We start from the raw sequence: 112,092 nt of genomic DNA, 5'->3' as shown, positions 1-112,092 counted from the left end.
GTGTTGAGCTGCCTTGCTCAGGGCAGCATCGGGAAAAAAAACAAGGCAAAAGTGGAAAAGGGAGGGGAATTTATTATCTAGGTTCAGCTCTGTCTACACAGAGGGAGCATGGCAGTGTGAAATGTGTCTTGTCTGAGCACGGTCTCCACCGCGGTTGGCCAGCTCAGGTGAGGTGATATCGGGTGGCAGAAACCCATTGGCCCCCTCGGGGAAGAGGAGGTGGGGAGCTCCTGGAAGAAGGAAGGTTGAGTCAGTTCTATTCTCCTTCAGGTAGTCAAGCAACATACGAGATTAGATACGTAATCTGTCCTGTTGCCAAAGTGGTAAATGAATAAAGGAGGTTGCAAAAGGAGCGGAAACTCATTCAAATGAAATTGTGTATGAAAGTGGGCATACACTTCAGTAAATGGTAATGAATAAAATTTTAAAGGAGCTGAAATTTTACAGATTCTTAGGTAGTGCTGCACTGCCAGAGCTATTTGCTGGGCATTAATAATGTGTTCCCATTTCCCGGGAATACAAAGAAATATATTACTTTTTCTAGATAGAGTCATCATATGTTAGGAGATAACTCTTGGAAAAAATCCAAACTTGCCTCTTCTCTTATTAAAATAAAATTGATTTTTTGACTGTCCTAAATTTGAGGAGAGTTTAAGAATTTGTGGGTGTGTGGGGGTTGGGTCCACCTAAAAAGATCATCCATCATCTAAAACATTTACCAAATGTATAAATATTCCATATTGCAGGAGAAGAGAAATTCCCTGAAGCCTCATTTCTGAAGCTAAAATGAGTTTCATCTCTTCAAAAGCCTTATCTTTCTTCCCAAGTAAATATTCAAATTATAACACCCAAGGTTGTCCGACAAACAGTCTATATTGCCTAGAAAGTAATCTAATTTTTCACCATGATACTCCTAATAATTTTAAAATACCTAGAAGTTAGCTGGATATCTTCAAGAACAAATCCATACAGTTCTTGTGAGAATGGTGCAATCATGAGGCATGGGAGAAGGGAACCACTGAAATTCTAGACCTCTGTCTGGTTGCTGATCCTGTCTCTGATATTCTTCCCATGATTGTCAAGGTCATCCAACCTTCCTGTACTTTGTTTCCCAAGGTGTAAAATAGGGCTGATTTTTCCATAACTCACATTAACACTAAAAGGACTTGGACCATGCACTCAGAATTTAAACCCACTCATTGTTTTCCTTCACTGCAGTCCTGCCTGCCCTGCTATAAAAGGTGTGAGAAAGTTCTTCAAACGTGAAGTTCTGACACAACAACAACAACTGGTGCACCTGGGACAGGACAAAGGGTCAGAGAATAGTGCTCATGAGCAGAAGTTTTAAGATGAACAATACCAGACAGTGCTTTATTGATGTTAGGTAGCTTGACTCCACAATCACCAAGTTATACAGACTTCAGTGACTCTGTAAATGCCCCGAAGAAAGACTCATATGTGACTGCTGTCAAGTGGTTGCTTTGTGGATGTTGGCTGAAAAAACATAAGGCTTGGTAAATGCAATGAGACCTTAGACCCTCCTCTTAGCCAGAGTTGTGGTCAGTACAATTATAGAACAGGCTGTAATGAAGTTAAACTCCAGATATATTTGCCTCAGACCCTGCTATTCTGAAATTACCCTTCTGAAGAACATTCAAAACTACACACTCACTCATGGAGGTAAAAAATTCCATACTTTGGCTGAGACAATTTTGAAATCTTCATTCTCACGAAAAAGGCTGCACAGAGATCCCTTTTTTCTCTTGATGCTCCTTGCACAACTGCTTGCATTGAAGGTGAAATGCACCCATGCAGTGCTGAGAATGCGCTTGCTTCCCTTGCAAAGAGCCACACATGAAGATAAGAGTCAGCCCTGAATGGAAACAAGATGAGGCAGAAGAAATGTAATGCATCCCTGGAGAGGAACGTGCAACTCCAGCACGTGGGTCAGGAGCTGACAGTCCTGCACCTGGAGATGTAACTCACAGCTCTGGAATCCCAGGCTGGAATTTGCTCTGGGATATGTCACTGCTCCATGTGCTGGGATGGCTGGCAGCCACAGGGAGTGCAGTGCCTCCTGGCAACTCGGAGCACAGTGATCGTGCTTCAGGCAATAAAGTCCTCACCACAGTGCTCCTGAGAGCAGCAGCAGCTAAGGGGAGGTTGGATTGGGCGTCTTCCAAAATATCTGGAGCAAGTAAGCCTCTTAAATCAGGCCTTCCCAGTGCTATGGTCATAATCTGGAACTAATAGAAAGGTGTCTGCATACTGGAGTAGACATTAAGAATTAATTACTGCAGTGTATGATTGCTTGGGCCAAATAAAGCTCCTAATGCTTCCTCTGCATTTTTGACTTCCTAATCTCAATCATTTCCTAATGTGAAGGGGTCCAGACCAACACGCAAAGTGTCTAGCAGCTGCAAATTACCTGCTCTTTCAGTATTTATGTATCTCCCTTAATAACAGAGAGCTGGTAGCTGTTTTCCCACCCTACTTGGCACCAAAGCGGTGTGTTTTGCAGCCTCACAGGTGTTAGTGTTGATGCCCCTTTTTTACTGGAATTTTGCTTTGCTGTGGGCTCCAGTCCAACCAAATTTATCCTGCATAGCCTGCTAACAGCCAGTGTTTCCACAGGGCATGCAGAGACTAGAACTTAGTAAGAAGAATCTGCTTAATGTTTTGCCATTTTTTCTTGGTAAAATACATCTGAATCCTTCTCAAACAGTTTGTCTGACTAATAGCAGCATCCCACATTCAACTCATAACTACCCATCTCAAAAATATTCTGGCAATGACTTATTAACAGAAGGAAACAGGCTGTATTTTCTCAGGAGATGAAATTCTAGTTTAATTTGCTAAAATTATCAGGGAAGTTGTCATTCATGAAATTTCAAGTTTCCTCAAGTGGAGCACTAGCAGAAGACCATACTTCTGTGCTCAGATCCACAAGAAAAGTGTAAGTTGTATTTTACAATTCTTCAACTGAATTTCCAAAAATTAGTAAAGATCAGCTGTCATTATTTAGCCTTACATTTTCTAAAATCTTTGTCCTTGGAGTTTTGGGTGGGGTTTTTATGTTGTGGGTTTTTGTTTGTTTGAGTTTTTTAACACACATGAAGTCTAACAAAAAGAAAAATATTAGTGCACTCCATACAGAAAGATAAAAGAATATGGAATTTCAAAAAACCATGCAAGCAGTGTTGAATATGAGCTTTTTAGTTGTTGAATAAGGGATCCAGTCCTGGTCTACGTACAAACTCATATAACTCATCCTATCCCCATGTCTCTGTGTACCTACCAGAAAGTTTGTGCAATGTGCTCCAGACAGACTGTAGGAAAAAAAGAGGGAATTGATGTTTTCAAATGTTCTGACATCCTTTGGTGAGATTAAAAACTGAAGATTTGTACACTTATTGACCAATCAGAAAATCTTGTTTATTACTGCAATGATGAAAATTTAATGATAAGGTAGTTTGCTATCAAAAGCTGAAGTCTGAGAAGCTGCAGAAGTATTTTTAAAACTACTTTATAAACAAAATTTCACCTAGATGTTGTGAAAGATCATTCTTTGAAAAAGATATAGCACTTAGAGAGAAATCTAGTAAAACACAGAGAGAGGGATTACTTTTTTAATGCATTTTGAAATTTATTTCGCTTAATAATTTTTATGTCAAAAGCATTGTACATAACCAAGAAGTGCACAGCACTGAATTCATCACTTTGGCTAGCACAGCTCAAAGTGGGACAAGGAGATTACTGGTACACTTCTGCACAGGGTACCTAACATGCACTGGTAACACGTACATTGGGTAGCAATCTGTGGGCACAAAACATCTATAACACCTTCACCTATGTCAGAATAGTCTATGTGTATATACAAAATCAGAAAAATATATTCCTTCTTCCTTATATACACTATATAACATGAGAATAAAATCTAGAATGGTTTGCAGTAACTTAAAAGAGACCAGACTTTCATGGTTCAGAGCTTTAGGAACACCTGCTCAGCATCGTTTGTCTTGAACCATTGTGATAAAAAAGTTGCAGAAAGAGAGCAAGCTTTCTGGACAGTATTCCTCAGCCACCTTTTTCTGGTCAATGTAATCTACATCTTCAACACAATCTTGAGGACTGTGTTCTAGCCTTTTTTCAGTCACAGAGGCATCTGTTGGAGTCTGACCAACTTCTTTTGTGTGATGCATTGAGTTCTCTTTGGCAGGACCCGCTGCTGTTAGTAGGCTGGAGTGAGTCAACCTGAGGTGAGCACTTTGTGGGCCTTTCCTACATAATTTAGATTTTAGAACACTTTTGGGGTCTTGACAAATGTGCTTCTGCTTCTTTAGGGATCGAGAGACTTGTTTCCAGTAGGATTTCTGGTTTGCTGCATACTGTGCACAGCTGGAAGGGTCTCCAGAGAATTCACACCAGAACTCGCTGTCACCGTGCTTGCACTGTACGTGCAGAGTAACAGCGTTTGTGTCCATCACTGACCAGGTGCACTCAGCATTTTCTTTGGTTTTAAACTTGCCTTTAAGAGATGATTTTCCTCCTTTTGACTTCTGCCCTTTTTCGTTTCCTTGGTTAGATTCCTTTTGTTTCTTTCCACCATGTTCTATGCCTTGTCTTCCCTTTTTCCTTTCCTTCTGTCTTTCACAGTTGGCTAGTAGCATCTGGGAGACCAGCATTAACAAACAAAGGAGTCCAAAGCTTTTGATCCTCATGGTCTCTGTTCTGCTTATCTGCCTTCAAAGCAAACAAAAAGATAAAAACGTTTTCACTTAATGCTGTATTCCGTTTGACAGTTGGAGTTTTTCAAACAAAGCATTACATTGCTCTTTGGTACTATTAAAGTGATGTTATCAGCAAAATTATCTGTCTTTTATGTAAGTAATACCTGGCTTAAATACCATTATGAATTACCCTTGTAAGAGGCGTGGAGTAACTTTCAGTTACTTTACTATGTATGCAATGGGGAACAGAAGAGTCCCTGCCAGGACATGCTACTGCCCAGTGACTGAGGTACCTTAATTAAAGTCTCCTCTCAGTCAGAGAAGGAATTTGAACCTGGGATTTGTCAATCTCAGATGGATATCTTAAATTATAACAATAAAGCAGTTGTTCCCACCGTCTCCCATTTTGTAAAATGACTTATAAGCATTTTTGACTCCAACCTCTGGCTATTCTTCCAAAAATACATCAGACAGAAAGGAAATTGTTTGGTTCAAGATGAGGAAAACTATTCTGCAGGCATGATGAAAATCCTTGTAATTCACTGGTTATCCAGTATTTCAAATTTTTTTCTGAAAAAGGTTATAGTTGTCTTGCCAGACAGCTCAAGTAACTATTGTTGCATCCTTTTCCACCTCGACTCCTAAACAAACAGAACCTTTTTGGCAACTTCAGTTTTGAAATGTAGCTAGTTAGCAAATTATTAGCAAGGTGATGCCTGCATCTGCACAGAGCAGGCTTGTTTCTGCAGGTGTTTGCCTTTATTATATATATATACATATATAATATATATATTTATATGATCAGAGAGGGGTTTAAATCTGGCATTTTGATGATTAAATGCCTACATGTATTTTTTAGATGTTTCCATGTTATCTCTGTGTTTTTGTGTTAGGAAGCAGAGATTCATGATGTGCAGCCACACTAATAAAGAATCTATTTCAACTTTCAGTTATCTGCAAATATCTTTAGTTACATGAATTTGGAATGTAAAATACACAGGTAGTAGCTTATGTGAGCAGTATCTGCTTAGTTCTTACTTGACTTGCTTCATGCTCTACACTGTACACAAATTTTCACTCCATAAACCCCTCTTTAGGGAACCTCCTATGGTATTCATCGTTCTGTTACAAATAATTGCATTAAAATGCATAACGATTTGACAGTAACCTCCTGCTGCAAGTGAAACAGTGCAAAAGTAAGATAACTGTAATACATACCTTGCAGAGGGCCTGGAGACACCCAAACACAAGTCCTGATGCAATTCCCCTCTTCCTAAAGAGTCAGAGCTGGTTGGGAGAGCAGCGCGGTGTTTATAAAGGCAGGGACACACCTTCGGGTCTGCAGAAAGACTGTTACAACACAATAGGATACTTCAGTGCCATGTTCACTTACCTTTGACACACCTCCCTGGAAAAGTGCCAGTTCTCATTCTTAGTACAAAAAAAACCACCCGGCTATGGGGGTGGCAAGGTGAGCTTGCGTAATTTAGGTGTTCCTTCAGCCAAGTCCTTCCCTCCTCTTGAACAATGATAAGAACTTTATCAGATCATGAGCTTCTCTAAAACATCTTTTACTAGCTATTGAAGGATGTATCCTGCAACGCCCTCAGCATGTTGCACTATCATTGTGTTTAGCAGAATTTGATAATGATAATGAAAACAATTCCACAAAGCATTTCAAAATTACCTTTTGAACTTTTGTTACCCTGTGTCACAAAAAAAAATGATATTGAAGAACTTCAAACAGCCAAAATAAATAATTATTTGAGTAGTAACGAATACCAGTCCAGAGGAGGGCCACTAAGTTGATCAGAGGGCACCTCTCCTGTGAATACAGGCTGAGGCAGGTGAGTCAGCCTGGAGAAGAGAAGGCTCCAGTGAGATTTTCCAGCTGCCTTTGAGTACCTAAAGGGGGTCCACAAGAGAGCCAGAGAGGGACTTTGTACAAAGCATGTAATGATAGGACAAAGGGCGATGGCTTTAAACTGAAAGACATCAGGATTAGATGAAACATAAGGAAGAAATTTTTTATGATGAGAGTGGCAAAACTCTGGTTACCCTGAGAGTTTGTGGACTTCCTATCCCTGGAAATGTTCAAGGTCAGGCTCTGAACAAGCTGTCTAGTGAAGGTTCCCTGTCCATGGCTGGGGGCTGGAGCTAGATGGTATTTAAAGGTCCCTTCCAGTTCAAATCATTCTCTGATTTTATGACTGCATTTAGGAGAGTGTTCATAAGCATGAAACTCAGAAACAAATTCAATCTCCTGCAGAATTAGTGACAGAGAGATCTAAGGCTCACCAGCACAACAATGGTCTGTGTTCCCCCCTCTCTGCAATCTTTTGTGTGTGTAAAGATGTGGGTTACATCATGAGTGCTCATTATGGGACCAGATTGAAAGAAAAAGCATTAGCTAAATCTAAAAACACATTCAGAGCTGGGGATAGGTATCGCTCTTCATGCTGGGTTGCTTCAGGTGGTTTTACTGAAGAAATGTATTTGTTGTATATGTTTGGGGAATATCAGAATAAAAGAGGAATGCAAGAAGAGAGAAAAGCAGAAACTGGTGTAATACACAGACAGGTATTCCTCTTTGGCTCTTTCCCATCCAATGTAAAAAGTCTATAGGGAAGGCATTGGTTTGGCAATGAGGAGACTTAATTTTCTTTTAAAAAATCACAAACAAAAATTAGGAAGAAAAAGTTCAATTCTGCAGCATGTGCAGGACAGAAATGAGGAGAATGGGATGCATTTACTTGAAATCCAAAGGGTTTGATCTGTATATCAGGACTATCTCCTAAGATCCGTCTGCTTTTGGATCCAGCTCAGCCATCAGATGTGCCTTGTGCACTTTTGGTTGGCGTGAGTGTGTATGAAAGTATTTGCAACAGTCCACTAAACATGAAAGATTTGTAGTTAACACTGGCAGGGGATGATGAATTAGGGGCAGGGATGACTCAGAAAATATAATATAATGTGGGATGGAAGGGAATCAGAGAAGTAGGACAATGTAAGAAGTGAGTAAGGGAGGCACTGTCATGCTCAGGAATCCTAAACTAATACCACATAGTAGGCAAGTACCATCTGCAGGATTTAGTATTTATCTTCAAAACTGTGCAGCTGCATTGTGTGGCTCTGTGCTGTAGCTAATGAGCCTCTCATCAGGGATAATTACTCTGGGGACAGCATAAAGCCAAAGGGCCATGCTAACCTCATGTTCTGGTACTAAGTTAGGTACAGTTTTAACATACCCCACTGCTTGGGTAAACCTACTGTAAATTGAAACATTTTGACAGATGAGGGTACAGGTTCAGCTAGAAGAGCTTTGAGCGAGCTGCTCTTTTGGCAAGGAGCTGCCAAAGCCAAAAACCTCACCAAACCACCAAGACATGCCTTCCTACAGGGCTGAGCTGTGTCTCCAGGTAGGTGTGAGAGGAAGGTTACAGGTATGTAAAGGGCCATAGGAAATGTGACCAAGCACATGACTCACAGGAAGGAGCTGTGTGTTCCTGTTCCAGCTCTGTCAGAGACTTTCTCAGAGGTATTCACTAGGAAATGCCAGATCCTTCACCTGGAAAGGGAATTTTCTTGTAGATGATGTTGCAATTACTTTTTTGGTCAGTATTTACAAAATGCCATTTATTGGTGAAACCAGCCACAAGATATTGAAAATATTTAAGCACTCCACCATTTATCACTTCCAAAATTCCCTGTTTTGATGGCTTTGACAAGCAAAATAAGTTTCAATGTCAATCTCAGTTGAGCTGCCCCATTGTCAATAGGACATATCAGCCTAGTCCTACTACTTCGTAAAAATGGGGGACGACAGAGAAAAGGCTGCAAAAGTGAAAATTTGCTTTCTGCTGCCTTGGTTGGTCATGTCAGTTTTTCCTATCTTTAGGATGCAGAGGCCTCTGTAGAGAATTCTGCACTCCAATGTTCCTTGACATGGGTGTTACCATCTTTGGGATATCTGTCTTGACCCAACTGGAGCTCTTGCCTGACCTGCTCAGATGATTTCAAAATCTCAGTAAACCAAGATTTACACATTTGGGTGAATAAAAACCAGTCTCAGTCTATGGAGGTTGGTCTGGACATCAGGGAGGTTTATTGCTATGCCCTCAGAATATCTTTTTGGTTTGGTTTGTTAGCATTAGATATGAATTGAAGTTTTGTGGATGTCTTCTACCTACCTGTGTATATAGTACCTATTCATCCTGTACTTCAGAAATCCTTCTGGGAGCTGTCCTATCAGGTGATCAGAACAGTTACTTTCTTCGATTTTCATCTTGAAAAGAAAGTACACAAAATTAAAGTATGAGCTCAATTTCTTAGATGCTTAATTAGCACCTAATTCCAACAAAAAGTTGCTGCAAAAACCTGTTAATGATATGATTTCCAAAAAAGCTTTTTCCTTTCTGTCATGCACATTTTAGAACACACTTTAGTTGTGTCCTTTGCTGAGCTGAAATGCTGTTTGCTTGTAAACTACACACACAGTTTTGCCACAGAACAAACAATGCAGACAATTCATCAAGAGACAATTTGATCCATGCAACAAATGGCAAACCTGAACAGCTGATTTGGGAAGGTAAGATTTATGGAGAGCTGTTTAGTTATTAAAATAAAAAGACACAGGAAAAAAATGGCAACACTAGCAAATAAAGGTAATTGAGAATTACAAACATGGATACCCAAATCCCAGTGCAAATTCTGTATGGAAAATCTCGGTCCAGAGATACTCCTGTGCCTTTTGACAGGAACTTCAGAGAGGTAATTAGCAGCTTTAGTTTTTTATCAGAACTGTTATTATTAGATCAATAATTAAATTCTGCTGTTTAGGCAAAGAGAAGAGGTTTTATCCTTATTCCTAGATATGATTCACTGGTGTGAAAGAAGCATAGTATTTTCTCAGTTCTTATTGGTGCTTAAATATTATCCACATATATGTATTTTTATATAGGAAATTATTATCATTTATACTATTAGTTGCATTGGTGCATTATTTGCAAACTGCAATTTCCTGTGGTGTCGTCTCTGTGACATCGAGAGGCTCCTGTTCATTCATAGCTTTTTCCTCACAGAAGAAAAACTAAACTTTATATAAAAACAGTAAAACTTTAATTTATGAATAGTAAATGGTTGATTGAAGTCTTTTGACCATCTGAAAATAGGACTTCACTATTTGTCAGTCATATGTGTGGACAATAGGATGTTTTTCTCTGTGCAAATGCTCAGAGAGAGCAAATTAAAACAGATCCAGCATCAGTGGTGTGAAGAGCTACTTACATTTCAAATTGAGGTCCATCAGTACTGTCCTGCAGAATTCAAGCAATTTTTGGTATACAGATATACACATCATCAATATGGAATTCTTACTGTAATTAAAACAAAGTACCCTGTGCTGTTCACTAGCAGAATATAATCAGGCACAGGCTGTACATCATTGCTCTAGGAATACCTGCTGAATGATTAAGTGTGTGAGAATTAACAGATGTGGCAGTCACACCTCTGCCTCCCAGCCCAACAACCTTTTTACAGTGACTGTGGGCTGCTCTCTGGCGTGGCATCCCCATCCCTAGGCAAACAAGCTCCAGGCAAAGAACTCCTAACTTGATTTTATTCTTGATTGAGTGAGTTGAGCACTTACAAAAGACATTGGTTAAATAAATATGAAAAAAAGTGCATCAGATTCTCTCTTCATCAAGTTTTTAAGACTGTCCAATTATATAATCAAACCCAAATCAAAAGAAACAAACATTTTTTAATTCAAAAAACCATTAACTGTTAGTTAATTACAGTACAACCAAAATCAAATGACTGTTTTCTATTTTAAAGTAACAAAAAAAGAGCACTTTGCAAGATTAAATAGTAAGGTTATTTTATAGCAAACTCCAGTTCATGCAGAGGTTCACATCTGCATTTAGGAGCTACAGTAATTGCACGACTATAAGGTGCACCCTTTTGACTAAAATTTTCCCTCGAACCCGGAAATGCGCCTTATAGTCCGGTGTGCCTTATCTGATGGACAAAGTTGCGACATTTGCCAAACCAGAAGTGTGAGCTGTGAGCTGTGGGGGGAACTGGAAGTGCCACGACAGCCAGGTGGAGGTGGGCCCGGTGGCTTGCGGCACCGCCCCTGCCGGGTATAGGCAGTCCCAGGGGCCAATGGCTGCCGGGTTGAGGCGGGGCCTCGGCCAGCAACCGTGCGGGGGGAGCTGGGGGCGGAGCCTCACTGCAAAAAAAAAGTGCGCCTTATAGTCCGATGCACCTTATCTGATCTACAAAGTTGTGAATTTTGCCGACTCCCGGGGGGTGCGCCTTATAGTCCGGTGCGCCTTATGGTTGTGAAATTACTGTAAATTCCTGAAACATTAGCAAATTGCGTGAACGTGGTTGCTTCATACAGTGGTTATCTCTGAGTGGAACTAACAGCTTGATGATTTTATCCAACATTTGTAAGTCTAGTATTGCTGTTTACCTGCTTCATCTATGAAGTCAGTAGTTTTTACTTGTAGTGTTTCTTTATTTAGGTGATGCATTGTGTTGGGAACATTCTGATTAAAAAATTCTGACGTCATTACTGCCAAGGCTCTATTCAGCAGAGGTTCAGCCATCCTGGCTCCTGTGTGGCAGTTGTTAATCTCTTACTGAGCTGCTCACTGAACACTGTCATGGGCAGCTGGAAAAGGCAGAGTTTTCTTTCAGACCTGCAGAACATTGTTTGATCACTGTAGGCAAGGACGGAAATTTTAAGAAAAATACAAGAGGTTTGGACTAACTCAAGCAGATCTGAGCCCGTGATGGAGCATGGCCATTAGGAATGTTTTTGAAATAATGAGAAAATTCCTCTTGTTTAATGAGATAATACAGAGAAAAAAACCCCACATATTATACAGAAGACCTAAAATTTTGATGCTAAATGGAGTTTACAAAGTGTTTTGCTTTGGCAGGAAGAGGCCTTCTGAATTTGAACAAGGGACATTTGAGATGTCTCCTCTCCCTTCATTTTGTTGAGAAAGTATGTCAGATCAACCTTAAAGAAAGTTTGCCTTGACTTAGAAACAATTCAAAGTATAAATATTTGCTATTAAATAAACATGGTTACAATCTTCTATACAGGATGTTAAATGCTGATGCCATGATAAAAATGATTGTTAGTATACAAGACACAAGAGCTGGCAGTAAACATATCCACATCTCAGCACACCCTAAGATTTTGATTGCTTCTGGTAATGCTACAGGATCACCAAATAAGAGATGGTATTTGATAGATAAAAACCCCTCAGCTGTTTTCTCTTCTTCTGTAGTATTTATCTTTCACAAAATACAAAGGATATATTTTATATAAAAAGAAAAAAAAATCTCAGAATGAAAATAAATGAAGAGAGGGATACTAGACTGAAATGTGTTTCATAGTCATCTTTATAATGTCAGCAAGAACTTGTCCTCAAAACCTGAATTTGTGTATTTTCATTTACTTTTGGCTCTAATACAAGTTAATCACTTTTCTACCTTAAGCACAGCTAAAGATTCCCCAAGAACAGTAATTTCAAAGTCCTGTGATTTTATTTGAGCAGGCTGACTGCTAGATTTATTAGCATAGATTTAGGATATTCAGGACATGCTCAAGTTGATTTGGCAGCCAGGGGAAAAAAACTATTGACTAATTGCTGTCTTAGTCTGCTAAGACTTTCATAGCTTAGAGCAATGCAAGAGCCTCTCTGTCTGACCAGAAAAGCTTCAGAAATACAATCAGATAAAGCATGGGTGTCTTATACAGAGATAAAGTGAGTAAAATAACAAAAAAAGATGCCATTGTAAATTAATGAGTCAGGGTGATTGCAAGTCATGCATAACTATGAGAAGGCAGAAATGGACACATTACATGAAATCATCAGACAGTAGCACCAAAACACAAGGGAATGTCCTGCTTGCCATAAGCACTGAGCCTGATGCTCAAACCTCTTCCAGCTGTCATGAGTGCCTGAGCTCTCTTTAAAGCGCTGCAGCAAAAAAGTTCCCATATGCTTCCAGCTGAAGAGCTGAAAAAACATTTTTGCATTAAGGCAATGCTTGTAGAGTTATTTCAGGAGGATGAAGGTAAGAAATGAGAACTCTTCTAGTTATAATGCACCTTTTCATATAGGTAAAATTTATTTTTCTTAGTGGGAATTATGAATTACTTCGGTATTTGTTTGGGTTTTTTTCTGATGTATGCACTGGTCAGTACCGAATGACTTTGTGTAGACACAGCAGAAATGCTAATTGATCCTGCCTAGGTGAAGGGAACCAAGGGTTATAGTATGGAACATTTCAAATTATGACTAGATCAGTGGTGAAATTCTTCCACACTGTGAAGGTGTTGCAGCATGACACAGATAAACACAAATGAAATTGGAGACAGAGTATGTACAGGCCAAGATGTGGTATATTAGACAGAGGTTCTTCCCCAGATGCTGACAATTACTTTGAGGCTGTGTCTGGGCTTCTGTAAACCACATATGATCTGAACATTTTACTCTCAGAAATCAAAGACACTTGGATTTCCTTTCTAGTTTTTCTTTAATGCAGTCTTGGTCAGAATACATGGACTTTCAAAAGTCTGGTAATTTTATCAATGATAACTCTGGTCTTCATCTGCTCTCATTATCCTTTCCATAAAGCTTAAGTAGCCTGTAAATAAATCAAGCTGTACCAATAAGTACACTTGTGCATATATATACAGCATATAACATAACATAACATAACATAACATAACATAACATAACATAACATAACATGACATAACATGACATAACATAACACTGAATAATTTCTTTCTTTCTCTTGTGGTCATTAATATTAGTGGTTTTATTTGTATATTTGTTGAAAAGACTGGTGCATATTCTGTGTGGAGAGAGAAGAATGGATGGTTCTACCTTGACTAAGAAACTTTGCTGCATAAACTCTCATGAGTTCATCACTGCCTTATAATCTTGTGAAGTTTAGCACTGGTGCCAAGCACAGCAGGATGTTTCTAGCACTTGCTGTGGAATAAACACTAATTTCATGCACACTTTTTAAGTTCAGTGGGAAAATGGAAATAGGAACCAAAAAATTGTTCCAGGAAGAGGAAAATAGGAAAGAGGAATGGAAAACCAGAGACTTCATGATGTAGGAGACTGTGCTGGGTCTGGCTGGGACAGATGTAGCTTATTGTAGCAGCCCATATGGTGCTGTGTTTAAATTTGTGCCTAGAACAGTGCTAATACCATGCCTATGTTTTAGCTGTCACTGAACAGCACAAAGGCCTCCTCTGGTCCTCCCTGTGCCCCCTCTCCAGCCAGGAGGCTGGGGGTGTGCCAGAGACAGGGAAGGAGCAGGGCCAGGACAGCTGCCCCAGCTGACCACAGGGTTATTCCATTGGATATTGCACAAGCAGTAAAACTGGGGGTGTCCATCTAGAGTAGCCCCAGCCCAGGGACTCAGTGGGCACCAGCCTGCTTGGGAGAGGTGTAAAGTAAATGTCTTTGCATCACTTACTGATGTTTCTCTCTTTTCCCTTCACTTATTATAATGTATTGATCTCTACCCATTCTTTCCTCTCTATTTCTCTCCCAGTTCTCTCCTCCATCCCAGTGGGAGTGAGTGAGTGGCTGTGGGAGGCTCCACTGATGCCTGGGGTCACCCATCACAGAGACCTAAATCCTGAAAAAACTAACAGGAATTTTTATTTCAGTGGATTCCAGAAGAAAAGGAACCAACACAGGGTTCACTCCCAGAACATTTCTGTCACTAAAAATACTGTTGTCCAAGCTGCATTGCCATTGCCTTGGCTCCTAAACCACAGCAGTTATCCCAGCAAAGACAACAAGAAGGTGCAGTCACAGTTATGACAACTATTTAACTGAGTTAGATTATTAGTTCTTCTTTTGAAGAAGCTATTTCATCTTCCCAGAAAATGTGGTCTTGGGCTAACACAAGCCATGCCTCCGCCAGGCATGTCAGCCCCAAAGTTGACCTGTCCACTAGCAGGATTAGCCATGAAGTTTATCCTCCATGATCCCTGGGTTATCCTTGAAACAGTATAAGCTGTAAGGCTCTGGAGCTCACACCTGGAAGGGGCTCTGGAAACTTCTGTGGAAGCTCAGCAAGTCAGAGGAATGACCATAGAGATCTGCATTTCACAGCTGCTGTGTGGGCTGGCAGCATCAGCATTTCCACATCTGACACAACCCTCTGAGGGCACAGAGAAAGGAAATGGACAAATCTTACTTACCATTTTAATTTTAGTGATCTCAGCAGGTTCTGGTATGTAATGAATAGAAGCCAAAGCAAAAAAGTAAAAACTTTCCTGATCCATCTTCCCCAACATGTTATGGTTAGCAAAATCTGAAGGATGCACATACCTCAGCATTTATGATAGATTTGGGGGTTGCTCAGTTAACCTAGAGAAGATATGACATCTCTGAAGTATTTTTCTTAGATCATTTCTAACTCTACAGCTCCTCCATGTGGAGACCATCAACAGATAAGAAATTAATAATCCTAAACATCAGGTATTAAGGCATTTTTAATGGTTTTGCAGAAAACTAGCAATATTCTAAATATTTAGGACATTTTTTAGAATAATTCAGTCCTCTTCAGCCATAACTTTTCTTAAAATTGGTGAAAAGCAGTGCATCAGTGTGTCACCACTGAAGGTGCAGCACTACAATCCCAATTCTAGTTTAAATTACTGCTTTCCCCTCTGATATCACATGAATTGAACCAAGTAACCTTTTACTAATTTTAAATTCTAGTTTTTCTTCTGTGCATGTAGAGGAATCTCACATCTATGTCCTGCTTCATGCCATCAGGGAATTCAGAGATTTTCCTCCTGTGCGTGGGTACAGAGGACCTAAGTCCTTGTTAACAACGTGCTGGTTGGGAGCAGGGCAGAAAGCTGTATCTGTTAAAGAACAGCCTTCCCATAACCACTTCCCACTTTGCCTGTCCACAGCCTTCAGAAACTGAGTCTTAAACTATTTAACACAATCTTTAATTGCTAGATAGTGAGTATTATATGTGTATTATTGATGACACAGTCCGAAAGACTTCAGGTTCTGCAGAGGGATCTGGACAGGCTGGAGCACGGGGCCAAGCCCAATTTTATGAGGCAGTGCCACAACCTGGGGGCAGAGTGGTTGGAAAGCTGCCCAGGGGGAAAGGACCTGGGGGTGCTGTTTGACAGCAGCTGAACATGAGCCAGCTGTGCCCAGGTGGCCAAGAAGGCCAATGGCATCCTAGATTGTATCCAAAATAGTGTGGCCAGCAGGACCAGGGCAGGGATTTTCCCCCTGTACTGGGCATTGCTGAGGCTGCACCTCAAATCCTGCATTCAGTTTTGGGCCCCCCACTGCAAAAAAGACATCGAGGTGCTGGAGCAACTCCAGAGATGAGCAGAGGAGCTGGGGAAGGGTCTGGAGCAGAAGTTCCATGAGGAGCAGCTGAGGAAGGTGGGGGTGTTCAGTCTGGAGGAAAGGAGGCTCAGGGGAGACCTTATCACTCTTTAGAACTGCCTGAGAGGAGGGGGTGGCCAGGTGGGGGGTGGCCTCTGCCACCACGAAACAAGTGACAGAACAGGAGGCCATAGCCACAAGTTCTGCCAGAGGTTTAGATTGGATATCAGAAAAAATTTCTTTACTGAAAGGTTGGTAAGATATTGGTACAGCTTGGGAAGTGGTGGAATCACCATCCCTGGAAGGGTTGAGAAGCCATGTGAATGTGGCACCTGGGGTGTGTTCAGTGGTGAACACAGTGGTGCTAGGTCAGGGTTTGACCTCAGATGTGAAAATAAATAAAGCTACCCAATTCCTTTTGACAACAGTATTTTACAGTATAGTTGAGTTCAGCAAAGTACCCTTAGACCTGCCTGATTTCAGCACCACTAGAAGTCTAAAACTACTCTGAACCAGGACAAGCTGCTGACTGAAGTGTTCTGTATGACTGTGGTCTACACCAGAAAGGGGCTCACTGGCTGACCCACTGCTGTGGTAGGGGTGAGATGGGATGCACCAGACAGGACCAAGAATAAAAATTGCAACATTTGGACAGCTTCAGAAAGGACAAAAAGATTTTTGAAGGTCAGCAAAATTAATGAAATGATCTCACAAAATAATTTAAACCATAATTTATTTAAGCATTACATAAAATGGAATTATTACAAAGGGCAAAAGCCACTTTATTCATTGCTGTCTTCTTGCCATATAGACACTTGTAAATTTTAGTTTTGGAATAATCAGTGAAACCTTGGCATCATCAAAAGCCCTTTCCTGTTAACCTAGCAATATGTTCTCTGTTGGTCCAGATGCTCCAGACTAGCTGCTTAGTATTTGCACAAAGCTTTTATAAAATATAAAAACACAAGACTAGGTTTTTAAATATTATTTTTATTCCTCTCCTTATCAGCTTTTCCTCCCTTCTCCAAATCGTTGTATTGAAGGTGATGAACGGAAAGAAGTGAAGAGTAATGGTTTTAATTAAGTATAAACATAACTAAACCAGAGAAACACTGCTGCATTCAGATGGGAGATTTATATTAAACCCTGTGCTGGCACGCATAGGCAGAGCTGTATTCACTGGGCTCAACATATGTATTAGTGGCACACTATATATATTAATCTGCACTTTGCAGCATGACAGATTTATGTTTGGAAGAGAAGATATGCAGGCAGATAGAACCACAAGCAGCAAGAGCTGAGCAAGGGGTGGTTTGCAGGGCAGTGTTGTATCCATGTGCGCCAGCCCCTGGTGACAGACAGTGGGACAGGCTGGCTCTGCCTGGGAGCCCTCACTGCACGTTCAAGGGACAGGCTTTGTTCCCATGTGTCTTCTCATCTAGCAAAATGACAGAACTGTGTGTTAAATCTTTGCTTCTGCTTAAACACACCCCTAGAACTCTTTTACATCCTGCTTTCTGTCGACACACCTGCTGTCAGAGGCTCCCTTACACATCTGTCTTTCCTAATCTTTTAAATACAGGTAATGATTGTCTATGTCACACAGGTGCAAGAAGCCGTGTTTATATTTCTTTTTTTCTTTAAACATCTTGAGATGCACAAATAGAAGGGAATGTGGAAATAAAATGTATTACAGTTTTAAACAATATCTACCACTGAGAAATTTCTAGCTGAGAACAGTATTCTGTTGCATTCAGTTTTCCTTTCTGGGTCTATGGGCTGACATGTGATACACTCACACAAAGCTGTTGTAGAAAGCACACTAGAAATTTAAATATTATATGTGTCTTTATATAGCAAGAATTATTTTTAAAATTAATTTTATATATGGCAGAAGAAACACAGACATGAAAAACCTGATGATGTCCTTTTCAGTTGAATTTCTTCCGGTGTCTCAGATATTTCCAATGTGCCTTTCTTCTCACAGATGCTAAAGTTGGTCAGTTTTCCACACTGCTTTCTAGTCCAAGACAGCTGACTTTTCTTTGCTCATGTAAATTACACTGTAACTGCAAAGAAGTCATATACTATTCTTTGCTATTTGAGTTAAACTAAAATGTAGATGCTTAAAAAGGGCTTTGATATACCCAGAAGAATATTTTTTTCTGGTGGTTAAGACTAAAAGTCTTATGGCACAATTAAAAAAATAGTAGTGAGGAAGAATAAATATTGCTAATATTGCTTTTTCCTTCAAATTATTATGATTGTTTCTATTGTGCTTCAAATGAAGTATGTTCCCATCAAAGAACACTACTGCTCTGCTGCTGCTGAGGTGAAATATGTAGAGTTCTATAAAAACTTTTAGAGTTCCCTAAGGCAAATAGAAATGGTGTTTCTGATTTCTTTCAGCTGATGATTTACTCTGAGCTGAGATGTCCAGATGCCCTGTGATCAGTGTGAAGCAAAGCCAAAGGATACTGAAGTGATTCCAACTGTGCAAAAGATTTCAGGCCCAAGAAGGCAGAATTGTGACTGCAGGTGATGTTCTGTCATTTAGTGGCTCTTACCTCTCCTGGTCTGGTATATTGTGAAAAACACCTCCTGCCATCCTGGAATAGCTTCCCTTCGTGGCAGACAGCATGTGCATTTGTGCAAGGGGCTTTAACAATTCTTGGAGCATCTCTCTGATGAGAGGAAGCGGCATGGGAAGGGTCATGGGGGACAGCAGTATTTGGGGAAAGTCTTGGGGAAAGACAGACATCTTGTTCTGAAAAACCACATCTCCACCTGCTCTGGCACCCACCTTTGGGGCAGAGCCACAGCCCATGGCCCAAGTTTACCAATGTGACTTGAAAGACTTTGGTGTCTCCTGCTGTGGCTCCACCTCCTGCAGGGTCCTGCCAGCCACCCCTCCCCTGAGCACAGCTGTCCCCAGGCAGACCCTGCAGAGCAGCCAGAGCACAACACCGGGCAGCAAACCCCATCCTGAGCCCACCCAGCACCCCAGAGCCACAGCCCAAGCCCAGCACAGCAGCAGGGGCAGAGCACAGCAGCGGCAGCCCCAGGGCTGGCACAGCCCCCAGGGCTGGCACAGCCACTCGCTCCTGGGCAAGGCAGCTCAGCTGGCTCCAGAGCAGCTCTCCTGCAGGCTGTGTGACCCCCCCATGGAAAAACAGCTCAGACACTTGGGCTTCAGCTTCATCTGTGCCATCTGCGGCACAAAACAGCTACGACAGGCTCAGTTGATGATTTCTGCACACAGATGTGGAAACTCTATGGTCCTTACTGCTGTCACCTTCCCACACTCACCAAATTATTCCGAGGGCATCTGATGACCTTCCCCAGCTGCAAACACACATTTGTGGATTCCCGTGGTAAATTTATGGAGTATGAGAGACGAGGTCATCTCAGTACCTGGGTGAGAGCCCCCATGCTGTCTGCAGGTGCCTTGGAGTGGGGTGAGAGGGGAGGATGGGGGCAGCACTCCTGCCCTCCTGCTGGGCTGTTTGGCAGAGGAAATGGAGAGGAAATTCTGAGCCTGAATTTTGCTCACCATTTCCTTCATTGTGAAGCTTCTAGCCTAGCCCCTAGACACATTCTTCACTTTATTATAGCTGCATTTGTTGGAGTGCCCTCATGTTACACCAGTAAGATAAATAAAGGGGCAACCAGTGTCACCACCAGCACATTAATTTTTACACAGCAGTAGTGACAGAGCAATGCAGGGTTTTTTACATCTGCAGCCAGCAGAATCTAAAAGGACACCTCTGTTCCCTTCCTGACTACAATCATTGTGAGCCCCAAGGCAGCAGGAGCCACCATGGCAGGGATGCCTGTGGCAAGCAGTGGGTTACAAAAACAGTTTTATGACCTGCTGAGGAGGGCAGGGGAGGGGAGCATGAACTTCTGCTCCAGATCAGACATCTGCTTAGTTTCATTCTTGCTCTGTATGTACAGTGGCACAGCTACTCTGGAAATCCAGACCTGGCCTCCTGCCTATCATTCAAGCAGTTTAATTTGTATTCAAGATGGGAAAGTGAACATGTCCATGAGATAACAGCAATGTCTTGTCATCTACTGACTGCATCTCCTCCACTTTGAGTTCTTACTCCTTTTCTTGTATATGCCACTTCTATGTATCTACCACATACTTTTTGTCACTGTAAAATGATCTGTGAAGTCCATTTAGAACAATTCTCATTTGTAAGGGGAAAAGCAGAGAACTCAAAAAAATCTCCTGGGCTATGCCTGACTCCTCTTCCAAGAAGAAAGCAGAGACTGGGAAAAACAACAGCAAGAGAAAGAGAAAAAAATAAAGTGACAACCATAAAACTTCCACAAAGTAGGAACAGCAATGGGAAACTCTGGGGAAATTTTGGTTTTTCCTCTGTCATTTTGTGAGAGAGATCTGTCCCTAAAATCCGTGCCATATTAACTATGACATCTACTGAAAAATCAAGAATGCAAAACATAATGTAGCGTACAATGCAAGAATGACCAGAGAACACACCTAAACAATTCTCTCAGAAAACACCAGAGTGCACTACTGCATAGCTGTTGTCAATTCAGAATATGTTGCTTTAAACTTTATCCAGTTAATCTTGAAAATCTCCACAGATGGAGATTCCAGAGCTGCTCTGAGAAATCCATTCCTGTGTTTATCCTCCTTAATGTTTTCCCTTTCACTTAGTCAGAACCTCACCTCTATCAATTTTTGACCAGGATCTATTCTCCTATCACACACATCAGTGAAGAGCCTGGCTCTGTATTTTGTATAGTTTTCTCATGTGGATTGAGGGTCAGATACTAGGTTCCCTACCCAAGTCTTCAGGCAGAACAAAACCCATCCCCTTGGCCTTTTCTCACAGGAGGGTGCTCAGTCCTGACCATTCTTGGTAGCTCTCCATTAGAATTGCTCCAGTCCATTTTGGATCTTAACTATGTGCATCAAATACACATCCTTGCATACACAGGTTCTCCAAATGCTTCCTTTTGGTGTTTTTGGAGGCTTCCATTATCAAAGTAGCAAGTACTTGTGCTGCTTCCATGGAAAGATAAACATGTGGATTCTGAGGCAGGTGGACACCTCACACTGCACTGAATTACCAGCAGAAGTAGCAGCCTGGGTATCAATGGTCTTCCTGTCTGCAGGAACCCAGACAAACTTTTTTGCCTATTTTCCTGACAGAGGAACAGCAAAGACAAATTCCAAATCACTTGGATGGATTTTCTGAAGTACTTACATACACAGGACTAACTAGTTCACCTAAAAGGAATGAAACAGCAGGTTTCATTCATTTATGAGGTACCCAAAGCTTGCACTAAACTCACCACAAACACTTCTCAATTCATCCTTACATTAATGAATAGCACTTTCATTCTCAGAAGAAAACTGAGATGCCATGGCTGTAGGTTTCTGGTGCTAAACACAATTAAATGGTAATGTAGCCAATGCAGTCACAGTGCTGTTACACTGAAGTGGGTTATTTCAGTTAACATCCAATTTTTAAACATTTTGAAAGCAAGATCTTTATACTGACTTGCTGAGGGTGCATAGTGTTGCCTAATGAAATGCAATCCATGGCGTGCATCACCTTCACCTCTTTCTAAAATGTGGTGCTTAACTATGGTCCTGAGTATGTTACAAAAAGCATTTTGTTAAAGCCTTTAATGCAAGGCTTTGATTTCTGCTTTCCACAGTGAAACTTCAGGTGGCCATTCCAGGCATCACAGTATAGGGAGCCCTTTGCAGCAGAGCCCTGCTGTATTGAAATGAGACACAAGCTCCTTGGGAAATAGCACACTGGCATGTGACTCTTGTCCTCTGCTGAGCAGAATTAGTGATGACCACAAATTTTAGACTGTATGAAGAGTTCTAGAAAGTGACAGACAACACTGCTGCCTCCTGAGCTCACAGTGCACACAAGGAGAAAACAGCATAAAGGAAACAAAGTTCTTTTGGTGAACTGATGAAATCTCTTTTCTCCTGCTAACACTATAGTGGGCGATCGATTGTCCCCGGCTTCTCCCAATGCAAGTCACTGTCTCATTTTTGAGGATATTACTGTTGTGGATACTACTGCAAAATACTCACTCTGCAGAGAGGATTTTGCATCATATGCAAACAGGAGTTTTGAAATATTTAAAAGCACACCTCAGGAAAACACTCAACCTCCCCTTAACATTGCAAACAGTTCCCTAATATCACTTTGATGTTGTGCATGTTTGCAAATCAGACAATCATATTAATTTCTATGACAAAATTAGGTGAGTAGGTGTACTACTACATTTTTCACTCACAGCACAAGACCCTGGCAAAGGTAATTGAGATCACAAGTGAAAATTAACCACAATAGATTCATGGCAGAAAAAAATACAGCTTACGCATTTTATCCGCATTCAAATTGCATTTCTGCCTTGTACATACAACCTTCTGCTCTGATCCTGTGTTCATGACTTGCTATTCTTTTCCATATATATCTAGAGGTTAGGAGAAAGAAAATTATTTCAAGTTTTTTGGTACAAGGCATAAAGTTTGATGATTGGACAATTATGATCTGGAATTTTGTAGTGAGAATTATAAATCTGTGAGTAGAGCTGGAGAAGTACTTCAGTGAACAATACCTTGCAGAAACTTTGCAAGACAAACACAGAGCACTACTAAATTCTACAGTATGAAGTATTTCCAGTTACATTCCTGCTGTGAAACTCGCCTGGGAACAAAAGGGATCATTGTTAAATAATAATCGGAACATCTTTGTGTTGTAATATGATAACAAGTCATTAGGTCTTGTTTTGTGTTCTGAGATTTAGGCAAATGCCCAAGTAAATTACTTTTCAGAATATCTACTGAAACCAAACATTAATAGTACCACTAACAGGTCCTGGTAACACTGAACTCTGTAGATGCATCACTGGTGAACAGTTTTCATCTGCTGTGTTCAGAACTGTATTATTACATTACTGTCTTATTTCTACAATTTTTTTTCCAGCTGGCTGAAACTCATTATTGTAACATAAACCTCATAACATTGAAATATTAATATTCATGCAAACTTGTTCACAGTGGGAAAACAATGACTCAGACCTGTAACTTCTCTTACACATTCTACCAACGATCTCTTAGGAAACAAGTGTCAAATACTGTGACTTCATACATACAGCGCCAGTTAAAATTTCAAGAAAGCACACCAAGTACCTTTACAAAAATCTTATCTTTATTGTTTGCAGTGACTGTATCATCATCAACAGCTTTCATCTCTAACAAACTGAAGCAAGTCAGTACACACAAAAACCTATGCAAGGCCAAGCAGATCCTTGGTTACATAAATGCAATACACCTTGGTGTGTAACAAGCTTAGGGGCAGTTAGTTCATTCTAACACTTTAAGCACAGTCACTCTAGTTTTGTGAATTTTATTAAAAGTTTCATTTTTTTCTTTAAAAAGGCAACAGCTAAAAAATTTATAGAAATTATTGATTTTTAACCAAAATTCTAAATTATTACAATGCATCAAGGACACTTCTTCAGCTGTAATATCATTGCTCTGTAATACAAACAAAAAAAAAAAGAAAAAATGATTAGTCGCTTTGCTGTATTAGAGATAAATTTTCATTAGCAACCTAAATGCTTGCCAGCTCACACTGCATTTATTCCCATTCCTTTCAAGTCTGCCAGGTCCACTCACCAGGTCCTGGCTTTCTCTCCGAGCTGGAACAGAAGTGGGTATAAAACCAATCATTTTTGCAATAAGGGGCTTTGCCTTTTTTAATACTGGCTAAAACCCTGAGACTTACCAAACAAGTGCCTGTATGTGACACCCCATTGCCTCTACAGTAAGAGACTCGCAAACCAAGACAGTCCACTTGTGTTTACTAATTTCTGCAAGGGATTTATGAACTGATTTTTTAGATTAAAATACTTTATTATTAACCAGCAGTTTTGATTAATGAGCTTTATTCCCTCTGTCTCTGGACGCAATTTGTTCTAACTGATGAATTTGGCTGGATCTGATACATTTGTTATTTATCTTATTTCCCTGGCATAAATCCAGAAGTCAGCACAAGAGGGAATGAGTGACAGAAAGCAAAAATTAGCCCAATTCAGTCAGAACTGAAATACCATAGGATTAACAAGTGATAGGGCAAACATCCGAGTACATACTGAAGACCTCACAGGAGGCTGTACGAGAGTCCTGAACCAATATGGATCTCTGGAAATTTAAGCTCCTCAAAAGCCACAAAACAAGCCTTAAAATGTCAGATTTTAACAAACAATCTTAGCACCTCCCTGTCCATAACCCTGAGACCCCCAAAATCAAAATAAAAGTACAATAGAATTACTCTTAGGTATATTCTACTGTGCTTCCAGATTAGTTTTACCTGAATCAGATCTTTAACCCCTAAGGATGCCAATGATGTAGGAGCAGACACCATGCAGAGATTCCCAGCAATGCTCCCGTGCCAGTTTCATTGCTTCTGTTTCATTTTCAGACCCCTGACCATGTTGGGTTGGGTCAGAGTTTTGCCCCACTTCTCTCATAGGAATGGAAGCTTTCTGGACTGATTCTTCCTGGTCTGCTAGATCTTCTGGCTCCACACCAGCAGCTATTTGCCTCATGAGAGCTTCTGGGGGAGCCTTTTGGCACATGGTGATCTTCAACACTTCCATGGATTCGCAAGCGTGCGGGATCTTCCTGAGTTCCGCAGCGATCTGATTCCAGTAAATCTTGGGATTATTTCTAAAAGCACGACAGACTGATGGCTTGCCAGTGAATTCACACCAGTAGGACATGCCTTGGCTTTTACATTCAATTCTAAGTTTCATCTCCTCATCATCACCACTCATGGTGATTCTACAGACATCTTTGGTTTGAGTCCGAAACTTGATTTCTTCACCATTGCTTCTTTTCTTTGGCTTCAGCTTCTGTCCCAATCCTCCAATGCCACAGATCACAACTAGGAAAAGGAGAGCAAAACTCTTCATGGTGTGAGGAGTGAACCGTGATCCTCGAACAACACAATCCAAAGAAGTGAAAGCAGTAAGTAAATGGCTGCTCACAATTTAAAGTCTTGGTGTACAAAGAAGCCTCTTTCCAGCAGAACACGGGATGTAAGGGTTGGGCATTTTTATAAAAATAATAAATCACACTTCAGTAGGCAAGTGCCCATAATTTATAGCCTGAGGGAGTGTCAAATAACCCTGGGAGTGTGAACTCCCAAGAAGGTAACAAGACAAGTCTTGTAAATGCAGTTAAATACAGAACCATAGTTGTATAACTGAAAAGCACATTCCTATCCAGGATGAACATGTCATATTTGATTTTTAACAGATATTTTCCATTCTCCAGTTGCTTTATAGCTATCTTCATGTTAAAGCTTGTAAGAACATATCAAAGGAAAAGATAGAAGAGCCAAAGCAATCTCTGCATCTGAATGATTGCAAGTGTCCTGGTAGTGTAAGTGTCCTGGTAAGAAAGCTGATTTGTGGAATGGGCTTTCTGGGGATTTTCACAGTAAGGATGCAACCTCAGCTCTTCTTTTTGTCCACACATGACATGCAGTGGGGATGCACGGAAGGATCAACTGCACATTCTTCAAGCCATGAAAGCAATGCATATGCAAGAAAAGAAATAAAGCTTGAGCAAAATAAGTTATTACAGGTCTAAAATATGACCACACATTAAGAAATTTCATCATTTTCACATCAATTCACTTTCAGCCAACAGAGCAGGGCAGCAGAACTAACTTATCACAGTTCTCAGCAGCAGGGAACAGACTACAGAGCATTTCAGACAGATATTTGTGCTTCATCACTTTTTTAATAGATATTTTCCTGTTTCTAACAAATGAGCTGTAAAAAATGCTATAAAACAATGGCAAGAAAACAGAAACACTGTAGTGCAGAACCCTGTCCTAGCAGTTTCTACTGCAGTAACTAAAAACAGAGCTAAGGAAAAATATTTTTAACCCCCTAGCATTCAGAAGGTCATGAGAAAAATCCCTTCCCTGCTGTGGCAATCACAGTCCTTTTCTAGCTAGTAAGCCCCTCCTAGGCACTTCTTCCAAAGACATACATGCTACAGCCAGCCTGACCTGACCAGCTCCTGGGAAGGGCTATTGGATTGTTTAGGCATGCTTCAGTAACTGTGGGGTGCCAGAAGCTCAGGGTTTGAGACTGGCCATGTATAATGGAAGAGGACAGCATTTTGTAGCCACTCACTAGGTACTGCTAAACAAAATACCACGGCAAAACCATTCATTTTAACACAGATGGCAAAGCAGAACAACATCATCAACAAAAGTTTCATTAATAGAAGAGGGATAAGAGTAGCTTGCTGTTGTGGCAGCCCAGAAAATCTCAAAGCTGCTTGCTTAAATATGCAGCCACCTGAACAGGCATTCTGGGTATCCTAACCTTGTTCTTCTAGTCAATATTCCATCAAGTTCCCATGACTAAATACCATTTGATAGAGAGAACAACCTTGTTTTCTTTTTGTTCCCTCTCCATGGCTATTTAAATAACATTTTTAGCAGAGACTTCAACTCCAGCTTCTTTCCATTAGTTCCTCCTCTCTCTTTCAAGGCACAGTGGTGTGACTCCAGCAAGTCTAAGGACAACAATGGCATAAACCTGCTTAAGACTTACCATTCACTCTTCCATTGTTTTCTGGGGAGTCTTCTCACCCTTCAGCCAGCCAGACAAAAAAATCTTGTTATCCACCTCACAACTCAATTTCAAGGATTTCAAATCCCTACTGTGAGCACTCAAATACCTCTAAATATTTGACAAATTTATTGTTTACACTTTGTTATGCACAACAGCACTGAGAATTTTTAGATTTTCTGAAGAGTCCAAAACAATTCAAAAGTTAATTTATACCAGTTTCAGATCTCTTGTTCTTGAAGTCTTTCAAGTCTAATAATGAAAACAAATAAACTACAAGGATAAGGAGAATATATCAAAGCTTGGACTCAAATATATTTATGTGTTACAGCTACTATGTTCCCATCAAGCGTTTGTCTCATTCTAATCTGATATTTCAGTCCTGTCTGCCTGTGTTTCAGATTAACAGTTTGTGTGTGCTCTCTCATATCAGGAGAAAACAATTGTCCTTTTACAAGGTAAGCCAGGATGCCAACAGTGAACCAGAGGAGCTGAAGAAGCCAACAGTGAACTAGAGGAGCTGAAGAACCAGCAAATGTTTAATTCTGCTGTCAGTGCTATACAGGAACAGGTTATATGGATAGCTTGCATAGCTCATTAGCTTGAATCCTACCATCTTTGTATAATTCATGCTCTTGGTGGAAGTTGGAAGCTCCCTCACCTAGAGTCAAAGTTCTTTCAGTCCTTTCTGCTGCAAAAGTAAAAGTCAAATATAGCAAAAAATTTTTAATCAGGGTAAAGAAATTAACTCTCATCGTATTTTAAACCCGTGCAACTCAGTTCTGAGAGACATTTGTGCAACAAAACAAGGGAGAACCAAACATAAGGTAGTTAAGCAAGATCTTTTTTATTTAAATGAGCTGGGAACATTTTCTCAAATTAAAAATAGAAACTTTTAAAAATCTGAAGTTCTGAACATTACATATACACATATGCTACATCCTGTCAATTGGAAATGTTTCCATTTATGACATAAAAATGAAAAATTTAAGGTTATTCTGGATTAAAGACTGCTATCACTTTTCATAATTTCCTTAAAATTATAATAATGATGTACAGGAAACAAAGTTTTGAAACAAAGTTAACAATACTGATAGATCAAGAGATACTATTTTAGATCAATATATTGACTACTTCACTTGTCAGAAGGTTTTACATAGTAAAATATGGTAACATAGTTTTGGCCTTGTTGGTAACATCTGCTGTTAACTAATTCATCAGTTCAACCATATACCTAAATTCAAGGAAATAACTCTAACAGTACAAATGTTAACTTCAATTGCTAAACAGATTTGAATTTCAATATTGTAAATCACAGTTGAATATTATTTAGCAAAAATACTATCACTGCCTCCAAAAGAGCCACAGTGATACTATTAAGGACATTACAGAAGTGGGTCTGAAAGAAGAAAAGGAAGATAGAGAATGTAAAGCATTCTAAAAATTGCCAACATAGGACATCCCTCATGCTTTTTTTGAGTACTACTGAGCTCTAGAAAGCTTAGCTTTTTCACTATATTATACATCCCGCATACTCCTGACCCTCCCACCCAAAGTTTAAAAACAAACTTCTCAAAAAAGTCCCTTTCAGTTCTATACAGCAAAACCCACTAAATATTAAATAATTAAGAAAAGAAAAAAGAGGGAGACAAAAAAACTGCAACTGAGTTTCTCAGACACACAGAGACACTATGGACCCCATTACAATCCAAATTTAGTCCAATGTAGTCATTCAAGAGCACCAAATAGCAACACTGATCATGCTGGTAAATTCATTTGTGAAGAATATTATACAATATTAAAATCTTAACTAAACACTTACAAGTTTTAAGAAAAATGTATATATACAAAAGTTTCTGTATACAAAATGTATTTTTATGTAAACGTGTATGTACTGTATTTAACACAAATCAACAATTTAAGATAAGAACTTGAACAATTTTAAGAGAATTACTAGGCAAAGGCTGTTAATCTAATTAATTTATATACTGTGATGTAAGGTAGAAAGCCCAGTGTAAAAAAGTAAAAAACCAAAAGAACATTTTAATTCAAGCCTTGAACAGTGGTATTTGAGAGGCAGTGCCCTGATCACAAAATATTCTGTACAGTAGTTTATGGCAGAACATTCAATAGTACATTTGGGATTTACAGTACAGCTGACATAAAACAAGTGGCTCAGGATCTGTCAGATGAATGGAAAAGCCAATATGCTTGGAAGAATAATGATGTACTCCCACAGAAGAGTCTTGAGCCTCATTTATATAGCCTGGAAATAATAACAAAAAACAACTCAGGAAAAAATTTATAAAGACTGAATTTTAATGTAATTAAAAGAGAACGAAAGGATAGATTTTAATATGAACATCAATATAAATGAATAACTTTGTTTGTTTTACAGCCCACTCATGTTGCAGCCCTCCTAAAACAGTAAAGTAGTAATAGATGTAGAATTGATTTAAGCTCATTACTTACCCCTTAACATTTCCAGTATGTGTTACCACTGTTCCACAGAGCTACATGAGGAAAAAAAAAAAACCACAGCATTTTCTTTTGCTCACAAATGGAACTGTGTCTACACAGAAATACTGCATCTAACTTGGGTGAGACAAGCTCAGTTGGTCTAAGATATTCTCGATGTTTTACTCATTTAATCAAGCATTTTTCAAACAAGAGGAAAAATATTCATAGTTTTCTCCACCAACCTTTCAGGTTATCTTTGTTTCACGATAGAAATAAATACTTGGATTGCCTATTCAACACCTCTCTTGCGAATTTAATCCAGCCTCATGTTTTGCTCTCACAAAAATGGTGGCTGCATTTGAGGTTATTTGTGTCTTTGACATGTGTATAAAAATACCTGTGTGAGACATGCAGCTCTTACTTGTACTTACATATCTTAGTGTTACAAAAATATTTGCATCTCTTTTCAGCAAAATTATCCAGCTGCTTTTGAAGATAAAAAAAACCCCAACCCTATGGCATTCTTTAAACCTGCAAAAGTATAGGTGTACAGAGACCTATTCAGAGTTGTATCTCTCAAAGTATCTCCTAAAGTAATTTGTAGGAAATGAGAAAAATCAAGGATAGCATAAAAGCAAAGAGTATGCTGAAATGAAAATTAAAATCAAGATTTTATTCATATGGGAATTCCATACTGAGAAATTCAAAGCATGTATGCAATAATTAGCAGTTTTTCAAATTACCTCCATTAGCACATCAGAAGACATCACTGCATCAAACTGAATCTTTAAATTTTATCATTTTATCAAAATAAGTCAGGACTGGACCAGTGGATCTTGTATAAAAGATTATTTTATGCTAGAAATTTTTAGGTTGTTCAGCAATGCTGAATTGAACTATTTATCAGTGACTGAAGTATCATAAGAAAACATGCTATGAACCTCGAGAATATTAGCAATCATATTAAAGATTCAAAGACTAGGAAAGGAATTCTAAGGTCTGGGAAATAATTAGTTTTCTCTTATGTAAAATACTGAAGGCCCTTAAAACTGAGAGTTCTTAGATATGCCAGGGGAGAGTTTTTTTGACTTAAACTCCTTGTCAGTTAATCTGGGGAGTAAGCACCCTTGAACTGCAGAACAGACCACAACAATCGTGATCATAAATATCACTAAAAATACTGTTATATAAAGACTTCCTTCAGAAGGAGATATGGAATGAAGATTTGTTCATTAATTAATTATTGTAAAATACAGTTCTAAATAATAATAATAACCATCCTCATCATCAGATGTAACCATGAACTCTGGCAAGAGCCAAACTTTGAGCTCTCTCTATTCACCTGTTATTTAGAGCATAGTGGTATCTTCTCTATAAATACTCAACCTACACATTAAGTCATGAAGTTGCAGAGTAAGGCACAGTGAGCTACAGATTTCTACCATAAATTTAACCCTTTCTTAAGCAACCTGCAAATTTTGCAAAACCAATTAATGAAGTTGTGGGATACTGAATATCGTCCCCCTGGAAACTGAGTCTTACAACTAGCCAATGTTTTACAGCACAGAAGCTGTAGAGGCAGAAAATAACTCCAATGTCCTCCTTTTTTTAAACTTAACTTGAGCTTCTTGCTTTGTGATGCTACATCCTAGTCCTACCCATGCACAAACACCCCTTTTCTATGGTCATGCTTTCTGCATACCTGGAACACTTGCCATTTACACAGGAGATCTCTTCTCACCACTTAAAAAAACCTACTTAGGAGTACAAATGCATTTCCATCCTATCACTTTCATCTGCTATAAGAGCATTTTAATAGGTTTGTCAATTTAAGACCACCCACTGTGCTGTCTAAATACCTGATTACATGGATTTTAAGACCAAATTTACCAATTAATTAAAGTTGCAGGAAATTACTTCTATATCTTCTGTTATGTAAAGAATATTTGAGAAATCACACAGCATTTGCTATAGTGAATAATCATGCAAAAAAAAAAAAATCCCAGAGAATTAAGAGATTCACTTTAAAGCATGAAGAAAATTGGAAATATGATTAAAAGAGAAGCTGAAGTAAGGACACATGAAGGCATGCAGTTTCAGACTTGGTTTACCTTGTAAAAACAGGATTGTGTATACCATATAAATGCTCTTTATGATAACCATTATTACCATTTTCCGTACTGTAATAAAATAAATACACCAAGAAAGACCATGTTAACTATAAGATGCACTATGTACAATATGGTTTCTAAGACATGTACATGGATGATGGTACTATATGCAAAGTTAAACTGTGTCTGTACAATAGAATATAACTTTTTCTTTGTAACATTCAAGAGATATGGCATAATTATAATTTTACATTTTATAGTATTTTTATATTCTCCAAAAATCAATAAATTATCTTTCTATTCTTGTTGAGTTGAGACTCTAATATAATCTATCAAGTCTGGAGAAACAGAACATGTTACCTCTTTCGAAGTAACAAGTTACATTAAAAAATAGAAACCCTCCCACATTAATAAAATAATTTTAATAAATATCAGCAAAAATGTCTTACGTTTTCATGGGTACATTTTCGAAACTATAAAACACAGAAAAGGAGGAGTAATTAACTAGACACTAATAAGGGAGCCATTTCAGCTGTACATGCCTGTTTCCGCTCTACTGACTTGTGAATGTGCAATGAAAAACAACCACTGTGGAATGGGAGAAATGCAGTGCACAGGCTAACTGAACAATGAGCAAAACAAGGAGCAGAAGAGAAACAGTAAAAAAAACTGATAGGAAAATACGTAAGAATAGTTATCATAAAGTAAAATGCCAAGTCCCTGAGACAGAGGAACTGCAATTGAAAAAGGAAAGACTGGTTAGGAATAACTAAGACAGCAAGAAAGCAAATATTTAATTCAAGGAGACAAAAATGAGGCACAATTCACTTTAAGGTTACTTATCAAAGCTAAAAACTTGCATGTTTGGAACTTATTTATATAAATGCGGTTCACAAAGCTCTGAAGATCTCATTTTGACATAAGATTGCCAAAGTCAGAGCCAGCAGCACTATCTGCATTCATGGCAAGTCAAGGCTAGCAAAGGCCACCTGCATGAAGCACTTTGCAGGCACTGACCCAAACCTGCAGAATTACACATGAACATGCAGTTCTAATCTGGCAGGACAGGTTTAAGAATTAGAGAGCCTTCACTGAAACACTAGAAAAAACATTTTAATCCATTTGCCATTTAGCTTATTTTGGAACATATACTTACTCATCATAAACATCCTCTGTATCCATTCTACGATAGTATTTAGAGAGTTTTACAGCAAAAATTATGGCAGGAATTAGAAACATTGAAGAGCCTCCCAAACCAAACCAGAAGGTATTCTGAAACAAAAGCAATAAAAAAAATCAAGAAAAAAAGGTCATGGAGAAAACTAATCAGTAAAGTACTGAACCTTTGCTTGATATTCTAATCATTGTTACCAAAACAACACAGTAGAAATTAGTTCTTGCAGTTCTTGTCAAAATATGAGTCTCCAGCACTTTCTCAAGGCACTTTATAACTTTCAAACTGCAGCCCTATTTGTGTAACTAATTTCATTATAATACAGCTGAACTGAGTTATCACCTGGTGTTAAAATGATGATTTTACAAATTTGATTTGTATTGGCTGGAGGCATTTTGACTTCCAAGTAACTCAGCTAAGTTCTATCATCAGGAAAATCATGGTCCATCTTTCACCAGCTGGGTAATGGCTTCACAAAGGAGAACAGAAGCTCTGAAATGTATGAGCTAATCAATGAGTACAACATAGATTAGGAGGTTTTCATGGTTAAGCATTATCCAGATTAAACATTTCATGGTTAAGCATTATCAAGGCTGGAGTGTTTTGGCTTTAACTGATTACATGTATTACTGGTAGTGTGATTAGGATCTGACTTAAAGTGCCAAGTAAGTTAGGAGCCATTTTAGGTACTTTCCAGGCACATGGTGTCTATTTTACTTATAATGCATGCTGTCCTTTTTCCAAGTTTTTTTGGCAAGATGAAAAAGCCAATATTGCCCTTCTATCCTGCTACAAGTCACGCTCAATGTCTCCAAGATACAGAAATTAATCAAGATCTGTCTGCTACAAGTCTAGTGATAAAAACTCATTCAGGTTTTCTAGATTTCAGGAAAGAAACCTGAAACAGTTTTTCCTTGGTATTTTCCACTTGCTTCCTGCCCACACCTCTCCCCTGTAAGTTAGCAACAGTTAAAGATGAAGCTTCAGATCTTTATGCTTTTCCATTTTCTGTTGCAAGACGGTTCAGCATCAGTTACTTTTACAGACTTCCTGCTAATAGAAGCTTAAGTTTACTGGAGATCTAGAAAGTCCAGCACTAGTTTGTCTTTGGACTTGATCCAGATCAGAACATTTTCCTTGCATAACTTTGTATGTGATACTTTATTATCTTACTTCAGAACAGTCTAGCCAGAATAATTAAACGCAGATGTATGTTCAAGAAATTTTCCCCTTGATGCCTCAATTCTGAGTAACAAAATGTTTCTTACCACAGAATCAGCTATATAGCTGCATAAAAAAATATCTACTGCTGTATCTATCACATTGGCAATAGGCTTGCATGCTGCTACTTCCATGGAAATCTAAAAAAAAAAAGATTAAAAATTACAATTTTAAGTATCTAACAGAATAATAATCTCTCTACATTTGCTTACTGTTATAGTTTACTAAATTGTTATGTCTTACCCTATCTAAATTCAAAATAAATAACAGTAGGATATGCTATCAACTGAAGGTCTTTTAAACATCAGCTTACTTTCTCAAAAGCTATAGCTGAAGAGAGAAAAATAAAACAAGATGCTAATAACTTCAATTTGAACTCTGCAAGGTCAGGTTCAGTGCAGTAACTAACACAAATGAAAGATTTCAGGCTAGTCCTGAAAATAATAGTGTTAAATTTGCACTGTATTCCAACCAACACAATTCATCATTTCTATTCTGCAAATGCAAAAAAACTATAGGAAACTGATTTGCCTATTCACAGTAAGTACAAATTTATTAAAACCTGAAACTATAAAACACATTATCAAAGTAACATTATTATTGATTATATTACTAATACTGTTTAGAGTTCTTATTTTTAAACACAGCTTCTCTCAATAAAGTAAATGCACCTTACCGACTCCTTGACCCACTCAGTGTACTGCTCAAAGTAGCCAATTATGGTATCCATGTACTTTTTTGTCTCCTAGGACCAGATCAAAGAGAACAAAAGCAAGTTAACCTCTATCTCCACAACATCATAAATGAATGTACTTTGATCAAACAGAGCTTACCTGGACAATAACTTGAGAAGCATTGTTATTTATGAGATTCTGGGCAGCATTAACAGCGCTAATGACATTTTTCACCTTAACCTGGACAAGAAGAGATGTTGTTTAATATCAACAAATTCCCCCTAGGCTGTTGCAATGGCTCTACTACAGCCACTGCCAGGTACCTATTCTCTTGATAAAGCAGTATCATCGTCTTCTCAAAATGTAACAAAAAATGCAATTCCAGATAGAACATGAGCTGCCGAAGAATTCATGATCATCTCAATATTGTCTCATTCTGAAAAATGATGTGTCAGTGGTTATGGTGTGGTATCTTTATCCTGGAATACTAGGGTAAGTTTTATCTTCCACTCTCTTTCCTGAAATCAATGTCTGTATATACACTACAGACACACAAAGTGTACAGGAAGAAAACAGTAGGTCATACACCATTGCAACAACTCTTGATGACTGAACTAGGATTCTGTACAGCCAGAATATGCCCCTACTCAATTACCTGAACGATTGAGATGTTTTTTCAATATATGCACAATCCCATAAATTCTCTCTCAGAACACACACAAAGGACAGTGTACACAGAGCCTGAAAATGTAGAGATGTTTCTTAAATATACTTTATAGTCAAACATAACCCCTTTCTTATCAACACCTTACATCATGGCTTTCAATGTCACCCAGTTTCAAATCACAGATTCTAACACTGCTGTGGACGATGAAAACTGTAATGAGAAGCACTAAGGAAGGTAAGGACCATAAAGTTGTTGAGACTATGACAATGCCACTAGTGTGGCTGGATTCTTGCTACCAGATCCAGGGCAGGCTGGTGGCTGAAAGCTTTATTTCCAGGAAAGCAATCATCCTATTGCTCACTCTCTGGCAGAGTGAAGCCAGCTGGTCTCACTGTGGTGCAGGCACTACTGAGAGGGGAAACATGGGCTGCCCTGGAAAAACCTCTATACAGAACCAGGATCCCAGAGCAAGGCTGATGGTGCAGAAGCAGGAGGGTAATGAGTGCAACCTAAAGAAACAGACTGCAGTGGGAGCTGGGCATGGAACAAAAGGTGGTTAAGGATGTGAATCACAAAGTTCTCTCTTGTAAGTTGCACTTTTGCATTGTGTTTTGTGGTTGTTATCCCCAGGTTTTGCTTTCAGGGATTTTAGAAAAAAAGTCCCTACATTCTGAGGAAAATGAGTAACACACTATACAGACTGGTACTGAAGCCTATCACCTGACAGTTCAGTTTACAATTGATACTCTCAAAACCATCCCAAATGTTCTTTTTTTTATTTTTCTTTTTATGCAGAAGAGAGACCTAAATCCTTATTACTTCCTCGATGCATTACAATCTCTTGCAATAATGGAACAGTTAGAAATAGAAGAAAACTGTACTGAAAATATATGCCCTGCATATGCAGCGGAAGGTTTAAAACACAAAAATGTTCCTGTTGCCAGAAAGGAAAGCTTACCATAAGTTCAGATGATGTCCTCTTCAGCAACCTAATGCTCTGATTTAAAGTGCTCTATTGGAAAGGAGGGGAGAAAAAAAGCTTCAAGTCATTACTACAGGTAAGAGCCCACCTGTTTTAAGCTTATATTCATGCTCTGATCTTCTATGGATTATTTTGTTATTAATACTACATATCACATTGTATACAACAGCAACAACAACTGCAGTAAAATTACATTGTGGGTTTAATAACTCCACCAATAGTGCTGATTTAACTAAAGTTAGATGCAATAAACTGAGTAAAATTGGAGGGAAGATGGAACAGTTAAACTCAGACCCCAATGTTCAGATAATTCTATATTGTGCAATTTCTGAAGGGAAAAAGCACTTACCCTAGCTTTAACATATTTCTTGACAGTCAGTTTTGTAAAAGAAAAAAGAGATGAGAATAATTAGGAGTTAATTAGGAAAGAACAGCATAGAATCAGAGTGGACCAGAAGACCTGGTATTTTTCTGTAAGTGGTACAGACATGCAGTATCAGATGCTAGGATAAACTAGAAGTCTTCATGTTATGTACAGGAAAAAGCAGCACCTAATGCAAGAGATTCACAGCTTGACACTATACAAATCTGTGTCAAAATCAGGCAGAAGCAGCTCCTTTGCATCTTTCACAGCATCAATAAAAAAGACTTTGGCTCTACATACTACTCACAGGAGCTTCCAATTCCAATACTGTTAATTAACTGCTAACTCCAAGAAATAATATGTCAAAGTGATAATGGCTTTTATAACTGAAGACCACTGACCAGCAAAAAAGAAAATGAGTGATTTAGGGGACCTTAGGATTAAGAGTTTTGTAAAGTTTTCCCCTGCTGCTTTTTCTATTCATATATAATCACAAATAGCTATAGAAAAAAAAACAGGGAAGGAAAAGACAATCATTTCAGACAGCCTTATAAAACAGTAGCATTTAAAGTAAGAAAACCACTTAATAAGCACATACTTTAGCCAGATTACTCTTCATTTACACAATCTGTGCTTACAGAAGTCCAGATTTCTAACATCTTTAAGAGACTCAGATATTTTCTTTTCTACAAGTATGTTTCAGTATTGCTTTAATGTTTTACCATAGCTTGCTCCAGTGGAACTACTTGCTGGTTATGAATCATTCGAATGTTGTTTGCATGTCCTTTTAAGGCATTTTCCAGTGCTCCTTTTGGCTGCAAAAAATGCAATTATTCAGTATTGTTCAGTAACCTCAAAGCTTTCCAACAAAGCAAAAAACAATGAAAGTTGCACATCCACTCCAGAACAGCTCATGCTAAAAATGGAGTATGGCAAAATGAATTCCTCAACACAAGAAGGGGGAAAAAAACAACACTGCATTAATAATTCAAATTTCAGCAATCAAACCAGAAACACTACCTTGCTTTTCTGGTTATAACTAATGTTATATCAGGACAGATTTAACTGAAGGGAATTTTCACATGATGCACTAAGTAATTTTAAATACAGAAGAGTGAGCACATCTCCCTCACTCTCGCCACAAGCCAAACTTGACTGCAAGAACCCTGCAGCACTGCACCCCAGCTGGGACAAGCATCTCCCACTCATGGGTACTTGCTTTTGGTTTGGAAGTGTGGACATCACCCTGAGGCACCCTCTTCTTTCTGAGGGGCACAGAATTTTAAGTATTTTCAGCCAGTCACTTGGAAAAGGCACCTGCGAAGGCTATGTCCTATTTTTGTGGCTCCCACCTTTCAGTCAGAAGGTATGAGTTTCTTTTCTGATTTTCAAGCCCAAATGCCTGTCTGGAGCTCATGCCCTTTGCCAAATACTACAAAATTTGGTTTTACTCTCAGATATAGATTTGTTTTCCATTTTCTTTTGATGGCAAAACCATTTTGTTCCCTGCATACACACTGAATACACACTGTTACCTCCATTTTGAAGGTGTAATAATAATAATGGCAGCCCTCAGTGCTCAGAGATGTGCTTGCTTCCTGTGAAATGTTCATGTGAGCACTCAGCTGGTCACTGAGCAGTTTCAGGATGCTTCATCTCCTGTACTGACAAAGTGAATTAATTTACCTAACACCACATGGTGGTATTGCTCCTTTCTCCATACCCTGGCCCTTTGGTTTGATCCAAGTTTTATTCCCTTTGCTCCTTCCAATCTAAAAAGCTATGCTCAATTTTGTGTAAGGTGCCAAAAGATGCAAACTAGACACCCAAAATTAATTCATTCCATAAGAGTTTTGTTTATTTTTTAATTAGTTCTAAGAACTAACACTAGTAACAAAGTGAGATTATAAAATAACCTTGGAAATAAGTACAATTTTTTTTAATAATCTAACTTCTATAATACATTATATTATTGGGGTTTTGGCCTCTTTTTAAAAGATATTTCATAGATTACACTAAATAGCATCTAAAGGAAGAAATAAAAGCATACACTGTAACAGTGAACACATTTACTTATTTACACAATTTTTTTTATATGTCTGATTTATTCTCAATTCTGATGCATCCTTAAGAGTCTTCTACAAAAAATAGTGAAAGCAACCTACCAGCACAATACACTTACCTTTAGGGAAATATGTTTGAAGAACCCCAGCTCTCAGCTAAACCCAGAGCTAACCTTGACATGAGTGCATATGTGGCAGGAGAAACCCTTAACCAAACAAAAAAACCCAGCAACAAGTATGACTGAATGATGCAAGAGGTGAAATGACCACCTCAGGAGCCTCCCCTAATGCCCTCCTCCACTTGAGGAGGGATGGATATCTGATACATTCCAAACAAGGTGTTCTCACTCTGCTGTGTTCCTCAGTGATCCAAGAAATTGCAGCACATGTGCAAGGTAACTCTTCCTGTTATGTTGCAGTGTGCATCACAGTGCAAGAATCTGTCTTGGGCCAGCATCCAAGCCATGGACCCTCATTATGAAAAGTGAGTATGACCTGACCTGGACACACATAACAAACAGATCAACTGAACACTCTCTGTTAATGCCAATCTGTGCCACTTGCAGATTCATTTGTGGGCAATGTTGTAGCAATACCCTCTGACCATTGTTTTGCATTCAAAAAGCGCTTCTGAGAAGATAGGCTTTTTTTGTGCTTTCTCCCTCCACAATGGGCCTTCAGTTCTCATTACAGTCCTTACAAGTTGCCACAGTATTAATTTTGTTGCTAATTAAAAATCTCCTGCTTACTAACTGAAAAAAATTAATTCAAGTATTTTTTCCATCATGATCTAACCGATTTTTCTTCCAACTGGGACTCTAAAATGTAAAGACCATAATAGGAAATACTGATATGGACCATTTCCCTCATTGCACAAGCAAAGAGTGGAATTCAAGGAAATTCTTTCAAAGCAGAAAATGCACAAGAGTATACAAAAGTCAACAATTAGCAATATTTAAAATACAGCTTATATGCAACACTTTTCTTCAATATTTTTCCTTGCATGTATCATGTATGTAAATGTTTGAAGTACAAAAATTCTCCCATATAAAGTCTACCTTGCCATGTACTTATACTTATATGGCATATAAATGATATATTTTATCTATTATTATATTGCTGAATTGAACTTACCAGCTGGTCTGCTCTTGCTTCTAAATCATTAGCAAATGAGAGAAGATCAACCTTCGTAACACTTTTATTGATCTGAAACAAGATGTGAGCAGTAAGAAAAGAGTATGTTGTTATTTTATTTAGACAGTTTGCACTGAACTGTAACACCTACTCTGTCTACTCTTTATTTTTTTATTTATTAACTTTAACTCCTTAAGTAGTTTTTTCCCCACTTGTACGAACTCCAAAACATGGTGTTTCACACAAAAGCAGATTTTGGTGTTCTGCCTGTTGGTAAACAAACATTTTATTTTATGTGTTGTCCCAGTCATGTCTGTAGTTGTACAGCCTCACCTCTGTCAAATATGCTGAAAAGTCTATCCCATCTACGCCTGAAGAGCTGAAATTCAGAAGATTCTCCTTTCCAATTTCATCCAGCAGAATGATTTTGCTGAGGTTTATCTGAATGTGTTCAATTCTAAATGCTACATCTTCTGTATACTGAGAGAGAAACAAAAGAAAGTACAAAAGTAGTTTGCAACCAGCACATACTCAGCTATAGCCCCTGCCCAAAGCATCCTGCTTTTGCTGACTCCTCATTTCCATGAAGAAGCACACACTGATTTTTTGCTCACATTAGTTTAATTCAATTAAGTAGAACAGAAACCACCAGGCCATGTTCTAACCTGCCTTTTTCTCTTTCATACCAATGGATTACTTGCCTTCCATTCCGTTTTAACTAACATCCCTTCAGGAAATATTATCCTTTAAGAATGTTAAGTTTGACCCCTGGCCCTAAGTAAGGAAACACAGAGAAGTCAGTATCTCAGTTGTGGCCAGGACAGACACTCTTTGCCACAGGACTGGATGAGACTCCTCTACATACCTTTAGTGGTGACTAAAGGTGATTGGTTATTGTTACCTGAACCTCCTGCACCGAACTGTGTTACCTGCAGGGGCTGGAGAGCTACCTATAGCTGAGGAATCTGAAAACCTGACTTCCTTTGCAGCCTCCTCCATTAGTCCATTGTGGAAACCCAAAATAACTTTCCCTCTTAGTGAATCTGCCTAGTTCATTTTCATTGTCTATTATCTGGGCCAGGGACTGTATCTATTAGGTGGGTACAGCGCCTGGCAGAATGGAACGTGTATTCCCAAGGGGTTTCTGTAATGAAGACAGGTATTACAGGCAACCCCAAAATTAGTGCAGTACTGTAATGACAGTGCAGTCATATCATTACAGCTTAACTGAAACCCCAACTACTTCCAACCAAAACCAGAATAATTCCTAGAACCAAGGTATATCATATCCTGGATCAACATAAATCTGCCTGGAATGAAAGAACACACCCAGACAGGTGTTTATATAAAAAGAAAACTGTCACTGAACACGTAAGCAGTCTTTGGATGATAGAGTTCAACCTTTCAACAAGTTTCAAAGTTAAAACACGATTATCAGCACATTAAAAAAAGTACATCAGAAAATCTTCCCTGGCCCACTGAGACTGGTAAAAAATACCTTATTTGTAAATCAAATTATTTCTTTCAGATTAGCTTGGGCAGCTCTTGCCTCCCTGTAGGATGTTTTGTGTATAAAAACTGAAATCCCATAAAACTCAGACATGCTATATCGTGTTTCAAGAGCCAACATCCTTCAGAACCATGCAATCATAGCTTCTTTACTTACCATACTAATATTTAAAAGCTCGTTGATATTAAACAGATGTTCTAGGTGAAGGGAAGTATAAATTCCTTTGTTTTCCTTGCAATCACTGAAAGAATACAAATATACAGATCAGCCTAAAAAACACCTTGAGAACCAATATTAATAGAATGATATTCTAAGAAAATCAGTCCTTCAGAAAACAAAATACTGATTATAATTTTGAAGTTTAGTCAATAAGAGATGTAATTAACAGTTTCTGAAAGATGCAAAGTATTTTATCAATTAGCTTGACTAGTATTATCATATGCTGTCTCTCTAATAACTCATATACAGGAACGAATTGGTTTTGCTTGTGAATCCCTGTAATCAGAATGTATTCTGGAACATGTGCAATTTTCGGACATACCCGAAATACGAAGCATAGAAGATACCACAAAACCAGTATGTATAAACTCAATGAAATAAAAAAGTTAAATATGAACTGAAGTAAATCTTAATCATAACTCTAATACCTGTACACTTTTTCAAAAGTCAAGTTAACATTTGGATTTTTAAAGATGATGCCAGCAAGATAGTTTTTCCAGTGCTTATTTAGTAAGTAAGGTGTATCCAAAACCTAGAAGACAAAATTCAGTGATGTTACTATAACTTCAAGTTTCTTTATGTATTAATTTATTTGTGATCTTTTGACACACAACCCCATCTAAGCTTATCACCCACTAATGAAAATACAAGCAAAACAGCAAATTCAAACTCCCTGGAGCAGAAAGTGAATATTAAAGCTTCCCATTACCAAAGAACAACTGAATAAGAAAAGTCTGTCTCCAGAGGAAGACAGGAATGCAGCATTAATATTGCAAAGCAAATTAAACCAAGAAAGGATGACTGTCTCTATTTGGTTTGTAAGGAGGAAGTAAAACCAGATCCAAATTCACTTCAAGTGTCCTATAAAAATGATATGCTATACAGAGCAGACAAGACCATTGGGCTTGACATTGGACTCTATTAATTGTTTAATAATGTGAATAACCTCACCTTGAATAAATTTTTATCTTCAAAGGGCTCACAGACCAATTTTTCTACATTTCCACCTGTGACAAAAGTGAGCACCACTACAATCATCAGCACCCAGGAGAAAAGGAAACTGAATCCAACACCACTGAAAAAGAAGATGAGCAAGTTTTTGCTTTATAAGAACACATTGTGTATACATACATATATATACACACACACATATACATACTCGGGGCAACAGTGAAGCCAACAGTTAGCAGTTCTAACAGAAATATGAAAACTGATTGATGCTTGAAATAGTGCTGTTTTCCTAACGTGTTCTTGCTCTCCGAAACACCTTAAATGTTTCAGCCCTGCAAAGTCCTCAGCTAAAATGCATTTGAAACCTTACATTAGCATTGGGCATGCAAACTGTTTTTAGAATTACATTTAAGGGACACAAAACCATACAAGTTTCTTTTTGAAATTCAACTCTCTAGTCTCATGCTCTCAAAAAAGACTTTCAGATACAATCTTCTCCTGTACCCAGCAGAAATGACATTAAACCACTCCTAGGCACTTCTCAACCCCAAACATCCAGAAACACTCTCAGAAGGTCATGTGTTTCTTGTCTCCTTGCATGGCTTTTTTTCAAACTTCGAGCAAATGTTCCAGGTCTACTAGAAAGTTACGAATTTCCCCTAATGTATTCTGTAATCCGTCCCTAGTTTTTGCAGTTTGTAAAGGAACATGCACAGAAATTCATTAGCCACAGCCTTCTAATGGTAAATTCAGAGGTTTTATCCTTCAGCTGTGATCTGCAATGAAAGAACAACCTCAAATCCCCAAGTCTCTCAATGTGTGTGAAAACACTATTTCTATTTTTTCTCAGCAGATATATCTAGGTAACAAATCAAATTCTTTTCATACCCATGTCCTTGAAAAACTCAAGCAAACCAACTTTCTACCTTTATTTTCTTTTTCCCTGGCAAGTGAAACTTACGCCATAAGGAAGTTTCCTCCAGTGTTGGAAATACAGCCTCTGGTTGTTGGAGAAGCATGTTTATCATACCCACAGGTGCCACATAGCAATCCAAGGTAGTAAAAGACCAGAATCAAGACCAACATGCAGCACAGAATGAGACAACCCAGCCACCTAAGGAATAAAAGATAAAGTTCTTGGTTATTTTCACACAAAGAACACACTTCAGGACCTTCAGGAGACATCATGCAATACTATATTCCCAAATATAGCAGAACCACACTTGTGGTTCTGTTTCAGCAACCAGTGTCAGCAAAGATAAACATATTTGCTTACACTAGCTTGTTTTTGGGCCAGCACACAGTCACTGCTGGATTGCAGTCAGCTGCCACTGAAGGACTGGGGAACAAACACCACAGGAACAAGGTGCTCCCCAGTTAACACAGGTGAACTGTGCTGAAGCATCGAAGCGCTCCAAGTGGAGCAAATGACTACTTAAAGGAAGCAAATGTTCAAATAGCAATTTATTCAAGAATAAATGGAGAAATTTATGAGTGTGGACTGGCCATTGGTTATGAAGTACATAGCTGCTCTTACTGTGAGGCTTACTAACATTTTGCACACTGTGTTAGGATTGTAATTGTAAATAACTATATTTAAGACTGTAAAAACCAAGGTTTTATGTGTCAGTGCTGAACTGCTTTCAACATATCAAACAGTTAATGGAACCTGATTAGAAAAAAAATCTTGGATAGGAAATGAACTTTCATTTTTATTGGTCACATCATATAACAGTTCCATCTGTCCAGGTATTTGGAGCATATCCATTTATTCACACATTACACATCTATCCTTTCATCCTCTCCCAATGCCCTCTGCACTTCTTTTTCCCTTCTGCTGTCACTTCTTCAGCTTTTAAGTTCCCTTTTCTCCTCACTGTACTTTTGTAAAGAAAAATCTGTAAAAGAAATACTGTATTGAACATGCACAGCCAATAAAAAGAAAAATATGAATGCTGACATGCATGTTTATAAAAGGACACTAATTAAGAACTACAAATAATGCATCTGTAATTAAGAAAAGAATAGACAGAGTAATTTGGACAACTACAGGCTTATTGGTTCTCATTTGTACTTGAAGTACTGTTAAGCTAGATATGACAAAACCAGGTATTTAAGAGCTGTATAGATGAGATATACTCTCCTGCAGCAGAATAAAACAATATATTTATTTGATTAAATGCAATATGAGCTTCAATGAAAATATCAATAAATTTGTCAAATTAAGGTTCACCACAAAAACTGTCAAATAAAAAAACAGGCTAAAGGTAAGATTCTAAGCAAGGTTCTAGGAGTTGTTTTCTGTTCACATTTATTTATCACTGCACTGAAGTCAGCAATACCCATTCTGTATCAGTGAGACTGATCATGACACAAACACAGAAGCAAATACTGATTATAAAGTCAAGTATAGTATCAAACAAAATATAGAGAGAATTTGATGGGCTTGTGGACAGAAGTTACTAAATCTGGACAAAGATAGATGGTATTGAAATGAAAATATGAGATTACTCAACAGTAAGAGACACAAAGTCTCAAAAAGAGACTTTTTTTTCAAGGTACAGTCAACCACCAAGACCAGTACTACACCAGTAGGGGCAAGCATGGGTGCACAAAGATATACAACGCGTGAAGCAGGACCCCTACTCCTGCTACTCCTGCTCTGCAGTACAAAAGGTGCAGTCACAATGGATTGGCTTCAAGGCCTTGCTGGTCCTCTGCCCTCACAAATTACCAGCAACTCAGTGGAAACAAGACCTAAATAAGAAGTAATCCAGCCACTATGAAATAATCAGTTCCTTTTGGTATTATGTCTTTGACATCTACCTGCATCTATCCTTCCTGAAAAAGACCTGAAGGTCTACAGAGTAAAAAGTAGTTCCTGCTCTGTGGTGAAACAGCACATTGATTAGCTTTTTTCGCTTTTACCAAAATGCCAGTACCAAATAACTGCTTTGTACATCTTTCTTTCACTGTGTTCATCATTAACAAATTAAAATATTACAAAGTATTAACAACAGGTAGCGCTTCAGTCCTGTCTTATTTCTTGTACATACCTGTAGAAATCATACTGCTCCACTACTGGAAAATAATCTTGAACGTATGCCTCAGTCTGCGTAAGATGCACCATCAAATCTGCCAAAATCTTCTGAACAGGGAGCGCTCTTGTGAAGGTAGTAATATTTGAACCAATGGATTCCAGCACACTTTTGATATCTAAAAGAATAAGCACATTTCACAGTTACAGATCCACAGAGGAAATTTACATTGCATGTATGCATTACAAAACGCTATTAAGCCATTTGCCACATGTAACAAGCAGGCCATGAAGACAAGTGTGAGGAAGACACAAGCAGGCAGCAAAAGCATCAAGCTTCAAAGTAGCACAATGGTATTTCAAAATGCACACTTTGTTTTCAGCATTCAGTTTAATGATTCAAGATGCAGACGTTGAGCCAAAGCTCTTCCTCTTACCCCTCATTATAATGAATGTGTCAGTTTTTATCTAGCCAACCCAAATCTCAGTTTTCATGCAATATTGCAAATAGCAACACTGAGCAAGACAATTAGCCACCAAGTTTACAAAGGAGAACAAAATCTATTTAAACTCCATGTCTAGGGAATACAATACTGTGGAAGAAATTGGACTGCCTATATTGAGAACCTATACTAGTTATTTTCAATCTTATTAAAAGAGATTACTTAAATGAACTCATTCCAATTACTTAGCAACACTCCTGAGGTAACAATCCATTAAGCCATTTTCCCCTCAGATTATGACCAAACATGCTACACTCTACCTACAGCTTACAGAGACACTATTTTAATATAAGACATGATTAATTCACTTATTATACATATTGTCTATGTGTAAAATGCAGTTTCTCTATACTCTTCCCTTCCTTCAACTGGAAACAGCAGGATGTGTAACTAAAGGTTGTAATTTTGTGGTAGGCAATACTTCCTTCTTTCTCAAAACACAACTGGACAAGCCTTTGTCTTTTTCAATGATTACTCCTCAAATCCAACCAGGTAACAAATCAAAGTTGTTTTAGGAGTTTACAGATAAGTGCAATTATTTTTCTAGTAAACCTACTTATTTTATTTGCTCTTGTAGCAGAGACTCGGTTTTTATACAAACAAACCCCCAATGATTTATAAATAGATAAATTAAGATGTTTTGTCTGTGTTTACACATCTCAGATATGGAAAATGAGTAAATCAGCTCTAGATTTCCTAAAGAAAAGCATAATATCAGTTTTAGAAAACTGGCTCATTACAGGCAAGTTCACACAGTACATTCTGCTTATATCTATACTGTGCTTTATTTTGCCAGGAGAGGAAATAAAAAAAAAAACAAACCAGAAAAACTTACAAGGAACAGCTGCTTATATATAATGCAGAACAGGTCCACAATGCAAGAACAAAAATTGAAACAGATTAGTATACATATGCTATACTGCCATACAGGTACAGTCAAAGAGCAGGAAGTGTAAATAAAGCCCGAGTAACAAAACAACTGAGACAGCCATTTAAGTTATTTTTAAGGCATATTTTCACTTTCACTTTGCCATCCAGCACATTTTAATACTGCAGCAGGTGGGGTCAGTTTTTCTAACATCACACTCCTAAATAAATCATAAACATACTGGTCAAGGAAAATGAGTCTTCAACCAAATAAAGCATCAGTGTGAAGTGAGGATCACAAAATTTCTCATTACTCGAGCAGTAAAAAGCCTAACAGATAAAACTCCTCCATAATATACCATATGGTCTATTTTTAGATTTAATTTAGAGTCCTCATCAAGAACACAGTTGCTTTCAACATTTTTTCCTCTGGCACCAAATTAAAAAAAAAAAAAGTTAAGTTTCACATTTCCATTTTTAATGATATTTAGCCAAGAAAATATATTATCAATAAAAGAAAACAAAAACATTAAGCAGAGAGAAAAGGTAGTTTGTCCTCACCTGATAAAATGTTCCTGGTTTGATTCACCACCAAGTCTGGAGTATCATTAAATGCTGCATAACCCTAAGAAAAAAAGGTGAAAAAATTATAGCATATATCTCATTGTCAAATTGCTTGCAGTTTTTTTCCTTTTATTCAAGGATCAAAAGTACACTAAAATGTGTACATACAAAAATGTGCATGGTAATGCTAAGAAAAATACGATTTTTTTACTGCATATTAGAAAAGGCAAAAGCAAAATAGGAACTCTAAGCATATTTCAGATTTAGTTTGGTCTCCAGAATATTCCTTGCGGGGGGTGGTGGGGGAAAATCTATATTTAAATACTTATGAATCAGTCACAGACATTCCTAACTTTGCTGCCTGTCAGATCTAGCTCATCTAAAAGCCAGAAACACACACATGAAGATTCACTAAGTGAAAGGAGTTACTCTGTACCAGTCTACACCTCCTTTTTCCAAGCCTTGCAAAAATGAAATGGATATTATAAACAACAAAATCCAATTACCTCTAAAGGCATTGCAACACCTTCTTCAGCGAGAAGGGGAAAGAAGGGGTCCACACTATGGGGACCAAGCCCAGTAGCTCATTTGGACAGAAAGGAGAAACCATTGCAGTGGATACTTGAAGCCTTACTCCCTGCAGGCCTGATCACTACAGAAGCAGGAAGGGCTCTCAACTCCTTTCTTAGTTCGAACCAAAATGTAGAGAGGATGCTACTGGATCCATGTTTCTGTCTTTTCATTTTTTTAAGGACTGTTCATTCAAGCAGACAACTTGCAAAACATTTTAGATTTTTACTATCCTGGAGATACAAAGCACTACATTCATAATTTCAAGCATTAAATCTTGGCAAAACAATGAGAGATATCCAACCATGAAGCAGGTTGAGGTAGCAACAAAAAAATTCTGCTTGAGAAACAAAGGGGAAACAAGTGATACACGTATCCCAGTTTATGCATTAACAGTTTAAAAATCTGTCAAGAAACATACCTTTTGAACCAGACTAGAAAGGTCTATTTTAAGGACATCATTGACCTTTGCAAGCTGTGAGCTCACACCTGGCAACTGGGAAGGAAAAAACGTGCCTGAGTCACATCGAAGTAGCAGTTTTGGTAATTCAGTAAATATTTCAAAGTTAGGAGAGAGGGTAAAGAAACTAAAGTGATCTTCGGGAGAATCTTCCTAAACACTCATGAAAACTCTGCTATATAAAAGCAAAGCTTAACCCTCAACATTTTTGGGAAGGCAGATTATTTCACTACCCACAGCATACACCAAGCCACTGAGTTGCAGAAATACTACTGGGGTTATTAAAGGCATTCACACTTTTAAGAGTCTGAAAAATATTATTAAAAGATCTCACCCCACTAAAATTGGCATTGATGTTCAGTTGCTCTAATGAATTCTTGATAATATTGCAAGTTGAGGCAGCCTGAGCTGCATTGCACGCAGAGTCATTGAGGGTGTTGCTTAGGTGCATTTTAACATCTGTCAAGTTGGCATGAAGTCTCTCTGTTCCCTCTTGCAAAACCTCCACAGAGACACTCACATTCTCCAGTGCTTCCTTTGTTTCTCTAATGGCTGCAAAGATGGGAAATATTTTAAAAAACACTTTTGTCAGAAAGCAGCCTATAGATACAACATGAAGAGAAAGTGTATATGCATAAACCATATGATCTTCTTAACAACACTGATTTAATTACTGCCTCCGTCCCATAAAAAGCCTCTAGCACAGAATACATACTTATTGCATATAAAAATATGCCACTTATGCTTTCCTACAAAGTAATTGATGTGCTCAGGTTACTTTTATTGAGATTTCATCCACTTCCCATTTTTCTAGCCTTTCCCTACCTCTCCTTCCTCAGCAGTTTCAGTAAAGAACTTCAGCGCTTGGTCATTAGAAACTAAAAGCCCATATCCACCAAACTATTTTCAGTGTTTTCCTTATAATCCAACTCACAAATCATACAGCTGCAAGATGAAAGGTAAGGAGATCGTGTTGCATCAGTCAAACATTAATGAGTGTTCCACACTGTCTGGCTTTAGATTCCATTCCAAACACACCAAACAAACAAAAGAAAATGAATAGAAGCCCAAACACTGAATAGGTGTTTAGTACACTAAGAATCACACAGACACAACTAAGAATACACAATACACGTGGTTTTTACCTTTGATAGCCCTTTCCACTTTGACTTCAAGACAAATAAGAGAAATAAAGCAAAAAAAAAGGAGAATGATAACAAGTGAATGAGAAAGAATTCATGGGCAAAAAAAAAACCCAAACCCAAAGTGACTCAAGTTCATGAATGCCTTCCCTTTGCTCTGTAAGCTGTATCTGATTCCTGAAAAAAGAAACCTTAAATGGAAAAAAAAAGGAGTATTTTCTCTAAAGAAAGAGAAAACTAAGAATGAGCAATGCCAAACTCAAAGATATAATGAAGAAATGCTGGTTCACACTCCCACAATAACCTTGGCAGTGCACAGGAAAAAAATCCCTGACCTGTTAAAGACTAACCTGTAAACAGTTATGGCTATAATAATTATGCAGTTCTAAAAGGACAGTTTTCCTAGTCTCCCTTACATTCAACAGAAAGGGACAGCAACCTGAAGCAGGAAATTCAGATTTCATCTATTCAACAACTACCAAAACTAAGTAACAACAATAGCACAAAGCTAAATTTTGATTTAGCCTTTAAATGTATTTATAAATGTTAAGATGTCTAAAATCCTCAGTTTGAAAGAAATAATCCAGGCACGTAGAAAAATGGTAAGTTGACTCATGGTATTGCAGAAAGCTATCCCATGCTGTGTCTGTTTCACTATGGCAACAGAACATTATACAACAACATGTACATCTTTACCTCCTGCCATTGTCAGAGCTGCATCGAGTGCAGGACGTACTTCTTTTCCCAGCTGTTCTTGAACTCTGGTTCCAAGCACAGGTCCAACATCTGTAGTATGGAGAGAGAAAAAACCCAACAAATTATACACTAGCTCAGTTTAAACTGTCTCTTAAACTACCTGCTGTCAGACTCTTTACTTAACAAATACATGTATTATGTATATATACATATGTATGCTTCTATATATGTTATATATACAATTTCATTTATATATACATATGAATAAATATACATATATCACTGAAATTTTTCTAAGGCCTGACAATCAGAACTTAAGTGACAGAAGATAATTTTCTGCTTTAGCTACCTACAGCAGAACACAGTTCTGCTTTAGCTACCTACAGCCCTATAATTGAAAGAAGTAAATCAAAATATGGTGGAAAATATTCATTAATGCTTGACTATATGGGTAAAGACACGCTAGAGTTTCAACAAATTCCACTGTATTTATTACAAATTCACTGCATTTATTACTATTTTGGGAACATGATTTTTGCCAAAATTTATCTAAAAGAGGTCCTGGACAGGAATTCTGCAGCATACTCTTTCACTACATACAGTGCAAGAGAAACTAAAAAGTGGATTCTTTTCCTTTCTCCTGCTCCTCATGTATCCAGCAACATCAAGGTCACCCACAAGTCAGACGTGGCAGTCAGCTCTGAAATCCCTTAAGCGCATTAAGCCCCTGTACCCTCCTGCAGTACATCCAGCACGGACACTCACAGCCCCAGCTACCCCCACCTCCAAACGCCACAGCCTCTCTGCCCACAAACAGAAATGAACCTTGGCTCAGCAAAGTGACAGAGAAACACTGAGCAGAGCTGGATGAAGCATTTTAATGTGACCATCCTTTAGGTAATCACAGGTCTTCTCCATTTTCAAATCACAGTAAACTGATTTTTCAGTTCTTTCCTTTTGATGAGACGAGAATACTGCAGGTACAGAAGCATCCCTTACTGTCAGCACTATCATGTCTGGCTTAGGATGAGAACTTCTACCAGTAGAAAACACTTTTCAGCATTTTCTTAGGGTGGGCAAACTGAACTCATATACAGTTCTCAGAGATTTCTGCCACTGTTGATTCCCTTAGGAAAAAATTCTTGTGTACCCAGGTGACACACACTTAATTCTGGTATTTCAAGAAAGTAAAAGCTATCTTTATTTGATGGTTGCTCTCATCACAGACCCATTAGGTTCTGTTAGCTAACATAAATTTCCCTTGAGAACAAACAAACATTTAATTTGAAATTTCAATTTGAAGTGGCTGGGAAGCTTCAAAACTGATACTCAAAATACAAATATCATTTTTTAATTATTATTGTTGTTATTATTATCATAGACTTAAAGATTATGACTAAAGATTATTATTATTTTTTAGACCAGAGTGCTCCTGCTGAGCATTAAGTAGGTAGGAAGACTACTTCACTACTGCTACTACTACTTTCACCGGCATATTGAAAGTGCAATAAAGCCTCACACAGACAAGAAACATTAACCTCAGGATATGTCAAGTTGGCTGAACTGAAAACTACTCTTAATATACATTTTCAACCTACACAGAAGCAGAGATTCTGTGCAAGCAGAATCAATTTATTGTAAAAGTCACAAAATGCCACAGTTGCACAGTTTGATCCCAGCAACAATCCCCCAATCCAACAATGCAACCTGAATGCATTTATTAACACCTGGCAACAATGCACCCTGAATCATTATGTGCACTGATTATGGTCAGGTCTTTCTATTGGGAATTTTGGAAAGTGAATCTTAAACTGCAAAAAAAAAAAAAACAAAAACAAAAACCAAAAAAGTCAGTTTTCTGATTGGTTTTGTTTACTGAGAGCTTTAAAAGTGATGCTTCATACTGTAACTGTGCTGAAGGGGAAAGTGCAGCATTTCTACTTCAAGTTTTATCTCCTGCTCTTCAACTGCTTGTTCTGAAATGGCAAATACGTTAAGCAGCTTTAGAAAGTAGATAAGCTTATACCTCTAGCTAAATAGAGGACAAAGGTATAACAAGAAAAATAAACAGAGATCTCTCATTGGAACTACCAACTACCACAACTGCTAGTAGCTCTGTTCCAATTTAAAAACTGAGGACAAATATTCCAAAATATTCCAAAACTGAAAAGAAAAATAAAATATTAGCCTGACTTATTGGATAATAATTCATAAAATACTTTTATTTCAGGAAATATTATGCATTATACCAGCTCTGAGACATTTTATGTGAAAAGGATTTTAGTCTCATTTACCACTGAGAACAGCACTTCTATTTGAAAACCTTATTCTCATAAATGAAATTTCACTTTGCACTATGAGCTAATTACATTATACATTGCTAACCCCCTTTAAATAACAGTACTTACTATTTAGGTCAGAGAGTGCTTTATCCTTAGTTGTGTTGTACTGGCTCACCAAGTAATCAATTTGCTGAGAAGAAAATTATTTAAAAAATTATTAAAAGAACTGAAAAAAGTAACACTTTTGAATGTGTCAAATAGCCACTTTGAAACAGTCAAAATATTTGTGCAATCCCTCCAAACACTGGCCTTCTACTGTTTTCAACTATTTTATTTGCTTAATCAAACTGTACATTTAAGAAGTGTTTAATAGGAACATCTACTTAATTGGAGTATCTCTGTGGCCAATGATTCAGCTCAAAAATATTAACTAGCAGGAACAGGGGCCTTATGGAGGTTTCAAGTCTGTCAGGTCAATAAGGTCCTCCATGTCTTCAACTTTGTTATTTGATTTGATGGCACTAGTTCCTCCTTCATGGAAAGGCATGGCACTGATGTGGTGGCCATTTTGAAACAATTCACCAATTGTATTTGGACAGCCTCTCAGAGTTTCTCTTGTGGAAAGGAGTCAGGTGCTCTATCTTAATACAAATAGTTTTCCTTACCCCCACGTGGATTTGGCCAGTCTCAACTTGAGCTCTACCAAGGCACCATGACAATATAAACCAGCAACTCAGTTACCACCAAATCCTGGGTTTGGAAAAAAGGCTAATAACCATCCCAAGTGGAAAACTTACACTAATTCTGAAAAGACATTAATTGATTTGTGCGTGTTTAAAATAATGGACTATGAATTCTACCCCAAATGAGCTAAAGTGATGTAAAAGTTAACGCACTTGACAAAGGATTTCCAATTTTAAGCATGATTCAAATGTGTACTAAAGTGTATCTGGCTTGCAGTCTCAAACTTTCTGTGAAATAAAGAAAGAAAGACAAAAAAATCCACCCTTGAAACAACCTAGTGATCAGTGAATCTAATTAAATGACAAAGTAGCAAGTGGACCTCCTTTTTCTAAATGAGGAGGGAAAAAATTGAATTTCTTCCTAAGAAGGCTGCAGGCATATTTTTGCTTATTTATTGTTTTGGTCTACCTATGTTAACCAGAGGACTAAAATTTTGCAGGGCTACAGGTTTTGCATTGTCTTCAGCAGTGTCCCAGACAGAAGGTGATTCTGTATGACTAATAGTGTTATTGCTCAATACTCACAGTCTGCAAATCTCCTATGACATGAACTCTTAACACAGGACTTCTTTTTTCAAATCCTCTTATATGCTGTACACACCTCATACTGATGAGTCAAGGACATCAGTTCGAATTTCAGAGCTTTACAGACAGCTTTGGATACTAGATACTTTTGGATACCAGAACTTTTTTTAAAAAACTGTAGGTCTTCTCCTTTCCTCAAGAAATTCTTACAAATGCATGTGTATATACAATACTCATGCACCTTGTCTAACAAAATGACTCAGGAGATACAGCTGATGACTGCATTAAAACCAAATCTGAAAAACAAAAGGTACAGTAATTTCATGAATACAAGACGCAGCAATTTGACAAAAATTTTGGTGGAAACCCGGAAGTGCGGCTAATACTCGAGGGCAGCTAATCTGTGAATAATTTTCTGACATTTACAACCCCAGACGTGCCAGCCAGGACGCCGAGCCAAGCACCTGCCAGTAAAAGTCGGCATTTCGTGATTGTTACAAAGTGTTACTCCATTACCCTGGCTCCCTGCAGGCAGCACGGGGGGCGGGGAGAGAGGCGGGAGAGCTCTCTTCTTCCCTCCTCTGCAGCAGCCCCGGGGAGAGACGGGGGACCCCGTTGCCACGGCCCGGGGAGGGGGTGGGGAGCCCACGCCGCCATTGCCGCAGCTCGGGAAGGAGGCGGGGGGGCTCTGCCCCTGCCCTCTGCCGCCATGGCGGGAGCAGGGGGTGCTCCGTGCCCGGCCGGCGCCGCGCCGCGAGCGGGCGCTCTCTCCGTGCCCGGCTGGCGCCGCGGCGGAAGCGGGTTGGGGTGAGCGAGCCCAGAGGCGGCGGCCAGCCCCGAGTGGCAGCACCGGGCTGGGCCACCTGGCCCCGTCAGCAGCCCCTAGCGGGCTGAGCCTGCACAGCCTTAGTTGAGCCAGTAAACCCCCCACCATGCCGCGGTTCTGTTAGTATTTGGCAACTTTGTTGCACGCGGGTCCTCGCTGCGAACCACAGAGCGGCTTATATTCGGGTGCAGCTTATTTATGGACAAAGAACGAAATATTTGCCAATATCCAGTGATGCGGCTTATACTCAGCGCGGCTTGTATTCGTGAATTTACTGTAATAATTCCACACTGAAACTAAAAAACTAAGTGAGACTTTGACTAACCTCTGGCAGAATCGCGCAAGTCCTGAGACTTTTAATAATCAAGTGTCTATTTTTTTCTCTATTAAAGTAGTTACTTCTACAAAACTGATTTTCTCCTCTGAAGTTCCCAATTGTCAGAACCCAGCACACTCTCAAGGGGATTCTGGTGGTTTCTGATGTGACTGGATTGATCCTTCTGTGCCCAGCATGAGCTCCAGACTGACCAAAAGCACTCTGTTTCACGAGGGATTATTGGCATGACCTCCATTCTTGCCACATATCTCCACCACCCATCTGCCACAACACCACATGCAAACAAGTTTGCGGAACAACTCCAAATAGGAAAACATCCGAGGCATTCACCAAGATGTCTCCTGTTCTGACTCAGCTCTGGTCAGCAGAAAAGCACCCGAGAATTACTGTGACTGGGATGCTACCACACTTGTGGATTCCACATAACTGTATGAATTCCACTTATTTCTGATTTATCAGTCATGTGAATAACTAATAATTCAATAAAATTGAATTCAAATAATTAAAACTAATGAAATTCAATGTTAATAGAAGTGTCAGACTTTTTCATCTCTACAAATTCACAAAGAATTGAAATTGCACATTGTCTACAAGTCTTCCTAATTAGCATTTTTTTTTATTCCAACACAAAACAAGATATGCAGAAGACTGTTTATGGAACTCTATGAAAAATGTGAAAGAAGAGAATCTTTCCTATTCAGTATGGTAAATCATGACTTTGCTTTACAGAAAACCAAAGTATTCCTGGAAAATAAGTTATTGTGGCTCTGTCCCAGAGCCCATAGAAGTATGCCCAAAATACAAGGTAACAGGAAAGAGAAACAAGGAATCCAAGTTTTCATGCCATACTTTTTAAAAAATGTTTTCCTTTTGAAACCTTTTTTTTTCAGAATTATTTATCTTCTGCTTGTGATCTACACTAGTTCAGCAGGAGGAAAAAGGCCTACAAGCACCTGATGTATCAGCATAACTCCCAAGCACTTAAGTATCTTACCTTGCACCTTTTACTCTACGTAGTGAGACTGACATACAAAGAATAAACAAAATACTGCAGGTGTACAGAAAGAAAAAATATTTTCTGCAATATTTCTTATTTATACCTCTTCCCTCCCACCCTCATTCCCCATAAAAAAAAATCTTTACCGCTGGAGTGTCGTTAAGGAAAATTTTCAGATCTTTAAAATTACTGTTAACCAGTTTCTTTGCTCCTCGGACTTGGTTAGTTAAATGTTGGTTGGCAGCATATGCACAGAGCACTCCAACACTACAAAAAATATAAATAAGAGGTATTTGTTAATGTAAGTGTACATTCTAACATAAGGCAGAATCAAAAAATTATAGCCAAAAAAAAGTCAGTATTATTGAAAGAAAGAAAGGTCTCCATAAATTACTACAGGCTATAAGAATGAGCCACAAGGGTCAATACTGTACTACTAATTGAAAAAAAAGAAAGGAAAAGCAATGTTACCCCGAAGTCTTGTGAAGTTATTAATGTACAACTACTAATCCATTTGCATGGGTACTGTCAGAAAATGTGTATAACCTAAGTAAATTGCATCAGACGTAGAAACATTAGGCTCTTTTACAAGTATCATTAACCTTGACACAGCTACAAGCAAATGCTTGCGAGTTAAGTGGGAAAAGCAGCATTTTTCATCTGATAACTTCAGCAAGATTTATTCATAACACAGTTTATTTACATAATTCCATGGATCATTCAAAAGCATACAAATAGTCCCTATTAATGCTAAAATAATATGCATTTCCTGATACCAAAACAAAAGGTGGAAAGTGAGCTAGACTTCTTGCCAGCACTGCTGGTTATTTGCTATTGGATCACTCCTCATAGTAAAATTCTCATTATGGCATGGCAGATCTACACAAACAGTATGTTAAAAGGCAATTAAAGATCTCTTACCATACATGAATCGCAGTTTTTTGTTTAACTTAGGTGTAAAACAGACTTAAAGAGAAGGATGATTTTTAAACTTCTCACATTCACAACAGCTAATCTTGCAGACAAGTACCACAAAAGTGAAGAGTAATCACCAGAGTGAAAACAGCCTCAAAACCAGGCTGACTACAAACCCATTTGATGGGCTAAGCACTAACTGTGAGATTTAACCAGTAGAAAGCTGAGATGCCCTCACCACAGGCAGGGTTTATCCCCAAAGGACAGACACTGCCTTGAGGCTGCAGTCAGGCACATTACAGACAATTCCTGGTTGGCACATTTTTTAGGTCTCCTTACTTTGCAATTCAACAGTTCAGTACTGGAGAGGCAGTACCCTGAAAGGTCATTATGGACACCCAAACACAGGAAAACTGAATCACTAACACAAATGGTACTGTACTCCTGCCCAACTGTCAACCTTCTAAGCTGGGGTCAAATTAAGAGGACTTAAATACTAGTATTTTTAAATAAGACTTAGAGAAAACCTAACCCAGGTTCTCTATGGGGAAAGGTATACATGGTAAGTATAACTCTTGCTCCAAAGAATATGCATTCAAAGGAAGCCATAATATAGCCACATAAACAACATGATGGAGAGCTAACAGGTACCTAAAATAACATCCTGGCAAGACAGGGGAGCAAACACCCTGATTTATGACACTCATCTTCTTCAGTGAATCAATACCAAACCTTCATCTTTCTTTTGCTTTTCCTACTTTAGCTTTTCCAAACAATGTAAAGGCTTGTTCTCTTCATAAAACTGATAACATGTGCAGTAATTTGCTGCTCTGAAAAATATTCTCTGAAGGAAAATTCTAATTTCAAAGCAGGTCACAGGGAGAAATGGCAGGACTATTTGTTACAGGTCAGATCTATTAGGATTCATTTACTAACATTCTCCTCAATATCCAAAAATATTCATGACAAGATGACCCAGATGGACATAAAGAGGTTGCTTGTCTACCCAATATTACAGACCTATGCCTTTAAAACCAGCTGTTAATTAAACTCCTGGAAGTCTAAGGAACAAAGGGACACACACATTTATCTTTCTACTTACCCTGCAGCAAATGGCATAGTTTTATTGCCACTATGACCAACACTCAAGCAGACACCATTATCAGCTACCACTCAAGGAATGAGAACTCAGAATGCCTAAATACCAAGAACTGAGTAACTCTCAATTCAAACCATTCTATAATTCTATGACAAGCATAGCAAACAGTTTAGTTTTGGATATAGGCAATATATGATTTCTTTTCACTCTACTGTGATGGCAATTGCTATTCACATATTTTTAGCTTTTCTTTGTTAATCAGAAGACAAACTATCTCAAGCTATCAGGAAAAGCAAACGTGTATATTGCCCTGAGGTTGAGTTTATAACCACATCCTCATTCTTTAGACAGACAGCACTTTTATGTCCTTTCAATTCTGTGCTCAGAGATCTGAAAGGTCAACTGGAAGCTAACAAAACAGTACTTTGTAAGATCTCAGCACAACCATCTTTCTCTTCAGCTTTGTAAATGGAAGGAGTGGGAGGAAAGAAGATAGTGGAGACACTTCAAGCAGACAAGGTACTCAGAACAAGTGTGACTATACTCTGAATGTAACTAAACAAACACACAACATGAGAGGAAAAATCTATTTATTATGTAACTGAGCCTTGAGTCAACATTCAATAAGCAGCTATGAGAAGAAAGTCATAAAGTAGGAAAGAAAAAGACATGCCACTTCTGTAACAGGTTAAGAAAATTGTTTTGACAATTCTTCAGGAGTCCAATATTACACACTCTAGTTTCTTGACAGGTTTCACAGATGCATATAAATGTTACTAAACCAGTTGCAGGTGGGAACCCAAGCTTTTCCTTTAAGTGAACTTGCAAAAATATTCAAGTGACAAAATTGAAAACCTGAGCTAATTTATATATGGGAAGAATAGCCCCTTTCTTGCTACAAGATAATTAATTTAAGAAAATAATGGAATAGAAATTTCTGTATCAACTTTTCCACTAATTCTTTCAGATACTATTGATTTCCATGTTCCGAACAACATGTATTACCAATTCTAGAAAACCAAGAGGAGAAATGTGAAGCCTGATGAGGTACTCGCCAAGATGCCAAACATTTACCTCCTCCATACTTGGCTTTCCCTAACATCCATTACTTCAAAAAAGAGGTTATAACACAAGCTCTCTTGGAGGCACAGAAAACTGACTATGTGGTTTTCTATGCAATAATCAGGAGATCTTCTATCACCAGCAAATTTGGTATTGCAATATATGCCACGTTCCTCCCTTGCCTTTATAATGTACAAGAACTAATGAAATTACATTTCTTTCCCAGAGAAAACATGTTTGCCTAAGCTTGTAGATAGATGACTAGCAAATAAGATATAATAGCATGTCTCTGTCCCTGAACTTTCAGTTTACATTTGAAGAAAAGTATGTATTTGTTCTCATGATAACTCTGGAATTTCAAATCTACTTAGCTATGTATTTGATAGATTATTTCTACGTCCTCTGCTCTTTAGCAATAGAATCCTACTTTGTAGGAAAACATTCATGTATAAAAGCTGTGAACACTGCATGTATTTTTGACTTAATCTATAAAGAAATATTTCAAACAGAAAGCGCATGTACTGAAAAATGACACCCTGAAGGCCTATTAAGATAAACAACTTCATGTATAATTGGAGGTTTTCTGACTTCTTTTTTATACACCTCCTTGAGGAAAATGTACTTCTCACCTTAAGCCACACCTGCAGAAAGCAAATCCAGCTGGAACCTTATTTAAAATTGAAAGAAAAAACCCCAAACTTACATTTCCTTTACACATCACTCCAGTAAGCTGAGACCAAAACCTCATTCTAATTACCAGAGCTCTACATCAGTGGAAAAGTGAGAACAAATGTTCACCGTGATTAAAAGCTACTGGTTGAAATATTCTAAAATTTGCATTAACAGCATACATGTCAGTGTGAAATTGCATCCTGACACACAACAAAACCTATGCTGCCCACATACACACTCCATTGCAAGATCCACAGTGTCTTTCCACTACCAGTACTCTCCACTGTGCATTTAAACCTTTCTGTCCCAGCCAAGGAAAGACAGTTGGAAACCATTTTTCCATACCAAGAACTGGAAAAAAAAGAAAAAGGAAAAAAAGGTTTAATGAGAGAAACCCAGAATGTCTGGCACTGCAAGAGAGAGGGGAAAAGATGGAGAACATACACTTAAATGGTAATCCTGAAGAAGTCCACCTCTTAGAAATCCTTCTCAGTCCCTCCAGCACTAGTCTGTGTGTACATTCTACAGGAGTGCCTTTAAAGCAAAGCTCCACTGGCAGAGGCGTAGGTTCAGGGTACTCTGAGGGATGTCAGCCTTACTAAATGCATCTTCTGAAGTAGCACAGCTCAGGGTGAAGCAGTCTGTGGCATTCCAGTCACTTGGCAGGGGTTTGGGAGACCTACTCCGAGAGAAGGCCTCCCGTGCTGCATGAACTTGAAATTGTACCCAAACAATGACAGGACCTGCCTTAGTAATTTCATTGCACATCTCAATGTAACCCTGTATTGATGGAGATCATTCAAGGTTTCACTCTTTTGGCTCTGTCTGCAAGTAGCCATAAGCTTTTTACTCCCACAAGACTAAATTCTTCTGGTTATTGTCACAGCTTACACATTCAGCTCTGGCAAGTCCTTGAGAGGTGTGATTTTTGGGAAGAATTACAGGTAAACCTTCCACCTAAGCTGTAATTGCATAGGAACTTTGGGAGAAAGCAGGTAATAAAGTTCCACAAAGTCACCACAATGATACTTTTTGAGTACAGTACAAGACATGTAGAAACAAATTTAAGTAAACTTCAGGCTTCCTCCAGTATTTTTGTTGGAGAAATGGCTACCAGTACAGCACAGCAGTGAGCAACCTGACAGGGGCTTAAATAGATCCAGGCATGTCATCTTCTCGTCCCTTGTGAAAGAAGATTCAGGAAGGGCAGGAGGATCTCTCTTTGTACAGAGGCATACAGGAGATTGAGCCCTCAGTCAGTCTGGGATCAGTAATATTAGCCTTGGAAACTTCTCTTGCCTTGCACATCACTCACAGCATTAGAGACTTAACCAGGGAGTCCTCATACGAGATTATCTCCACTCAACCTGCAGACTGATTTCAGGCAATACCTCCCTCTTACAGTAAGCATCTGATACATCATGATGCTTCATAAAAAGGGGAGGTGGGGGTGGGGAAAGGAGAAATTAAAGAGGCAGTTTCCAGTTCTGGAAAGCATATTACTTAGGGATCACTGATCTGTCAGTCATGACCTGGGAAGAAACATTTTCCTGTGCTGGGTATGCTTAATCCCACAAGGATAGCTGGTAGCAAATGCACAGTTTAAAGAGACCAAGCAGGGGACATTCTTAATTTCTCTACTAACAGTAAACATTCTCCAGCCATTATATCCAGTAACCAGCATCCTGCAATGTGGTGGAAAGACAGCTGGCAAACTCTGTGACCTATCTCCAGTTTTCACATGCTGAGAGGTAATTTAATAACTTACTGTCTTCAAGGCACACTTGACCATAAGGAACTTTTTCCCTGTCATAATGGTAGAGACCTATCACCTATACCATTTGGTTTTCAAGTCTTCAAATTCTTGAGGCTCAAGTTTGTTAGTGATGTCTGGGAGAAATGAGCATGTTCCCACATCTGATATCAGCCCGTCCTCTATTTGAGCATAAGCAAGGTCACCATTTGTCATGACAATAAAAAAAATCATTTAGATTACAGTGACGTGACAAAGTACATGCCATATGACTGAACAGTCACACTGTATAGATCAAAACACTTTTTTCTCCTTTAATGGAATCACAAGATAAGGATAGTAGGCAGGTGAAAACATGAAGAAGTTAAAGGAAAACAGAAAGCCTGAAAGCAAATAAAGTATTTTGAAAGTGGGAAGAAGTCTTGATTGTAGTTCCTCATCACCCATTACATATCCAGCACAGGAGTATACTCCTAACACCAAAAGTGCAAAAATGTCTCCAAACTCCAGGATTTACAGGAAGTCCATGCATGGTTTAAAACAACACAGGACCCAGAAGAAAACCCATTGTTTTGAACTAGTGTAAGTATCTGGAGTACAGCAAATATGGAAGGAAGTCACTTACTTGCTTTTTTCCATCACTACAACACTACCAAGAACAAAGCAGTGTAAGATATCCCAAGTTCTCTACAGGATGGGGACTGATTACAGGACACAGTCTCTCATGTTCACAAGTATAATGTAACATTCTGCAACTATTGTTTTGAGACTGGCAAAAACGTCATTTGCTCAATACAAACATAATTCTTTTGTTTGTTTCACACCTACATTCTGCTTAAGTACATAATGACCTGTGGATAGCAACAGTGGTAGCATTTTTTATAATGCAGTTACATTTTCTTTAATAAGCAATAATAGTACTTGGTCTAATAAAATAATTTCTGCACCTGTAGGCTAATACAGTAATATTATTTGTCATATGACACTGCAAATTAAGTGCTATACCAAGGTTCATATTGTTTTCTTTATCACACTTGCCTTATTATTAAAGATGCAACAAAAAGAAATGTTGCAAAACAGCTCCTCTGACAGTCAGCATTTTTCTTCTGTCTTTGATGCATTTCCCCACCACAGTTGTCACAGCAACGACACATACAGAAGCAAAGTCCCACAAGAGGCAGTAACAAAATAAATAGCAATCCCAAGGCTGCGGAGACTATAAAACCGATTTCATAGTAGATGGCCTGTAATTCAGACAAAAATAGTGGTAATAAAAGATATCACAAAGTAACTGCAATCAATAAAGAGCAAATAATTAAAAATCAAACTACACACTAAACCATCTACTAAGTTACTGAGGTTATGGACTTGGTATATTTTGTCAATAATTGACAATTATCTAACAAAAAGATATGTAACATTGTAGATACTGATAGCTAATAATTATTTCACTAGAGTATCAGCTAGGCAAACTACAAGAGTGAGTGCTAAGAGAGAAGTAAGCTCACAAGAAATAAATGCGAATCAGTGCAATGGAAACAGATTAAAAACGAACACATCTGAATTCCCAGACTACAAATTTAGTGTTTCTCACATCTGTTTCCAAATATGCTCAACAAATGTCAGCAAGACTAACTAGAGGAACACGTCATCAGGGAAATGGAGGCTTCACTTTTTCTCCTTTTTATTCATTTAAAGTGTAGAAAAAGTCATCTGAACCCCAAAGGGAAGTATTTCACTGGATGATCGATTACAATGACTGAGGTTACTCCAAAGTGCTGAATTTAAAACTGCTTAGGGACTGGAAAACATGAAGAAGCAGACAGATTTTAGGATCTCTCAGGTAAAGACATTTATTCTGCTGCCAAACAGCAAAAACAGCAGCAACCAAAAGGATGCTGGCAGGAGTGAAAGGGAACGGTGCAATGCAATACCCTGACTTGCTTTCACACTGCAAGAGCCCTGGGACCAAGAAGCTGGGCCAGGTAGCCCTGGCAGGGCCCTACACGAGGCAGTGTGGCTCCCAGGGGACACACTGTGAGCTGGCCATGCTGTTTCCCTCTGCTGAAAACACAACCCAGCTGAAATCAGACCAGGGAGGTATCTGCACACAAAGATAGTTCAGTATGGGCACACCCCAGGAGTCCTCCTTCCCTGATAAATCTCTTCTCCTTTCCTTTCCCAATCTTAGGAGAGCTAATTCTCACACTAGTACTTTGAGTACTTTTCTGTTTTACAGATCCCTCAGCACAAGGGCAGCTTGGCAGCAAAAGGATGAAATGGAGGCTGCATAACTGTCCTGTAAAATAAGTTACGATTTCTCACAAGGTATCAATCATGCTCTAGTTCTAGCCTTGCTGATGCCCTTCCTCACAATCCCCAATTACCAACTGAGCCAAATACAGCAACTACCACCATCAGCAGAGTTGCAAATTTCTGCCCTAATTACCAATTCTAGGATGAAAACCACTCTTTTAATTATTATTAACTGCATGTTAAAACCCATGCTTCCTTCTGAAGAATATGAACTCATGCCTGAAAGAAAAATTTGGCTGGATTTTGCAAAAGAATCACTGTTTTCTTTTCTATATAGCTGAACACTTCTAAAATTATATGACAGCATGTATTATTTTAAGATAGGTTAGATGGAAAAACAGTATTTAAAGTAACATTTAAAATGGTTATGGATATTTTAACAGGAGCAATGCAGACACGGTTAGTTTCTTTTCAAAGCTGTACATCTACCATAAGACGTTACCTGAAGAGTGAGGACAACATTTTCTGGCTGTGGAAGTCAAAACAAATGGAGAATGTGTGTAATACACAGGCAGCATGCACAAAAAACAAATCCCATGAATAATGAATTATTAACCATGACTAGACCACAACAATTAACAACACAGAAACAGTAACAATAACAATCACTAAAGTAAAATAATGCACAAAAGCACCATTAAATCATTATGGAAAAATATTTACAATAGAATACATAGCAGCTATTTTCTGGTTTCCTTGGTGAATGAAAGGAATCTAGGATTTGTCCAACAAATACTTTCATCTTTAAACAGTGACAGACCAGTTACTTCCACATTGAGCATCTACTTAATGCAATTCCCAATATATCTTGTAGAAGGCCAGAGACTGCATTATTTTGCAGTTTGGTAATTTCTTCATGAATTTCACCTGTCATAACTGACATGATATTCTTGACTTTTTCTTCTCAGTGCTTATTTTATTTTAGTAGCTCAAGTAGCAGTTTTGGGATCTTAACACATTACACATAAAATTTACCCTCCCTTTTAATTAACCATGTAGAGGTTCAATTTAAATTATTCAAAAGAAAAAAAGAAAAGGCATTCAAGAAAGATTGAAGAAATCTATTTAACAGTGCTTACCTATTTTCCAATCTGTAAAACCAGAAAAACACTGAAAAAAACTAAATACTCAATGACAGAATTTCAGAAGAACCCAATTTCCCCTTTGTTTCCACAATGGAAAATTAATTTCTTGCATTCTCTTCACCCCTGCTTGCCCAATTCACAGCTGACAGTGCTTTCTCCTTTCTCCTAAGTGGAAGTAAAGCAGGCAAGCTAAAGGGGGCAAGGTCCCTCAGCCCAAAGTCTGATGTGTGAGAATCAGAAATGCTCAAGTTTTAGCAATTTATTTATCAGCATTACACACATCCTTTTGAAACTTCTACTGTATAGTATTACTTCACATGTTCAAAAACATACTTTGAACATATTGACATATTTTGTCTTGTATCAATGGAAAGATGACTAACACTTCCCCTCCCTTATTAATGTGGTACCAAGTACGATTTTGAATGTTTCAAGCATGCAGCCTCCCAGCAGAAGCAAAGCAATGGCAGCAGCAGTGAGCTGGCTCCCCTGAGCAGGCACGGCTCAGCTGCTGGGCTGACCTGGCAGACTGCTGCTCTGGCAGGGCATGGGGAGATGTTCATGGTTACAGACCAACTGGGAACGCTAGGAAACACAGCACAGAAGTGGGAAGGGCCTCCTGGGTCACTAACATATTCTATAAATAGGTTTTAAAAAATTTTATACAGAGGAATCACAGTAGAAATTTAACAGGAGAAACAGAAGAAGCAGATTTCCAGTTCTGGCTACTGAAGGGTTGTTCTCAGTTCTTGGTGAACAAGCCTTCTCACATGACCATTTTGGCCCCCATGCTTCTGTGCTAGCACTATATTTTGCCCAAGAAACAGAACCTTCTTCCTAGTGCTTCCTCTGCATATGTATTTTAGAAGAGTAAGCACACCGCTTATCAATCTTTTCCTAAGCTAAGCAAACTCTTCCAGTTTTGTCTGAAGATCCACAGGTTTTCCAGATCACCCTAATGGACACTTTCTGAACTTATCCTAGTCTGAATTCATTCTCTCTGAATTTGAGTGACCAAAACCACAGAAAAACATTTCTAACTACTTATTCACACCCTTTAGCAACATTCACACTTCCCTGTCTCCATTGGAAATTCTTCCAGGGGCACATCTGCAGTCATTCTGGCTGCTTCACAGCTGACTCTCACTGATGCCTGTGTCTTCTGAAGCAGACTCTACTTGCCTTATACATTTTCATTTTCCAAATTTGTTTCAAGGTTTTGCACTGTATTCAGGTCAGAATTTGGACTGATGAATACCCTGTATCTGTTCTACCTCTTAAGCATCCTAATATTTTAACTGCCACCCTCTAATCACATCCCTTACACAGGACTCAGATTTCTCATGACTTACATACTAGTTACTGAATACTCTGCTTGTGGTCAGGGATGTCACCCAAGGTCTAACAGTTTTGTCCTGAGACTCTCATCCAAGCCCTACTCTTAAATCCTTCCCTGGGTATGCAGGAACAATCTCTGATGCACCACTCCCCAGATTCCCACCAAGCAAGCAGATGGGATCAGCAAGTCACTTCATGCAGCATAACAACAGGATATCATGCAGAGATTATCAAGTTACTGGAGAAACAGGCTTGCTGTTGGGAAGGCACAGAAGCACCAGTAAGGGGGTCCTGGTCACAGCAATAGCTCAGTGTCTGTGTGCATCCTCCTGACTGGCACACCACACTGTGGGGACCAGAAGCAAGTAGCTCATATCAAGTAACTTGTCCATTGCCTGGGCACAGTTCAATTTCTACTGCAGAAACTCAACTCCTGATTTGAATGTGGAATGCTGTGCTCCAGAACAGCCTAAAACTCAGATGCATATTCCATTCCATCTTCTTGCTAATATATAAATAGTATATTTATAGTATAAATTCAGTTTTTTAAAATAACAGAAGCTTACATGGTAGGTAAGCAGTAATGGTTCTCCCTAAGTTTTTTGAAATGAAAACAGTATTTTTCAATACAAAGAGCTATTAATCTTTGTGCAACAATCCCATTACAGCTGGAATTTGTAAGTCATCCTTAACTAGGAGTAGTTTCTTTACAGTGGCTTGTGTAATTTTCTTAATTGGTCTCACATTTTTCATGAAAACATCATACTTATTATTTTAAAAAATCATATTTTTATTCTGTTCATATACTTTTAAAATACTAATTACTGGTTTAGGAAAAAAACTGAATTTCAAAGTCATAATTTTCATTATTTTATGCAGATACACAGACACAATTTACCTTTTGATAATCGCCCTGTGTATTTCCAAACTGCTGCTGTGCTAGTTTTCTGATGAGATCTGAAAATAAGCAAGAATATTCCATAGTTTTAAACAACATAATTGATAAAAGCAGAGGAAAGAGAATAGTATGAATTCTAGTGTTAGGCTGGTAAGATGAAATTAAGAACAGCAATCAACAGCATAGGCAAGCATGTAAGTGTCCCCATAAATCTGTATAGTAGTATTTCTAATCGACTGTGTGGTTTATGAGCTCACAGGAATATAGCCAGGCTGTCTATCAGTTAACCAGCTGCTACTGAAATACAGCGAAGGTTTTTCCTCTGCACCATAGGTCTTCCTCTGTACCATAAAATCATTGGAAGTTCATCACATATGTATCAATTACTTGGACAATGTTTTGGGTATCAGCTTTCCTTCATGTTTATGCCAAGTACATACATGCATAAATATACATACATACACACAGCATTGGATACATAATGTGCAAAACAAGCATGCTCATGATGACTTTTTGACTGAAGGGTACAAAGAAGACCTTTATCCTGCCAACATTATCCCAACCCTTTTCCCCCTTTTTATTTTTGTATTTTATTTTTTAATCTCTGGATCAACAGTGAGTATGTAACACCACCAAAACAAATCAGAAAGCCTAGCACATTAATATTTACTGTGCTGTTAGTATTTACTGCGCATCGATTCAACACTCAAACTCATTCACAATATAAAACAATACAGCAATCAAAAAAAAAAAAAAAAACAGGTAGGAATTTAACACAAGTAATGCCACCTTCAATAAACCCTGGTAGCTGCAGCAAATGGATCCCCTTTTTGGGACACCACTGGCCTACCACTATCGAGGTTTTGACAACCCTATGGAAAGTAAGTTGGGAACTGTGGCTCCCAGTCACTTCTGTGACACTCTGCACTTGAAGGAGAGGGGCACTGCCAGCTCTGCAGCCCCTCTGCCTCAGAGAAGCACCAGGGGCCCTGGGTGTGCTCCATGCTGGGCAGTGTAAAAGCAATAGTGCTGGGATGTTTGGGAGAAAGAACAGACCGAACTTCTGGTCTCCTCTGATGAGGAGGAAGCACATCAAGAAGAAGCACACTACACCTCAAACAGCTCAAGAAGAATTCCACCTCCTATGCTCATACAGAGATGAACTTCATTCTACTATTGCATTGTTTTTAATCTCCCCACGTGCAAATTAACATGGTTAATAAACAAACTCCAGTTGGAGGATAAAAAACCTCCTGTAAGTTACCTAACCTGGGGATCCATAAAGGACCTGAAGGTGTAAAACTGACTGTTTAGCTCCCAAAAATACAAGCCCTCTCAGAATTTATTGTAGCACTTGTGAAGTACGTTCAGGGAGTTCACAGGGGCTGTGATCTCACTCCTCTCTCACCCCACACATGGCTCAGGAAAACAAATTCCTAAGCAAGCAGTCTCCCTCAACCTCCCGCAGTGGGAACATGGACTCAACTGATTGAAGAGATCCTGAAGACTTCTTGCACAGAAAACTGCCAAAGAAAACACACAACAGCAAAGCACCAACTGCTGGCTTAAGGCAGAAAGTCCCTGCAAGAGAGCTGCAGCCAGCAAGACTGTCAATTAAAAAATAAATACCTGTTAATGCATCAGTGAAGTGCTATCTGTTAATGCATCAGTGAAGTGCCAAGCCACAAACCATTCCTTGCACAGGGAGTACATTCCAAAACACTCAAAGAGTGCTGGTGGTATATAAGCAAGGACTCTATTTTGAGGCAACCTCATTTTGGAAAGACTATTCATAAAGTACAAGATAAGGCTGAATCCCACAGTAAGAGAAATAAAACCAAAACACATGTGGAATAAGCACAAAAGAGTTACGATCCCTGCAATTCCTTTCACAGTCTACATCTTGGGAGTCACGAGACTGCTGAAAGAAAGGGCACACACCACTGTATGGGCAACACCCAACCCATCCACTGCTGCAACTCTGAAACTTCTGGGTCCAGCAGAGTCCTCCCTGCATCAAGACCATCACAGGCAGTATCTGTGTTTCTCTGAAAGTTTCAGTAACAAGGAGATAAAAATCTAAGTGAGGCAAAACCGCACCAGGATGGAATTCACACTGGTTGTGTGAATTTCTCATTCTTCAGCAGAAGTATAATTTCTTTATTCCTGCTGATTTCTATGCCATGTAAATACAGTCATTTCACGATTATAAGCCGCACCATTATGACTAAAATTTTGGTCCGAACCCGAAGTGCGGCTTATAATCAGGCGCGGCTTATATATGGACAAAGAATGAAAAGTTGCTGTTTTAGTTTGGAGGACAGGTATCTGAGACAGGCAGGAACTTCTCTTTGAAATGGAGAATGTAAACCCCCTCCCTCCAAATTATTAGAATTTTAAAATCAAGGGGCTCTCAGGCAAAGATATGGGAATTAGGAATAACAGTTCTTTACTAGGAAAATTAAAATAGAAATACAGTACTACAAAGAAACAAACTCCAAACCCTGGCAAAGTCAGAGTACAACCTGACACCCCGTCAGGCAGGGTGTTGGTAGCAGTCCCATTAAATGGTGGCTGCATCCTCCTGCAGTGACAGATGTGGCTCAGTTGGAGCAGTGCTCCTGTAGAAGGTGCAGTTTCCCTCCGGAGGCCCAGTGGTGATGTGGAGAAATCCGGTTTTCCTCTGGAGTCCAGTGGAGAAAGGGGTTCCCTTAGTGTCTCAAAACCTCTGTTTTTATTTTAGTAAGAAAGGTTGGGCTCTTCCCCCCGGCTGGAGCAACTTCCAATGGGATGCAGTAATTTTCTCAGTCCCACAGTGGGACTCAATGGGTCATTGGCAGAAAATGACTCGCTGGAGGAAGGATGGGTTGTGAAAAGATAAAGAACAATGCCCTGCCTGGTTTCAATGGATGGCCCATTAGCAGAATATCTGCCGTTGAGATAAGGATCACTGCCCCCACCCTCAACAGATGGTAATAGAATAGATAGCTTTTATCACACTCTGTATTGTAACCCAAGACAGTTGCCGACACCCGGACACGTGGCTTATAATCAGGTGCATCTTATAATCGTGAAATTACTGTAAATTTAAGAAATACGGTCGCATGGAATAATAAATACAATAATCTTTTTTTACAGCTAGACGGCTTTCAGCATACAGGAAAAGAGGTAAAACAACTTTCTTGTTTACATATTGATTCAACTATTTAGCATTATTTGACAGCCACTGATAAGAAACTGACCAGCTTCAATTAGAATGTGATAGGAAGGAATTAAAAAGAAAAACTTTTGTGATCCTCAGTGCATGAAGCAGCACAGACTGTGTGCAGGTGATCAGATGCAGGAGCCAACTGCCCAAGATTCTGAGCTATCACTCTCCTTGATGCTGCTCTGAAGGGAAGCAGAAGAGCCCCCAGAAACCTGCTCTATTTCCAGATGTCTAACTTCAAAGTTCATCTTGCTTTGGAAAACAGTGGGACTTGATGATGTCAGAAGGCCCCTTCCAATGTGAATTATTCCAAAGCTATCCTGCAGTCACAATGACTGTTATAAATTATCTAGTGCAATAGTGGAAACACTGCCAGTAAGTATGTAAGAAAGCAAGATTTTATTATTGACAAAAGTGTCCTTTGATACATTTCCTACTATTGAGAATTGGTACAAGAAAATGTTAAAAGCATCAGCTTTTCCTGTTAATTAAAATTGAAGGCATTTACCCATTCTTCTAGTTGAGTGTCTGTCCCCATAATAAGTGAAACATTTAAAAAAACCCCAAACTCTCAAACATGTTACATTAAGTGTTACATACTTGTAGAAACACATACCCACAACCACACGCACACAGCTTTATGGACCTCTGTAGGCATACATTATGCTTATGAAAGTCTACTCAAGAGAAACAGAATAGTTGAGATCAGAAAGGACTCCCCCCAGGATCATCCAGCCCAAACTCCCAGCTCAAGCCAGAGTGACTCCCTCACAGGTTACCCAGGACCACGTCCAGTCAGGTTTTGAGTATGTCCAGTAGAAGAGACAATACTTAAAAAAACCAAACTATAACAACCCAAAACTTGCTCTGATTTTTTGTGATAAGCCTAAATTGCTCAGTGTCCCTGATTCACAGTTTTATTTATACTGTTTCTGTATTTTACAGCCTGTGAGTAAAAAAAATGACAGAAGACAACCTGAATATACGAATGACAAACTTCAGCAGAAAATAGTACCTTGTACCTTTTTATGAAATTTAGAAACTCTAAAGCTTGTTCATCAGAAAGTAAAACATCTTTAGGTTTAATAATAAACAAGAAAGCCTGAAATCGGTACAAAAGGTTCCCACATGGATTGAGTAAATTTAATAGTAAGAACAATATAGGTTTCACGCACAAAACAAAGGGCTGCTACACAGTCAATTTTTCCACTGAATTTTAGAAAATGTGAGACTGTCCTGCTGAATAAAGATTCACTACTTAGATTACTTTGCAATGATTTTTCAGAAGTAACACAATGCTCCAGGGTGTTTTTCTAACCAGGCAGCACACAGTGATTGACCAGTCTTTACCATGAATTTTTTATTTCAATAACTTTCAATATCAACATGGTTAGACATATCCTCAGTTGATTAATTTCAAATGAAATGTGCAAGTTGTATATATTCCCATTAAAAATATTTTTTCCTAGAACTGAATGTGAGATTACCTGCAGTTAGTCACATATCTGTAGGCACAAACAGGCCTTGGTGAATTTGCAGCACCAAAATCCTCCCTGCTCAGATGATCTTTAAAGGTCCCTTGCAACCCAAACAATTGTACTGCTACAGGTTTTATTGTACACTGATGATTAATCACAGTTACTACTGCAGAGCTTAAGGGTTAAATGAGGGAACATCCTGTGCCAGGTACTGTGTAAGCAGGAGCTACATATGGCTACACTGCTCACTGTAGCACAATGAAAAACAGCTCAGCTCACATTTTATTCAGCCTGGGATTTTGGTCGGTTTTTATGAAGCATCTTTCCTCCCTAGCTAGAACATCTCATCTCTGGCATTCAAATAAGCTTTTATTTACAACTCAATTCAGGTAACTCCACACAACTCTGTCTTGTATTATTGCCAAGTACCATCTTGAGGCTGATTTCTGTTTCAAACAAAAAAGTGTTAGGAAGGTGTGATAAAAAGCGGTGCCTTTTATTTTCAAATTAACTGGATTACTCCTGAAATCTTGGCTTGACTAGCTGTACACATTGTTTCACAGGACCAGTAATCCAGAGCTTTAGCACAAAACACATTTTATCATTGGGGTTAAAGAGATTTACCTTGTGAGGCTCATTTACACAGCTAATTACATTATTGCTTTGCTGAATCCTTCCTGCTCTCATCACACAAGTGAAATGCCATCTGCCCTAGTAAATCTAACTAGCCAGATGAACTCTTAATTTACCAATGCAATTTGTCAAGAAATATTAAGTACCTCGGAGGGTCTCCAGTTAAGAAAACATAATCACTAACTCCTGCATTGCAAGAGTACTGTGTATATAAACTCAATATCTCATTACTCTGGCAGGAAATTGAGGTTATCACTAAGTGTGCTTCCTAGAACTGCTCTACAGAAAGAGATAGCAAAAATAATAGAGATTTAAAAATAAGCTGTCTGACTATTAAGTACCAACATAAATTAATTACAAATTCTTCTGCCAAGGAAGCTTTTCAAATCTAGGTGACAGGAAAATAGCGGGAGTAAAACCTTTGGGAATGCTATGCTTCCACTTCACTCAAAAAATTCCATTCAGCCAGTTCAGCTGTAGTGCAACTCCAGCCTTAATCAAATTATGCCAGAAATTGATTCTTTTTATGACTAAATATAATATATTAGGGAATTATGCATAATATAGGCTTCTATTCTGAAAGACCTTCAAACAAGCCAGTAAGAACCATGACTGAAGCATTCATATTGTACTAAAAGAGTTTCTTCCGAACAACAGGAGAGAATTACATAGATAATACAAATGATCAATTAGTAACTACTTTATTGCTACCTCATTCTCACGTATAAAACAATATTTCAATCTATTCCTGTTCATCTATAAGAGAGTCAATGGACTACATATATACTAAAGTGTTCAGAACCTCTCTGAACATAGGTCAATTAGTCTGACATTAATGAATTAAAATTACTTCAAATTTGTCTTTTTTTTCCCTCTAATTATAAATCACACTAATAAATATCTCCTGCAAAGCCAAGAAAACCAGGAAAGCCTTTCAGGCTTATCAGAGACAAAAACCTTCCAGGTATCTTAAAGCAATTTTACAATAAGTTCAGTTTACTGACATTTTAAAATACTTGCTTTGACTTGAGTGGAGCTTTGGTTGTTTCCCCAAAGCCTCAAGCCAATAGCCTCTACCATGGTCAGATTCAGTTCCCACTGAAGAGGCCTCCTTCAGGTAACCCAAGGTTATCTTTGGTCCCCTTTACTGTCCCTGCCTCCATGAGGGCTCTGCTCGCTCTTGCTGTGCCCAACCCCACAGCATCATACCCTCTGGTTCCACTGCAGAGCAAGGTGAGGGCTCAGGAATGCTGATGGCTGTGAAGAATCCATCATGCACAGCTGGTGACTGCAGAGAGGGAGGGCTCTGGCACACTCACACTGCTCACCCTGTGTGCTCTGTTCTCTCTTCCTGCAGAGCAGGAAGAAAACCCACTCTGTAGGACAAGCAGGAAGTCTCAGACAAGGAGATCTTCCCAATTCCCACACAATAAGAGACCACTTTGGTGCACAGATAAGGAATCTAATCCAGGCACTCACTCATTTAGTCTAGACTACTTTACAACTTCAGATTGGAAAGCTTCACTCCTCCCTTCACAGTATTTTCCTCAGAGAGACCTGGGACATAGCCCTTGTCCTTAACTAAGAAAATAACCCCAGGCTACTTAGATAATTTATCCTCCCTCTTTTTAGACAGTCTCTCTCCACAATTCACATTTTTCTTACCATTGAGTTACTGGGCACATCAGATTGATTCAGCTTCCACCCTATTGCTCCTCATAAGAGGCAATTCTGACCCTATTCCCTTTGAGCACAACTCCTGAACACATGGATCTTCACTTGCTTCAGTAGCCCACACACAACATCACCCATTACAGAGGTAGTGACAGGAAATTCTCTGTTCAACCACCTATTCACATGCATTAAAGAAATAATGAGCAAAAAACCACCATGCCTTTTGGACAAGAGAAAAAGGCAAGTAAGAAAGAAACTTTGCTGCTGTACTTCACCACTAACGTGCAAAATAAATCCCTAGAACCTGTTATTACACAATGCACAGAACAACTTGTTTGAACAGAGATAAAAATCCAACAAATAAATACTAAATTGCTTAAGTATTTTAACCTCTCATCTGCTATGGCAATTTGTCTTGTCACCCTCTTCTGCCTTCAGCATGCAGCTTCCTCTTTTCCTCTCACCAACGTGATCACTGTCCATTCTCATTCTTGACTCTGCATTCTTTAATTACATGTTGAAATCTTACAGCACTCTGGCTGTCACAAAATCCAACAACATACAGTATGACAAGCAAAAACACAACAAATACATTTTTAAAGTACTGGCAGATTTGTAAAGCATATGCTACTTTATCCATAACAGAAAAGACAAGGTACCAGACCACCTAGAAGTGCACCTTAGCTTATACTGCATGCAGTGTGGGGCAACACGACAGACAGTAGGGAGCAGAGATGCAATATGGAGTAGGTAATGAGGAGATGAACAACTATGAGCAGGGCTGACAGCAGTGGACTAACAGGGAGAGCTTTAGAAGTGCTGAAAACTAGGAATTGCATGGCAGCAACAGCTTCCAAGGTAACAGTAATGTGAAATTAAGGAGACTTCCTTTACACCCTTCCTAACAGAAAATAACACTTGTCTACTGAGGAAATAAATTATACAGCAGTGGACCAGATAAAAGTAACATTCATTCACACACCAAAAAAATCCCCCATTTCTCAAAAATGGAAGTTATTAGTCAGAAAGACCAAACAGGTAATTTAATTCTTCCACAGGAAATCCTCACACCATACAGCTGCCCCAAACTTGAGGTTATTAACTTGAGGTTACTCTTTAGTGCAGTCACATTTTCTTTTAGGTACATTCTGCTTTCCACTGACATGCACAGACAAGACTAAAGAGCCTGACCAAGGAAAAGGTTTGAAGAAAAAAGAAATAGCCACAATATCGACCGTTACAGGACACATGGAATGAAAGATTTCTCCTTTGAAAATAACCTTTGCAGGGGCTTTCTAGTTGTTCCTTGCTACAAAGAAAGTTCTGTTCTTGCTGAAGTTTTGGAAGAAGAAAAAAGAGAGAGAAGTCTTTAGAAAAATCCTTCCTTAGCAGGCTGCAACGAATTTGCATGCATCACGCAGACACAAAATGAAGTTGAAAGCTTTGAAGTATTCCACATAGAAACTACATTCTCTCTTTTTCTGAAAGAAACAAAACTTCTGTAGCATACTGTTTCTGCCACGATAGCTATTTTTTGCCACTTGCTTTGTTAGTAGTAGCTACCTCAAGTTGTCCCTAGGCCACCATCTGGTAAGGATTTGCAACAGATTACAGGCAAAGATTTAACTTGGTGCACTGTATGTTTGTCTGGTTTAGCACGCTGCACAGGCTGAGCAGCTTCTTGATATGCTGGATGGTGTAGACAAACTGGACTTGTAACATTGATCAAAGTAGTAAATATTTGGACTGTATGAACAACATTTTTTCTTTTCCTTTATCTCCTCAGGAATTGCTGTAAACTGAGGAAAGCACAGAAAATCTTCTCTTGCTTAACTTGGATTATTGGAAATATGAACACAGATAATTAAGTGAGAATGACATGCTGGAGCCCTGCTGACTGGCATTGTGGCAGCTTCCCTGACACTCCTCAGCATTCCCTTTCTCTGCTTCCCCGTTTTTGCAAGAGCCACAACTTTGCACGTATGTTTGATAACTGGGGTATACATATTGGTTCAAAGTACTACAGAAACCACTACTTCATTCAAAAATCAAAGCAAAAGTAAAGACTGCTACTCTGAAGAGAGCTAATTAGGCCTGATGCTTGGATTTATTTGGTACAGGCATCTTTCAGCTGAGTTAAACAGCCAAAGCAATAGTAGCAGCAATATTCACATTCACAACTGTAATCATATTTCAAAATTCACCAAAGTAAAATAATTTTGTATATTTTCTGTCAAAAGACAGATCCAGACTATGTTATGACGCAATACAAGTCATAATTTAATCACACAAGTGTTTTTAGGTATGAAATTTATGTGCTTATTGAAAAAGGTGTCAAAGTAGGTTTGTGGGGCTTTTTTATAACTGGCAGACTTACACTGAAATGTATATACTGATAGATTAATCAGCTTAAACCACACTGACTGACATTTGTGGCACTTGGTTTCTCTTCTAACATGAAGACAACGCAGTTTTGAAAAAAGGAAGAAGTATACTCAAAAACTTTAATACATATATGGAAAATTTTAATACTGTTAAAAGGATTACAAAACCCATTATAATTAAAATTTACACATTTATTTTGCACCAGCAACTTTTGAATTTGTGTACTCACTTGGAAAAAGCACCACTTTAAGACTTGAAAGTTAGACAGACCATCTTAAGAAGCAATAATAGTGAAAAAAAAGGAGAGGAAATAATACTGATTGCCATTTTCAATGTAATGAAACGTTAACTAGCAGGACTGTGGAAAGATTTGTTGCAAAGTTCTATCAAGTTGTCCTTCCTTCAGCTGACACCATTCAAGAAAAAGCCATCACTGAACAAGACTTAGGAATTGATTGCTCTGTGAACAACCCCTAAGCAAATTACCAGACAAATATAATAGGACTAGGCTGTGCTATCTTATTATAATGGTCTGTAACAAAGAAAAGAGAGGCTCAAATGACTGCTTTTCCAATAACAGGCAGTCTCTGTACAGTATTTCACATGATTAACTCAAAATACTTCACAACAGCCAGGATGATGAAAGAACTGAGAAGTCCCTTAAAAGCTTGTGCAAACATAATTCCAGTGAGTTCAGTGATATTTCCCCTCCTCTCTCTCCCCATCAGTTCCAGAACTACATGCTAGAAATGAGAATGAGATTCAGCACTAAGTAGATAAGCTAGATAAGCCTGTAAAAATTAAATGAAGGGGTAGGACAGGCAGCACAGTAGTAGCCACTGCTAAGCTGGGAAAACCATGGTGCTTCAGCAGAATTGCCTGAAAACCCAATTGCTGGTAATTTTCAAGGAGGTTCATCCATGGTGCCAAACAATGCGGCTGATGCAAAACCTGTTCTGTGCCACTTCTCACTATAGGAGATGCTGCAGGTATGCTCTGCAAGTCTCAAACAATGAGACTTGTTTTTATCATGCTTTTAGTGGTACTAATAGTGCTAGTTATGTAAATACACGCATTTCTAGAACATGGTACCTCTGCTTTTTTTCTTTCAAAATATGCAAACCCCACCAATGAAGACTCTGCTTAGTATGACAAACAAACAAGAAGGCCATGTTCACTCACAATACCATCCTGTACTCACACCCTTTCCCTCCTTGTAGTCAGCACCCCTGAATTTAGCTGCATTGAGAACTTATCGCCTGTGCACTGAAGCAGGGACTGCTGCTGATGAGCTCTCTAGCTATACCTTGTGTCTCCCACTAACAGCCACAGGCAAATAGAACAGGGTCAGGACAGTTTTATGGACTTTCCATGCTGTAATTCTCAGCAGGTTTCCTGAGTTCCGTAGTACTCGACACAGAACATGCTGTACCCACTGACCAGAGATGTTCTTGCAGACAGAGAGCATGTAGTTGTCCCATCTGGAATGGGGAAAAGGCAGTTTAGATTGGGGAAATAGGAGCTCTCTGAATACTGCACAACTGTAAGCCTCTTTAATTTAGGATTATTATTAAACTCCAACAGGCATGGTTGTTTGAGGTACCCTGCAGGAGCTACCACAGCCATCTATGCAAATGACACTTTCGAGCATCCTTCCCATGGAAAGTAAACCAATGCCCTGAAGCTCTACCTGAGGTTTATTTTCTTTAGTTTCTCCCTTCTGTCTTAAGTGTAAATTTGAAATTGCAAAGTTGAACTGATGTTTTCCAACTGCTGTCAAAGCATGCTTTTTCTCCTAGGCACAGCTGGCAGGAAGAATTATACCAGATCAGGGCAAGCACTGAGGATACTACAGAAAAAGGATTCCAGTTAGGCATAAGGAGCAAGAATTTCATATTATCAGCTATGCTTTACTGATTAAAAAATTACTTCCATATTTTCCATAAAACGCCTGTCTGTAAAAGAGATTCCTTGTTTACATAATCCAAAAAAAGCTGGCAGGAAGGCATAGGAGAAGCCTTAACATTTGCAACTGTAGTTTTCTGTGGTAACGTCCAGCAGATTATCTATATAAGCCTCCCCTCCCTAAAACCCTTGTCTCCTCCCTGCCCACAGAAAGTCCTTTTGACAAGCAATCTGTTAGTCTATCGTTTCGAATAAACCAGGGGAAAAATAATTACTCTTCCGATGCCTAAGAAAACTAAAAAGCCAGCCTTAAATCTGCTTCAGAAATGTTCTCAGACTGCTCCTCGTTTATATGGGCATGTAAACAGAACAGCTCTTAACCTCCCAGCACGAAATGAGCAGTGATTTTTTAAAAACTATTTCCTTAAACGTATACAAGTGGGCAGAAAAAAAGAAGAGGCTAAATTATCTCGTATCTTCCTGCTGCTCCATTTTCCCCAGTACTTCCAACATTATGTACAAGAAATTTCTTTCAGTGTATTTCCAAATAAAGGAGCACTGTTATCCCAGTTCCCCAGTACTGCTGTATACAACACCTGTCACTGCATTTTGAGGTGTACTTGTCACACCTGCATTTTTGATACACACTTAAGCCATTATTCTAAATTCACAGCCATTATTCTAATTCCACAGTTCTACTCACAGCTGTGGAAAAAAATCACGGGGATGGAGTGAAGATACTGTCACTTGACAACAGAACTGAGCCAAACTAACAGCTAAGTTACTAATGGGCAGATTGCACTTCCCCTCTTCTCAGTTCCTGCACCAGGATCCACCCCTGTGCTCTGAGCTCCAGGATGTAAGCACTGAGAAAACTAACCCACCTGCACAGGGGGGAAGCTATCAAACACTAGATTAAAAAAGCAGTATATCGCATTCAAACTAAAACTGAAACTTCACCACACAACTGGAGAAAAGGATATCCTAAATCATGTTTTTATGAAACATCACAATGGCTACAGATATCTGTGCAAAATTTTATGGTGCTGAACGTAGCACTTGCAGAATCAGAGCCAGAGCACAATCCTGCCACCGTGTGCAGACATGCCCAACATTTCTGGGAAAATCTTAAGTTTAAAAATAAAAGGGCACTACCAATTACACAAAGCTGAGCTTAGCTCCAACATCCAGACATACGCATTTGTTCTTGTAGGGGAGCTGTGGAAGACATTACTAACAGGAAGCAAAGTTAAAGTAAAAATGAGCACTGAAGAACTAGTTATAAAAGGCAAAGAAGCTAGCTGCACACACAAAATAATTCTGCCTAAGTTTAAGCGAGGGGCTGATGAAGTGGTTTTTTGCTTTAGAACCTCAACACAGCCAATAGATTAAAAAAGTCTGTATCCTAGGAGCTCATCAAACCTACTCAAAACAACAGGGTTTTGCATGAGCATTTTCTATTACAGCTATACCAGCTACAGATACAGTTTATTTTCACATCAAGTTACAAGTTTCTTCTTTAAAATATCTAAAAATAATTTAATTGCTGAATACACTTGTGATTTATTACTGAGATAACAAGACCAACCTGCTGAACTTCACAATCTGCAGCTGCTTTAAAGGTGACTAGATGAGGAGAGGAGGATCAAAAGGGGTCAGACACAGGACCTGACATTAAAATATTCACATTCTGATCCTCAGTCTGATTAAACTGTTCAGCAAGCAAGATTCCACAGTCAGAAAGAACTGAGAGGTGTAGTCCAGGTCTAAAAATCATCTCATTTTTGTTCCCCACAGCAAACAGTACATTTAACTCTTCATACTATCTTTTGCCCAGAAAGTACCTGCATTCAACAGTTGACTCTTATGCTAGTTGTACTCCTGCTTCAGCAGAAATGCTTCTCTAGAGGAAAAGCCAGAAGCTGGAGAAAAGCACTTGTAACCTAACTGGTAGAATTGTTCTGCAGTATGTTCAGCTACAGTAAGGTAAGGTAAACAGGCTCATAAGTTTTCTACTTATTTCACCTAAAATAGGAGCAGGAGCTTTATTCCCAGCTTCTTTTCGTTGCGAAGGCTTCCTATTTGTATTACAAGACACAAGTTGTGAAGCCAAAGATTTGGCACATCCTGCTGGCAATCGAAATCTCAGATTAACATTTTCTTGTTGCAACTAACAACTGTTTTCATGGGAAAAAAGACAAAACTGTGATAATCCATTGCAGCCACAGCATCATACTGATCATGCCCTGTCCATACCAAGTTCATATCTGAAGGTTTCCAACACAACAGATGACATGCACCATCTCACAACCATGAAGTGACCACTTTATCAATAAATCAATGCTACGGGTTATGAAAAATTTTAAGGAAGAAAAATTGATTATTGGTTTTGTTAGACATCCTTTTTCTTAGCTAAGTGATAGAAGTAACTTGTAATTTTCCTATTATCACCTCTTTATTTTGAGTGGTATTATTAACAAGAAGCAAAATGATACCTCTATTCTAAATAGTCCTCAAGGAGTAGCAGCAGCACAATCATTACCATGGAGGAACAAAGGCATGCTGAGATTAAAGTGACCTACTGAGCCTCAGGTAGCCAAGCAGAGACCAGTCCTTTCCATTCCAGTGTATCATTAACTCAAAGTGGAGGCTGCTTCCCTGAGTAACAGTTTACACTTAAGTAAACTCATTCCCATTTACAGCAGTACATCATCTGGAAATGAGTATACAAAAATATTTGACTGGTGGAGTTGAAAGCAGAATCTGTTTACACTCACTGAAGCACTGCAATCAGATATCCTAATTCACTTCTTTTGAGTTAGTCTCTCGCCATATCCAAAGAGCACACTGCTGGTCTTAAAGATTCAGTAATTTAAAAATCTTAAAGACATTACAGTTCATTGCCCTGGTTCTGTTACTGTACTTTACATGAGAACTATATTTAATCTGATTAATAACTTACTTATTAAATCTAAACTTAGATTAAAGTTGTATTCTCACAAACTTGATAGCATGAACAAATTTAGAAGGGAATAAATAATTACTTATCTAGATGTAACTTCAAAGAAAACCATCTCACAAAATATTTCTTGACTGATTTTTTCTTTAAGTAATCCCTTTCAACTGTTGAGTCTTAGCAGCATGCAATTAAGAATAAAATTTCCCAACAACTCTCATGTAATTCATAGCTTATTTTGTCATAGCAGTATAAAGCATAAAGGCATATAGTAGATCTATAAATATATAATATATATTTATACAGTATAAAGCATAAAGTATAAAGGCATACTTTGGACTGAAGGAGTATGAATGTTATCCTGTAAAATACTCAGCCCCATTAGAGCACTATTAGAAGATGACTTGCAAAGACAGGAGTATCTACATGCAATTAGACACTCAAATCACTTCCTCCCAGGTAAGAGTACTAATAGATAGGAAAAATTAACGTTGAGTACTTCCAGGTATTAGGAAAAAATATAAGCCCAGTAAGATCAAAGGTTTAAGTGATTGCTGTCAAGGCTTACATACAAATTATACTTCTCTATGTTGTGGTTATATACAATACATTGGGGCATCAACCTGGAGCTAACTGTTCTGAAGCACCAGTCCCATCAGAATGATGAAGTCTGAAATAGAAACATCAAAAGGCTTGATTCCTGTGCCCATTTGTCATCACATTTATTTTCATCTCTGAATCAGAACTAACTCTATTTCAAGCCAGAATTTTAAAAAGCCAAACAAAACAAAACAATACAATCATTTTAAATATGTAACTGCACCATTAATACACTGAATGTGAAAATAGAACAGCATATGGTAAAAGAGATTATGGGGATTAGCCAATTAAATGGTATGACTCAAACCGACATGATCCGTCAAAGCCGTGTTTTGCACTGAAGTATGTAGGGCCATGGGAACATGACTTCACTTAATGCAAGTAACAAAGGAAAAGTTCTGAAAATAACTGATTTGGCAAAAAGTATCTTCAAGGAAGTAAGAAGTATGAGATGTTCAAAGCTTATAAGGTAAGAACAAACTCTTCACTTCTTTAAAGCTGGAGTTCACAATACCAACTTAATGCAGAACTCATTACAAGCAGTCCCACTGGACAATAACCTTGAGACCATATAAAGTCTATTCTCACTAATTATTCACATGCTTAGGACACAGGATATTAATTTTGACACACAAGACCACAGACTAAATTCCTGGTAATATAAAAACACAGTAAAAGTCTCCATGAAATCAAGTTTCCACAATCATATGAGAATAAAATATTCAAGCAGGGCTTTAGACAGCATGGAGGCCTGTTTGTAGGTGCTGAATCCAGATGGCACTCCTCACCATCAGATCTCACAGAGACACAAATAGTTCACCTGCATATTTAACAGAAGGAAATAGGCAAAAGAAGAAGAGATATCTAGAAACAGTGCCTCCCAAAGGTGAGATTACTGTCACCTTCATGCAACTGCCCTCATTACACCTTGAGTAAGACCTGCTCAAAAGACACATCCTGCAGGAAAACAGGCCAGGGTATTATTCTGTTGGTTAACCCCTGGGACTCTGAGCACTTGCCTAAATTTAATTTATTCATTCCAGTTCAGCTGAGCTCATTCTTCTACAGTTATGTCACAGATGCATGAAGAAATATCAAAAATCCAAGCAAACAGTAGTTCACAGGTATCATACATATATGTGGCCAATTAGACTAAAGAATTGATGCTTTTATATTACTAAAAGTTTAAATGTATAAATGAAAGTTGTATTACAAAATAATAAAAACACCTTTTATTACACAGTTGCAGCTAACTACTGAAAGGAATCAGTTACAAACCAATGCCATTCTCAGACTTAGTTAAAGGTTCACCTTGACATAATTTTAAATGGCAGTATTGTACAAACACATTATCACTTTTAAGAGCTAAATGAAACAAAAAACATGTTGAAAAGTTAAGTTGATAAAACTACCACATCTACAAAAATACAATTTCCAAAAACACCTTTTAATCAATGCAACCTCAATAAGGTTGCACACACCTCTCCAACATCTAGAGTTTTCCTTTAGAAGGGACAGCTTAGCAGGAAACAAATAGAAAAAAAAGTCTCATTAAAACAAGTGTAGTTTTAAACTGGCAGCTTTCAAAGGAACACGAAGCTGCAAATGGCTGTGTAATGGAACTGCTCTTACGTAAAACTTGACCATGGATACACATATATAACAAATAAAAAACAAATAACATTTATTTCAAATTTCCAGGGCTAAATCTTATAACCACCTGACATATCACATTATGACCACCTAGCACAATAGGCAAAATTCAGCGGTCTCTTATGGATTTAATGTTAAATACATAGCAGCTTATCCTCTACTTCTATCTCATGCTGTTTCAGTTAAGAAAACAAGCCTCAAATCTATCAGTGACAGCTCTGAGATATGTAAGACAAGTTCAGTGAAATGTCACCAACATTTCATTTTCATTAACAACCTTCTCCCCATTGTGCTTAGCAGAAAAATATTCTTTTATACAGATCTGTACAGATTTACAAACCATAACACATGCTAGTTAAAAAGGCCCTCATACACTTTACTTTCTGATTCTGGCCCTTGTATCTACAGTAGGGTGAACACATCAATAATAAATCTGTATTTTAAACAAAAATAGTTTATATGCTTACCTTGAGGAAAAGTATTTGGCTGCACTAAGTACAGGAATGCATGTACTATTTTAAACAAAATTCCTATTGCCCCAGGTTCATGGTATGCACCTGTATCATACGTCTTGGATGGTACAAATCCAAAATCCAAAGTTCCAGGAGGTGGTTTGTATATAGGCTGTACCTCTGAAATAGTACTTCCACAAAACAGCAGCAGCAGCAAACAGAGTTCCACAGCCATAGCGAGCAGTATTCATAAAACTGGAGGTAGAGGTATTTGTCCGACCAAGTCTAGAAATCCTCAACACATTCACTTGAGGGGTGGCTCTCTAGCCAGGAGATTGCTGGTGCACCCCCACACCTTCAATTCTTTAATGTATTTTTACTTCAGAATGGTACAGCAGTCTCTCCTGAAAATGACTCAGCGCACCATCTCTGTCAAAAAGAAGAAACAGCTCATTAAGGTGTGTGCAAGCAAATAGGAAAGCGCAAGACAACCTGCAATCTTCTGTGGAAATTGAACATATCAACAGTTGCAAAAGTGAGCCTGACAGGACAAGGAAGCAAAAAATATTGAGGTTTGTGAATAGTATGTTGTACTCCATACACTGTGCTTGAAAGAGGTGGAAAAAGAATTATGCATAGTTCCAGGTCAGTGAGTTTCAAAAACAAAGCAGAATGTTGGTACAGTTCCAAGGGAAACAAAACTAAAGGAGCACTGTATGAATTGCGCTTCCAACTAAGTACAATATGTCACACCACAACAATCACACAATGCATTTAACTACCACCTGATGGTTCTGTAGCTGATGACACTTATTACAAGTCATACCCTGTATTTCTTTAATTTATACCTTTTAGCAAAACCTTCGATCCTAGATACTATTAACTGTCTTCCAAGATTGAGGAAAAAAATTACATCTCACTTAAAAGCTACCAAAAAACCCCAAAACATAACAAAAACTAAAAAAAAACAACAAAAACAAACAACCCAAAACGAACAAAACATCAGCCTCTTGATAGATGAAACGGGCTTCAGCAATTACTTTCTATTAATTCAGGCTCTCTTAAGGATCTCCTTAGGAATTGGAGAAGTCAACAATTTTTATTTACAGCTTGCTAAAGCTGATCGTCATTAAGAAGACTTTGGATGGTTATATATGTTTAAGAACATTCTGAATCTACAAAATCACAGAAGCTTAATCTATCACTACTTAAGAAATGTAATTAGAAACACCCCTGGGTTTCCAACAAAACAAGTGACAATGTCCTGATGCACAAGAAGCCAAGTAAGACTTCTTCACTTCAGCCTGCAACAGCCGTCTTTAAGGAAACAGAGCAAAACAAACCAAATAAAAGGCAACAGAGAAACTGCTGCCCTTCTCTGATTCTGGAAGCTGCACATACTTGATGAGCGTGCCAGGGAGCACCATGCTGATTTTCCCACCCATCAGGTCAGCTTCTCTTTGGGACGCCTTCGTTGATCCCCCAGAGTGCCACCAGCAGAGCTGTGTGGGAGCACACTGCTCCTGACAGGACATCACTTCCAACCAGAGAGCACCAGCACCAACTGCCTTCCCCAAGCACAGCTGGGCCCCTGCTGCCCTTTTCAGCAGCACTACCCAGGAGAAATGCTTTCAGTCTCCACCTTGGGATTCAGACCATTCACCAGCAGGAATGCCAGCAAAATAACACAACACCTCATGGCTTCAGTCAGCCCAATGCTGCACCAACACCTGGACTTCCAAGGTACTTCCAGATCACAGAGATGCTGAAGACAGGAGACTTAAAGCCTGTAGTGAGGTGAGACTTAAATCTCGCCCATGCTTTACAGTCACTGGTAAAGCACCGACTACCTTTCTGAAAGCCTTTGCAACAAGTCAAAAACGCATTGCAAGCTTGTTTAGTAGTCTGTGCTGCACTCAAAGAATAGATCAAGAAAAGCATGGAGCAAAGGAATATAAGATCAGTTCAAAGACTAAAATACAGGTTTTTTTCTCCACTGTTCAAATCAGTTAAGAGGGAACACTCAAACCTATTCTTTCCTCCTCACGGCTTATGAAGAACCAGGAAGAACGAACAGCAACAATGTATGATTAGCACAATTATCCAACACTTATTCAAAAAGATGTTAGCAACAGCTCCGAAATATTCTCAACACAAGCACACAGTAATTTAGAACACCTAACACCATGAGGATTTTCCTACCCAGAAAAGAATGTTCTGTTAAAGATTAATAAAAAAAAAAAAAAGTTAAAGGAGGAAAATGAACTTTAGGATTTTAACATTTTACATTTCCTGTACCGTGAAAACTAACAATATTCTGCTAAGTGGAAAAATGTAAGTCTCCAATTCTACACAGTTTTCCGTCAAGCTTTTATAAAATTCGGGTGAGTTTCCTGCAAATCAACAAATCTGCAGAATTATGACCATACTCTTTTCCTCTCCCTTTGCTGGCAAATATATTACAGTAAAAACAGTGTATACAATCTATACTGGGCAATTCCTCCAGACTGACACCAGTTTCTCTCTATATTACATAAACCACTAATATTGTCAAGGTTACATTAATAATAATAATCAGGAACTTACAGAAACACTATTAAGCCTGTAACTTAAGATGCCTCAGAGCATCTAATATTCAACCTACCTAAAAATAACTCAGATGTAAAAAGCTCCCAGAAGTTCTCCTTTTCTTGACATCTAAAAGAAACTTAGCTAGGAGCTTATTAGTAGTTAAATATGCTAGACAAACAGCATTAAAGACGGAAAAATCTATTCCTGAAATCTATAATTCTGAGAACTTCAAAAATGACATAGACAGGAGTGACACAAATAAAAGAGAACTAAATAGCAGTTTATGCTAATCTTCACTGCAGCATGTGGGCATCTCATTTCCTCACACAGTGTGGCATCACTGCAGTCAATGAGGTACAGGAAATGCCAGTACAACTCTCTCCAAGTTCAAGTAAACAGTGAATGAGAAGAAGCTGTGAGAAACACTGAAATGCTTACAGTAATTATCAAATAAGCTACCGATTTCATTACTACATACCCTGTGAAGTGCTTAACAAGTTAAAATAAATTAAAGATTTTCATTATTATGTGTGGTTTGCAAACGTCCATTTGGAAAAGACACAAGCTTTTGCATTTTATTCTATGGTTGAAACTAATATTCTATACATACAAGTCACTAAGCATAACTCCTGGGGTTTTAAACACTACCTGTGTAGAACAGCATCACTCAAATACACAACAGCATTATCATCTCAGATATATTCTACCCTATTTGTAACTAAAATAATTTTCCAAAACCAACCTCTACTATAAGTTTAACAAGGGAAGAGGAGACAGAGCTAGATGCTTTAGTTCAGCAACTTCCATGATACATCAACTCTGAATAACAGAGCTCAGGGGCAGCATGCTGTCCAGCTCTTTGTTCCAATGGGTCTGGCCTCCTTCTGTTTAACTGCAATCCATGCAAATACAACCCTGCACTGCAGTGATGCAACCATGATTAACCCCGTGAACTGAAATTCAATCAACTAGGGGCTAGACGGCTGAACTTCAATGGGGGTGCTGCCAGTGAACCAGCATGTGCTGGGATAGTGGTAGATGCAGTGCTCCACAGAAAGCCCACACAAAGGTTTTGAGTACATTTGTTACATTTTTTTCAATTACACATTTGAACATCCAAGTCCAAAATCCCGGTGCACCATGCCGGTAACCACCAGAAGTGAAATTAAAACAGCCACAAAACACAGTTACATAGGCAGACTGAAACTCCTATGCATGCATAAAAAAACCCAAAACAAACCCACACACCATCACCTTCCCATTCAAGGGACCCAACACAGCAAACCAAGTTAGATTCTGGCAGGCTAAAAAGGTATAGTTTTCTGTTACAAAATCTGCCTAGGCCTGCCAACAATTACAACCTGTTGCCATAGGAGGATTAAGAAGCAGATAAACCTAATAAACACTAGGGACTGCAGAATACAGCTTAGCAGCAGTGAGAAAAACTAAACAAATAGCATCTCCCATACAAGGCAGCCTTGGTATCCATCTGACTTGCCAGCTCTATGTTCAGATCAAGTAAGTGCTCAGGTCAGGAAAAACTGAATATTCAGAATCCAGTTTGCTTTAAGCAGCCTCTTATTAATTTCAAAATTAATAAACTAAAAAACAAAGCAGCATTAAAAAAATCTTCTGTTTTACAAGTCACAGCCATTTGCAAGCAGAAGCACACTTGTAAGAATTCCGGATGAGACACCTTCCTCCAAGTATAAAGCAGGTCTGATTTTCAGCTGATTGTCTAAATATTTAAAGTACATTTTCACTAACCAAGCAAAATCATTTATTTAACTTGATTCTAAGTGGCGCATTTACCCCAGTATTCACAGAGTATTCTTTGTTAGATTACTTTTCAGCATCACATAGAAAATTGCAAAGCACAGTAACTCCAGCCCATAAACAGGCAGTTGTTGGCAAGTGTAAACTGATGAGTGCTGTGTACACGTCCCAACACCGAGGTACCGCAACACGACGCACGTTTCCCACTAGCAGCTGAGACCGAGCCTTTCTTTCACCTTCTCTGCAATTACTTAAACTGTAGAGACCTTTTCCTTTCACAGGCTGCCGTCTTTATCCGCAAACTGCAGAGGAGCGCGGGTACCGCAGCTCTGCCCCTGCTGCAATACCGACCCATGGGGTAGTTTATTCACCGGCTCCTCCGCATCTGTGTGCAGAAGACACAGCCCGTGTTTCCTACCACAACTGCCCCTTGTCCCCAGCTCTCGGATGAGGTCCCCGGCTCACTGCAGAGCTCACCTCCGCTGAGGAAACGCTCGGCCAGCCGGGGCGGGCTGGCGCGATCTGCCCAGGTGCACAGCGAGCAGCCAGCGGCAGCACAGCCTCAGGAACTCCTCCGAGGCGGGCAGCATCCGCCGCAGCGCTGCCGTGCCGAGCGCGGAGCCCGCAGGAGCGCACGGGCCCTCTCCCCGCTCACATCCACCGCACAGCCCAGCCTGGGGCTCGCCTTCCTGCCGCCCCTGACGAGCCGATTTCGAGGACAGCACAGCCACACCACAACCCCGTCCGCTCCCCGAAACGGCTCAGACGAGCCTCACCACCCGCCTCCCCATTCCTTGCCCCGGGCAGGTGCCCTCAGCGGCCGCCCTCTCCCTCCTCCTCCTCCCCGTGGAGCGGCTTCCCCTCTACCCGGAGATCTCCCGGGGTCCCCCTGCCTTGCTCCCGCCGCTCCTCTCTGTTCATCTGCAGGTGGCTCACAGCTGGCCCCGACCTCTCCCCAGCCGCCGCCAGCACACACGACCCCCGGGGAGGGATCGCGTACCCAGTGCCCGCCGCCCCGCTCCGCTCGGCGGGCGGACCCGCCCTGGCTCCCCGCGGACCGGCCGCATCCCCGCGCCGTGCCGCAGCCCGTGTCTCCCATCCCGCAGCACTGACCTGCCCGCCGGCCGCCCCTCTGCCCCCGCCTCACCCCGCGCTCTCCTCTCAGGGCGCCTCCATCCCGCCGTTCCCACAGGTCGCTCTCCCAGCCGAGCCCCCTGGGATCCCTTCCCGCAGGGAGCCGCCTCCCTCGACGGCCTCCGCCCGCCCGCCCTCACCCACGGAGCTCCCCCGCCCGCCGACGCTCTCCTCCCGCCAGGGAAGGGGCCGCGCTCTCCCGGCCAGGACCTCCCGCCCGCAGCGGGAAAAGGCGGAGGAGCCTCATCGCCGCCGGCTGCCCCTCACGGCCCCGCCGAAGCTGCCCGGGACCCCTCCTCACGCACCCCCCGCCCGCAGCACTCACCGCTCGAGCGGGGGCAGCGAGCCGGAGGCGGCGGGGCACGGCCAGCACAGCACAGCCCAGCCCGCTCCGCCTCAGAGCGCCGCAGCAGCCGTGGTGGCGGTGCCGCCCGCGCACGGATTATGGAGGGCGGGCTCTGCCCCGGTCCGGGGCTGCAGGACCACCCCGGCAGGCCGGGATGGTGGGGGGAGGAAGAGGAGGAGCGTGAGGGGTTTAACCCCGGCAGGCTGTGCTGGGCGAGCGGAGCTGGCGATAGAGATAGGCTGGGAGCCAGTGCTGGTCTAACGCGGCCGAGCGGGTCAGGCTGAAGCCGCACCGCTCTCGGCCATCGGTGACCTGTTGCATCCCGGGCCGGCTCCCGCCCCGTCCCGGCCGGCGCGGTGCTTCCCGCGGCACATCCCGGCCGGGCCATCTCCCCTTGGCGATTGCCTCTGCGGGTTGGTTTGGGGTCAGGCGGGTTTGCTTTTCCCATCAAGATTACTTACCCCATTAGCTTTTGAAAAAAAAAAGCCTGTTCTACTTCTTTCGAGAGGTGTCCTTATTTCCTGATGGGTTTAGCATTTCCTTTGGGCTGTTATCTATGTTCCCGAAAGCCAGTGATTTACTGGTAAAATGAGAAGTGTTTTTCTTACAGGTTGCAATACAGTAATACACACTGTAAGAGGGTGTTGTGCTTCCCTTCTGCTCTATGCGGTTTTTTCTTGTGCTTTTGATTTTTATTTTCAACTTTGGTGTATTAATGCGGTTCCTCTATTGCAGTAATAAAATATGAACGTGATTCTTGCCTGTTACTGCACCTTGTGTTATTCAGCCTCACGTGCATTGCAAGACAAAGCAAGAATTTTTGCTGGACATCCAAGCTTATGCTGGTTTCTTGGAAATCTGTAGAAAAAAAAACTGATGGAGAAGGCAGTTAGTTTCTGATTTTTGCCTTTTTGCAGGCAAAACCAAAGAAGATGTCTTTTTGCAGGCAGAAACAAATCAAGGCCACAGCTATGGCACCACTCTGCATTGCCAATTTAAGCCTGGCCAAGCATCGAACAGTTTTCCCACAGGCGGTGTTCAGTGTTGCTGAAATCTACCTGTATTTCAGCTCAGGGCATTTGCCAGCAATGTGCATCAAAGAACAAGTTGATACACTGTCTGCACACAGAACAATTATTCTGACCAGAGCTAATCTTAGCTTGTTCAGCAGGAGGACATGTAAAGGCACAACCCAAAATGGATAGGTACAGAGCACAGAGAAAGGCTCTTGTCCAAGTTCTTGTTATAGTTGTCATATGCACCCTAAGCAGGTGTCAGAGGAACAACAGAGTAGCCTTGGGGGAAACAGAACACCTTGACAGATGAAAAAAATGTGTTAAATTAGTCAGATAATATGACAAAGAGAATTACAGTTCCTGTCTTAAGCTTTGGATGAAACTTGTTCTAAATACAAGAGAATATTCCTTCCAGATAATGGGTTGTGAGTGCCCAACACTGTTATTGAAACATTATGGTGAGTTTAATTCCCTTGCTTCCATTCAGGGTTAAACCAGAAAGGCCAAGTCCTACTGACCTCAGTGACACACTGAGTGATTTTAAAATGCAGAGTGAAGACATATGGCTATAGTGATAGATATCTGCAAGGATTAAATAGTCTGTAGGAACTCAAAGAGAATGTGAGAATGCAGAGGAGAAGAGCATAGAATGAAGCTGCAGAAAATCTTGACTTGCTGGAGCCAAAGACATTTAGAAATTCTCTTGGGTTGCTAATTTTTACAAGATACAGGTTTTCTAGCACAGTACTTCTGGATGAGAAATGTCTGTAGTTTGCATAAACAAAGATGTGAACCTAGAGTACAGGAAAAATATACTAGCTTTCAGACAAAAATTGAACCTGAATCAAGATCAACACTACTAATTGAGGCATTTCTTCAGCAGTCTAAGCCAACACCTGTTTTATGATTAGTATCATCCATGTAAGACAGATCTGTTTATTTTCATGGATGTTGCTATCAATATAAGAAAGCTTTCCAGTCATGTATGAGTTTCTCTGTACTATTTGGATCTAGCCTGAAATAAAGGGCTTGCCTAAGGTGTCTGGAAGTGACTGAGTTAAGATAATTTATAATGTATTAGGTACTGAAAATGTGTTGTCTGAGTGGCACCTAGTTAAGATGTCAGAGCTTGTCACTGTGAGATGGTAAATGGAAGCACGACTGCTTCAGCTGCCTCCCGTTACACTGCTGGCAACCCCGAGCGTGTGTGTGACCTGAAACTGCTCTGAGCAGCTGGTGACCTTTCCTTGATGTTTCTTCTCTGCTAACTGCACGTCAGGTAGAGGCAGACAACTGTATCGTGGGAAATACTGCAGCAGTTTGCAGCCCTTTCCCTCTTGTGTCCCGTCCCTGCCATACAAATCACAGCCGTGCCTGGGCTGGCTTAGCTGCACACTCCTGTGGGCACAGCGAAGGATGTGCTTGGTCTGTGGTTTGCCTGCATGTGGAACACAGTCACAGTAGAGAGGCACAGTGTGTAAAAACAGGGTGGAGTCTTAGCAAGCCCAGAGACATCAAGAAAACCTGTCCTTGAGGGAATGCATCATCTTCTATCTGTGGCCCTTTGTGCCTTATTAGGGCGATCAGGCTAAATCTAATCAGGATGCCTTCTAGCTCTGTTCTTTATGGCCAAAATGTTTAAATGGTGTCAGCACTTAGAGCTGTGGTCAGGTTCCCGAGGCAGCTGAACTCTAATTGCTCACATAAATGAGGAAGCAGTCTTTCAAACCAGAGCACAGTAGGTGATAAGGTGTCCAAAAACCTGCTGTATAAGCATCCAAAACAGTAACAGCTGGGCGAAAAAACCTGACCCATACTCTGTGGTGAGCATTTGAAAATCTGGCTGCATATCAATCATCTCTGTTATCTCAGAGGAAAATCCTCAGATAACAGGAAGATACATGAGATTTAGAGCTTAACTATAATGGTTGTATCATGTAATTGATGTTTAAGTAGCGCTTGTGATTAAAGGTCTATTGGATAAATAGCCTTTTTCATTAGTTGGAGTCAAGCCAGGTATAGCATTCCCTGAAGAGACTTAAAATCAGAACTCCAAATTTTCCACCTTCCAAAAAGAAAAAGGACAAGGTAGAAAATCTCTTATGCTGTATTTAGTCTTTCTCTGGATGTTTGTTTAGGGAGAGAAGGGTGCATGGAAGTGTGGGAGAGGAGCAGCATGCCTTCCCTGCACCAGGACTGTGGAGAAAAGTGATTTACGCACACCCTTTGCCAAGAACATGTCAGAGTGACAGCATCCAGCATTCTGCCAGCATCCCAAAATCAAACCAGTCTACTTATCCCTCTTGCCAGCTCTACCCTTTAGCCTGATGCCTGCCCACTTTGCTCTGCTTTCTGTGGGTTACAACCCCTGAGTCCTTCCACGTCCTCTGCCACTGTGCACCCTGCCTAGCTCTGCTCTTCCTTCTGCCACTCAGTACCACCCTTCCCTTTAGGCCTGGCTTAGCCCTTTGGACTCTGCCCGCCCTCCCAGTTAGCAAATTCTGCCCAGCAGCACTCACCAGCTACCTGCATAGCCCATGCCCTCCTTCTGCTCAGCCCCCCATCATCACCCTTTCTCCCCTCTCTGACATCCACAGCTGCAGCCTTCCTCATCCTTAATTCTTCTGTGGGATGCAAGGCTTAGAGGATTACAGGCTGTATGAGTTCACAACCCGAACTCCAAGCTGTGAACTCTTTGAGGCTGGAGGCAGGCTAACCCAGGCTCTGCAGGCTCTGTGAGAGTAGAGAACAGGAGTTAGAGCAAGCAGGAGGAAGATGTTGCTGCATTAGACACAAAACATGCAAAATTTGGAAGAATTATTGGAACCCATAAAAATGGCAGGAAACAGTACAATTTCTGTGTGCTATCCTCTGACATGTATTTGCCTAATTTCTTACTCCCAAGGAAAAATAAAAAAAATTAAATGGACAATGCTACTCACATTAATTCTCAAGCTTAGAAAACAATGTGACATTGCATTGTAGACCTTTGATTCATGCCAGTTTAGGATATGATTTCAGTAAGGATTGCCTTCATTTGAATAGAAGATTTATATCACTTTGGGATGCCTTCAGAGAGTTGATGTTTTGTCAGCTGTACGTCTTGCCATTACACTCTGTCATGCCCCTTTCTTGTGACTGTGATAAATCTGCATGTCAACTCATCAGGAAACTTAAAAATGACATTCGCTGTTTTTCATCTGAGGAAACAAACCAGTAGTAGTTGCTATAACAGATTTCACAGCTAAACAAAGATACAAAATGACAGGGATTACATGATGCTCTACTAGGAGCTTGTATCTTCTTTTATGAACTTCCCCCCACCCCCACACACACAGACTCACTCTGTTTTTCCGTCATTTCTGTGTTTTATTTCTACTTGCCAGCTTTTACTCTTGGCATCCTGATAAACTACAAAGTCAGGAATGCTTGAAACAAAAATTGGAAAGGCATATGTCTCTGTGACACTAGAACAAAATTAGTAACCCAAAAGAAAACAAAAATGTCTTTGGCTCCAGCAAATCAAGATTTTCTGCAGCTTTATTCCATCCTCTTCTCCTCTGCATTTTCACATTGTTTTCAAGTTCCTGACTTGGTTGTGATGCTGTTTGGTAACAGGTTGAGGTGCAATGTCCAAATACCACCTCAGATTTTGGTTCCAGCTCCAGCATCTTACACTTCTCAAGTGACAAAAAAGTCCTGGTCAGCATCTCCAAGGTTCTTTCTGTGGGAACTGGATGTAACGAGTTGTCTGATAGAGGATACGGCCATATCAGCAAGGGCATTTCAGTTTGTTAAAAAGCAACTTATGGCTTTGAATGAACGCTTTCAGATGAAGTCCTGAAAACCTCCCACACCTGTGTAATTTCACCTGATAGAGATTTTAAATAAGGATGCTCTTGTTTACCAAACTTGAACTCACAGTTTGGTGCCTTCCCCTTCAAAAACCAGGGTACTGCCATGGGACACAGGGCTGTCTGTTCTCAATACTGGTAATTTCTTGCTTGTGACCAGTTAAGCACTGGCTATCAGTATAGCCTTCTTGTGATATACTGATACCTTGTGGGGGACATACAGGCTTCAGCTGGGCTCATCCCACAGGCATAGTCACAAAGTTCAGTCCTGGCTAATGAATTCATCTGTGCAGATGATGCAAGTGTCCAGAAGCTGCATGTGGGACAGCACTAGCCTAGACAGTGGCCTCACCTCAGGCTACAGTCATGGACACCTGGAGATTAGGACTGATAGATACTACTTCTTTCTCATGGCTTACTTATTTTGTTTTTTTTTAATGAGTGTATTTATGGATTTCCTCTTAAAGCCAGGACCTGATATGGACTTGGGCAGAGACAAGAGGGGCTGTAATACACAGTATATTGTATGTCAACGAGAACAGAACACTGCAAAAATATGTAATCAGCCAAACCGAGTACATATGTGAACACTGTCACAGAAGCAAAGTCATTTATCTGGATAGTCACTTTTCAGGAAAAAAAAAAGATTGGTTTTCATCTCTGTTTGTGACTCTCTGACAAGAAGCAGCCCCCTCAGCACAGGATGACTAGCCCATGCTTTCCACAAAATGTAATCCTACCTCAGGAGCTTAGCTGCTGCAGTGACCTTCTTTTGTCTGGTTGCTCTGTAGTAAACGCTGTCTGATGTGAGTAAAGAAGATTGGAAGAAGGTTATTTTTAATATCAGTATTAAATAATCTGTAGCACAACAAAACACAGGAAAGGAAGCCATGCGTTCATTTTGTTTTCAGGGAGAATGACACCACCACCTACAACATCTTGTAGGGAGCTCATAAACAACACAAATCACAGGATTAACCTGACAGGGCCCCTTCGCTCCAGTTTCTATTATTAACTTTACACCTAGTGCAAGTCTCCTCAAATGAACTATATGAGGTATAACAATTTATCTAATACAGACTACAGCTCAGCTGTAAATTTATTAGCAGCATAGTAAAGGCCTGGGTTTTATAAGCCCTTCACAGAGTTGTGCTTTGCATCTGATCTCTAAGGTTCTTACAGTGTGAGTAGAGAGCAATTTTCATCACTGTCCAGGTGATGAACTTTTTCCTCCCTCTCCTTGTATTCAGCTCCACATTTAAAAATCTCCCCGACATTTCTGTCCCCATCCCAAGCTCCCAATCTCCACTGAATGGTTGGGATAGCAGCCTACTACCACAAGCTGTTATCACACAAAACAGGAGTGCAGCCTCTCCCCTTTGCCACCTCACAGCTCCTGCTCCCTCCTTGGTCTTCTTAAATTTGATACAAAATCATTCATTATGGCTGAGCAAAAGGCTGCAGCCCTGATGATAATGTGATCCAAGAAAAATGGCATTTTTTCCCTATAATGTAATGATTTTTTTCCCAAGGAAGGTATTTTCAGAAATTTGTGAAGATTGGCTCTTTCTTTCCCTGTCATTAATTTATTATTTCCTGTATTTTACCTTCCTGCTGCTAAACTGTAAGAGACCAAGAAATTGTGAAGTATTTCTACTGTTGAAGCATGTAAGATATAAAAAAGCTGACCTTTAGCTCTGTTTCTATGTCTTTTTGCATGTCAGAATATCAAATTATTTTAATTTTGTAAGTATTTCATGGCAACATTAAGCCTTTGAGAACAGAGAACATGTATGTTGGAGGACACCTGAGGTTTGTTGCTTAAAATTAATCTGTAATCTTAAAATGTAGCCTGAGTTGAGGTAGCACACAGCTGTATTTGTGCAGGCAGCAGAGCAAGAACCAGCCTCATGCTCCAAGAGCCACAGAATGCCTCTTGGTTCTGCCCTGCTGCAGGCTGCAGCTTCCCTCCCTCTCTGCTGGAGTTCACAGTCGAGCTGATGAGTGCAGCAGGGTGCATCCACCTTGTTATGCTTGTTTGATCTTTGCTCAAGTCTCCAGTCACTGGCTCCATAAGCCCACGAGTCTCCAGACTGGTACAGTTCAAGGAATGGTGAAGTCTGGGGGTGCAGCTCATTCACCTGAGTGCATCCTGCATTCTGCATCCTTTGGCCTGGGAATAGAGGCCCACATAGAAAACAGAGACATTGCACATATAATCCATACCTGAGCAAAGCAAACACTAACTTTCATCAAGTCTGCTTATCACCTGCTTTCATGAAAGGGACTGCTGCAACTCCTGCACTCTCTGTACTGCCTCCTGTGAGGAAAGGAAAGGTCAGACGTTGTTTCATAAGCTCCTTGATTTAGATTTTTTTTTTTTTTTTTTTTTTTTAGCCAGAGAGGACTGTTCTGACCATTCTACCATTCATGTGATATGTATGCACAAAATACACAAATCCCAGAAGATTTATGCTAGTTTCAATATTAAGCTGGCAGGTGTGGCAGACTCCTGGGAAGAGGTACCTGGGTGTCAGAGGAGAGTAGACTTTGCTGTACTGTGAAATGTCTGAATGGACATCTTCTGTCATCATTAAAGACTAAAATTTTAGCCTTCACCTCAGTGGGCTAGTTAAATTTTTCAGTTTCTTTTTCACTCCTTTGAACAGCCTCACAATAGTGATGACCAGTGTAGTGGGTCCATAGTGCCAAGCCATACCAAAGAATTAGGTGTGGTACCACTCAGTGGTGATAGTAAGTCTTCAAGTCTGACCTCTACATCTTGGCCAACACTGTTTGGTGCCATTTGACCTTTATGAGATTATTTTATTAGTTTATTTCCTTTGACAAACTGAAGATATTATGATAGTGTAGCACCATTCTTGAATCTTGCCAGGTAGAACTTCTACACTTTTCTCTTTTTTTCCTTAATAATGTATTAGGAAAAAAACATGTTAAATAATGAAACAAGTTTTTAAAAAGAGAGTCTGTTCTTGGAATAGGCAATGGTCCAAAGTGGACATGACAGATAAAAGATTGGGATTTTGGTGCCAATTACAATTAGAAAATAGCAGTATTCCCTTCAGCATATGAAACCTGCAAATCCTCCTCAGCTGCTAAGGTAGAAAAGGCCTTTTGACAAAACTGGAAGCCATTATTTGTTATTCTAATGCTTTATCTATCAATCTGAGCCTATTGTGGCAGTCTGCTCCTTAATTCCCTGGACATTGAATTACAGATATTTGAAGATCTGAGGTCTAATAGCTTAGAGCTTAGATTGCAAACTCCTGTTCTCATTTCTCTTTCTAAGTGGACACTTCATTAAATTCCTCTGCATTTCACTCTGTCCATTTGATGAGGCAGCCACAGAAAAGCCTTACAAGGGAATTAGAGGCATGATCCAAATAATAGTAATTTTCACCATGTTTTGGCTAAGCTTTCTCTGTTTCTGTTGCAGCTTGCTCATCCTAGCATTTGCCTCTGTACAGGCTTGAATATTTGCTTTTCAGATTTGTAGTTGTTACCCTCTGCTATTTGTAGTATGGAAATAAATAAATTCCCAATTTGTGCTGCAGTTGTAGAAGCAATCATCCTATAAAAGTAATCCACAATTCACTGCAGTAAAATGTATTAGTTTATATATTCTGTATGAGCTGAGAGTTGGTACAGTAAAGGCATATAATTAAAAAGTGCACATGAGATATATTTTGAGCTTTCCTTAGCAGCTGTTTCATATTATGAAACATGCACAGTGCAGTGGTTTTATAATTGGATTTAAGTAGATTGCAGAATATCTCAATACACAGAGCAAACCCATAAAAATGTTATAAAAAGTGTGCTTAGTAATTCTGCCCAAGGGTTGCCAAAGAAAAAGCAGAGCGATCACATCAAAACTGTTTCCTGCCTATGTGAATCTAGGAAAATTCCCAGAAATACTAGGAAACTTTCCCTTGGATGGGAATGAATACAGTTTACACTGCACTCAACAAGAGGAGATAAATATGTGTTCAGCTGTTGGCCAAATTTGAATTCTGGTATACATCAAATGTTATTAGTTTGTACTTAATGACACAAAATACTACATACACTTGAAAAATTCTTCCAGTTGAATTTCCAGCCTTAGTTTATATTATAGCCATTTTGATATTTATTTTCTCTAAGTATCTTGTCTTTTGATTTTTACTGAGGAGCTCAGTTTCTTTTTTAGCATTGAGGTTCTTCTGTGATCGAGGAGGGGAGATCGTATTTTACAAATGGACGTTTAAATCACAGAATCCTAGAATATCAGATTGGAAGGAACCTCAAGCATCATCTGGTCTAAAGTTCTTGGCAGAAACACTTAAAGATTTAAAGTATATTATTTTGTGTCTTTCAAAGTATATTATTTTCTCTCTTTCTTTAAGAGGGGAAAAAAATCTATGATATTTTTGCTGCTGAAGCAGGATTTGCAATACTACCAGGGACTGCTGTTCTATTTGTGAGCTAAGATTACTCTCAGTGAAATGGCTCAGCTCCCTGAGGTTCTCAAAATTCCTCTTATGCCTTTGCCAGATTCACAGTAGTACTGCATTTGTTATTTCACTAAAAAAAAAAAAAAAGGAAAAATTACGTGTTTGCCTGAAATAAAAAGGAGAAATGTGCATGGCTGAAAAGCTTCAAAAGCAACTCCATAGAGCACCTGTGTGCTGAAGAGCACTGGGGATCATTTACTGCTTAACCAGGAGCTGTCCATCCCAGGGCTTGGAGCAGCAGACTTGGGGATGGATGGACACTAAGAATCTAAAGCCCCTCACTAGGAATCTGTCTGTCCCACTCATTCTCGCCTTGAGGAGCACTTGCTGCAGTTCACTTTACTGACTGCCAAAATGGTTAAAATAAAACGGTTAAAATAAAACTTGTCTTTTTTCACAGCTTTCTGCCAACGTTTATTTCAGCAGTGCTTCTGGAGCCCTGCTTGAGGAGCAGTGTATGGTACAGTACAGTGTCTTGGGAAATCAGACAGATAAATGCCATGTTTAGAAATGATTTTTCTGTTGATCCTAATTGGTTAAATTGCTGTGTAGTTAAGGATCCTTGCTCTTCTTCTTAGATAAATAGACTTTTACTGCAAACAATTCTTGTCTTTCTTAATCAGTTCCAGGAAACCCTATAATGTCAGTCACTATTAGCATTTGGAATAGCATTAAGAGCTTTATACAAGCTCATATTAATCTGTCTAGGTTAACCTTTGTATCCAGGCTGCCTCAGTTGCTGTATTTCAAATCTGCAGAGTGTCACTTCTTCTTGGTGGGCAGGAAGAGGTTTAGCACAGATTTAGCAGTGCTTTGATCATAGTATGAAGTAATTTTGAACTTATTTGTGACCAAAATAATTTCTCTGGAGCGCTTTTATTCAGTCTTATCAACTGAGTTGTTTAATCAGTTAGAGCAAAATTGTAGCCTCTCCCTTTTGTTCCAGAAGCTGCTATGAAGACCAGATGACTTTTAAGATAGATAGTAGTGTCAAGAATACTACATTTCATTGGGTCAGTGGATCTCACAACGGGACATATGCCACATGTGTAGAGAAACAGAATGGGAAGGGTCCCCAGTTTCCCCTCCAGCTGCAAAGTCTCCCCAGAACATCCATGGCACTTGCCCAGCTTGAAGCAGTGCCTCAGACCCTGTCCCTCAGGCAGTCTGGTCCAACACTTAATTGTGCTCATATTAAGAAGATTTTCCTAATATTTAACCTAAATATTCTTTATATTAAACCTGAAAATGAGGTTAATTTCTGCTCATCCTTCTCTCAATGGACATGGGGAATAATTGATTGTCATTTTTGTAGCAGTGTTTGGAATGCTGAAACATGCACTGGGACATGTTATTCCTTTCCCTGGTCTTCTGGTTTCTGGATCAAAGCCCAGTTTTTCAAAGCTATCCTCTTTAGGAGTCATGTTGTCATTTCTGTCTTGTGACCTCTCTCCAATTTGCATGTGTCCTGTAAAACATGTAGTTCCCTTGTGTAAACATGCTACTCCAGCCGAGTTCTTTCCTGAGGAAAGCAACCTAACATCCCACATCATAAAGAGACTCTTCTTCATGCACTGATGAATCTGCCTTCAATGTGTGTGTTGGTTCCTGCAATATACAGAATCTCTTATGCAATACTGCTGGTAAGGCATCTGTTTTCAGGGTTGGGGCTTTTTGGGTGTGTGTTTGATTTTTTTCCGCCTTTTCATTTTGCTTTATTTGATTTCATACATTTGATTTAAAACTTTCCCAATGTCTAAAGACTTATTTTGAATAATTCTGTTTCCAAAATGCTTGCTATTGTCTCTCAAATTGGCATCACTTGCATGTTTCATAAGGACACCCTCCACTGCTTTATCTCTATCACTAAGGAAAGTTTTGGAAAGCACAGAATCGGGCCCCCAAAAACTCTACTTGAAACAACTTCAAATATTGTCACTGAACCATTGATACTAAGCATCCTATTGTGTACAATGAAAAGAATAATGCACCATCAGTATTCTTGGTTGTACATAGAGCAGGCTAAACATGGTTTTGTGGGAATAACACAAAGCTGGGAGTCAGAGAGGTTTGATTTTGTTGGTTCATTTGTCCCCAACTTTTGATACATATGGCAGAAAGTTATTATGATCTCTTTTTTCACTGATTTCCTTGTCTGTAAAAGGGGAAGTGAAGATGCTTGTGAAGAGCATGGCTCCTCAGGGGAAGATGCTATTGCAGTGCTGGATGTCCATGGCTGTGCCCTGGCCCTGTCATCACTCATGCAGTTGAAACAAGCTGTGCTGAGCCCAGGGAACCTGTAGGATGTCCAGTGTTGGTGTCAGAACCCAGGTCTGTACCATGCCCTGGTCTGCTCAGAACCCTTTGCTTCCATTTCTCCTTCTAGCACCCAGCAGTGCAATGCATGTTTGTGCTTGGCTGGCACTGGCACTGTGTGAAACAGGGCTGGAAGCAAATTCTGGTTGCAATTCCTTGTGTGCACCTGGCACAAACTTCAGCACCGCTGAAATGTACCAGTCACCAGTAAAATAGTGTGGGATGAGATTGTGTGCATGGTTGTTGCTATGATTTTGCAATTTATATTAAAATAGTCTCTTCTTTCCGTTCTACTTTTAAGCTTCCTAATAGTGATGCAAACTAGGTTTTTAAAACTTATTTGCAGAAAAAAGGTTGAGATAATACAACAGCTTGAAACCGGAGTGGGATTTGGAATCTTGGGGGTAAACAAAACTTGTTCTGAATAAAAATGTGCTGAAATGCCTGCCTGGTGCCCCACACAGCACTGGGTAACCGTGCAGGAGGCTGAGCACAGCTGCAGCCCTGCAGCCCGCACAGGGATTGCTCTGCTGTGCCAGTGACCTGGGGCTCAGCCCCAAGGGGGCTCTGGGCTCTGCTCCCACACCTCTGGCACAGCCTGCCAGCCCTGCCCAGCCCTGCTCCATGGCACTGGGCTGACTGTGATGCTGAGCCTTTGAGGGGCAGAGAAGAAATGTAGATGATCCTGCAGGAACGATGAAAAAATTGGTGCTTATGACTGGCTGCCTGCTTGCTATTTAAACATGCAGGGAGACATTTGATAAATATTTAAGTAGCACCAATTTATCTAGTGCTGTACATGTTTAACAAGATGAATACTAAAGAGGAAAAATAGATTAAGATTTCCAAAATGATTGTGCCAAATGTGTCTTTTTACTTTGGGCCTCTATGTAGCAAGGTTGTTTGTGGCAGTGTAACTGTCTCTTAATATATTAATAAACCATGTGCTTTGAAACCCCAACAAGCATGTCCTGCTCCAAGGTAGCAATGCTGAACTAAGCAGTATTTTGTGGCACTGCAATACTTCCATGTGCATCAACAAAACATCTTCAGGTCAGACCAGACTGGGGATTTTGTACCTCTGCTCTGGCTGCCACTGTGAACATCTTTATTCTCACCTTGAAAAGCTTTGCTTTGAAATGAAGATGGGTTTAATGTTTAATAATTGCCTTGCACATATGCACACTTGTCTTAGCAAACTTGCATGTAAATACATGAAATGTGTGACCTCTGTGTGTTTTTCCCTCAGTCACGTGTGGTGAGGAGTAAGTTTGAGTGTGGAAGATTAGCTTGAGTATACTTTGACACATAAAGCCTCTGTGAATCTCTCTTAATTAGTTCTCCTATCCTGACCCTAATACAGAGGTAAAAATATTTAATGGCCTGTGCTAAATTAAGTAACACAAGACAGTGACTCAAGTATGCATGACTAAATCTAGTTTAGTGATTCTTATGCTGGAAGTGTGCCATCAAGCTACCCCCAGAAGAGAATGGTTTAGGTAAAATACAATATGGGATCAGCTTGCAAAGGAAGAATCACATCTGAATACTTGTTTATATTAGTAAAAACCATTCAAGAGCCCTCTGGCAATGCTGGGCTTTCACTTCAGATGGTAGATTACAGTCCCAACATTGAGAATTGTTCCCTTTTGTTGTGTTTTGATTGAGAAAAAGGCAGCCTTCAGCATGGCAACTGTCCAGCTATCATGGTCATTGACATCAGGGCCTAAGATTCCAAATATATTTTAGCCCCCTTTTCATGCTTTTATTTGCTTCCCCCATGCCACCAGAGAAGCTCAGCTGAGATCAGTGTCCTGTTATAAACACAGACTCACCCTACACAACAGTTCAGTGTTAGGTGGGTCAGGACAGGACAAGACTGGAGCAAGTCTTCTTGACAGAGCAGAAAGAGCTGAACTTCTGTTTTCTTGTAGTGAGCATCTCCTGATACAGCTCCCACTGAAGGATGGGGCAGAGCTGTCCCTGCCCCCACCAGAGCAGCCTTGCCCCACACAGCCCAGACCCTCACCACCAGCAGCAATTACTCTTCTTGCAGGCAAAGGAGGCAGTGGCTGCCTCCTGTGGGGTTTTTGCTGTCCCTATCAGGCTTCTGCCTTCAGCAGCTGCTTCTTTTGCTCGTGTATTAAACCACTTAAAGGAAGGGGAGAGTTTCCACATGGTCTGGTGAATTCTGTTTTGAGCAGAACTTGAGCTATGAAACCCTTAAAATGCTTTAGAAATTACACCACCCTGTATGAGAAATATAGCTTATATGTCCATATATAAACTAGGATTTCAAATTAAATGCATTTATCCTCATTCTGTCATCCATGGAAAGGTGTTTTTGCCATTAAAATTATGCATGAAAACTTGTTTATCCATTCTGAATGCACTGGACAGGAGTTAGTTTTCCATATTCAGAGACAAACATACACCCCCTTCAAGCAGAAATATCACAAATATTTAAGATGTTTCCTGGAAGATTTAATTTCTTTATTGATTTTTTAGACAGCAAGTCAGACAGAGACAAAGCTCTGAGTTCTGTATTGTGGAAAGATCTTCCTTTGGTCTTATTAACAAACAATAAGAGAGAGACTGTTGAAGCTCCCTCCCCAAGCAAGGAGGAACATTTCACCAGTGAGGCAATAAAAAGCCTAATGGGAAGCTACCAAAGCCACAGCATTATTTTATTTTGGAGTGACTTGCCAGGACAGCAGGAATTGTGGTGCTTCAGAGGCTGGGGGCTGAAATGAAGACCAAAACACTGCTGCCAAATGGAGGAAGACCCAGGCTCTTCCAGTTAATCTGTGGAAATCAAAGAGAAGGTAAAGGGGTTTTCTTGTCCTCTGTAATTAGAAAAATATGTAGAGGATTTATTTTCTCCTGATTTCAAAATATCTGGTTACTTTCACTCACCAAAACAAGAGGGTCTGAAGGAGGACTCCCAAGGAGTTGGCCCCTCTTGGAGACAACACAATTTTTCATGCTCCTGCTAGGCAGAGTTACCTGGAAGTCACTGCCCTCCAACATCATGGCAATTGCCAGAGCTGAGAGGCAGTAGATTAAATGTCAGGATATAGAAAACACTAGTTCCTTACTGGTTTCTGTATTTACAATTGTTTTGCTCCAAATACAAACACTGTGGTCTATTGCAAAGAGCATTTAGGGGTGTGGAAGCAGAGGAAGAGCCCAGGGTAAATTTGTGCTGCTTTTGAGGGAAGTTTCAATAGCGCATAAACACTGGCAGTGTTCAGCCTCTTGCTGTGAATATCTTTTTTTTTCCTCTAGTCCTGGGGTGAATTGCAGTATGAGATACAGCCTTTAGAAAAACATTAATTAGTATTTCAATCCACAGCATCTAGCTTGAGCCAGCTGTTCTTTTAGATTCATCTATAGCAGCACATGCCCATTTCTGAGATTTTATAGATAAATTAGACTCTGCATATACTTGTTTTCAGTTGCACATTTTAGGTGAATTTTCCCTCCAGCAACCGAAAAGTTCAGTATTTGAACATCCTGCAATGGAAGCCCTCTCCATAGAGTTGCAAAAAGCCCTTTGTGGTGAGTGAGGGCAGGAGAGGTGAAGGAATCACCAAAATACCATTCCCGAATTGTCATAGTGCCTTTGTAATGGCTGCTGGGAGCTGTACGTATTCATGCTTATTTTGAGCATCATTGTCAGGCTCTTCCTGGCACATTCTCCTCTGTTTCATAAGTAACAGGGTTACTAAGTGGTTGTGCATTATTTACACATCAGTGCTGTGCAATTTCCATCATCCACCTACAGACACTATCCAAATTCAACAGCACGCTTGCCTATTCATTATGCATAACTTCCCAAGTCTCAGATACACACTTCAGGCCATGCTTTCCTATACAATTTCTTTTCCTATTTACTAATTTACACCTCCTTTGCCATACAATTATATGTGATTCATTCTGAGTACTTTATGCAAAATGTAATACTAAGGGGATTTGAGTCTTGCTGATAAGATTCTCTAACTGGTATTCATACAAAACTTAGTCTCTAGGTTTCAAAATAGATGTGATCCACAGTGCAAAGCTGCTTAAAGACACAGAAATAACAATGCTTAAAAGAGAAAAAAAAAAAAGAGAGAGAGAGAATAAGTGTCACTCATGCAATTCCTCAAGATTTCTTCCTGAGCAGGAAGATCTACTTCTTCCCCAAGAAAATCACAATGCTGAAACGTCTCCCATTACCTGTTTGGAGAAAGACTGAAGAAAGGAAAAGTCCATCCTCAAGCTGACAACTGGTTCATGCTGCAATAGTCTTTTTTTTCAGTGTTCATCGTGCTCACAGTCAGGGCAGTCAGCTTAAAGGCAGACACTCTCCCTCCTCTATTTTGGAGTAATAGGCACTCTGAAGTCATAAAAAAACCCCACAAAACCAGCAAACAGTTCTTTCAATTTCCAGGTGCAAAAAAATAGAGATATTTTTGTTCAACCTGGAGTCTTTTGTCAGTGTTTCTGGGTGCACCCAGTTATACTTATGCCATGACAAACACACACTAAAAAAAAAAAAAGCAAGAAAAAAAGCTATTTGGTGTTTCATCTTCTATGGCCACTACTTTCTCGCTACCTGCAATTTGGCTGACTGGGGAAATTTGTATTTTATTTGCGCTTGTGATATTTCCACTCAGTGTGATAGTCCATCACATCATACCATGCCCTCATCACTCAGCATCCCTCTATTACCCCTGCTGGGTGAATATTGCCTCCCTTGGGGCATTCATTGATCAGGGAGATCTCTTCCATGCTCTCAAAATCAAACCAACCATTTCTATTTACACAATTATGTTTTACGTAGTGGTTTTTTTTTCATAAATGGGTCAAGAACTCCAAATCTACTGATGCTAATAGCCAAAGCAAAGGTATGGACACCTCTAAAAAAGAATGAAGCAGGAGCTGCACTTTATTTGCCAATGTGTGTCATAAAGAAGATCTACAGAAGAAGGGATGTCTGATATCCAAAAATTGCAGGCCAAATGCTCCACCTGTATCTTTGTCAAGCATCTAAGACAGCCAGAGCTAGTGCTGCCTTCACCTGTGCAGGACTACAGTCCCTGTTACATGAAGGAATCCAAGACTCTAATTCAGACACTTGTGTCTGTGCAGAGTTACACTGGAATCACCTGTACTGAAATCACCTGTACTGCAGCTTGCAAACAGACAAGTGACCTGCCAGAAAATTATATATCCCAGATGCAAAGACACTAATTTTTTTCAGGAAAGAATACTTACATAAACATTGGGAATTGACTGGGCTTCTTGTCAAAATAATATGCAAGAAATTTAATTTGTTTTCTAAGTAACTTGCCTTATTTTATTTTTTTTTAATAGAGACATTAGGGGAAATAATGATCCTACTTGAAGTATTTTTCAGATATTCATCAAAAGAATTTCAGGTGACAATGGTGGTTTTTATTTCTGAGTTGGGCATCAAACAACTGCTGAACAGAGCAGCACATAAACCTGGAAAATTTCTCACTGGAGTCTTTTACAGATATCAAATTCCAGCTCAGTGTCTCAATTGTTGACAATCCGTGGGGATTATAGCAAATACTCCTGCTTGTGTTTGTGCAAGTGTCTTCCCTGATCATTAGAGCTTTCAGGACTGTTACTGAATCTGGGAAGCAGACAGCTGCAAGTGCAGCAGGATGGGTCCAGAGGAACCTCCCCTGGCAGAGCTCCAGCAGCTCCACTCAAACACTGCAACAGCTTGTGCAGCACTGAGTCTGCCTGCAGAGCTCTGGATTCCAACATATGGTGGCCATAAAGGGCACAAACAACTTGCAATAATTGTGCAAGAGATAGTAGTAAAACAGCAAAAAAATTCACAACATCAAAGATGTAGAACTGGTTAGTATTAATGCCAAATGTTCTGGAAAAAGTGGTCCTGACTTTTGAAATGAGAAATTGTTGAAAACCCAGTTTGTACACTAATTCAAAGTTGCATTTATCTCCATCTCTTCATTACTGCTAGTGAAACAGGGTCTTTTTTGGGAAAGCAGCTGCTGTTTGGTGTGCCAGGGTGCTGTCCTTGCCTCTGATGACCTCACTCTTCCACATGGGTTCTGTTAACCCACAGTGGGAACCACCGGGTTAAATAGGACACTTAGGTTAAATGAGATTATTTGGGTGTCAGAAGGGCCTTGTAGAAGGAAATAAACAAACTGGGAGGAGGGGCTGGATGTGAAAAGAGGGTCACAGTTTAGGGAGGAGGATGTGTGTAAAGCCTCACAGCAAGTGTTGGGGGCTCATTTCTTCCCATCAGCTACCAGGACATTGAAACCATGCCCAGCAAGGGAAGAGGACTGCTGTGGTGAAGTGGATGTGTGTCTCCGTTTTGGCCAGGGCAGGGTTAATATTTTACAGTGGCCGATTCGGTGCCATCTCACATCACTGAAAGGTGCAGAGTAAAGGATGCACTCATCCTTTCAGGGAAGGGAAAAATGGTGTGGTGGGGAAGAGCTGGTTGATACTTCGTGGTTTTCTGTGCAAATCGTTTCTTTGTCTTATACCTATTAATGTTGTTGCTGTTACTTTCGTTTTCTTCCCTCATTGTCCTTTCCAGTAAATTTTTCTTATCTGGCCCTGTAATCCCTGCCTTCTGTCTCCCACGGATGGGGGGGAAGGGCAGCACCATCTGCCCTGGGAGATTCTCAGTGGAAAGGAAGGTCACTAACGCAGAGAGTGTCCCTCCTAACCCACCACTTGGTGTTTTCAGGAGTGCCTCCGAGCTCAGAGGAAAGCTTTGGATCTCATTAAGTGCAAGGCTTAGCCACAAAGCTCACTTGGGTATTGCTTAAGTAGGTGCAGGTATGAGCACAAGAGAAGAAAGGAGAATTCAGAGAGGGCCAGTGGGGACTGCTCTGTCAGCTGCAAAAACACACATAGCAGGACCCTAAAAGAAAGTCTTTAAAGACAGGACTCAGTACTGGCTGTAAGGCTGATGAGATCTTAGAAATGACACCCTCCTGTTTGGTCTTTTTCAGGCTCTGCTAAGCAATGCCAGTCTTTGCCAGCATCCCATTAAAGATGCATCCATGTTCAGTTCCCTCCTGCAGTTACAACAGTCTGAAACACATTTCTGATCTTTCACTGTCTTGGTTCAGTTGTGCAGCAATCCAGAGTGACACCTATGAAGATGTTAAGAAATTCCCAGAGTTACAAATTAAATCTGCACAACAATCTGTGTTGCTTTAGAGCTCGTCTTTGTATTACTATGAACAATAAAACAAAGATGAGCACTATATTTCTTTCTGACTCTTTTAGAAAACCTCCTAATAAAGCTCTATGAAATTAAGGGCATGTTTACTCTTTGCATTGAGGAATATGTGAAAACCAGCATTTGTTTCAAACAGTGTTAGTACATCTTTGATCAGTTCTATAAGCTAGAGATGTATTATGTTCGGGTTTTGAGACAGAAGCATTTGATTTGCATTTTGTGATTTTCTTGAAAACAAATAAATTTGAACTCCAACTTACTCAGAGTTTATTGAAGAAAATTGGTCTATCAAAATACTTGAACAGATAAAACCTGCCTTCTTTAGCATGAGAGAATGCTGTTATATTTTCATGCTGCCATTCAACTTTGCAGGTGAGTACTGCTAGAAGCAAATGGTACTCACCCAAGTCAAGTTTTCAGATCATCAGTTACTGTCCTCAAATGTTCACACAGCTATGGTCATTCCCAACAGCAGCTTCTCTGAAACTGTAGCACTATAGTAGCTGGACTTGATTATAGTTGTAGTCACCAGATATCAAATTCTCCTGCTGGAGAGGGAAATGCCTTCAGCACTCATCCCCAAGCATGTGACCAATGCTGAATTTAATTTCTAGGATGGCACAGACATACACATTGATGTGTTTTGGAGAATGTTGCTCAAATGAAAAGAAAATGAAGGAAAAGACAGATGCTCTTAGTTACCCAACCTGAATTTTACTGTTTGCTTTCTACTACAGCAAATGACACCTGGCAGATGAACAGAGGAGCTGCAGTAGAACACAGCTGCCAGTCAGAACTTAATTGGTAGGTATGATTAATGTGTATTTTACCTCACCAAAGTGGTACAATCATTTTAATATTGCCATACTAAATTTGGTCTAATTGTACATGAGACCTGGAGCAGACTGACTTCTCACTTCTCATTGTACCGTTCAAAGACGCTGAAAAATCATAAGGTCAGGACAGAGGAAGATTATTCTTTGAACTTAGATTTCTAAATTCTCAGATATACATTTAAGAAGGAAAGAGAAAAAATGTTCTCTGTGTTATCAGATTTTTATTAGCTCTAGAGAAGTGCATGTGACTGTAAACTCAACAACTTGTGACAGCAGTTCAGTCAAAGTAAATTGTTCTGCAAGCCATGTGTCAGCTTACCCTGCTACGCTCGGGTCTGCTCTAATTGCTGCCCTGAAAGAAAGCTGTGCACAGACGAGGCAACTCAGTAATGTGCTCATTACAGACATGGGAATTCAGAATTGTTCAGTTCTTACCATGATTGCTCTTAATAAGCCCCTATAATTATATGATAATATGATGCAAAATTTCTACTGTGGGTTCTCGGCACCAAAGGAGAATTTCACCCTGGGAGAAAATGTTTAGTTAAGGTGGCAAGCTTCGTTTTTGCACTACAGTTTCACACTTGTGCTCGTTGTATTTCCTAGGGCTGCAGCTCCTGGGGTCATCTGAATGTACAGCAACCTGCAATTTATGTATTTATTTTAGAGAAAAAGTCTCCAGTTCTTCCGGTTACAGACAAAAGCCTCCAAGCAATTACCACTAATAAAAAAGATATCCTGGAGGTCCAAGAAAAGAAAGTAGCACTCAAAGCTTTTTGTTACTCAAATCTCACAGTGTGTATCCATCATGGTGCTTCAGACAGATGTGAACCTGCCCTGAATTTTATCTGCAGGGAATGGATAATCCTGAAACCAGGTCTTGAAATTGCCTTGCGCATTCCCTTGGTGAAGCCTAACACAATGAGTAAATCTAAAGTAAACCAAAGAGTTTCTTTGCTTCAGGCAAGTGCTGCTCTTTAGGATGGACCAGCACTATAGGTCCTTCTGGCCTTGTTCCTTACTCTGAGACAGATTTTGGGTCAGTGAGCTAGGTTCCCTGTTCTTCATTTCATGGATTTCTTAAGCAGAAATAGTCTTCTATGTCCCACTGTGAGAGAACGTGCTGCTGTGAGGTTTAATTCAGATTTGCTGGTTTTGAGATTATTGACTGAAATGTGAAAGCATGATATTACATTTGTACAGGGATTTATTGCATGTTGCAAAAAGCAGAAAGGACTGTGGCTTAGGTGAAAGCTGTGATAGAATTTGGGGTGTAGGCTTTCATAAGTGTATCACTTTCAAGCAGACACAAACTTTTAAGCAGTGCCAGTTGTTTGCTGGAGGAGTGTCCCAGGATGAACTCGAGTTATTTCCTAATTAGTTACTTCAGATTGAAGGTGTATTTAAATGTTACTGCATTGAAGGGAAAGCTATAGTGGTCCTTTCAGCTTACAACCTAGAAATTACTAATTGAATTTGTTTTAATTAGGAAAAGTCAGCTACAATTGAGGAGCTGCCCGACATAATTTTGAAGATTTTTGTGAATTGCTGTGTCCTGGAAATTGCTACCATTTGCCTATAGCAATAGTGTGGGGTGGATTTTGTGGGTGTTTTGTGAGGTTTTGGCTTTGTTTTGGCTTTTGCTGTTTGTGGGGTTTTGTTTGCTTGTTTGTTTTAATTTCCTTGGTTTTTGTTTTTTGTGGAATGAGTTTTTTTTTAACAAGTATTTGTCTTTAGGTTTTTTTCGTTAGACTTTATAGACAAGATTGGGGTCTTTACACTAAATTAGCACTGTATAAAAATACATTCATTGCACAGAAAACATGTCAGGGTGAAGCATGTCTCTGATTCTTTGTGGTCTGCTGGTATTGCACTGAGAATTCAGGCTCAAGGACTTAACTTGCCTGAAGTATTTTATTTCAATTCTCATCCAAAAATATAACATCCAAATCTTTGACACCTCACTGGAAGTGTAAATGTAAAGATTATCGAAGTGCAAAGGAAATTGGGCAAAGCTTGCAGCTTTCATCTCCCCTTCACAACACTACATCGAGGATTTCATGTCAAGATAGTGACATTCTAAGTGGAGCTGACATTGCATCTGAATTGCCTGCTTCAGGTCTTGAAATAAAGTGATGTTTGATTATCTGCAATCAAGGTGTCAGGGTCCCAAAGCCAAACCATTAATCCATATTTATGGCTATTACACCTTAATAATGAGAAGTACCAATCTCCACAGAATATGCAAGAGATCAGTTTCATAAAAGTATCCAGGTGCTTAAATAAAATTAATTAAAATCTAAATCTTTTTAGAGCCCAGCCCAGACTTGGTGCAATTTGGTCATGTTGCTACATGAGAAGCATCCAACTTTATGCTGACAGAGACAACTTAAGATAGATTTGCTTTATCAGCTACAAGGTACTTCAACAGGAGCATAACATGGAAAGGAAGAATCACATTGTTGGTTTTGTTCCAACAGAAGGTTTTTATGAAGCCTTAACAGGAG

At 39.5% G+C, this 112,092-nt stretch overlaps 3 protein-coding genes across 18 annotated transcripts; all 3 read right to left on the bottom strand.

Moving 5' to 3' along the window:
- Positions 1-4,004: 4,004 nt before the first annotated feature.
- Positions 4,005-8,943, bottom strand: FGFBP1 (fibroblast growth factor binding protein 1). Of its 2 annotated transcripts, XM_033061339.1 has the most exons (3): positions 8,921-8,943; positions 5,937-6,080; positions 4,005-4,734 (listed from the first exon to the last, which is right to left on the bottom strand). In XM_033061339.1, exons 1-3 carry the CDS (start codon positions 8,941-8,943, stop codon positions 4,005-4,007), a joined length of 897 nt encoding a protein of 298 aa, XP_032917230.1. The 2 variants fall into 2 exon arrangements, with proteins under 2 accessions (XP_032917230.1, XP_032917231.1); XM_033061340.1 differs by lacking the exon at positions 8,921-8,943 and having other exon boundaries at positions 4,005-4,743; positions 5,949-6,097.
- A 14,774-nt stretch (positions 8,944-23,717) lies between these two features.
- Positions 23,718-26,989, bottom strand: FGFBP2 (fibroblast growth factor binding protein 2). Its single transcript, XM_033060569.1, has one exon. It carries the CDS (start codon positions 25,133-25,135, stop codon positions 24,545-24,547), a length of 591 nt encoding a protein of 196 aa, XP_032916460.1. The 5' UTR covers positions 25,136-26,989; the 3' UTR covers positions 23,718-24,544.
- Positions 26,990-27,638: 649 nt separating this feature from the next.
- On the bottom strand, positions 27,639-89,983 carry PROM1 (prominin 1). 15 transcript variants are annotated; one of them, XM_033060138.2, is made up of 29 exons: positions 89,783-89,981; positions 83,992-84,405; positions 67,033-67,091; positions 64,154-64,180; positions 62,434-62,639; positions 56,041-56,161; positions 52,593-52,656; positions 50,185-50,274; positions 48,681-48,898; positions 48,308-48,382; positions 47,314-47,377; positions 46,721-46,729; positions 45,402-45,561; positions 43,307-43,459; positions 42,346-42,469; positions 41,823-41,926; positions 41,332-41,416; positions 39,999-40,145; positions 39,666-39,737; positions 37,191-37,283; positions 36,454-36,480; positions 36,081-36,134; positions 34,615-34,695; positions 34,458-34,526; positions 33,829-33,921; positions 32,543-32,658; positions 31,387-31,455; positions 29,288-29,328; positions 27,639-29,081 (listed from the first exon to the last, which is right to left on the bottom strand). In XM_033060138.2, exons 2-28 carry the CDS (start codon positions 84,209-84,211, stop codon positions 29,310-29,312), a joined length of 2,619 nt encoding a protein of 872 aa, XP_032916029.1. In that variant the 5' UTR covers positions 84,212-84,405; positions 89,783-89,981; the 3' UTR covers positions 27,639-29,081; positions 29,288-29,309. The 15 variants fall into 15 exon arrangements, 14 of the variants coding, with proteins under 14 accessions (XP_032916029.1, XP_032916034.1, XP_032916031.1 ...); XM_033060143.2 differs by having other exon boundaries at positions 36,454-36,471; positions 89,783-89,975; XM_033060140.1 differs by lacking the exon at positions 89,783-89,981 and adding an exon at positions 89,471-89,551.
- Positions 89,984-112,092: the final 22,109 nt, after the last annotated feature.

Source organism: Catharus ustulatus, chromosome 5 (assembly GCF_009819885.2).
Source record: "Catharus ustulatus isolate bCatUst1 chromosome 5, bCatUst1.pri.v2, whole genome shotgun sequence".
NCBI classification, from domain to species: domain Eukaryota; kingdom Metazoa; phylum Chordata; class Aves; order Passeriformes; family Turdidae; genus Catharus; species Catharus ustulatus.
Note: the sequence above shows the minus strand (reverse complement) of the source record. Positions and strands in the feature narration are given on the sequence as shown.

Bases quoted from the DNA above. Each gene is read 5' to 3' on its own strand.
- FGFBP1 (XM_033061339.1), bottom strand. From the start codon at position 8,943: ATGAATAGGTACTATATACACAG. The intron at 6,081-8,920 runs GTAGGTAGAAGA...GTGTTGTAACAG, and splicing joins AATAGGTACTATATACACAG to TCTTTCTGCAGACCCGAAGG. The intron at 4,735-5,936 runs GTTATCTTACTT...AAGGCAGATAAG, and splicing joins TCTGCAAGGTATGTATTACA to CAGAACAGAGACCATGAGGA.
- FGFBP2 (XM_033060569.1), bottom strand. From the start codon at position 25,135: ATGAAGAGTTTTGCTCTCCTTTTCCTAGTTGTGATCTGTGGCATTGGA.
- PROM1 (XM_033060138.2), bottom strand. From the start codon at position 84,211: ATGGCTGTGGAACTCTGTTTGCTGCTGCTGCTGTTTTGTGGAAGTACT. The intron at 67,092-83,991 runs GTAAGCATATAA...GCTTATTTTCAG, and splicing joins GCCAAATACTTTTCCTCAAG to ATCTCATCAGAAAACTAGCA. The intron at 41,417-41,822 runs GTATTAGAGTTA...GTATTCTTTCAG, and splicing joins ACTTTTGAAAAAGTGTACAG to TGATTGCAAGGAAAACAAAG.